Below are 110786 nucleotides of genomic sequence, written 5' to 3' on the forward strand. Positions count from 1 at the left end.
CGTCAGCAAGACTTGCACGAATATGATTCAGGAGAGGAGATATAACGCTCTAACTCATGACCAAGAGGAATTCAAGTTCTGACGTCATAAATCGATTCAGTTTCACCCATTTTGTTCCTTTTCATCTAAACTGCTAGTATTATAAAGGTCTTTATGTAAATTTATATTAATTTAAAAAAAAAAAAAATATGCAAGCATGATAAGATTCAAAGTTTTCTGCAATGAACACTGCAATGTGTGTTAAAACATTGTACTTGAATCGTACTCCAGACACTAGTCTTTTTACCCACTAACGGTGATCTACCTTAATGTGCTACAGTAGACAAAAATTCACATATATTCAGAGAATGTTTATTTCCACACTAATGAGGGATTCGTCGTGTTCATATGAATTATACCCGGTATATTGTGGTCGGGTAAATGTCATCGAGGTTTCATAGATTCATTACCAAGAACCTTATGATGGTATACAACTTCTTGTGATATGTAATTTTCCAACTCCAACGTCTCGTTTTATGTAACTTCATCGTTTATGTTATGTAACTTTTCTACTCCAATCTTGAATGTCTCGTGTTTCGTGTATGTAACTTCAACGTCTCGTGTTCTGTAATTTCAACGTCTCGTGTTCTGTAACGTCCACGTCTCGTGTTCTGTATAACTTCCACGTCTCGTGTTATGTAACTTCCACGTCTCGTGTTATGTAACGTCCACGTCTCGTGTTATGTAACTTCAACGTCTCGTGTTCTGTAACTTCAACATCTCATGTTATGTGACGTTCCTACTCCAATCTTTAACGTCTTGTCTTTTGTTAACTTTCCTATTCCAATCTTCAACGTTTCGTATTTTGTGACTTCTAACTTCAAATGTACAAGTTAGTTAGCATGAATTGTATTTTATACTTACATTATTGCCATTTTAAAAAAGAAAATAAATGTCAATGATTTACAAAATACAATGGTTCCGATGTGTCCTTTTAATAACCAAATTAGGATGATTTTAGAAAAGACATGTTATACTTTTTACTTCAAAGTTTTTACAAAATAAAAGAAAGTATAATGTATCAATCTAATTAAAATCAGATTTTCTCTAACCGTTACATTGGAGAAGGATCTGACAGCATTGCGTTTGATGCATGTTATTTCACACTTGACCAATCAAATGACTGCTTTCGCTAACATGAAAGTTTGCTGTAATATCGGAACATATTTATCATACGCATGTCAATAATTAACGAGAAGTATGGGGGAATATTCGACGAAGATGGCGGTAGCCATGAACGATTTTAGAACGCCACAGAAAATATATTTTAACGATAATAGATGTATGATATATAAGATCTTCCTTTGCTCGTCCTTTAACGCTAATATTTGAAATTTGTTTAAACTTTTCATGGACCAACGCCATTTTTTGTGAATCCGAATACACTTCAGTAAACCGATTCCTGATTGTTCCTTGATTCTTCGTAAAACTACTGTTTTTGGTCAAATATTTATTAAAATATTCATCAGACTGGAGGGGTCAATAACATTACCTCCAATGCATTGCTGTCAGATCCTTCTCTAGTGTAATGGTTATGGAAGATCTGATTTGAATTAGATTGTATAATGTATGTGTTACACACAATTATATAAAAGGTGAAGATAATGAACAGTGATCAATAACTCCTATAAGCAATACAAAATAGATAGTTGGGCAAACACGGACACATGGACACACCAGTGGTGGGATCAGGTGCCTAGGAGGAGTAAGCATCCCCTGTCGACCGGTCACACCCGCCGTGAGCCCTATATCCTGATCAGGTAAACGGAGTTGTCCATAGTCAAAATCAGTGTGCCAAGAACGGCCTAACAATCGGTATGAAACACGTCAGACAGCATTTGACCCAATGATAGGTTGTATTGACGACCTAGATCGTTATAACTACCATATAATTTGCGAAATGCTTACTTTAATCGAAACTGTTGAAACCTCTGTACCATCAACTTGTTTGTCAGTAGCTTGCCTCGATTTAAAAACTGACCATACGCAGAACAAGCTCTTGCGTATTGAATGAGTTGAGAGATATAAACACCATAATATTATGCAGGTGATAATGGAATATTACAACATAAATATGGGAAGTTGAATGATAGTCTACAAGTTCTGGAGTAATATAAATTTGAATGAGATTCGAATTATTATTGTCTAGTAATATCTACTGAATTAGATTTAGAGATAAGGATGAACCAATACTCGTACAACAATTTCAAACATTTACAAGCAAAACCACTTTAAACATTTACAAGCAATCAGAGAACTATCGATGCCATGTAGCATCATAGCGGGTGTGACCGATCAACAAGGGGTGCTTATTCCTCCTGGGCACCTGATTCCACCTCTGGTGTGTCCAGGGATCCGTGTTTGCCCAACTCTCTATTTTGATTGATAATAGGAGTTATGAGATTGATCACTATTCGTTATCCTCACCTTTCATCACAGTACCAAACTAACCAACAACATTCAAATATATACAAAATCATGGCTGTTCCTTGGCTATTACATTATTTTGACTGAGGAGAACGGAAAGTTCTTGAAAATTTGAAACTAAAAGGACACTTCAAAACGTGAATTTCTTACCACAATTCATAAACTAAAGTCCATAATATCTCCAAGTGACTGAATATTGTAAAACTGTCTGCACTTTTACTTCTCAGCCACTTTATGAATTGGGGTAAAAATTCAACTTAGAAATTATATCTATTGCTGCATATTTAATGTAATGGTTTGTTGCAATGCTCAACCATTCTGTACCAGGGTCCGGCTAAAATTCAACCAGAAAAAATTGGCATTTTTCCGAATTTATTTCTGCACATGTTGGGAAGTATCCGGAATATCGGGATGAATTTTGGTAGTAATGTAGATTGATTATGTATGAATAAATTAGAATATATATATATATTACAGAGTAGAATTTTATGCTATTTGGTGGGTACCCTATATTTAGAATTCTATACCTATACTTTTGAAAAGTAAATTCAAACCCAAGCGATATAGTTGCCCGTGGTACTTCTTAAAAGTTGTATGTACATAGACAGGCTTCATGTTTAAATAACATCTAACGTAGCAAACCGCGCGATTATAGTGCCACTACTTTAGGAAGAAGATGAAGTTGCTACAGTTGTTCTGCTTGACGACATTTTTGTCCTATCCATACTATGCAATTTTCTATGGAACATTTTGATCAAAACCGTACCAAAGTATATAAAGGGATTTACAGCATAGTTGATGACAAACAAGATGTCAGTAATAGCAAAAAGTTTGTCCCATGCTGATTCCAGCGATACGCTAATCCCTAGTGACATAGCCAGTTGAATTGTATCGGATATGACGTAAGACGTATGGCAGAGTACATAAAGTAGCAATATTATAATGATAACTACGTTCATGGCCCTGGTAATTCCAGCCTGTGTTCTCAGACGTACACTTTTGGATATAGCTCTCATTTTCATTACATGGAGAACAATAATGGTCACAACCGGAAAGAGAAACACTGTTATCCTGAACACAAACTCGGAAGCGCTGACGACTTTCCAATTTTCTTCTCCTGTCAAGAAAACCTTCAAGCAGATTGGCACAAGACATATAAGAAGCGACGTTAGAAATCCTAGAGAAGAAATTACAGCAATCCTTTTGTTCGTCATAAACGTCATAGCTTTCAGAGGATGCACAATAAGCAAGAAGCGCGTCACGCTGAGCAGAACAGTGTTTGCAGACGACCATGTGAATCCCAGGTACCAACCCAGCCAAACGCCCAGACTGTAAACGGTTTCATAGATTTGGTGATAATCGGGATCATGTTGATTAATAATAGTGTTCCTTATACTCAAACTATTGGTTAACAAGAAAAATCGAAATATATAATTTGTTACGATCGTCATAAGATCACTGCATGCTAAACAAAGAATGCAGATAAATGTCGGTTGGTGAAATCGTTTCATGGCTGCAATGATGGAGACTGTTGTTACATTTCCAATGATACCCAGGATGGAGAGAGATAAACACATCACAGACACCCAACATTTCCGTTTAATTATGTAGAATGGCAGCTCAGCGTCATCAGTACAGTGTGGAAATATATGAATCTCGAACTTGTCTGGGTAGAAATCATAAGAGCCATTCCTGGAAAATGTTGAAAAATTTGTCATACTTTGTATCTCTTGTCCTTCGATGGCGTTTCTTCGGTATTGCGCAGTCTGTATCTATATATATATATATATTATCCGAATGAAATGACGTAGTACAGTCCAGTGGGAAATTCAGAAGACACGTTAGTTTCATTGGCAGTGATATCAATAACCATATACATGTGCTATATACCCCGATCATACTCACGATTCTGGTACATAGTCTAGCATCCATTACTAGTATTGGAAGTTTGCCCAATGGGCTTGCAAAGGTTACTCAGAAAAATTTGATTCATTGATGGATATTGGTCATTGCTCTCAATTTTAACGGGACGATATGCCGCTCTGTTAAAACGCAAACACTGGCTGCTTGTTTGTAATACGGGTGGAATTTAGGTTTTGTTTCTTTTAATATATTAACTTGTACTTACTAGTAGATTGAAGATCAATCTATTGATGTAAATGATATTTTTTGTTTTAAACTTTGTATTTCATCACTTTTAAATTTTTTTTAGAGGGGAGTTGGGGTTGGTTTTTGTTGAAAATCCAAGTTTTCAGATATTTAGCAATTCGTGACCATGGCACAATAAGAAATAATTTTTGATCAGTATATGTGGACATATTTACAATCATTACCGAGTTGGCATGTTTAGGTTCACTAGATTAAGGTATGAATTATTTATGATACTACCAACAGTTCTATACATCTCTTACAATGTACAGTACTTCTGCGAACTTGGCTTTCATTAATATTGTATCAAAATTCGATTCAATGGTCTATATATCTATATGCAATAACTTGATGTCTGAAAATTGAATTGTAAATTGCAATTAATAAAACCAAAATTAGAGCAGGTTTATTGAAAGCATACGATGGTTCTAAACTGTTGGCAAAGTGTACAAGCATGTATATGATTTCAATTTCACATATGAAATGTAAGTACATATCGAGAACTGAAATAAAATAATACAGCATAGGTTTATCACTGACAAAACAGTGAGAGATCACATCAAAGCCCTCTTAAAATCCCCCATAATATCGCTCTTTATCAGTGATAAATATTTTGCATTCAACACAAATACGTCAGGGCACTATGTGCAGAACGTAAACTACAAATACGTCAGGGCACTATGTGCAGAACGTAAACTACAAATACGTCAGGGCACTATGTGCAGAACGTAAAATGTTGATGGATACTGTAAGGTTTGATACAGACGTAAACTTCTACAACGCCAAGACACTCACAAATCCAATATTAAAACAATATCTGATTTTGGAGAGTGTTAAGGGAGTTGTCTTAACTTTTTTCAAAATAAAAAGAGAACAGAATTTAAAATCGAATCCGATCTGAACAATCTCTATAATCTATGGCTTCCTACAGCCCTGTTGCTCTACTGCTGCTTGGGCACACAGGGAACAAGAGGACGTTGAAGTAAACCTTTATTGGTGATGAAATATTTTGATGACAATTATTTTTGCCGTAGCCAATAATTGTTTATTATGCGAAATCTAAACAAAAATTACTGAAGAAGAATTGCACAAAGCCAAGACATTCTCAAACTGCCCGACTGCGTCAGGAATTTTTGTTTCATCTTCTCTGAAAGTTTATACCTAATTTAACACTTCGCCTCTACATGTATATGAACAGATTTCCATCCATAAGTTTCGCTCTTAATCAATGATAAATGTTCTAAATTCAACACAAATACGTCAGTTCACGTGGGGATCTGGGTTAGAATAGGTCCTCACTACCCCTTGCTTGTCATTAGAGTCGACTAAATGGGGCGATCCTTCGGATGAGACCGCAAAAGCCGAGGCCCCGTGTCACAGCAAGTGTGGCACGATAAAGATCCTCCCAGCTCAAAGGCCATGAGCGTCGAGCATAGGCCTAAATTTTGCAGCCCTTCACCGGCAATGGTGACGTTTCCATATGAGTGAAAGATTCTCGAGAGGGACGTTAAACAATATTCAATACAGCAAATACTTCAGGTGTAAACTTCTACAACGCTGAACGGTAAGACACGCACAAACACAGTCTTTAGAAATATCTGATTTTGGAGAGTGTTAAAGGAGTATTTTAATTTTTTCAAGAAAAAGGAGAAATTAACATCGAATCCGATCTGAACAATCTCTTTTAGGCATGGTTTCCTACAACCCTGTTGCTCTACTGCTGCTTGGCCACACATGGAACATAGAGACATTGAATTAAATCTTTGTTGATGATGAAATAGTTTGATGACAGTCATTTTTTGCCGTAGGCACTAATTGTTTATCATGTGAAATATAAACTAAAATTGCTGAAGAAGAATTGCACTAAACCATTCTCAAAACGTCATTTCAAGCTATCCGACTGCGTCAGGAATTTTTGTTTCAAAATCTCTGAAAGTTTATACCAAATTTTAAACTTCACCTTTACATGTATCAAAGGTGAATGCAAGGTGAAGATAACGAACAGTGATCAATCTCATAACTCCTATAAGCAATACAAAATAGATAGCTGGGTAAACATGGACCCCTGGACACACCAGAGGTGGGATCAGGTGCCTAGGAGGAGTAATCATCCCCTGTCGACCGGTCACACCCGCCGTGAGCCCTATATCTTGATCAGGTAAACGGAGTTATCCGTAGTCAAAATCAGTGTGCCAAGAACGGTCTAACAATCGGTATGAAACACTTCATACAGCATTTGACCTATATAATGATACCTTGTACTGACAATCTAGATCGTTATAACGACTATAGAATTTGCGAAATGCAGACTTTAAACGAGACTGTTGAAAGCCCTGTACCATCAACTTGTTTGTCAGTAGCTTGCCTCGATTTAAAAACTGACCATACGCAGAACAAGCTCTTGCGTATCGAATCAGTTGAGAGATATAAACACCAAATGCAGGTGATAATGAAATATTGCTACATAAATATGGGAAGTTGACGATGGAGAAACTGAAAAATCCCGTTTATTCATAAAGTTGAGTTGTTAGTTTGCCGTCAATATATTGTATATTAATGACCGTGTATTTCCTATACCGTAAGTCCATATGTGGATATTTACTCAGTTTGTTAGATTTTCTCGAGTCATTGCTTATACCAACCGACCGTCTTTAATAATGATACCCCCACTTCTCTTCACACGTGACGTACATTCTTCCTCATCCTCTTCTTTTATTTTAACCAATCAATCGTTTGGAATATGATAGTTTGTGTCCTGTATATGTGTAATAAGGTTTCAGAATTTTCATTTTCACACTACAACCCAAATGATGGTAGAAAACAAAGTTTTTCTACAAAAACTCCTCTAACAATTATGCAGTAGCCAAAATCATCACTTGATTGCTGGTGATCTGTGTATGTACAATACGTTATTGGTCTTTTTTAAAAAAATATCATCCTGGTGCCAAGTGGAGATAAGAAAAAAGAAGACTTTTTGGACACCCCATCCCATGGTTCCCGAACTCCTCTTACAATTTACGCAGTGATCAAATAATCTTTTGGAAGGTAATTAATGGTGTCCTATAGATGTACAATAAGGTTTAAGAATTTTCATTTTCACCCAATTGGGAGTCTAAAACGACGTTTCTGTGAAAAACAAAACATTGGTTCCCAGAACTACTCTTACTTTTCATGCACTACAGCCAAATCATCTTTTGGGAGATGAACGATGGTGTCATTTTGAGGTGCAATAAGTTTTCGGAATTTTCGTTTTCCCCTTCAGGGGTGAATGGGGTGGATAAAATGATGAACCCTGGTGCTCAGCGCATTGCGTCATGTGCAACAAAAAAAATATTTGTGGTAGTAGTAGGGACTTTTTTAAAAACAAAAATCTTCCTTCCACAACTCCTTTTCAAACATAATTTATCATTTAATAAGTTATGAATTTATTATTTATTAAGTTACGGATTAATATGAAATACTTTGTAAGAGGCGAGGTTGCATGATACTAACACCTTATTTTCAAACTTACCGCCACATGCTCATTAGCACTTCTAAATAGCATACAATTTTCCTACTACTGTTAACCAGTGCCTCATGCATGTCTAAGTCAAATGTAATCTGAATTCGAGATGAAAAATGTAATTTCTGGATATGTGACGGTAATGTATACCTTTGACAGGCCATGCTCTCACCTGAACAGTTTATGTTAAATTTATCATGTCATATAAATTATATTAAAAAAAACCACTACTGTGGATTCTTTGCTAGTTACACAAGTACGATGGAGAGCATATTTAAAGGCAAACACTTGCGTGCGGGTATCATACTGTCTTAGGAAAGCTGACCATCTTTTATGATAGTCGTATAATTATGGTACTAATTCAACGTTGAACCGTCGGATGGATCGGACTCGCATGTACATGTACTGAGTATACCGAAGGATAAAATTCCCCTCCACGATTGTGGGCTTTGTGCAGAACTACTCTTCTTAATAACTAAGAATTTTTCAATCTAATTAAAATTAGATGTTAGATCCGCTCACATACTCGCTACACAAACGTTTGCAAATACAATGATTTCTAATTTTCTTAAATTCTGACCATTTACCAGGATCATCAGTTCTTTTTGCAATAGTATGTAATCGTTTTCGTCTACGAATGAGTGTTCTAATTGTGTTATTTAACCAGAGGGGGTCTGATTTTCTAATTGTCACCATTTTATTAGGAATATTGATTTTTGCATGTTTGATAATGGTTTCGTTAAATCTTTTTACATTAATGTCGATATTAGGATCGGCTAATAATTCTTCCCAATCAACTAAATTTAGGCTTTCTCTGTATACATTTTAATTTCCTTGGCTGATTTACCATATTTCACGTTTAAGAGAATGACAGACTTGATTATACTGGCTGATCAGTGCATAAACAGGACAATGATAACGAATATTCTGATCAAGAACACAATCACCAACATATACTTTTTCCAGAATACTATCATCACTAACTATGATGACATCGAGAATGCTATTCCAGAATACTATCATCACTAACTATGATGACATCGAGAATGCTATTCCAGAATACTATCATCACTAACTATGATGACATCGAGAATCCTATTCCAGAATACTACCATCACTAACTATGATGACATCGAGAATGCTATTCCAGAATACTATCATCACTAACTATGATTACATCGAGAAGTGTAGAAGGGTCTTCCGTGAAATGTGTTGGTTCGTCGATTAATTGGGTCATATTGTACATGTTTATTATACTGATAAGTTCATCTTCTATACGACTTTGTTAAAGAATTTTGTAACTTAGGAAAATTTATTTGTAAAGCTCTTGAACTAAGAACAGTCTATAATATGTAATTTGTATCGTCATTCTCCTTTTTTACTATCATTGTACTATTGTATTTACATCTGCTAGATGTCTTTGTAGAAATTGGCCGTTTATTTTCAGCTTTGTAATTATTATCCATGTTCAATTTTGTTATAATGCTATAAGATGTATGTCTTTCGCAATAAAGAATTACGAAGACTTAGAATTTCATCAAAGAAAGATGGTACTTATCAATTCGTAAATACTGGGGGAGGGGTTGGTGGAGAGATGTCACTACCGAACTTCTCAAATTTTACATTAAATATATTACACTGAAGGAATTATGAATTTACTCATTACAACTTTCAAATAACAACAATAGAATTTTTAAATCCGTTGGCTTTTCACGGCGATCATAATTGATCTATCAGTTTTGAACACATTTTTGGCAGGATAATGTAAACACTAACATTATTACAAAAGCGAAAAAAAAGAAACATTAAATATTTTTTATTCTATTTAATAACAAATATATATTGTACATAGCAAAATCTGTCAAAATAAATTTATCTAATTATAACAAATAAAATCCGTGAAAAAAGTACAATAGAATTAAACAGTACATTGAGCAAAGCAAAAAACTGACAACTTGCGCAAGAAATTATGCAGACCATACATTACAAAAATAATACTGGAGAATGCGGAGAGCGGATACTATTATAGGTAATACTGGTATGATTAAAATTAAATTTTTATATTTTGTAAAGTCTAGTTTAGAAAAACATACATTGTAACACATGAAAGATATTATAATGTTTTCCTTTTCACCTTCCCTAACGGGCATTGAATTTATTCTAACTAGCTGATGGGGTCTTGTAGAGGTTTTCGGCGGATCTTGGGATCTACATAGGCGGCACGGGAAGTGGTCTCCCAGCTGTTGTATATAGATTTTAGCTTAGCATTATCAATCTCTGGCTGGTGTCCCGGAAACGCATGAGAATGTCTTTCTGTAACAGTATCAAATATATGTCACATTAAATAAAGGAAAATGATATTTTACGACACTGTCAGAACTTCATACGAATTTAGAAATACTACTGCATTTCAAAATAGGAAATAAATATGTCTTTTCGAATAGGACGTGCAGATGAATTATCCACGAGTCTGACTGCATCTTCCAAAAGTAAGACTCCTTGCCAGTAAATGCAGGAGATGGTAGAATTTATATAATAAAGACACATACTGAGTATTGCATGAAATACTTAAATATGCACTAAACTATATAAAACAGAGTTGATCGGGTCCATAAAACATGCAAATCATGCAAGCTGATAAACTAGTAACAAAGTTTTGATTGTAGACAGTCCGGAAATCTAATTTGTTTCAGATGAGCATCTTAAAAAATATATATATTTCATTTTACGATTTTCAACCTGTATGATGTGTATGATTTATGAACCTGGTTGACTCTGTTTTATAAAGTTCAAGTGCATTATATATAAGTATTTACTTTATAAATGCGTTGGCTCAGCACATGAAATATCAAAACTGTTACAAGAAAGTTAGGAAACTGATAGATTTATCATGCCGCAATTATTGAAAAAAAAAAGTTAACTTTTCAAAAAATTATCAACAACAAGTTAAGTTTGTGAAAAACATTACCTTTCAAGTGAATTAATTCTTTAGGAACTCCATATGGTGGTGATTTGTTATAACTGACTCCGTAACTTGACTCGAAGTAATGATCATGCTGAAATAAATTAATAATAATAAAAAGTTCTGTCAGATGATCATATACTATTATTACACGTATTTCAAAATGCATCATACTATATGAACATTGTTTATATAGTATGGGGGGGGGGGGGGGGGGGGTTCGCCCCTCTTTTTATCATTATCATTATAAACATTACACATTGCCATTTGCCATATGTGTTATTAACATTAATTATGTATGCTGTATGCCCAAGAGGGTCCTAATTTGGAGTAAATAAAGCATATCATGTAGATAGTCCCTAACAAGGTAGTGTATAGGTCCCTGCCCTAACAGAATATTCTATTTTATAGTTGATCGTTACGGGTGTAGTACAGTACTGTGTATAGATCATTAAAACAACAGTCCAACATAATTTGCAATCCTGTGCATTTAATCTCAGGTCATCATACATGCAAACTCGGTAGAATTTTATTTTAAAAGAGAAAGAAAATGGCTAACGAATGCAAAAATGGTTACCACCCTAGAACATTCACAAACCTGTCCTGGGATCTGTTTTGCTTGCTTTGCAATATTGTTATCGAATCTCTCCTCGTTCCAGTTACCGATCAAAGAGTCATTGGAGTACGAATTTTCCTTATTCGTACACCTCCAGCCAAATTGGTCAAATTTACTGCTTTCCGTGCTGTGGGTCCATACTTCAGCCAGACCACTAGCCCTTACCATAGCGCGAAAAGGGGGATCCGTATCAGACACCGACATTATAGAAAAAACGTAAACAATAACCTGACGTAGCGTCTTCCGTTGCTATAACGAGGTCGTGACCTTTAATCATGTGACATTACTGTTTAACGCGGGATAACTCTAAAATAACTTCAGACTCCTTACGGTATATTATACAAGTTAGATAGAGGGAAAATGTCACTCAAAATATTTTAAACTGTTTAAAAAATATCTTAATCAGGACTGGTAATACCCAGATTTGGAACGATCAGCATGTTGATGTTAACTTTCAATCATTTATCATTTATCTAAAAAAGTTAAGCAGTCTTTGTACGACTCTTTTGTTGAAACTTGGAAAGATGAAATATATATAACTCATCCAAGTGTTCTAATTATAGGATGTACAAGACAACTTTTGATTTTGAAAATCACATAACTACACTACCACAGGATTTACTGAATGTATAATTTTTGTCGCTTTAGATGCAGTATCCATAAATTGCCAATTGAATCTGGTAGATTTTTTTTTAAAGTATTGATAGGCCTGAACAATTATGTACTCTTTGTAACAATCAAGAACTAGGCGATGAATTCCATTACATGTGTCTGTTCAGCTGTACTTATTTTCTTCATGAAAGGTGTAGATTCTTGACAAAACACATAACTGATTATCGAAATACTATTAGCTATTTAGTGAACTGTAAAGACAAATATACTATGCCGAATTTATCAAGTTAACTAGTAATGCCCACATTTTTATGATATTACCTTCCTGTTGTGTTTCATTCATTGTGTTCAACCTTGTTGTTCTTACCTTTTTTTGTACTTGCTCCATGTGGAGCCTATTAGTGAAATAAAAAGTTTCAAAGTTCCCCATCCTCTTTCAAAAGTAAATGTTCGTACATATTGTATGTATGGCCTCTATAATATATTATAGTCAAATGTAATTTATCTGATAAATCTGTTATCGCTTTTTAAAAAGAGCATGCAGACAAAATGCACTTTACTGAATACTGGGGGAAAAATGAATGCCTTCTTACCTCGCCCCTTTTATGTTAGATAGCAATGAATACGTGTACTTCAATCATTATGTAAGAAACGCGTAGCTCTGGTTAAGACGAAGCGGAACTGTATACTACTCACAAATCATCATTTCAACATGGAGGCGGGTGGGTTAAACTCAAGTTTGTTCAAATAAAGGACAATTCCTTTCAATGGGAAACCGATCAGAAAATGTAGTCCGGCACCACTGCTAAGTATGTAGTCCGGTACCACTGCTAAGTATGTAGTCCGGCACCACTGCTAAGTATAAAAAACACTTTAGCGTATTTTAATCATGTTACGTACAATCCTCTTAGTATGGAATTCATTATGAGGATCCAAACTTTCACCATGCAAGGGATAACCAACCTCTGCGTGACGACGTGCGTGGAATCAGTGCCATATTTGTGGCTTGGGGTAATTTATGGAGTGGAGTGGAGTGGAGTCATGGAGTGGAATCAATGAATAAAATATTCATGTTTATCATGTATGAAATATACATTTACAAACCACAACACAGGACTTTGATATAGAAATGCTTAACAAATAAAATAAAAGAACATGCATTACTGAATTACTCTCATTTGGACCTATATATATATATACACAAGTTGGGGACGGGGGAATGGTGCTGAATCAACACATTTCAAAGAATTATTTTTATAATGAACTTTAAAGTTAAAGTTTAAAATGTTGAAAGATTTATAATTCTAACCAACTATCCATATTTTTTTTATATCAGCAGTGTATGTTGACAGCATCCTGTCCTCATTTCCTTTCATTATTCCACACAATAAGGTAAACTAATGTGCATTCAATCATTTGCTTTTCCCTTCCTAACTTATGTACTAGTACACCAAAAAGTATACTAATGAAATGATTGATTTATTGATATATTTTGTATTCAATAGAATTCAATTTGATATCAATTTACATATTATGAAAGTGTTACAATTGTGTTGTCATTATAATGAGCAGCGCACATTCAGAACAGAGCATGTGGTCTTAATGTTTTCAATGTGCAGATACCACGCATTTAGTGTTACTTGTTTAATTTCCAATGCATAATAAATGGCATTTTTAAAAATCAAAATAAACATAGTGAAGTGTTTGCTAGCATAATGATAACAGCCAATGATCTAACGATTTTAGATTTGTATTTTAGTCTTCATTTATCTATACTTTACGTAGAATGAACAATGTTGATTAAAACGGATATGATGTATTATAAATATTTCTTTCTTGATTGCATAATTAAGTTTCAATATTCATTGCAAAAGTGACAAGTTCCCATGCTCTGAAGGCATGCCCTGTCAGGATAAAGGAAATATCTATCACCATATTAAAGGATGGTGATGAAAACTTTTGTTGAAGTTGGAAATTCCATTGTACAGAAACAATGGAGCAGTCCAACATCTGCAAATAGGGTGTGTTTGATACAACAGAAATATTTTAATTAGTAACTCATCTTATGATTGTGCCTAAACTAAATAAGGTATACAAAATTGTCTGTCTGAATTTTCAAAATTGTGATTTTTTTCTTCTGGTTTTGTGATAAAGCAACAGTAAAACAGAAAATTACAATCTGTCCACCGGCCCTTTTCTTATTTTATATCAAAGCCTGCATTAGTTAGCAAAAAAAAAAAAAAAAAAAAAAATAATAATAAATAAATAAAAAAAAAATTAAAAAATTCGTTTGTACCTCTATCTAATCACTGCAGCAGCCATATCTAAGCAAATATACATGTAATGCTCATACTATTGTCTTATAATGGAGAAAAAGTTTATGCATCTACAAATTCACAAAGTGCAGCTTTAGTTTTGTTCTTAATGTTTTTAGACTGTCATCAAAATCATCTTTTCATTCTGATAATTAATGAAAATAAACGTTCTGTGCAGAGCTGTGACATTTCAAACCGTATATCATAGATTAACCTCAACCTTGACTTCCTGTCAAGACCCGTGCAATAGAACTCAATTAATGTTGTAAATAATTTGATATCCCACTACAGTACTAGTGTTACATGTTTATTTCAAATAGTTTAAACAGATGTGAACATCCTTAATTCATCAAAAGTTGTAGTTTCAATCTGTATGATTTATAGTAGTATTTTTATTCCTAAATATCAAACTCATTGTTCTTATCAATGAGAGTGATTAAGGCGGTACACTACATTGCAGTGCAGTGGGTGAAGTGTGATGATTCATCATTAAACTAGTGTGAATTTGTTTTTTAAATTCATTATCAATACGTGAAGTGGATCATTAGTAAAACAAGAGGCCCATGGGCCACATCGCTCACCTGAGTCACCTTGGTCCATATCAGAAGATTTTCCATATCTATTTGCATGTAAAACCGTAGTCCCTATTATGGCCCCAAACCTACCCCTGGAGGCCATGGTTTTTGCAAACTTGAATCTACACTATGTCAGAAAGCTTTCATGTAAATATGAACTTCTTGAGAAGATTTTTAAAGATTTTCCCGATATATTTGTATGTAAAACTTTGATCCCCTATTGTGGCCCCATCCTACCCCAGGGGGGCATGATTTCAACAAACCTGAATCTGCACTATATCAGAAAGCTTTCATATAAATCTCAGCTTTTCTGGCTTAGTGGTTCTGGGAAGAAGATTTTAAAAGATTTTTCCTATATATTTGTATGTAAAACTTTGACCCCCTATTGTGGCCCCATCCGACCCCCGGGGGCCATGATCTTAGCAATTTATAATCTGCACTATATCAGGAAGCTTTCATATAAATCTAAGCTTTTCTGGCTCAGTGGTTCTTGAGAAGAAGATTTTAAAAGATTTTTCCTATAAATTTGTATGTAAAACTTTGATGCCCCCCTTGAGGCCCCATTCAATCCCCGGGTTCCATGATTTTAACGAACTTGAATCTGCACTATATCAAAAAAAAAAAAAAAACCCCGGAAAAAAACCCAACAAAAAAACCCCCAACAACTTCGACACCCTATTGTGGCCCCATCCGACCCCCGGGGGCCATGATTTTAACAATTTAGAATTTGCATTATATAAGGAAGTTTTCATATAAATCTCAGCTTTTCTGGCTCAGTGGTTCTTGAGAAGAAGATTTTAAAGATTTTCCCTATGTATTTGTATGTAAAACTTTGATCCCCTATTGTGGCCCCATCCGACCCCCCGGGGGCCATGATTTTAACAATTTAGAATCTGCATTATATAAGGAAGCTTTCATAGAAATCTCAGCTTTTCTGGCTCAGTGGTTCTTGAGAAAAAGATTTTTAAAGATTTTCCCTATATATTTGTATGTAAAACTTTGACCCCCTATTGTGGCCCCATCCGACCCCCGGGGGCCATGATTTTAACAATTTAGAATCTGCATTATATAAGGAAGCTTTCATATAAATCTCAGCTTTTCTGGCTCAGTGGTTCTTGAGAAGAAGATTTTTAAAGATTTTCCCTATATATTTGTATGTAAAACTTTGATCCCCTATTGTGGCCCCATCCGACCCCCGGGGGCCATGATTTTAACAATTTAGAATCTGCATTATATAAGGAAGCTTTCATAGAAATCTCAGCTTTTCTGGCTCAGTGGTTCTTGAGAAGAAGATTTTTAAAGATTTCCCCTATATATTTGTATATAAAACTTTGAACCCCTATTGTGGCCCCATCCGACCCCCGGGGGCCATGATTTTAACAATTTAGAGTTTGATATAAATCTCAGCTTTTCTGGCTCAGTGGTTCTTGAGAAGAAGATTTTTAAAGATTTCCCTATATATTTGTATGTAAAACTTTGACCCCCTATTGTGGCCCCATCCGACCTCCGGGGGCCGTGATTTTAACAATTTAAAATCTGCATTATATAAGGAAGCTTTCATATAAATCTCAGCTTTTCTGGCTCAGTGGTTCTTGAGAAGAAGATTTTTAAAGATTTTCCTTATATATTTGTATGTAAAACTTTGACCCCCTATTGTGGCCCCATCCGACCCCCGGGGGCCGTGATTTTAACAATTTAAAATTTGCATTATATAAGGAAGCTTTCATATAAATCTCAGCTTTTCTGGCTCAGTGGTTCTTGAGAAGAAGATTTTTAAAGATTTTCCCTATATATTTGTATGTAAAACTTTGACCCCCTATTGTGGCCCCATCCGACCCCCGGGGGCCGTGATTTTAACAATTTAGAATCTGCATTATATAAGGAAGCTTTCATATAAATCTCAGCTTTTCTGGCTCAGTGGTTCTTGAGAGGAAGATTTTTAAAGATTTTCCCTATATATTTGTATGTAAAACTTTGACCTCCTATTGTGGCCCCATCCGACCCCCGGGGGCCATGATTTTAACAATTTATATATAATATAATATAACCACCATTTTTATCACTCAGTACAAAGTGTATCACTCTTGTTACCAATGTAGATTATTGATACTTGTCGTTTTTTCGTGTTATTTGTTTATGTAATATATGTCGCTTGATAAGAGACGCGGGTTGCGTCGAAAATTTTAGTTTTGAATAATCAACAGTGTCGTGGCCTTTTCAGTACTTTTATAAATTTCTTTACTGGCCTTGCATCTTCTCAGTTCCGACACTTTAAGAAAGTACGGTTTGTTGTTGGGTTTCTGTGCTTTATATATATATATATATATATATATATATATATACACACACACACACACAAAGCACTAAAATGACCAACGACACGAACAACCAGATTGTCAAATTTTCGGGACGACCCGTCCCTTCTTCAGGACAAATGAAAAGAATTACATTAAATGTGGCCAATATCAACAGAGAATAATAACAAAAATTTACATATAAATACATCTAGCACTACAACTACACTAATCTACAAACGTATTTACAACGCAGACAACATGTGTTTTGGTCTTTTTGGTCAAAAAACATGTAGTCTGCGTTGTAAATACGTTTGTAGATTAGTGTAGTTGTAGTATATGTAATTTTTGTTATTATTCCCTGTTGATATTGACCACGTTATGTAATTCTTTTCATTTGTCCTGAAGAAGGGACGGGTCGTCCCGAAAATTTGACAATCTGGTTGTTCGTGTCATTGGTCATTTTAGTGCTTTGTATAATTTCTAAAGCGCGTAGCTGCTTTATTGGCAATAGTTGGCTTTTGCTTTCGTCATTGCGTTTCCGGTTTATCGCCTCCTATAGGCTTATCAATCGGAACTCCTCGAATGTCTCGCGCACTCGACATAGATCTCGGATGTAATTAGCCTTAGTACGTAAGTCCTCGAGCTCGCGCTTCATACTTCACCGCATATCGAGTGCAGTAGGCTGTGACGTCATAGCTAGGATGTAATACGATGGCATCCATGAGCGAATTTGATGCATTGCTGTGACGTCACAATTGACAATGCATCAAATTCGCTCATGGATGCCATCGTATTACATCCGAGATCTCAAACTCCCCGTCGAGGCCTCATTACGTCACCTACGAATAGACCTCTCCTATGTGACGCACCACAATATACAGATTTGTATATTGTGAGTCCGCGATTATCACGCAGACAAATTACACTAAAGAAGTAGTTCGCAGTTAAAAGTTTGAAGATATTAATATTAAGAGCATTAATATAAAAGTATGGATTTTATTTTAAACATAAAATGATCAGAAGATCATTAAAAAGTAGGGAGACTCTGTTCAAATTATTGTGTAAAGTAATGAACTTGATGTTTACGTTCTTGTTTTGAAAGTTGTTTACGTTTGACGTTATGTTTTTTCGTCATTCTACAGTGACGTCACAGTATACGTGGCCTAAGAAATTGCTATCCCATAATGCCTAAGTGGAAGAGTTTGGTTTGTGAGCAAACGAACTCTGGTGGAAGTTTGCCGAGATCTATGTCGAGTGCGCGAGACATTCGAGGAGTTCCGATTGATAGGCTTATGCATCGCTGTAATAAACAGATCGTGTTTAAATTAGTCGTAATTTTGCAACCGATCTAGTACAGGGTTTATATTCATATCCCACTGTCATGATCGTGTGCAGGATTGGACAAAACAAGATGGCAGACGGCAGTTCCAAACAAAGGTAGGCTCTTAAAACTCTTCATTTTACCGACTTATTAGACGACGAATTTATGAATTTAAAACACTGCCTGGCCAGGGAGGCATCATTAAGTTGATTGGTTGTTGGAATTCTTACTCATGTACACGTACAACTCTAAATTCATTGATCGAAGTTGACGATGTTGCCTCGATAGAATTCGAAACGGGCGAAGATGTTTCTAATCATGTTTTCATGCATTTTAAGAAAGATACTTTAGGTAAAATAGACTCTGCACATATCTTTTGATGAAAACTTGAACCAGTGTATGCGATTTGTCTCTTAAATTGCCTTGGTTAGATAGATATCTCGACTTGAACATTTGCTAATGTGCAGGATTGGACTCTGGTCGTTTCCACGATAAACGTGCCGGATTGGACCTCGATTTTGGTTCAGGATTGGACCCTTTCTTAAATACTGTACATGCATTTTTTTTCTCTTACAGATCCAGTCAGGAGCGGACTTCCTTAAGCTTAAAAGTTGCAAGTGAATGAAGTGTGTTCTATTTTATGTCTCCTACTAAAACCATGGTTTTGACAAACCTAGAAGAGCACGTGGAGCAAGGAACTATCAGTAAGCCGGAAGAGCCAGCTCGAAAATCTTTAAGTGTTTGAGAATTTCACCGCGCACATGTATCTAAAGTTCTGCCACACATTAGAATGAGCCTTGTTCTCGAAGATCAACATGTTGAAAAGTCTTCATTTTCCAGAAGCAAATACATTTATATTGTATATGCACGTGTAGACCATGTTCGATTCCCAACTACTTAAAATTTGTTATATCTGCATGGAATTATTAAAACTGAGCATGGTTTGACGTATAATAATCTCTTTAGGCACGATGGTTTACATTTCACAAAGCTGTTCAATGACAATAAAGACTAAGATGTTGAGGTGTTCATGTTTTCAATACTTAATCATCTGTTCACATACACTTGTTCCTTTCATATGTATGCTTCTGCTGGAATCAGGTTTGATTGTTAAAACGGGATTTATTATCTTTTGAAAAATTTCCACATCATTTTAATTCTAATAATCTTGAGTGCATATGTCGTGCAAGATATCGAGGCCAACTCACTTACAAGGATAATTACTTACGGTAAAAGTGTTTGTTGGAATGTAGTAAATATCAGCATTTTTATATTTAAAAACCTGTCGTTTCTTGTAATTACATTGAATTCAACCTTAGAGTGCATATACTGATGAAAGAAAATAAAAAGGATATTTTCTCAGAAATTCGCAATATCACTCCTGTAGCTGAAATATGAACCTAAATGAAAAGCAGTTTTGTCCATGATGTTTCTTCTTCAATATTTGCTGCTCAGATGAGAGGTTACTCTTCAATACAATTTTTTCACTAGTTGTTATCAGTTCAATACAAACGCAATAACATTGAAATATATTTAATAACACGTAAAAATTAAGAACACTTCTGGTTCAATGAAATAACAAATCAACATGTGTAAAATGCAATGTAAAAGATTAGTAGTATCTCTGTAAAACAAAGCATAATACCGTAAAAATAATCGTTTCATAATGTACATAAACGGATATATAAAACGGCTGCCATGGTATATGTATGCACTTCGTGTATTCAGAAAACAATGTAATTTTTTTTACTTCATGTTTCTTTTATAATGTGCAAAAGCGTGTGTTGCACTCGTCACAAACGAAGACAATTTCTCTGATTGATGTTTCCTTTTTACATGCCTACGCAATTCAGAATTGGTCTTGAATTCCTCACCACAAATTTCGCACATTCGAAGTGTACCCATCTCATGGAATGAAGTTCTTGGGCTTGATACCTGAAACAAAGGAGAAAATCTACATAACAGAATTTGGAATTAGGGAATATGTAAGCGGGTTAATTGAATTCAGGAAACGTCGAATTTATATTGTTACAGAGGATTATAAAATGATGATAATTTCTCACGTGTTTTATAGGTCAAAATGGCCTTATATATCCTGGATACGAACAGTCAACGTTACATCTTGTCGTAAGCAAAGATTGGCGATTCATGTATAGATCTGCTATATTGGTTCAATTTGAAAGAGATAGCGAATGGATATTTTTACAGTAGCAATTGTCGTCGTTGGGAACTTAAACGGCAATGTAATTTGATAACAGTAAAAAAAAAATTCAAAATACACCATGGTCATGTTGGAAATGTCTGAGAATCTAATAAGCTACATTAATCAAACTAAAATATGATAAAGTGAAGTCGAGATTCGAAAATATAAAGGATTTTGAAAATAAAGATAAAAAGAGGGTCCAATCCTGAACCAAAATTGAGGTCCAATCCGGCACGTTTATCGTGGAAACGACCAGAGTCCAATCCTGCACATTAGCAAATGTTCAAGTCAAGATATCTATCTAACCAAGGCAATTTGAGGGACAAATCGCATACACTGGTTCAAGTTTTCATCAAAAGATATGTTCAGAGTCTATTTTACCTAAATTATCTTTCTTAAAATGCATGAAAACATGATTAGAAACATCTTCGCCCGCTTCGAATTCTATCGAGGCAACATCGTCAACTTCGATCAATGAATTTAGAGTTGTACGTGTACATGAGTAAGAATTCCAACAACCAATCAACTTAATGATACCTCCCTGGCCAGGCAGTGTTTTAAATTCATAAATTCGTCGTCTAATAAGTCGGTAAAATGAAGAGTTTTAAGAGCCTACCTTTGTTTGGAACTGCCGTCTGCCATCTTGTTTTGTCCAATCCTGCACACGATCACGACAGTGTATCCGCAGGGGCAATTTGGAAATATAGTTCGTTGGACAATGGATAAAATATGTATAAAAATGTGACATTTTTGCCTTCATTCTGGGGAAAAGTGGGACACAAGAAGCAGGTAATTCTTCAGTTAAAATTCCCGTTTGAATCTGTGTCTGAAATAATAAAGTGATTATTAAGAAATTAATTCGTGCTAACCTTTTAAAACAAGAGGTCCATGGGCCACATCGCTCACCTGAGTCACCTTGGCCCATATCTGAAGACTTTCCATATATATTTGCATGTAAAACCTTAGTCCCTATTATGGTCCAAACTACCCTTTGCAAACTTGAATCTACACTATGTCAGAAAGCTTTCATGTAAATTTCTTTGGCCCAATGATTCTTGAGAAGAAGATTTTTAAAGCTTTTTCCTATATTTGTATGTAAAACTTTGACACCCCCCCCACGTGTGGCCCCATCCTACCCCCGGGGGCCATGATTTGAACAAACTTGAATCTGCACTATGTCAGAAAGTTTTCTTGTAAATATCAGATTTTCTGACTCAGTGGTTATTGAGAAAAAGATTTTAACTATATATTTGTATGTAAAACTTTGATCCCCCTTGTGGCCCCATCCTACCCCCGGGGGGCCATGATTTAAACAAACTTGAATCTGCGCTATGTCAGAAAGTTATCATGTAAAAATCAGCTTTTCTGGCTCAGTGGTTCTTGAGAAGAAGATTTTAACTATATATTTGTATGTAAAACTTTGATCCTCTATTGTGGCCCCATCCAACCCCCCCGGAGCCCATGATTTGAACAAACTTGAATCTGCATTATGTCAGGAAGCTTTCATGTAAATCTCAGCTTTTCTGGCTTAGTGGTTCTTGAGAAGAAGATTTTAAAAGTTTTTCCCTATATATTTGTATGTAAAACTTTGATCCCCCCTTATGGCCCCCATCCGACCCCCGGGGGCCATGATTTGAACAAACTTGAATCTGCACTATGTCAGAAAGTTTTCATGTAAAAATCAGCTTTTCTGGCTCCATGGTTCTTAAAAAGAAGATTTTTAAAGATTTTTCCTTTATATTTGTATGTAAAACTTTGATCCCCTATTGTGGCCCCATCTAACCCCCGAAGCCCATGATTTGAACAAACTTGAATCTGCATTATGTCAGGAAGCTTTCATGTAAATCTCAGCTTTTCTGGCTTAGTGGTTCTTGAGAAGAAGATTTTTAAAAAAATTCCCTATATATTTGTGTGTAAAACTTTGATCCCCCCTTGGGGCCCCATCTTATCCCCAGGGGCCATGATTTGAACAAACTTGAATCTGCACTATGTCAGAAAGTTTTCATGTAAAAATCAGCTTTTCTGGCTCAGTGGTTCTTGAGAAGAAGATTTTTAAAGATTATTCCTATATATTTGTATGTAAAACTTTGATCCCCTATTGTGGCCCCATCCAACCCCCGAAGCCCATGATTTGAACAAACTTGAATCTGCATTATGTCAGGAAGCTTTCATGTAAATCTCAGCTTTTCTGGCTTAGTGGTTCTTGAGAAGAAGATTTTTAAAAAAATTCCCTATGTATTTGTGTGTAAAACTTTGATCCCCCCTTGGGGCCCCATCTTATCCCCAGGGGCCATGATTTGAACAAACTTGAATTTGCACTATGTCAGAAAGTTTTCATGTAAAAATCAGCTTTTCTGGCTCAGTGGTTCTTGAGAAGAAGATTTTTAAAGATTATTCCTATATATTTGTATGTAAAACTTTGATCCCCCCTTGTGGCCCCATCCTACCACCGGGGGCCATGATTTGAACAAACTTGAATCTGCAATATGTCAGGAAGCTTTCAGGTAAATTTCAGATCTTCTGGCCCAGTGGTTCTTGAGAAGAAGATTTTTAAATGACCCCACCCTATTTTTGCATTTTTGTGATTATCTCCCCTTTGAAAGGGACATGGCCCTTCATTTGAACAAACTGGAAAGCCCTTCACCCAAGGATGCTTTTGGCCAAGTTAGGTTGAAATTGGCCCAGTGGTTCTGGAGAAGAAGTCGAAAATGTGAAAAGTTTACGGACAGACAGACGGACGCTGGACAAAATGTGATCAGAATAGCTCACTTGAACCTTCGGTTCAGGTGAGCTAAAAATCAATAAGAATCTGTACATGAAACTGTGTTGGGTTAGGGTGGCTTTGCATTGTAACCATCGCATAACGGTTAGAGGTCAAGAAAATATATACTTTGATCTTTTCATATAAAAAATGTATATAGTTTTTTGGTGAGATACCTCTTCATTATTTCTAACAGGTGCAATATTAGTAGTGAAGATTTTTATTAAAGTTCATGGAGACCGATACCATGTCTGGAATATGATGATAACAAATAGATTTATAGACGTCACACACAGTACTGGTGTTACTTTCATACGTGCATAAAAAAATGCTTCCGCATATATATAGTATATAGCCCGTATATGAGTTTACAGCATTTAAATATGTTGGTGATTTCATTATGGAAATTCCACTCCCTAAGCTAAAGTTGTCAATATTCGACTGGTTCTGCCTATACCGCAATCTCTCTCTTAAGGGACCAGTCAAGTTTTGTTGCGTATAACAGAGCGGTTTCAATAATACCGGTTGAAATTACTTTTGTAACTTTAAGTGCTTTGTTGTCCCGCTCTATCTTAGAATATCGCATAGTTGCCTCTGTTTTTGATGGCAATTTTGCTGAATGAATTGGAAATTTTCGAAGCGATTGATAATATGAGAACAATTAAGCTGAATAACATTGCTCAGCTGAATTTTTGTTTTTTATTTTTATTTTACGCATGAATTTTGAGGACACTTGAATTTTAATGAATATTCTAGTGACAACGACTACATTACGGGCATTTGTTTTGATAGTGTCCGTGTCTTGCTAATTAGATATCAGTCGTGCAGATTTAAAGACATTATCTAGTTTCCTTTTTGAAAGGAACAAATAATATTACAAATGTAAAAAAAAAAAATTACAAATAAAATTTGAAACCGACTGCGAATTTTCCGACCGATTAATCGGTTAACCCTTGCCATCTCCAATGTTTATGTATACATTAAAATGATTTCTGGTAAGGTGATGAAATGGATGTGTATTATTTTGTTGTGTTTTGAATATCTGTGGCACTTGTTACTTAGTATATGTAGTTACATGTATGTGTATTGTTCTTTTTGTCCAGTTGTTTGTTCCATTTTTCTCGTTTGACATACATCTACATGTACGTATCAAACTATTGATTTGTTTCATTTTAGTTGTATTCTAAAAATGTTTTCATACACTATTAAACTCGAACACAGTATTTATTAGATATTAGTTGTTGTGAATGATGATAGGCTTGAAAGTTTCCATTCATTTCTATTGTAATTGACCAGCATCCGTTGTATGATAACAATTGAACACTTCTAACCGAAAACTACCATTACAACTGCTTTCCAATTTTCAACCAAAACTTGACCAATTTCCAAAAGTATTCTTCTCTACAACATCACACCTGTAAGAAAAAAAACCCCACTGCATAGTCACGTAGAGCATTGTAAATTTCATGATCCAGGGTGGGGCCAAACTGGGTATATACATATGTAGTGTTTATGTGTAAAATATTTCTATAACATTGCCCTTAATACTATTGATTATCTTTATTGATTGTGTCTTGTTTAACGTCCCTCTCGAGATTTTTTCACTCATATGTAGACGTCAAATTTACGCCTGTGCTCGGTACTTACGGCCATTGAGCAGTGAGGGTTCTTTAGCGTGCCACACCTACTATGACACGGGACATCCATTTTTAAGGTCATCTCCGCAGACCCGTGACATGCACATCTGATGCCGAGCGTTTGGCAATGGAACTGTCACTATATGTTTTAACGACTTAGATATGTCGCGTCTGGGATTCGAACCCCGATCTTCCGCATGCAGGGCGAACGTTCTACCTGTAGACCACCGCGGCGGTGGTAATGCTATCGATACTAAATTTTAATTAAATAGATATTTAAAAGGAGCAGGTGTCCTTTACCCAAATTGTAAATTTCATGATCCGAGGACATGGTTTTCGTTCCGGGTGGGACCAAAATTATTATAGTGACCATTGTTTTTCACAACATCATACAAAGTTTATATTTCAAAATGGTGAAAAGTTTCAGGACATTGTTTCCCATCCATATTTGTTATTTCATTACAGAAAATGTATTACTTAGTTGTGCCAAAGTAAAGAATAATGCATGAACTTCTCCTGTTGTTCCTGCTCATTAACATTACAGACAAAATTCATGAAGTCAGCTTAGCGCTTTTCAGTATTTTCAATACTTTGATTTGTATTTGACCTTGTATCCATGTTGTGGATCCGACACTTTTAGGTATCGGGTGTTGTTGGAACTTAGTGCTTTTATATATATATATATACAAAGCACTAAAATGACCAACGACACGAACAACGAGATTGTCAAATTTTCGGGACGACCCGTCCCTTCTTCAGGACAAACGAAAAGAATTACATAATGTGGTCAATATCAACAGAGCATAATAAAAAAAACTACATATAAATACATCTAGCACTACAACTACACTAATCTTCAAACGTATTTACAACGCAGACTACATGTTTTTGGTCTTTAGGCTTGCCAATCAATGTTAAAAGTGGAGTGAATTAGGACATGCCTTATTCGTCCAAAGAGCTGATCCAAAATGTCCGAAAAGAAAAGCAATAAACTTAATTAATCTCAAGTGGAACGAGTTAACCCAATTACGTTGACAAATAGTAAAGCTAACTCGTACCTAGAGAGATTCTATTTTAACCATGCATAATTTATAAAAGATAATAATAAGTAACAAATACAAAAAAAATAAATAAATGATAAATAAATAAATAAATGAAAATAAGCTATGTAAACGAAGTAAGAAATGAACACAAAGTTTGAGAGAAAGATAATGAAAACAACAAGTTTGAATAAGTTAACAAAATGGACCAACTCCAAACAAAAACAAAGAATAGGCAGCCCAGGAAATTGAATCAACATCAGACATTCCCGTACTGATCATGTCTAGGGTAGATGTGTAAAAAACATAGAATCACGGAAACTGATAAATGGGTTTTACATGTAAGCAATCGGTTATGAAGTTAAATTTTTTTTTTAAAAAGATGGGCTGATTGTAAACAGAATTGAATATATATATATATATATATATATATAAGAATTTAATCCGTATAACGATTAACGACCTAACGACCTGATCAATGTTGAATAGATCACTGCATTATTGGCATTCATTTGAGAGTTTTTTTGGGTTTTTTTTTAGTAATGATTTTAAATGAATCATTGAAAGATTTTTCAAATATACTAATTAAACTTAATCAATTGATCTTTTGAGTCTATGTGGGGGAAAGCATGTTTTCATTCTATCAGAAACGAAGAGTTGCACGATTTCATTAAACACAAAGAGATGGTTTTTATTGTAATACAACAGAGGATCGGACGCAAGTTCTAAAAACTTTGACCGCCTAATTCTCCCAATCTACATGGTAATAACATAAATATGAAATGTTTTTCATAATATGCAATAAGCCTACAGTGTGTTACATAATATGCAGAATACACAAAGAAATGTGAAGATAAGAGAACACTATTTTTATTATCTCCTCTCATTATTTTGTTATTAAGGCAGATAGTACGTACATACCATAAAATATTTGCTATATATAGCGGACTGACAACCTTTGCTGCGTTATCCGCCAAGGAGCATTAATACGTGTTAGGATCTGCTATATAACTTTTCTATTTTTTAAAAAAGCTGTAGAAACTTAACAAATAATAATAGAACACCCCCCCCCCTTTCATCGTAGAGACTACTCTATAAATAGTAACAGACGCAATACATTGCGTGCTTGCGGCTGCAAGAAAATGTTGGGGCCCTGGTCTAGCATATTTGAAAATAGGTCACATAGTAACTGCATACAAATAGTAGTAACGTTTACGTTGCAACTCCTCAGCTTGCATTTCATTGGCTGAACGCTCAGTCGAAGCGAGAAAGGCGTGTCCTTTTATTCCTCCAGAGCCCGACAATGTGCTTCCACATTGAACAGCCATATAAATAAGTGTCTTTGTCTGCAATTGTAATTTTCAATCAAGGAACATACCTTATTTCATTATAATGCCTTATGCAATGGTCGCACTAAAGTGATCTGACAATCCTAACGACAATATATGCGATATTGTATGTAGGGAGATTTTTCCAGCGATTGAATAATAGATGAGAGACTCTAGTAAGCTAAATCAACCAATCATGTTAGACATAACTGTGAAATTAAAGCACGTGATCATGAATAATCCAATCAAAATTAGTTTTATGAAATGGTATTTGCTCATTCACCTTTTTTAGTTGCAAGATGGGCGACGAATGGTGAAATATAAAATGATTAAACTCGGATTTAAGGTAAGATGCATGAAACTTATTATGTTTTTCATAATGTTTCTGACATAGACATGCAGTATGCATTGAATATTCTTCAAAATTAAACCGGTTTACAGAGTATTTTTACGTCCATTTGTTAGTTTTTATGAGCCATTGTTGTAATTCGCGGCCCCGCATCAGCTGGCTTGTTGTAAGCTTAGCGTACAAATCGCCTCTGCCAGTTTACTACGCCGCTATACGCCGACATAAACCTTGGTATGCGACATATATATTCCGCCATTGGTCCCGGTTTTTCTATGAATTGACTTTATCGAAGATGAAAACGTTGAGAAGTACATTTTTCCTATCACGAAGGGATAAATGGATGTAAATATTTCTCGAAGTGGAGGCAAAGCTATGCGCGTAATGGAGGTCAAAATGGGAAAAGAATGACATATTTCTGTGGAGGAAGTTTCATCGATTTTAGAAGGTATAAGCGATTTATATGTTTCAAGAGATCATTCAAACTATATATATCCGCTAAATCAATTTCCACGTTATTTGTTAGTTTTTAGTTCTGGAATTTTTGAAACTTGAATACATACGTGGGGTCTGTGTTAAATCGATTGAATTCTTTTAAACGTACGGTACAGAAGTGAGAACCAGGTAACCCCAACACACAGTGTAGCTGGATCGAGGCATTTCAACATGGTTTGAATATACAAAGTAGAGTATATTTAAAGAAACGGAACTATTTATGGATTATTAAATAAAGTAACCGGATACATCAACAGTGTAATGACATATTTATATCTCTGTTGATTGTTGATATACCACCATCATTTTCATACATCACTTTGAGACGTATGTGCTCAGTCAACTTTTTATTTGTTAACTGGCTTGAAAATACATGTATGCCATTTGATTGTGAATTACTCCATGTATTGGTAAAGAGCTTTAGCAGTCTTGTTTACAGTGTTCGCGAAGATCTAAGAAAATTTACAAGATATTTGTTCTGGTAAATATATATATATATATATATTTTACCAGACCGGATGATGGTTTACCAGACTGAACAAAAAGCCAAATTTTACAATAACTTTCAATACTGTGTTAATACCAATTTATTAAAATACCTTAATCTATACTACATTTTCTTCTCTAGATTCATCACAGTAATTTTCATTTTCTTCATCATCTTTACAATCAAAGATATTTGTAATTCTTTTTATTGCGAAAGACATACATCTTAAAGCATTATAACAAAATTGAACAAAGCTGAGAATAGGCTTTGCCTGCTGAAATATCAAGCAAAATGTCCCGACTTTGTCCTGACACATGCACTTTGAAGCTCAACAGCTTTTTTATGAGCGACACTGCTCTCGTGATCACAACCACAACGGTCACTCTAAGTTTGAACATCCTGCTAGTAAAGTAATTCGTCCTTTTAGGTTAGAACTAGTGGAAAAACAATTGGAGCCATAAATTTAAAATTAACACAGACTAAATAAGTCAATATACTTTTCTTCTTGTATGTCATCCACTGTCTCCCCTCTTTCCATTTTGCATTAAACTTATGCTCGGGTCTGTTACTGTTGTAGTTTTTACTTCGAATCGTTATTCACTTTTAGTTTTTTTGCCGGGGATAGCCCGCTCTACATATTTCAGTAGTAAAATTTCAAAATCGGAACTGAATTTTAAAAAAAGAATGAATTCCGAAAGTAAAAGACACGTTGATCGCATGTCAGCAGCAAGGTAATTGACACATTTTCTCACACCATATTTGTAGTAGAAAAATGATTTTATGCTGAACTTTAGTTTTATATTATTTTGTGCATAATATTCTTTTTATTATCACATTTGGTCCGATGTGATTCTAAATTTTACCAGACCAAAGCTATTTTTACCAGACTTGTCTGACGGTCTGATGAACCTTAGAAACACTCACTGACATTGGTTTTATTGTAAAAATTTATGAATTTATAAAAACACTTTGTAAGCTGAAAGTGTAATGAACTCATGGGCTGTTTTAATTTTCAGTTAAGTGGGGAAAATGGTTAAATGATAAGAAAAAAACTTGTTATATAATGTTACTAATTGTTGTTTATGTGGTGCAGCAGACTGGCTTGGTTCTAGACTCGCACTGTAAGGAGTGTTCCCGAAGGTTGCAGGTTCAAAAACCATAAAAGGGGTGCCAAGGTTTAAGGTGTGAATCTAAGATCTAAACAGGAAACGCTGAACTTAAAAGTTTTAAAAAACTTGATGTAAAGTTTACAAATGCATGCACATGATTCAACTTTCCAAATTTTTAAATGTGGACAAAATATGTTGAAACCCACTGCATTGATTTCATTGAACAGGGCTCGAAATTAACATAAAATAAAAAGGGGTGTTAATTTATTTATTAACAGCTGTAGAGGTCCTCATCCGTGATGAATACAAAACGTCCTGAGAAAATTTCAGGAGACATTGGAAGATTTATGTGTATTATATACAATGTGTACAAAATGAATGTTCTAAACTCTATTCTGTTTGGCAGCATTATGTGTTTAATGAAAACATCAGTAAATTTGTAAATCTGATTTTCATGACATTTAAAAAAAATTTTTTTTAAAATACCGACCTACCTACCTGCCTTGAGAAATGTGACATAAAAAGTTAATTTCAAGCCATGATTAAATGTGAACTTTTGTGTTTATTAAAATTTACTGGCATGTTAACATTTATCGAGTCTTAACAAATATTTTCACCTTCCCAGTTTCAGAGCCAAAATAAACCACCAAACCCCCCACCCCCAAAAAGACCCCAGTAGGCTGAGTTAAGAGTTGGTGTTAATAGAATGTGTGTGCTGTGTATTGATGTGGTGAAAACAAAGAAATGTATGCTCAATAAATAGAATGAAAGGATTGGTTTATAAGTTGAAGCATTTCTAGCAAAAATCGACAGTCATCCATTTTGCTTTAATGTCATGAATGATGATTCACGAAGTTGTAGATATCTGATTTTTTGTTTATATAATGTCAATACGCCAGTTTCAAGATACAAATTCTTCTGTGTAGGAGATACATTTAGTTAAACTTTGAAAGACTAAGTGGGACAAGAAGCGGCTTCTCTTTTAATATGTAAATGTGGGAAATACCAAATACTATCAAAAGAAATGTTTTACTGAAGTGGAAACATAAAAACAATGTCATATTTGCAAGTAATATCTTAGATATGGTACTTATAACCAACAAAATAACGTGATAATATGATAAGAATTCCATGTATTTAATTACTCCCTAAATACTTATAACTTACTTAATTTGTGTATCAGTCTAATTCGAGTGATCAAACAGTGTAGGAGAAACTTACTGAGTACATTCACTTACACAGTGATGAATATTTGTCCCACTCCCAGGTGTAAACAAATTGTTTCGCGCCTAACTATGTACAAGAGTTCTCCAAAGGGAAATAACTCAGACGTATCTCGAAACTGGTGTATTGTCTATGGTTTCATCATTGATGAGTTGATTAATTTTGGGAGCAATCTGTTGCTTTGTAGAACATTTGTAGACAAAGAGCCATAACTCAAAATGTTTGGCCTTTTGTCAGGTTCATGGAAATTTTAAGAATTTATTGAAGAACAGCTTTCAATGTAAATCTTTATAACGACAGCAGAGGATGGACAAAATTTTGATGCATGTAGTTATGTGTACCATTATTGTAAATCATGTTGGGCATAAATTTTTCAGTGTACTATCGCAATTCAATTTAACTCTTTCATAAACATGATAAATTTATATTTTTATTTTGAGTTGAAAGGTCGCTAGTATGTTAGAAATTTTACAGAGAAATATTTACATTCACTAAATCTTTTCTCTTATATTTCTTACAAGAAATTAACTGTCTCAATTAATTGTCTCATAAATTTAAAAATCATGGATGCTTTTACTTTAAAACAAACCATTTTCTGTTTTCTTAAAATCAAAATCGTACCCGCCAGTCCGCTAAAAATCAAAGTTGAACATTGTTTTCACATGAAATTGACTGCACTATGTAAATTTCACTTGTACGTTTTTTCACAAGCATTATTTTTTAACTTATGCTAGATTAATGTGAGAAACCATGAGTAGGCGAGGGGATATTAGACAGAAAAGAGGTCAATCAAACAGCCCTGTTTCACAGAAAGAACAGAAAGCTCCAGGTAATCAAAACTTTCTTCTCTGATCATTCAGGCTTCCTTCCACTAAGATAGTGGGATAACAGACAGGAAGTAGTTCGTAAAAGTCTCCTAGCAGGAAATAATACAATGCCATCACCAGGTACATGTCAGATAGAACTAATGTATGAAGAAATAGTGAAATACTAGGAAAATTTATATTAAGATTATTAAAATGGAGGTAATGAAAAAATTGGGGCTCTATAATGTAAAGTCTGTATTGCATTTTGAGTAATGTAATATATAGGATGATTATAGTAAAAAATGAAGTATGATTTTAAATTGAAGGTACATCAGTGTTGCTATGAATAAACTTTCTATTTTAAAAACCATGATTAAATGAATATGATGTAGGTGTGAGACAGACCAAGAGAAGAGGGGGACTGACTGAAGTGAATGTTTCTCCCAAATCAGATAACAGTGACAAAATCTTGGATCCACCTACAGACTCACTAGGAGGAACTGGATCCAAGCAGACATCTGAGACTTCAAAAAGACCAAGAATTGCCAGAGGTAGGATCACTAGAACTTAATGGCAGTGGCAAGGTATTTTCTTAAACATGACGTTTGAAAACAAAATGCTTGTTATGCAATGATAGAATTGACTGAAGAATTTTTATCATGAAAGGTCACTTTGTTGTTATAGCAAATCAGTCTTCTCGTGATGATGTATACAGTTTGATACATGGACATTTAAATAAAGCATGTCTATAGTAATGATACAAAACTTATTTCTGTATTACCCGACTAAAAAAATAAGCGAGCCCTTCAGATCAGTGTTTCCCCGTTAATTGTCCATACAGGCGGTCACTTTTTAGCTCACGGAAGCTGAACGCTTTTTCTGATCACATTTTCAAATTTGTCTGGCGTCCGTTTGTAAACTTTAATATTTTAGACTTCTTCGAACCACAGGGCCAATTTCAACCAAACTTAACACAAAACATGCTTGGATAACGAGGATTCAAATTTGTTCAGATGAAGTGTCACACGCTTTTTAAAGGGGAGAAAATTAAAAATTAGTGAAAAAACTTTGTGGTATCTTTTAAATATCTTTTCAAGAACAACTGGTCTAATTTCAATGCAAGCTGGCACAATCATCTGACTGGTAAAGGAAATTTTAAGTTTTTGTAAATGAAAGTCGTGCACTCTTTAAAGGGGAGATATTCAAGAAAAGGCAAAAAATAGGGTTGGGTCACTTAAAAATATTTTTCTTAAGAACCACAGGGCCAGAAAAGTTGAAACTTAAATGAAAGCTTCCTTACATAAAGTAAATTCAATTTTGTTCAAATCATGGACCCTAGGTGGTAGAGATGGGGCCACAATAGGGGATCAGAGTTTTTCATGTAGATATATAGGAAACATCTTTAACAATCTTCTCAAGAACAACAAGGTCATGATTATTCATGGATATGCAAACATCCACAGGTAATACATATTCAAGTTTATTGAAATATGACCTCTGTGGGTAGGTTAGGTCCACAATAGGGGATCAAAGTTTTGCATAAGAATTGTTAGGGAAACATTTTTAGAAGTCTTCTTCTGAATGAAATTTTTCAACAGTAAATGAATAGCAATGTCCCTACCAAAGGGAGATTATTCAGAAATTAGTGTTCTCACTTCCACATGTGGTTTCCTGGCTATGACAAACATGTTTACAAACATGATTTGGGGAGCCAGATTTAGTATATATCATGTGTAACCACTCATTCATAAAAGATCTTTATTTCTATATTAACGTAAAACTGTCAATTTCAATCGATCAAAAATGATTTCCATGTCCCTATAATGTGCAGAATAATATTTGAATTAATAAACAATTCTGCAATCAATCTAAAACTTACAACATTGTTTTCATTTATATGTCAAACTTCAACAATTCTGTCATTTGGGAGTTTTTAAAAACCTGTCCTTTATTAATTTACTTCTGTGTCATAATTTTATTAATTTACTTCTGTGTTATATAAACTGTCAAAAGATTTAATCCTTGTCATTATCTACGATGTTGATTTCACCCCAGAACTGTCGTTATATGTAATGTAAAGGTAAATGCAATGATTTTTTGAACCATATTCTTTAGGTACCTGAGTGGTGAAAATGCTAAATTCCAACATAGTGATTTTAGATCTCTGTTGCATAAAAGAACATGCATCACTTGGACACCATATTTGTTGTTTTTAGTGTATATATAACATGTAAATTCTGAACCAAACTGAATCCAGAATTTTGTCATCGATGCATTACATCAAAAAGAAAATCGATATGCTGAAATTGTTGGTGCCCTGCACAGCTTTAATGTAAACATATTTTTCAAGTATATGTTTGTCTTATTATGACCATTACTTCAATGTGAAATTTCAGTTAGTCCAAAGTGTAGGAGATGAATTTTACTATGAAAGCAAAGTGACTTTAGTGAGTGTTATGACCTATGGACCTTTTTTTTTGTCAGGACGCACAGGCAGAGGGAAGAAATCACCATCAGAATCTCCTAAACCAGAGGAAGATCCCCCTCCAAAAGGAACGCCCAACAATTCAAAACAAAGTCCACCTACAACAGAAGCTAGCAAAATAGAAGCTCCAGGATTGCCCCCTCCTGCACCTCCACCAGGTACTAATCAAAACTCTGACAGTCATTCTGGTGGTGGATCCCGACCACAGTCCCGCTCCTCTGTGAGAAGATCAACAGATATACTGGAGATGGAGGCTCACGAGGAAGAGAAAAGGTCAATTGCTATTCCTCCCAAGAAACGGAAAGCAAATGAAATAGAAAGGGACGCGTCACCCCCATCAAAGAGACATTCCATAGATCTGAGTGAGTGGATAAATCAGAGAGTTCTGGCCAAGCGTGATGGACTCTACCAGCCTGGACAAATTAGTGACATCAGACAAAACAGACACATTGGTGTACTATTTGATAGTGACAAAAATACTGTGTATTTTAACGATGTCTTAGATCAAAGGGCTCCGTTCGACATTATCAGTGACCATAGTCCGATGGCTATGATGATAAATGTTGGTAGTAGAATATGTGTGAGGATCAACCCAGAAGAAAATTATTATTATGAGGGAGTTATTATTGACAAAAAGTCCCAATCTCCCTCGTATCATATTAAGATTCAAGGCCACCATGAAGACAAGTTCAGGGATCCCCAATGGGTGTCGCGTGCAGTTCTTCGTCTAATTCAGCCACCATGGTACGAGGACCTAGAAAATTTAGCAGAGCAACAAGAGCCAGCCACTCCTGTTCCAACAATGGGATATCCTCTGCAATTACAGATGCCACATCATCCTATAACTCATCATCATCATTATCCCCCACAGATGGAAATTAGTCCTCCGTTACAAAACAGAATGGAGAGATCCCCTTCTTTACCACAGAGCACCAGCATAGAAAGAGGGGATTCCTCGGAGGATGAAATGAAAAGTGAGGAATTTGATTTTGATTCAGGACTAAGCACCCCTAGATCAGGTAGTGCTACTCCAGGTTCTGGTTGTCGATCCCAGGGAGGAAGCGGAGGAAACCGTCCACCTCCGAAAAAGCGTGAATTCTCACGAAGTCGAAGTGTACAATCTTGTGAAAGCAGCCGATCCAGTACTCCAAGATCTCCAAGTTCTACGCAGAAGTACAAAAAGGGGGATGTGGTTTCAACTCCCAATGGGATTCGAAAGAAATTCAATGGGAAACAGTGGAGAAGATTGTGTTCAAAAGAAGGTTGCACAAAAGAATCTCAACGACGTGGCTATTGTTCTCGACATTTGTCTATGAAGGGACAAAAGAACATGAGAGGAGGAAACATACAACAATTTAGGAAAGGGGAATTTAAAGATGGACATATGGAGTGGTCTGAAAGCTCGACCAGAGAGAGCAGTGTTACTGATTTTGATCCTGAGCATCCTCAGAGATTTGATGAAACAGAAGCAGCCAACATGTTGGTGTCTCTGGGAAATTCAAGATCTACTACTCCAGCATTTTCACCAACTCCTAGTAATCATCCCATTTCTCCACACCCTGTGCAATCACCAAGTACCATGGGACCTCGAGGCAATCCCTTATCTTTTGCACCTATTTCACCACACCCACAAACACAAGGCTTTATGACTTCACCAACTCGTAGCTGGAGTTCAGGAACCTCTAAATCAGGAAGCTCCTCCTCAGAACATGTTTCCCCGATCACTCCCCGATTCCCTCCAACATCCCATGCACACATGTATAACACCCCAGAAATGGAGCAACTGTATCAGAAAATTGCAAGTGCCAGTAATTTTAAGATTGACGCAGTGAAAGCAGGCCAAGAAGCAAGCAAATCCCAAGTGAACTTTGACCCTGCTATTCTGCATGCACAACAAAGGCTTCCAACAGGAAGTGTATCTGTTTTACCCATAACTCCAGATTTGCAGTCCAGAAAAATGACACACAGTTTGTCTATGAGTGCTTTACCTTCTCCAAATCCTGATCGACACAAGGAGCTCAACAACCGAACTACAACACCATCTTCAAGAATTTCACAAACTTCAATGTCCACTTTGAAGAGTCTGATAAATTCTGCCCCAGCACCCATTAAACCACAGTCAGCAGTGGTGGCACCAGTTTCCAGTCCAGATCACATACCATCAGTCATTCAGCAGCAACTGCAACATCAGATCCCTGCCCAGTCCTTGTTACCCATAATGCCTGTGGCTAATGGAGGAAAGAATGAACAACCTACTGCAATCAACTCTGCTCCAGGTATGTAGGACAAATATCTAGAAATTTTTCCAAGCAAATCATTATCTATACAAGTTGAAATAGAAAATGTTGTGTGAAGAAACTGAAGTAAAAGTGTTATTGACAATGAAAATTTGTATCTCAGAATTATAGATTGATGTAGAAATGGAACAGGCTTTGCATTTCATTTCATTTTCACTCTTTTTGTATGTAGAACATTTAGGTCAAGCAGGTTGTTGTTCTTTAAACCTTGAATCAAGTTGCTCTATAGTAAGATTGATTGTATACTGTTTAACGTCCCACTCTCGAGTTTTTCACTCGTATGGAGACGTCTCTGAAGTAATAAAAAAAAACTATATATATTTTCTCTATCTGTGTCCTCATCTGAAAATAAATATTTTCTTGACTATTCAATAGTAGCAAATGAAATGGAATTCAAAACTGAAAATGGTGTGGGAAGGCAGGCAAAGGCACAGTAATACAAAAGTGACCTTTGTTACTCATAATGAACTTTGCACTGCCCGAAAACTGACCAATAGTAGTATATACACCGAACTCGAAAGCACTTTTGAATGATCTCAGAAATTGCGAAAAAAAATTACGGAAAGTAACGAATTGTAAAACATAAAGAAATAAATCTACAAACATTGTCAAATCACTTTCATGAAACTTTTTGACATATGAACTATGCAGTGAAAAATGTTTGAAAGAGAATAGCATTACATAGCTTCAAATTATCAAGAATCACTTAGCTGATTTATCCTTTGTTAAAAATAAAATGAATTCATTGATTCTCTATGGATTCATTGATTCTTTGTAAATAAGAGAAGATAATTAAGAAAAGGGAAATTGAGAGTAGGGTCATTTAGTTCAGAGTCATTCTGTTGAGAACCACCCCTTTCATCTACTGTAAATATAAGGTCGCTGTATTTTTTTTTTACTTATCAGTAGATATTAACCTGAACTAAAGATTCAAATATTAGAAATAAATCAGTCAAAGTCAAATCGTATTTCGGAGAAAATACTGTAAAAAATCACCGTACAAATTAGTTGCAATTCAAGTTTTTGGTTGGAATTTAGTGTCTAGAAAAATTAAAAAGTTCCTGTTGTAGCAACATCTGCTTTCGTGCCTACCTTTCAACATGTAATTCCTTTTCAAGCATAATTTACAGAATGCCCGGATGGCCTTTGTCAGTCGTGTGTTGTCGCTGAGAACAACATTTCTGGTGGCCTGATAAACACCCCCCCCCTCCCCCCTAAAATGGCAAGAAATGTTAGCTAACGTCCTCAAACTAATTTTGGTCTTCAGGGATTGACATTAACGGTTGTCCGATTGCCTGAGGCAAGTGAAAACCCAGTTCGGACAAGTGAAACTCAATAAACACTTGCCCGATGGGGCAAGTGATATTTTTAGTAGAAAATGTAATTATAATAATTGTGTTAAGCTTGATGAATATAAAATATTAGAAAGTAAAACCCAACTTCATATAGTGTTGTTTTCTTTAACGAATCGTCAAAGGCCCATTCTAGTAGATCATACTGTATCACCAATTGACAATTGACAGAGAGAGATAATTAAAAGATTATTAGAATTACTGGTTGACAGGCTTTTTAGAGTCTACAATATTTCGGACAACTAAGTTTTCATTCGGACAAGTAAAACTTCGAGTTTACTTTCCCGAAGGGCAAGTGAGATGAAAAGTTAATGTCTATCCCTGGTCTTATCAATAAAATTTATGATAATTTCAAATCCAGTTAAACTATTTACATAAATCAATTGATACATTTTCATTCTTATTTCTAAATGATGGACTCAGTTGGCAGATTTTCAATAATATTATAGTTTTTTGTATTTTCCATGTATTTCATAATCATAGTGTATAGCAATTAGCACCTAGGTAGATCCTTGCCACTCCAGGCAAATAACACACATCTTGATTTGGTCATGTCTACTTTTCCAGTAATCTTAAAATGGGTCTTGAATGCCGTGGAATGAGATGGAATTTATTTGAAATATAAGAATTCAAAGGGAAGGATTGTTATTTCCAGACTCTTTATTTATCCATTTACATGAATACATCATGAATGACACATAGCCTGGTTTTGTACAGTGCCTGTGTATGTCCTTCTATTGAATTTTAGGATTATTGATGTAAACTGTAGAATTGACACTTTTTGATTTAATTTTCGAACCTTTTCTTTGCTGTTTTCAGTAAATTCGAACAAGCCAGTTCCGGTGTTTCCGTGGCATGCTTTGGTGCCATTTCTCACCAATACAGGCCCTCCTACAGTAACTCAGACCCCTGCCTCAACTTTTGAACAACCAATAGAAAAACAGCATCAAAATATTAAAACAACAGCATCACCAAAGAAAGCCAGTCAATCAGAACATTGCGTCAGTGTTTCTGAAGCTCGTAAGTTCAAAAATTCTATTTTTAAAAGAATGGTTAATTCATCTGTGCAATACAAAATAAATCAAAGGTGTGCCACTATCAGACTGATCTCATTTTCCCTTTTCTGTTGCAACAAGAAATAGTGTTAAATTTAAAGCAAACTAGCATGGCGCCGCACCATGCCCTTTTTGGCAGGCGCCATGCCCTTTTTAATTGCACCATGCCCTTTTTTATGCCCCCCTTTGAAAAAGAGGGGGCATATTGTTTTGCACCTGTCGGTCGGTCTGTAGACCATGTGTTGTCCGCTCAATATCTTGAGAACCATTCACTTGATGATAATGATATTTCATATGTGGGTTAGTTATGAGTAGAAGAGGATCCCTATTGTTTTTCAGGTCAAAGGTCAAGGGTCAATCTACTCTGGACATAGGAATATAATGTCCGCTCAATATCTTGAGAACCCTTTGCTTGACAGACATCAAACTTGGCACACTGGTACATCTTCAAGAGAAGATGACCCCTATTGATTTTGAGGTCACATGGTCAAAGGTCAAGGGTCAAATTGGACATAGGAATATACTGTCCGTTCAATATCTTGAGAACCCTTTGCTTGACAGACATCAAACTTGGTACACTGGTACATCTTCAGGAGTTGATGACCCCTATTGATTTTGAGGTCACATGGTCAATCCACTCTTGACATAGGAAGATATTGTCTGCTCAATATTTTGAATTGATGATACTACTCTCAATTTAATGATGTGTGTGTGTGTAACCCTTTTTAATTTTGCACCATGGGGGGCATATGTGTTTTACAAACATCTCTTGTTCTCTATAAATTTTTTGAAAACATTTGTTCATATAAACAATTGTTCTTTATTTCACAAGGTTGATTGAAAAATTTTAAATCAAGGCAGCAGGTATTAACTTTGAAAGAGGCTAAATGATTTTTCTATTACAGGGCTCGAAATTAACATATGCCCGTCAGTCTGTGACTTGTTAAAAGTCTGGCGGACTAACTGACACTTGTTTTAGTCAGTCCGATGGGACTGGTTAATTTTCTAAAGCATTGTTTTAGGAAATATACTTATGAAATTTTATACACACATTTGGCATGCTTCGGTCTGTTGATATCAGACAAATATGATTCGTAAGTATAAATCCCACATTTAAGTGAACATTACAATATTGTTTGAGGCATATTGAGTTAAATTTCATTTTAATAACATTATCGAAATATGTTCAATTATTTGTGGAAAACTGTTGGACTGGTAAATTTTTCTGCAGACTGGTTGAAATTATACCCCATCAGTCCGGCTGTACTGGTGACATAAAAAGTTAGCTATGATACAATGAAAGTGCCCCGAAATTGTCTTGCCGTGACGAAAAGTGCCCTCTCTAGATCCTAGATTTAACACTAAAGAAAACAACTTGATGCAAATGTTAAAGATATCAAGCCACAGAAGATGAAAGACATCATTCTAATAATATTTTGTTTTTTAGATTGTATTACACTAACAATATGCATTGCGTACATCCCTTCAGGATGAAGATTTTAATTGTGAAGTCATAGTTTAATTAAGATATCTAGTCAGCAAAATTAGTTCGTAGAAACAACTTTGCACAGAAGGATAACAATTTTAAAAGGCATAGATATACAAGTATATATGTTTGGAGTTTTCGCTTGTCTGAACTCAACCCCCCTTATCACTTCTAGACCACTTGGATATATTACTAGTTATGTCACCCGACAATCAACTCCCCTTATCACTTCTAGACCACTTGGATATATTACTAGTTATGTCACCCGACAATCAACTCCCCTCATCACTTCTAGACCACTTGGATATATTTCTTGTGTGAATCTACAAAATAGTCCACAAAACACTGCACACCCATTTTGTGTTTCATAAAGGAATAAATAGATATAAAGTAATAAATGAAATAAATTGAGCCCAAAACAAACACACTGTACAAATTGACAACTATAGCTTATACAACTCGAAGGCTAATATCAACAATAATTTCAATCCCAAATGAAGTACGTATTATATTGATTTTAGAAATAGTTTTAGAAATAATTCACATTAATACTGCAGAAAAACTTATACAGTTTGAAAACCTGTATCAGAACAGACCACACTCGTGCGAGGCCTGTAAATATACAATGAAATCTGAAACTGAAATCAAAGTTAAACTAATCTCAGTTTTATGATCATCAGTCACTCCTGTGACCAAATACATAATTGCGTTATTTAAGACATTCCATAAATCAATAAGTTGGGGTTTTTTTTTTTTTATCAAAAGCTCCTTTAATTAACAGTTATATTTTTGTAGCTCCCATGGATGATGACATTGAAGATGATTATGATGATGATGTCTTCGACACCAAAGAAGAACCACAGCCTGAAGCAAAAAAGATCCCGGCTAAAAGGCGTAGCCAAAGCCTGAGTGCCTTAAAGGACAAAGAGGAAAAGAGTCCCAAAAAGGTAGGGTCTGTCTAATTTCAAAGTTGAAAGGAGCCAGTAGAAACCATCTTGCCTTAATTAGCTATAAAATTTTATCATCACAAAATATAATCAAGGTCTGTTGAGTAAAGCCCCATTCACATGCACTGATTTACTCACGGGGTGCAAATTTTGCATATATGCAAAAATTGCACCCGTGTGTAAAAGTATATTTGCTAAGCGTTCACATGGTACTTAACAAATTAGGGTCAAATGACAATGATTCTCAAAGTTTGATAAAGATGGCGGATTATTTTTTATTGAGAAGGAGGATTTTCCCTTACTGTGTAGGCTTCGGTGACAAATTTGATTGATCAAGATATGTCTATGACACTCTATGCAATATAATGATTGCAGAAATACGGTGTATTTTATGAGAAAAGCGATATTATATTCGGTGATACTGCGTTTGCTCCTCTTCGGAACTGAGCCCTCGTGATCCACAGTGACGACTCCTCGAGTGTGATGTTGTATACGGTGTGTGCGTTCACATGAAGAAAAATACACTAGGAGTAATTATATACATGCAAAAGTAAATTTGCATCTGGTCTGAGTAGGTGCAGATTTACACCCGGGTGTATATTTGCTCATATGTATATTTACTTTTGCATATATGCAATTGCGTTCACATGCTCAAATTTACACCCGGGTGCAGATTTTGCATATATGCAGAATTTGCATCCTGTGAGTAAATCAGAACATGTGAACGGGGCTTTAGTTTCTTTGTTGTAAATACTGAATGACAAGTGAAAAAGAGGTTTACCAGTATATGAAAATAGATTTCTTAATTTCATTTGATCAAACTCTATTACAGTCAAAAGATAAAGATCACATCAGAAGACCTATGAATGCCTTCATGATATTCAGTAAAAGACACCGGCACTTGGTTCACCAGCGACACCCAAACCAGGACAATAGGACAGTAAGCAAGATCCTGGGTGAATGGTGGTATGCACTGGGACCCACTGAAAAGCAGAAGTACAATGATCTGGCTAACCAGGTAAGACAGAAGAATGATATCAAGGAAATAATATGCTTTTATACTCAATCAAATTTCATTTTAGGCCCCCCCCCCCCCCCCCCCCCCCACTCTACATAAATACAGAATAGAGATTGCAATTAGATTTCCCATAATGCTGCAGGGTCTTCCATCTGCTGAGGTATGGACACTACGTTGGTCACACATAACTTTTATACATGTAGGTGAAAGAAGCACATTTCAAAGCACATCCAGACTGGAAATGGTGTTCACGAGACAGGAAGAAGTCGGGCACCATTGCTGACAAGTTGAAACAGAGGACCAGTAGTCAGCGTCTGAGCTCTACCGATGATATATTGGAGGACACAGGTTGGTGTTTTAAATATCATTTGAAGTTCTCACCCATCCTTTGCTATTGTGCTTCTCTAACGAGGAGATACTTAGGAATATTTTCCCTGGTTTATGTGTCCATCAGTTGAAAGGCAGATTTGGGATATTATACAGGCTACTCTATTATTATTGTTTGAAGTTTTGAAAACTTGTGTTCAGTCCCACTTAGTTACAATGAAATATTTTCAAACCATTGTTGCATACATGCCAGTGCTTCCTTGCACTACCAAAATTGTCAGTCGGCAACACGTTCTATTATCAGTAACCTTGGCGATGGTAGCGTATTGTCAGGATAATGGACATAATAGATAGTTTCCTTTAAATTGTTTAAAGGGGCATGGACACAATTTGAGTTAAAAAATTTCAAATTTTATTTTTCCATTTTTAATGATTAGATTACTTAAATAAAGCATTTTTAATGGTTAGCAAAAATTTGAATGTCCGTTGTTGATGTATATTGGAGATAGTAAAGCTAACAATTCTTTGTTATGTAAACAAGGCTCGTGTCATGTTTTTGTTTACATATATGTTAAATATACTAGTAAAAGTTTGTTTAAAGCAGAATTTTTCAATTTACAAGTTAATTCTTAAAATTTATGTTAAAATTTTGGTTGACCGTTAGAAATACTGTAGCTAAACATTGTAAACAATAAAAATGGTAGAACAAAAATTTCAGCTCAATCATGTCCATGCCCCTTTAAACAATATTTCATTCAAAAGGAGAAGGATTGGGCAACAAGCAGTGCCTATATATACCCTCTCCATACAAAGGTATTAACTTTTGATAGCTAAGACATCTTATGATATATGAATAATATAATCTTATATAGTATTTTGAAAACAAATTAAATTGAGCTCCTAGTTTCTTTTTTGACAGATAAAATTTGTCACTTGATATTCATTTCAATGTTTCACTATCATTGTAAATGTTATCAATGTTATGTTTTATAAAATACCAGCTCCACCTACTTTATTCTCTATTTTCTGTTACATAATAGATAAGATAGATAATATTACTCTCATTAGGCCAAAAAAAATTAATAAATTGTTTCTCGGGCTAAATTTTTAAAAGTTTGATGAGGCAGGCAGGATTTTTTTTTTCTTTTTTTTTTCTAAATAAAGACACCAAATTTAATAAAAACAGCCTATTGTGTTACTTTTTTATTGTGTATTTATTAGCATATTCATCAAACAAATACAGAAGCACAGTTTATTTCCTTCCCTTTTTGGTTTTAACTGTTTCCTTCAGATTAATGTTTTTCCTTTTCAAAGGAAGAGTTTTTGTAGAGGAACAATCAGGACATATCGGATATGCCCCTGCTTCACTTTGCAGCTCATTATCCCCTCCACAGTAAAAACACAAGTCCCTGAAACATCCTGAACTGAAATATGGGACTTCTAATGACATTTCACATGTTAAATTGGCCCTGATGAAACATTTGTCTAATAAAGCATTCACTTGCGGTGTTCTGTTATCGGCAGTCTTGAGTTCTTGCAGTGATGATCCACATGTATATTGAAATAGCTGCTTAATACGCTCTATAGTGGCCATTTCTTGTTCTGATAGTTTGGTAGCAGCATATACTACACGAGGTTTTTCACATTCTGTACAAATAAAGACACATTTTACTGTTTTCATTGTTTGCGCACTTGGGGAAAAGGGTATGCCATGACCTGGATTCGATGTAACTCTTTGCCGTAGAGATGGCCTGTGCTCCTCTGTAGTTTCACTACCATAAACTTCATCAAATGACTTGTAGTGCCCATCTTCACCTTAAACATTTTTTGAAAACTGAAATCTGAAAATTGTCTTATTTTTTCTGGTCATATTTCATATATCACTTTATAATACTTTTAAAGAATTCAATCTTTCATTTCTATAGAAATCATTTGATAATATCATATTATGCTATAACTAAATACCAGGTACAGGGTCTGGAAATCGATGTAACTGCTTAAAGACATCAGGTGGCAAGCGTGGCCTGAGGCAGATGGAACAGCTGGGATCAGCACATTTTTTAATGCAAAATGAATAAGACCTGGATGTAGTACAATGCTCCATAAAGGCTTTTAACTCTGGCCTATAAAGTTAGAGCAAAATGTTTAAATGCATATACTTTACATGTTCATCTCAAATTGTAAAATATGAATTTAATTTGAACCTATGTAACATACAATGAGAGTTTGTGAATTAAAGAGATTTTTGGCTGCATGTACAAGGTGACAAAAGCTGCAAGTGTTAAGACAAGATAGAGTAATATTTTAGTAAGGAGACCAGGATAATTCATCTAGCCCTATGCTCCAGTGCTACACAAAGAAAGGTATCATTTTGACAGTTAAGATAAAACAAGCACCCACACAGATATGTATATTTAGAAGCGTAATTTTAGTGAAGTCTTACCAACACTGCATTTCATCTGAAAGGTATACAGAAACAAAAGAAAAACTAACAAAACTTTATCACATTCTTAGAATTTGAAGATAAAAGTAAAAGGCAACATTTTAAATTAATACCTCTCTTTTAAACATTTGTTGAGTTCAGCTTGTTTTAAGTTGTCCTCCAGTGGTCCTCCAAACAACTCCAAATTCTTCCACATCTCTTTGATGTCATCTGCTGATGCAGCTGAGAAGGACTTAAATGCTTTTTCTTTAAGAAAAAGTCGTTCAAACATCTTGGTGAGGAGTTGCTATAAGGTAAAAAAAATATACACTGAAGACTCCGTCTTCAAAGACAATTTCTAATCAGGTATTCAAGAACATTATAAATTAGATTTTCATTGCACCTACTTTTACACGTATTTAAAAATACCTTGACTGGTTCTATGGAGTCCATATTTCAGATCTTCGTAAAGTTCTCCTGCCGAACAATTTTCACTATATCCCCCAATTATGCTCCAAGGTAATATAACAGAAGTACCATTCACAATTTGTGCAGATAACAGAGACATGATCCCGCGAAAAAAACACGTTTCTTTTATGACAGAGATGCCCTATTTATTCCGAATCACTTGAGCGTTTGTTATTTTTTTCAATAAAAGAGAAAACCTATAATGATAAGGTACGAAAAATCCGGAAAAATAATAATAAAAAAAAGCCAGTGCGGCGATGATTTTACCGATGCGGCGGTGCCTGAGAAACTATTTATCAATTTTTTTTTGGCCTTATTTATATCAGATACGGTCATGGATACCGAAGACACAGTATTCTTAAACCGAGAGTCGTTGTTTGAGAATAGAAGGGGAGGGAGATCTCAGAGTTTGTCAGCTGTTCCAAGAGATGGGGAGGGGTCAGCCTTTATGCCACCAGGAATGGCTGTCAACCCAAATGAGGACCAACGAGGATTTTCAGAGGTAGATGACCCGTTTCAGGATGGACTCATTTTCAGTGTACAGTGTAATGGACATGTTGTTATATGAGACATGATCGACGTTATCCAATCTCTTCTTTTCTTTCTTTTTTTTTCCAACCTAAAGTAAAGAGTATGGAATTTGTATATTTTATACAACTTAGGCCAATTTAACTTAATTAGTAGATTATCATCCAGGATCAACAAAAAGTATGGGGCGGGTGAGAGGATTTTATTTTTTAATTTTTATTTTCTGAGAAAAATTTTTTTTTTCAACAGATGCGCATCATTTAATGCCAGGTGGATATCATCAATATATGCTATTTTCACAGACATCATTCCAGGTTAAGCTTTAATTTCAAACAGAAATATACCTAACTTCTTCCAAGATTTACGCCTGTAAGAACGCGAGAAATTTAAAAGAAAACCATATAGATCTATTTCTTCATGTTGCTATACCGGAAATGTAAACAAGAAGTGTAAATACCGGAGTCGGACATGAAAATATTCCGGAAATTGCAAGTTCCACAAAATAAAAAAATTCAGGGCGGGCCAATTTTTGAGGGGCGGGCGGTGATGATAATCTATCAATTAAGTTGAATTGGCCTTATGTAAGCATAAAGTTTTTTTGGTGTATTTTGAAGCATAAAGATCAAATTTCAATCCACTGTGACAGTGTATATGCTTTTCTGATATTTCAGGCATTAAGAAGACAGTTGACGAATGGTTTGACCATTCAGAAATCTCCTCTGTCACTCCCTTCACAGCATGAAACCCCACGCTCCTCTCTCAGTCTCCATTCCTCCCCCCTAGCAAAATTGTCCCCTCTGGCTCAACCCCCTGTAGACATTCAACATCGTCACTCAGTGTCAGGTCCAGAGGAAGGTCAGTTGAGCTCAGCAGTTGGGTTCAGGGATGCTGCAGGGGACAGGGATGGCAGCGATGATGAGAAAATGGTCATTGATGAAGAAAAAGGTAATAAATCACCATGTTTGTCGGGTTTTTCAGAAAAAAGCTAATTACCAGTTAAGTACTAAAAATATGCAAGACAGCATACATAAATTTAGTTTATGTTATGTAATTGTCGAAAGATTCAATAGGAAGTAAACTCTGTTTTGATACTAACCTCTATGCAACTGGTTCTAGGGGCCTATTTATGTAGGTCTTATTATTTGAGGCCAGAAATACTTTTTGCACTTTATTTGATGCCACACTTTCTTTCAAATTTGAATTTACACTACTCCAAGGAAATATAGAATATGCGGACAAATGTACAAGCAACCATATCGTTATGATTTTTTTTCACAGAAATGGAAACATTTTTGACTAGCTGAAAATATAGGTCTTGGTCATAGAATCAGAATGGCAGTATTTCAGGATATGAAGTACTGTCAAAATAAGGAAGCATTTTCAAGGATAAATGAATACAAGAATAGAAGCGATACTAATATTTTATATATAGATTTCTTTTAACTTATTTTTTTCTGTTAGGTGCAGGTGATAAGAATGACCCGGATGGAAAGAGCTTAATTTGTCATGAACATGTATCAGATAGCGAAACTGATTCCCAGACAGAGGAGGAGGTTCCCGTAGAAAGCAAAATGAATAGAGTATTCCCACAACAACGATTCTCTCCATCCAACCAATCCACAGATAGAGCATTCAGGTTGGACAACTTTATTCTAAAAATTTCGTTTTATATTTTTAGGTCACCTGAGTCACTTGGGTGACCTATTGCAATTGGTCTGCGTCTGCCGTCGTGCGTTAACAGTTGAACATTTTTAACTTCTTCTTGATAGCTACCATTCCAATTCTTTTCAAGTTTTATATGAAGCATCTTTGGGACAAGGGTGGGGCAGAAACTGCCAAAACTCGACCAATTTTCAAAAATCTTCTCTGCAATTGCATATCTTTAAGAAAAACTAAATGCATAGTGATATGGAGCAGAAAATCCTCTACTAAAATTGTTAATTTCATGATCCCCGGGGTAGATATTCTGACTCCAAGGTGGGGCCAAACTTGGTATATAATGTGTACATATGTGCAAAACATGTACATGTAAATGGTATCCATTTTAATGCTATTGATACTATAAAATTGAAACTAAATAGATATTTAGAAGGAGTAGGTAGTCCTTTACAAAATTTGTAAATTTTATGATTCTAGGGGGTAAGGGTTTGGTTTCTGGGTGGAGCCAAAATTATTATAGTGATTATTGTCTTTATAATTTGAAGGACTTCTTTCAGTTTTACTAATACAGTATAAAACTAAATACATATTTAGGAAGAGCAGAAAGAATGTACAAAAAATGGTGGATTTTGCAACCCCAGAGTTTTGACTTTAGGGTGGGTCCAAGTTAGTGATATCGTTTAATGATAATACATATATTATCTAAAGCCTTTCATCAGTATGCACTTTTGAGGGCATTGAAGTTTTAAGAACACATCTTGTTTTGTACTGTTGCTGATTTTTAGGATTTAGTTTAGATATTTTCAGACCAGGAATTTTTTTTCTAGATTTTTAACCTTTGGGACTAGTGATACTTTTAATTAGTATTCAGGTGACCGATAAGGCCTTTGGGCCTCTTGTTACTCATAAAGTTTTTATACGCCCTTCAAAGACGGGATGTCCTGTATTGTGGTATGGCGTCCGTCTATCTGTCTAGACAATGTAGGCAAAATGAACCATAAGTTCCAGGATCTTGCAACAATGATGAGAGGAAGATGCCCATTGTTTTTCAAGGTCAAGTTCATAATATCAGTTAATAGGAAAACCTTGTAGGCAGAATATAGACCGAATTATTGGGGTAAGGACTGTCAAAATTTGTACAAATATTGGAGGACGCCATTTTTCTTTAAGTTCAAAGGTCAAGGTCATAGTATCACTTAGGGCTATTCCAGCAAAAAAAATATGGGGGGGGGGGGGGGGGGGGGGGGAGGGAAGGCACTTTATTTTTAAGACAGCCACCCATACAATTAAATTTTCCTCTGCTACCACCACCCATACAATTAGATTCTCCCCTGCCACCACCACCCATACAATTCAATACTTTCATTTAACGTAACAAATGGATCAACCATATGATATTTTAGAACTTAATTCTAGTTTATATTTTTAAAAATGCAAGAAATATAAACAATAAAATGTCTTTCTTTGTTGTTTCATCGGGAGATGAAGGTAGCAATCATTGCAGAAAAAATTACATATTTTGGTTTCCAATGCAATTTTGGTAGGGAGAAAAAAAGGATGATCTCAGCATATAAAATGAAAGAAAAAATGCAATTAATTTTGTATACTCTGGAAACATGCGAGTTGTAGAAACCTAAGCTCTGTTTGCTTATTATAAACGAACAGTTTCACTAATGATGTGGGATATTGTCATATCATTTCTGGACTAGATGTGCATGTCCTTTTTACTCATGTCATCATCTGGGTGCTTGTTAATTGCACAGTTGAAATTACAAGAAGTTGGTTTTTTTAAATGATATATAACTAAATAAAATATGTATATATTATACCACTTTTAATTTAAATTCACATATATTGTTACTCTCTTTATTGCTTTTAAAAGACAAGTGTCTTATTACATCATGCATCAGTTACAATATGTATACATAAAATGGCATTGTATAGTGGTGTACAAATTCAAGCAAGCAACGGAGAAGAACTTTTCAAGGAGTTAGGTTTTCTCGCAACTTAAGTGCTAGACATAGATATTTCCCTAAATTACAAAGTGTATGCATATAGATTGTGACTTTTTTCCTTTGACTTTCCCCCCTACAATCTCTCGTATGCCTACGGGAAACTCGCGAATATTCCATTTAAAATTTCAGTCCCAAGCATAATATTTACCCGATTTATATCGCAATCGGGCAAATTTTCCACTCTGTTAAATGTAATGGTATACCAGGTGGGAGATTTCATATCCGAATTACCCCGCACATCTCAAAGTCTGTCGAAATCCACACCTTCGGAAACAACGGTGATTCCCTGATCCTTGATTTTGTTCATTAAACAACAACTCGGGTTTTGGTAATTAACCTCACACAACGCTGCATGTTGATTACACGTTAACAAATTGATAGCTTGGGTATAATAATTGATTCAGAGTGCCGATTAAACAAGATCACCGCCGAACTGTTACCTGTGCATTTTAAAACGAAAGTGTTAGGGGCGATAATTCCCAGAATAGTCATGCTCAACTGAAATCGAAAGTAGGAATCGCGTTGTAATCGAAAAAATGTACAGTCGTTTCATAAAGGTGAAATTACACGAAAAGGTTGTAAAACTCATGATCGTTGGTTGCATTAGACAGGTGGTAGTTTAGGACAGGTACAATACGTTGGGTAACACCTTGGAGGGGAAAGTTTTACGGTGACATTGAGTTATCTGCCCATTTATCAATCTTTTTTCCGTACTTAAGTTAATGTAGAATGGCTCCGCTTTTCTTCTTCTTTTGTAATAATAGAAACGTAGCGTGATATGTTTTCATTTTTATCAAAATTCACAGGCACCCATGTTTTTTATTTAACCTGAAAGACAACCACCCATACAAATATATTTTCCCAAATCACCCCCACCCATCCAAAAAAATATCGACTGCCGTCCCTCCCCCCCATACGTTTTTTGCTGGAATAGCCCTTAGTAGGAAAACCTTGTAGGCAGGATGGACTGAACTGTTGGCTCTAGGATCACCAAACTTTGTACACATATGTCTTATGGTAAGTGGAGGATGCCTATTGTTTCTCAAGATCAAAGGTCAAGGTCATAGTATCACTTAGTAGAAAAATCTTGTTTTCATCACGGATACAGATATTGCCACGAAATTTAGCCACAAGTCTCTCGGAGGAATATAAGTTCGGTTTGCATTTCAGCTGGATTGGTTCACCATGACTTAATTTAGGTGTAAAAGTAAGTGAAACAGTTCTCCTGATTTTTTAAAATTATGAATACAGGTATTGCCCTCAAATTTTTTCTCAGAGAAATACATAATCAGTTTGCATTTCAAATTGATTGGTACACCGTGACCTACTTTAGGGCTAAAAGTCGGTCCTTTAGTTTACTGGACTTTTTCTCATCATTGATACAGATATTGCACTGACGGTCTAATGGTCGTATGTTGTATTGTTTGCGGTACTCTTGTGTGAAGGTATTCTGTTGACTTCCAGCGCTGAATCAAATATTTCTAGATAGAGTATTGGAAATGGTCTTTAGTGTAATGGAACTGCACGTGTATTTCATTCTTATGATAATTTCTTGTATTGTATGTACAATGTGAATGTGTTGATTGCAGACCAACCCCAATAAAGAAAATCCCTGAGGGTCAACCAAAGATGGTTCAGTCATCAATACCAGGAGCAGGACTCGACCTAGCTGAACACATTCCAAGACCATCCAGTGTAGGATCAGGATTCCAGCCTAAAGGTCAGTCTATGCAAAGGGACCCCAAAAAAAAAATTTGATGAGCAGTAATATGATAAAGTTGATGTTACTGAATGCGATTCCTTTTCTTAATTAAATGACTTCATAGAAAAGCCTCTAGTGCATGTTTGTAAAATTTAATGTAGGTGCTGTATTCAGAGCTAAGGCTTCCCATTTAAGAATGGCATCAACAGGAAGTGTTTTAGATGGACATCATGCTAAGCATGACAACACTCCAAGGCTCTGTCAACAACCTCCAGTAAAAGTGGGCAACATGAAAATACACAACATCACAATGACAACACAGGACCAACAGCTTATAGTGTCCACAACCACTGAAACAGTGATTGGTAAGCAGAATGGCAAAGGGCAGGTCATCGGTAAGGTGACTAAATCTAAGCAGAGGAACAATTCACAACAGGTGCCTATTCAGCCAGCTGTGACCCCACCTTCACAGTACCAGACAAAACCGGTTACTTCCAGTAATGTGCAGCTAATCGCCCCCAGTCAGACTATAGCCACTAATGTGGTTCAGAACAATATGGTAATGTCCACTTTCTCAACTATGGGCAAACCAATCACAACACCAGTGCCCATTCTTTCAAAGCCCATTGTTTCCATGCAGCAGGCACATATTGCCACTCCTACAACTTTAAAGACAGGAGTTCCAAATATTCAGCAGATTCAACCCGGTTCTAACAATGGTGTGAAAGGGATGAGCACTATTGTACTGCAAAACATTCCAGCTTCTCAGTATGCTATTCTGAATACCCAAAATATTGGAAGCCCTGTGGCTGTCACAAAAGCTATTACTACCACAGTTTCCACTATTCAAACAAACCAAGTCTCTGGAGGATTCATAACAACATTGAGAAACATCGCTCCACCCCAAAACCACCAGTCACAGCCTCAGCCCACACCTACAACAATCTACACAAATCTGGTTCAAATCAAGTCCACCAATCAAACAGCAGCAATGCCTTCTATGCTAAATGCTGTGAATTCCCAGGCGGGACTTCAACCAACACAGATTCAGTACATCCTTCCGTCAGTGAGATTGGAAACTCCTAACGGAGGCAAAGTCCAGAATCTTCTTCAAATGGCCCTTCCTGGTGGACAAGTTCAACAGGTAAAAATTAGATGTTTGATTACAACTTCTAGAGGTAAAATCTGAACATATTATCATTTTGCTTTTCTTTTTCTCGATAGCTTTTCTTTCTAATTCATGAGATTCATTTAGTATATAGATCACACGAAATATCTTTCTTCTTTATTCTACTAAAGCAAATTTTCAGATTCCTATTGCCTGTAGTGTTCATGTCATAATTTCATTCAGCTTAATCAGACTACTGAACATTTGCTTAGGGCTATTCCAGAAATAAATACATGGGGGGGTCGGGAGGCACCTTTTGTATATACCAAGCACCCATAAAAAAAAATAAAAAATTACCCCATGACCCATCAAATTAATAAACTCATTTTACAATGACCCATCTAATAAAAAAAAGAAAACTAACCAGACCCACCACAAAAATATTTTTAAAAATGAAAACGGTACAAATCTCGCGAGGTTTTCGGGACAAACATTCTAGTCAATGACGCGGTAATGCCTGTGCGACATTGTATCACAGTAGTTCTGAAGAAACGATGTCACATCAACAATCAAAGGCATCTATGGCGGGAATGTTGGAAAGATTGGGAGTCCAAACGATGCTATTATCATGAAATGGGTATGGATATGTTTTTCCACGAATCGTTCGTCTTTTAATGGAGCCCGCGCCCGGAGGCCTCTATATCACCATCACACCGACTGATAAATATAACGCATTGGTACCCTCATATAAATCAACTAAGGTTTACCTATTTTTATCAGAAAACGGAATACCTATTGGGTTTCAAAATATTTCCAAAATCGATGCACTGTAAACTGTAATAATCTACAGAACAGAGTTCGCCGCCATCACGTCCAAAGGGACCCTACTAAATGTGCCTCTAATTTGAAGAGTGCCGTAATGGAAAGCTATGCACTGCAAAGAGCGACAACTTGAATAGTTCTATGTTACTTCCGATTTCCGATTTCGAAAGCAGCATTTCGAAAGCACGTTTTCAATTTTCCCTCCGACGTTTTGTAACCAACACGACAAGAGCGACAATAAAAATATTCTGAAAACTCAACACCCACGTGGCACAAAATAAAACAATAGTAACTACCCACTACCCATAATAAATATTTTTTTAACATCCAACCACGGACCAATTAAAATAGGAAAAAATACAACCACCCAAAGAAAAAAATATCGTTTGCCGCCCGACCCCCCCCCCCCCCTCCCCCATTTGATCATTTCTGGAACAGCCCTTATTCCACCCCTCCCCCTTTTTTCATATAATGCATTTATTATTAACATACCAGGAATTATTTTTCAAATGATGCTAAATGAATTTTAAAACAGCGTTATAAACTTTTAGCAGCTCTCTAATGTGGATTGAAGTTTTGTATGTATGTAATAAGTAATTTTACAACAAATGTTCAGTAGTAATTCATCGAGCTTGTCTTTATTAGGTGGAAGTCATTGCCAGTACAGTTTGGTGATGCCTCATATTGCTCTCATTTTGTCATCTTACATCTTTTCATTTTGACCTGTAGTTGTCCTTTGGTGGTAACCAATCACAGGCTCCCTTACATTCTCCACTTCCACCTCAGATGCACCAGCAACATTATCCACCATTACAGCCCTCTCAGCCAGTTCAAACTGGACAAAAGATCCAGCTTGCTTCAGCTGGATCAGGGATCAAGATAAGCCCAGTCAAATTTGTTCAGGTACAAACTAGGGTTTATACCTGCCTCTGACTCTTTTGATGTTTTTTGGGGGGTGGATGGGGTGTGTGAGCAATATAGATAAAATGTTATTTTCAGATTATCAAATCGGGTAATGATTGTACAAATTATCTTAAGTCAGAAAATATGCAAGTCTTTACTTAGCCTGTAGTATACAAAGCTTTATACATGTATGTTCTTAAATCATCAGATTCCCTGGATCAAGACCTTAAAGTGAGGATAGGCCAAGTCTAAATTTCAAATCTAATTAATATTTTAAATAATTTTCTTAAACCAAAATTTTTAGTGTATGTTTGCATTTATTTTTTCATAAACCAATAGTTTTTTTTTTTAATAAAGAAAACCCATCTGTGCTAGATAAGTCTAAAGATGTCAGTAATCAAAATTTTGACTTGAGGCTGTTCTTAGTTAATGGTCTTGAGGCCAGAACTGCAAGAAAATTTCTATGTTCATTAGATTTTCAGAACAAAACGAATACCATACATGTGGTTGGGAAACCATTTTCCATGTTATTCTTGCTACATAGTATCAATCTTCTGTATTTAAATCTCTTGTCTCATTTCTAATCAAATCTTTATTCTGACACATACGTGTAATACTTGGAAGAACTGCAATTTAGCTTGAACTAGTCTGATCAATGAAAATTATAAATCATAAATTATTTCTTGTTTTTTTTCAATTGGGGAAACAGTTTTGATGAAAATCAAGACAATCTGTATCTCATTTATTTGTAGTGTCAACAGGGTTTGGCAAATCTGTAATCTCATTTATTTATAAGTTGTGAGCAGAATCTCATTTATTTATAAGTTGTGGGCAGAATTTGGTAAGTCTGTAATTATGTTATATACCCATCATATTTATCTCGCCAGACGAATGTCCTGAGAGAACTATTGTCATGATATTTATCTCGCCAGACGAATGTCCTGAGAGAACTATTGTCATGATATTTATCTCGCCAGACGAATGTCTGGAGAGCTATTGTCATGATATTTATCTCGCCAGACGAATGTCCGGAGAGCTATTGTCATGGTCCCAGCATCACAGTTTATAAATGTTAACATTTGCTATTTCATTTGAACCAAGGTGTATAGGGATTTAATATTTCTCATATTGATAACTCATGACAAGACCTTTCATATGTTACCAAGACACTTGACCTAGTGACCTTGAACATTGATCTACTTTTCAAAAACTTTAACCATGGCTATATCTTTTTGAAAATAAGGGGGATAGGGCTTTGATATTTCGTATATAAATCATGCCTCATGACCAACTGTTTTTTTTTTCATTCCAAGACCTTAGCTCTAGTGATGCTGGACTTTGACCTACTTTTCAAAATCTTTAACCTTTGCTATGTCTTTTGAACCAAGAGGGATAGGTCTTTGATATTTCACATATAGATGCCTCATGACAAGGCCTTTCATATGGTACCAAAACCTTTGGCCTAGTGACTTTGGACTTTGACCTTTTAACCTTCTCAACCAAATGGGATAGGTTAAGTAGTCATGCTTCCCAGCAAGATATGTTGTTTTGGGACAAATCTTGTTTTGTGTGTCAATACTGTTGATTTCACTGAGTGTGATCCGACTTTCCAGATCACCACATTGATTTTCTAAATCTGTATCACCATCCTCTGAAATTGATGACATCACAATGTATCAATGCATGTTTTTTATGGAAAGTGATTGGCTGCATCACAGACAAAGCTGTGTACGCAATTTAAAACATTTCACTATGTTTGCTTTCTTTTTTGACTTATTAAGAATATATTTGTCATCATATAAATGTGTATTTATGAAATTTATCATTACAATAGTAACTTGGTCTGAAGAGTTGATTGATGACAAGTGCAGATTATTATATTTAACTCGACTCTTTGTTTTCCGTTAGATTTGATGATCTGTGTCTGTCAACTTCATGTGATCTGACTTTAGATCAAGTTACTTTTTAAAAAATGATTATACTATATATCAGTTACCTTGTTTTGATCAGGCAAATATGTAATTATCTTGTGGACAGGGTCCAGCAAATATGTAATTATCTTGTGGACAGGGTCCAGCAAATATGCAAATATTTTGTTTCTGTTGTAGGCAGGGTGCAGTAAATCTGTAATTGAGTCTTTATTTTGTTGTGTGTAGGGTCAGGCAAATCTACTCCAACCCCAGCAGCAACAACAACAGATAGTGCTGAATGCCAACAAACAGCAAGGTCTGCCGGTCGCTGTGACCCAGTATCAGATCGTTAACCAACCCTCCCCCCTGCCTGCAGGTTAGAATCAAAATATCATGAAACCGGGGGGGAAATTCACAGAATTGACAAAATAACTTAGATCAGTTGCTAATTTGTGTTATGCCCGTGATTAATAAGTTGTCAAAATTGAAATGTTTAAACTTTGTGAACGTAATATTTCAAAAGAAACTAGTTCTAATTGTAACGGGGACCGTTACAGATGTTCCCCAAACCTCCCCCAATTAAAAAGTGATGTCCTTGTGAATCTATAGGAAAAAATCATTTTATTTTAGCCTTTAATTACATGTAGTACGTTCAATATGGTCATTTCAGTACCAAGAAATGAAAGAAAGCGTTGCACGTGCATACACGCGCACGCGTGTATGATTCCGAATTTTTGTTGATGTCGTTCAACAGGCATTTGTATCATATACCCACAGTATGAATTTCATAACGTTTCCACCAAATATAAGGAAGTTATAGCGATTTTAAAATCGTCCAATCAGAAATCATCACACGTGCATGCACGTGATGAGCAGTAATTCTAACCACAGCAATTTGTAAGGAGTACCAAGATACATCTAAACCCCTAATATGAATAGAATTTGATGAAAAACAAAAACGTTATCGTCCTTTAAAAATTGAACATTTAAAAAACGTTGCACGCGCATGCGCGTGTGCGTTGGCATTTTTTGTTACACCAACATATAGATACACATATTGTCTACATATGCTGTGAATATCATCTCATTCGCTTCATAAATAAGATAGTTACAAACGTTTTAGCATTATCCAATCAAAATGAAGCGCACGTGCATGCGCGTGCAAATTGGTAATTTTGACCATGTAAATCAGTTAAGGGTCTCAATATCTACCTATGATATGAATTTCAAGCCATTTCAATGAACAACAAAAAAGTTAGACTGATTCCAAAGTTAGCGTACAAATTTTGTAATGCGCGTGCACGCGCATGCGTGCGCGTGCTGGCAAAATAACTATTATTTTTCATATGTACAAATGATATACTATCATCCTATTTAGGTTTTATATCGCTTCCTTCAATATTCTGATTTTCCATTTTTTGTACCAAAATTGCAATGCACGTGCGCGCGCGTGCATGCACGTGCAAACAAAATGACTATCACTATGCACATCTACAAACGCTATACTATCATCCTGGAAAGTTTCATATCGATCCCTTTTGTAGTTTCTGAGAACACTACCGGACAAAAAAGTACCGGAGAAAAAGAATAATAATAATAATAATAACTAGACACGATCTCGTTGCGAGCAACGAGTAGGTCTTCCGTCCGATTTGTTGATGCACTCGGAGTTAAAAAAAAAAAAAAAAAGACAAATGAGTCCCAATTTAGTTTCCGACTTTAAGACACTTTAGCTATAATCAATTTTTCATATCATAAGCTTCTGAAGCAAAGTTGCGGTGAAATTCGTTTGAAATTCTACTCTCCAGGCGAGCCATAAGGCCCGCGGGCCTATTTCTTGATGTCATTTGTTAGCCCTCTATAGACTCAACAACTTTAGTTCTATATGTCTTTACAAAATATTTACCTGTAAAAAGTTATTGAGATCGACCGATATCGACAAAAAATCGACTCTACAGGCGAGTCATTAGGACCATAGGCCTATTTCTTGATATCAATCGATAGATCTCGATAAACTGAACAACTTTTGTTCAATATGTCCTTACAAAATATTTACCAGTTACAAGTTTTTGAAATCGACTGATATCGACAAAAATCGACAGGCGAGCCATGAGGCCCACAGACCCATTTTTTGATATTGATCGATAGGTTATGACACATTGAACAACTTTTGTTCAATAATGCTTTTCAAAAAATATGTCGTTTTAAAGATATGAGGCGTCAAATATTTACGATTTTGGCCCTTAAAATCTCTAATTACGTAACATATGACCTACTTTTTGATTTGATAAGATCAAGCTCGTTGAGATGAACATTTCCGCTTCTACAACTTATTATAAAATATTAATAGTTTCTGAGATATTCTCAAAAACATTTGGACCCTTCTGAACCCCTAATTTAAAGGGCCAGCCCCTTTTGCTTGATATCGTAAGAAAGGCCTTGTCATTTTAAACAGTTTTTGCTCAACAAGTATTTAGAAATTCTTTACCGTTCTCGAGTTATCTCTACAAGAAATATTTAGGGGCCAAACTGTAGCTCCCTAACGGGGCCACATAGGGAAAAAACGAAATGTACATATTGTTTAGATTATCATTCTGAACAACTTTTGTTCAATAATGCTTTTCAAAATATTTGTCGTTTTCAAGATATGAGGCGTCAATTATTTATGATTTTGGCCCTTAAAATCCCTTATTACGTAACATATGACCTACTTTTTGATTTGATAAGAACAAGCTCATTTAGATGAACATTTCTGCTTCAATGACTTATTACAAAATATTAATAGTTTCTGAGATATTCTCATTAACCTTTGGACCCTTCTGGGCCCCTAATTTAAAGGGTCAGCCCCTTTTGCTTGATATCGTAAGAAAGGTCATGACATTTCAAACATTTTTTGTTCAACAAGTATTTAGAAATTCTTTACCGTTCTCGAGTTATTTCTAGAAGTAATTTTTAGGGGCCAAACTGTAGCTCCCTAACGGGGCCACATAGGGTAAAAACGAAATATGCATATTGTTCAGATCATCATTCTGAACAACTTTTGTTCTTTATTGCTTTTCAAAATATTTGTCGTTTTCGAGATACAAGGGGTAAAAAATTTATGGTTTTGGCCCTTAAAATCCCTTATTACGTAACATATGACCTAAATTTTTATATGAATAGATTTGGATTGTTGAGATGAACATTATTTGTTCTTTGACTTATACCAAAATATTAACGATTTTTGAGATATTTGATCTAGACTTTGAGCCTTTCTAGATCCCTAATTTAAGGGGCTAGCCCCTAAATCTTGATATTTTCGAAAAGATCTCGTAAATGTGCACAACTTTTGTTCTACATGTCTTAACAAAATATTTGCAAGAAAAAAGATATTGGAGATCAAAGGTCAAAAATCGCCGAAATCGGCGAAAAATTTTGGCATCCATTTTTTCAGGTGCAGGCGAGCGTTTAGGCAAATCGCCTCCGGTAAAATCGAATCCCCCACAAATCTTCTAAAATGTTTACTCTATCTTGTGTAGAAATTTCAAGACTCTAGCTTCAAAACTAACGGAGGAGATGTGTGGACAACAAGGCCCTTCAAAAAGTCACTAAAAGAGAGATAACTCCTGACCGGAAGTGACGTCATGCACAAAATTTTGCAAGCAAAGTCTCGTCACCAAAAGACATCTTTCCTGAAAATTTCGTGAAAATCGATCGAGAAATGGCTGAGAAAAACGCGTGTACTACCAAGGAAAATAATAATAATAATGAAGAAGAAGAACGCGAACAATAATAGTAAGGTCTTCCGCAGGAGACGGAAGACCTTAATAATAATGAAGAAGAAGAACGCGAACAATAATAGTAAGGTCTTCCACAGGAGACGGAAGACCTTAATAATAATAAGAAGAAACAGAGTAAAAACAATATGTTCCCAAACTTTGTTTGGGGAACATAATAAGAAACAGAGTAAAAACAATATGTTCCCAAACTTTGTTTGGGGAACATAATTAAGCATTTTATATGACATATAAAATGCTTGATTCCTACACTTAGTTAAATCAGAAGGGGGGGGGGGGGGGGGCTGCATTTAAATTAGTTTAAGGTGGGTCGATCCTCATGTGACTTATCAATATCAATGGTTAGAAGTGGAAAAACTGTATTAATTTCCACTCAATATAGTTTAATCTAACCAATAACCAAAGAAAATATGTATGTTGCAACCCTTTTAAAGATGTCAGACATACAAAAACAGAAGCATATATCAACATTAAAAAATCGCACATTTTCGTTAAAGAGAATGATGTAAATTAATAAGAACTTGTTGAAATGACAAATTTTAAATGTCAACAGTTAAAGAAATCTGATAATTCATAGATATATAAAAATTAATTGTGGATATTAGTGAAATCATTGTGTCATAGACGTGCAGTAGAGGAAATTCCAGCATAGGAGTTATTGCCCTTGACAACATTTTTAAAATTATAAATAATTGATTATCTATGGAAAATAAAAACTTTTTCAGTATCAAAAGTTTACCAAATATTTTATTTTATTCAGTGAATAAAATTCCTCTGAAAGATATATTTCAATCATGTGCAAAATTTAATTAAATAAAGATTTTGCAAAAACCTATGATATCACATGAGGATCAATAAACCTTAAAGTATATTTGTGCAATTTTAAAGTAAACCTTAAAATTTCAGGAGCAGTGGCAACATCTCATCAGTTACCCACGGTAACCCTAGCCCAGCCAGTCGTATCACTGGGAGCCTATCAACAACAGCAACAGACAATTAACCAACTCCAGAGCCAGACCCAAGGCACCTCAATCACACAGCTTCAGGTTCATCCACAGACCCCCACCCACATACCCACTGCTGTACCCCACACTCCCACCCAGTTAGCCGGTCAGGGACAGGTCACAACACAGCTACAGCAGGTCACTCAAATGCAGCAAGCCAAACAGTTCCCTGTCAGTCAAGTATTGACCCCAGGGGGGCAGTACCAAACCATAGGCCAACAGCAGCCAAGGTTTCAGTTTCTGCCCACACAGCAAAAGTAAGGTTTATATTCTTCTTATCAGAAATTTCAAAACTATCTGTTTCCACATTTCAAATCCACTGTTATATACATTGTACATCAAGAAGCCGGGTTGTATACATTGTACATCAAGAAGCCGGGTTATATATACATTGTTCATCAAGAAGCCGGGTTGTATATACATTGTACATCAAGAAGCCGGGTTATATACATTGTACATCAAGAAGCCGGGTTATATACATTGTACATCAAGAAGCCGGGTTATATATACATTGTACATCAAGAAGCCGGGTTATATATACATTGTACATCAAGAAGCCGGGTTGTATATACATTGTACATCAAGAAGCCGGGTTATATACATTGTACATCAAGAAGCCGGGTTGAAAGATGTTTGAATGTTTTAGGGTGATGGTTCCACAATCAATGGCTTTAGCAACGGTGGCCTCGCCCTCGCCAGCTGTCTCGCCAGCTTACATACAAACCTATGTGGGATCTATCCAACAAAGTAAGGTTTTAGCCTTTAAAGCATTACCATATTGGATCGATGTCAAAAGTATCGCTGATTGTTACAGGAGTTTGGTCGTCACATTGCGGATGTTTGTCAGAATGCTTGATACTTTATTTTGTAGACAATCAGGGAGGAGTGCAGCAGGTTTTAATTCAGCCCCATGCCGTGCGGTCCCCTGCTGCCAGCCCAGGTCTGTCTCAGAGCATTCCACAGCAGCAGACGATCACAACGAATCAAGGAAAACTTGTCTACTACTCAGGTAGTGCTGTACATTAATACACTATTCAGGTAGTGCTGTACATTAATACACTATGCAGGTAGTGCTGTACATTAACACACTATTCAGGTAGTGCTTGTCAGAATTTTCAGTGAGACATACATGTAATTAAAATTCAATTTGTTTATCATTATGATTTTTATTCAATTCAATTAAATTATTACACAATTCTTTAAAGATCCCCTCTATATGCATTTGGTTTAACAAGGATATGGGCAATGCAAACATGTTCACTTTGAATGAGCCTGTTTATGAGATCTCTGTATAATATTTTCTATGTTGCCTATTTTTTGCAGTAAATGCATTTCGCAAATAGTATACAAAAATAGTTTGTACAATGGAGAAAATAACTACAGTTCATTTTTGAATTATTGGCACTCAATTCATTGCCATTTTCGTTATAACGCCGCATTTTTCTAAGAATGTTTTTCCTATTACTTAAAATTCTCGTTAAAACGTCAAATTCGCTATCGCCATTTGCCACAGTATTTCTATAACAAAAGTCTATATCAAAGTGTTAATTATCTCGATAAACCGCCATGGGTGCACATGATCAGTGATGCGTGAAATTGGTCATTATCGATCTCCGGCGTACACCTGAGCAGAAGGTACCCAGTATTAAATCAACAAGATAATTACTTAATATGAACCGTAGTCTTGTTGTTTTTAACTCGTCAAAAAATATTTCAATTTAGCTATGGCTTCGCCACAAAAGAGGTTTCTGTTGAATTTCTCAGAAAATAAGTAAATTATTACATACCATGGAAACCATCCGAAATGTACACAACAGGAAATCTCCAATTATTCTACTGTTTTATGGGAAAAGTCCATAAAAAGGAGGAAAATGGGTGATATTTTGGCTGCAAAGGGTGAAATACTTGTTAATCTTCGTCCAGTTAATTGACGGCTCACCTACCAGGAAACAGCCATGCGGTGCGCTAAATACCGACACTGGACAAGATTTTTAAATAACTTGAAACATACTGTGTATGTGTGTCTTGTATGTGTATTGTTTTGAAATGAAGCCCTATTATTAATAAAAATATTTTAATCATGTTAGAAAATTTGGAAAAATGATTGCAAGAAATTACATTAAGGAGGTATGCTACACCAGAGAAATTTGATGTAGATGAAAAGTGTAGGATATGTACAAAAATATTTTGAATTTGAAAATTTTCAAATTTACTTTATTTTGTCAAAAAATACAGTTTTAGTAGAAGGTAATCTGAAAAAAATTTAAAACCCCTGCTGGACTCGAACCTGCGACCTACAGTTCAGCAGTCGGTATTCTAACCTACTGAGCCACTCGGCTAGGTATTTAAATAGAAAAGGAAAAGTCAAATATTGCTGATATCGATTTTGTCATCCATGTTTTTAAAGGAAGTCAGCCATTATGACGATGTAGAGTACTACCTTAAGTTTGTACGTGAAGGAAAGATAACTCCTACATATACAAGAAAAGTAACTCTTTCACCTAACGATGGCAGAAATTCAATTCATCGCCAAATTCGTTATAACACCATAGATTCAACAGAACAAAAGGTGGTGGTTTATCGAGAGTTGACTGTACATGTATTTAGAATTAATTATTAAGAATATCAAGTATGGTTTTAATAGTTGTAAAATACAATTGATAATAGTTAAAAATCTAAAATACAATGTGTTATTTTATAATTTATTATTCATCAAAAATTACATTGAATCTGTTTAAGAATGATAAAAATATTTTGTTGTGAAGAGCATTTATATACACTTTCAACTAAACAATGCAATGCTTGTTTGGTTGAAAAGAAAGCAAGTGATAAAGTGGTAGGTCTCCTATAATTTGTACAATAATGCTGAAAATTGAAAGACATTAAATAAATCACAATATTTATTGTGCAAAGCAATTCTTTTAAAGTTTTGAACTAATGCAGGCACTATCTTAAACTTGGGTATGCCAAATACTCGGGATATGTGAAAGTGAGCCTCTAGTCTTGAAAATGATTCCAGAAATGTTGAGTATCTCGTACAGGAAAATTGTGAATACTCCAGTTAAAATTTCAGCCTCAAGCACAATATTTACCTGATTTATATCGCAATCACGCTAATTTTCCACTCTGTTAAACATAATGGTAGACCATGTGGTATATTTTCATATCCGGTCTACCCCACACATCTCACAGTCTGTCGAAATTCACACCATTGAAAATATCCGATCTACCCCACACTTCTCAGTCTGTCGAAATTCACACCATAGAAAACTATGGCCTTAATTCCTTGATCCTTGATTTTGTTGAATAAACAACAACTCTGGTTTTGTTAATTAACCGCACATGACACTGCATGTTGATTACATGTTATTCAAATGATAGTTTGGGTATAATCATCGATTTTGACCTAAATATATACTGTTTTAATCTAGCACCAAGTCCAACACCCAAGGTTCCAGGAGCTATCACCACAGAGAAGAATGACATAGGTTATGTATCAGGAAATAATCAGAATGCAAGACCTCTGAAAGTGAAAGCTACAATAGCTAACATTCCTGTGGCTACTGAGAGTTTTCCAACCTCTTCAACCTCCCAAGGTGAGTTACAAATTGTTTGTTGATAGAAAGGTTTATAGAGAAGAAAATTTTAATCCATGAAAATGTGCAAGTGTCTTCATTCTGAAATTTTTATTTGAAAATTTTCTTCATATTCATAAATGTACTGTATTTTTAAAGGCTTACGGAATTCTTCAAGTTTGGCCCCTAACACTCCCAGTGTTCCAAAAGCCCCCAGTCCTCAGCCATCATACAGAAGCCCACAGACAATGACCGGTCAACACAAGCCTCAGAAGCCCTCTCCTCTGGTCCTTGACAATTCTGCCATGAATGAAGCAACAGATTTAAAAGCAGACGAGGAGAGGAAGAACGATGGGGATGTACGTCAGGAGAGGGCATGCAAGGGACGAAAATACAAAGAGCTCGTGGAAACTGGAGCTGTTGCCCCACGCAGAGAGAGGAAGGTCGGGTTTATATACATTTCTTGAAACTTTCAGACATTTTCAGTTTATACTAGGATGTATAAGGATATGTTGTAATATATCAATGTCATGTTTGATTACAAGGTAACCCAGTCAAGTTTCCCCAAAATATAAAGATTCTCATCATAAAATTTACACTTAAGAAGAAACAAATCTGAATGGGTCGTGATGCTTCATCAAGAAGATAAGATTTGAATTTTTGGGTCTTTGATTATAATGATGTAATTTGAATTTCAAACCAGAATGTGTTGGGTTTTGTTTGGTTTTTTTGTAATCAAAAATGGCAGAAAATTTGGAATTCTGTACAATTTTTAAAGTTGCAATGTGTGGTAATTACAGTCTTCTAAAGGAAGTTCTGGGCCAGATTCTAGTGAGGAGAAATCACCTGGCTCCCATTTCACACAGAAGTCTCCAATTCATGCTACGTTGCAGGAGCAGAGCATGCCTGCACCCTCGTCTGCCACACCAGTCGGAACTCCTCTCAGTCCACGACCAGTAAGTTCCGGGGGCCTCACAACATAACCAGCAAGTTTGGGAAGGGGTTCAGAAACCAATTTTTGTCCACCATATTGGGAAAATATTTCATCTCCCTTTACATAGGCCTAGGTCGATCATCAACTAAAGTAAGTAGAGTTGAACCGCAGTACGATCGAACTGCCTTTGGTCGAAACTGGAAGGGATGTCGCTGCGCATGTCTGGTCTACCACACAGCGACCTATGCTTGCAGAGAGGTTGAACTTTAGTAACCAGACATGCGCACTGAAGGTCCGGAAGCTAGGCATACACAATTAAGTTTTGGAAGTCAACTAGACATCTACGATGGTTGATGATGGAACTAGGCCCTAGATTAGAATTAAAATGAATTATCAAACAATGGTCTCGATGAATAAACTTTTGTGACATAATTAAAAACGGGTACACATGGGGGAAATGCATAAGTGACTGGTTTAACATAGACTGTACACTCTGTGGTAATGATGAGATGAATAACTCCATTAAAGTACAATTTACTTTATAGTAGATATAGCTGGGAACATGAATTATCATTTCAAAATGTTTTTACATCAGAAACACAAGCCTCCACCTCTTCCTGTTTCATTGGCTCAGAGTTCTGCCATTCCCTCTCAAAGTCCGGCTCAAAGCCCCAAGAAAGTCACATTCAAGAAGAAATGTGAGGATGGCATGGAGAAGTAAGTGTGTTATTCTTATTGTAGGGTCGGGTGTGGTGCTTAAAAATCTGCTCAAAAACCACAACAGCAGAAAAACCAAGACTTGCAAGAAATTTTCTTTAACCATGAGCGTTTTGAAAATTTTCAGAGAAGTACTTGTATGTATAGAAAGATTTGTTAAGAATCACAAAGGTTAAGTGTCAGATCAATATGGAAACAACCCCCTGTGTTGTAGGTTTAATTCACAACATGACCTTGGGGCCATAATAAAGGTTCAACGTTTTACTTGGTGATACATAGGAAGACTCTTTAAAATCATATTAAGATCAGAAAAGGTACAATTTGTCAGGTTGAGTTAATATAAAAGCATCCGCAGTGTAGACTATTATTGGTTTCCCATGACGTCTGGGGCCACAATAAAGGTTCAAAGTCTACATTGAAATGTATAGGGAAGTTAACATATTGTAATATTGTCTTCTTAAGAACAAGGATACAAAATATTGAATAAAATATGCAGGCATCCTCATGTAAGTATGTAAATTCAAATTTGTTCATACCATGCTGTCTTTGGGCCACAAACAGGGGTTAGAGTTTTCATAATAGTGTGTGTGTGTGATTATTCAAGAAAAAATTGCTACAATTTATCAATTTAATATGCCAGCTTCTTCATGTTGTATAGATTCAGGTTGGTTCTAATCATGTCTCTTGGGCTATGGGGAGGGTCATGATGGGAGGCTGATGTTTTATGTACTATTTTTTTTTAACAAACATCTTTAATTTAAGAACCCAAAGGATATAGTCATTGAACTGTCCTCATTCTAATTGTCTTCATTCCATGACCTTGGAGCTGGTTCACAGTGGGGTTTAAAGTAAATGTATATTTTGACAATTTATTACTTGAACTGAATGATAACAGATCTGAAAATAGCTATGGGATCTTTCCAACCACAACATAATTGCAATTTGTTAAAATGATATGTAGGCATCTCAATACAATATGTAGTGTATTGTTGAGTCACTGTCAGCTCTGTTTGAGCAAGGCGGCTCAGGTGAGCATTGTGGTCCTTGGGCCTCATGTTAATATTGATGTTTTTACTGTTTATCCACTGAGTATTTTAAAGGAATTTTGAGATGATTTTTTTCAGAAAGCATAACTATTTCAGAGTGCTACAGAAGGTAGATTTTGAACAAAAATTTGATCAGTTGCCACAGTTTATCCCAGAAGAAACAGACATGCATTCTCCCCTCCCCCAGAGTCCCCGGGGGATCATCAGCAACTACAAGCAACGCAAGAGGAAAATGTCCTCACTTGGTAAGTTTCCAAGACTACTTGTCCTCGCTCGGTAAGTTTCCAGGATTACTTGTCCTCGCTCGGTAAGTTTCCAGGATTACTTGTCGAAAGTAAAATTCATTTTTTGAAAAAGTATGGGCAATAAGGTAGCAATTGTTCCCAAAATATGTATATATATTTCAAGATGTCAGGTCATGAAAAAAATTTAATTGGCATTAGATAATTATGTAAGCTATAAAATTCAAAGTACAGTTTTGAGTATAAGCTTATAACATCATAAACACGACCAGAAATTATACTGCAGCTAATTACTCCACTTATTTTGAAGTGAAACAAAACCCCAAGCCCCAGTCTCTCATTTTCTTTGCATTAAAATATTGGTTAAATTAAAATCGCTTCTATTGAAATATCTCTTATTTTGAAATCAATTTATCAGTCCACTGAAGTCATAATGTGTAGATTTATAGTGCAGACTGCCCAGTTGGGGTCCTGCTAGTGGTAATGTGCTGTTCTTTTAACAGTTATATGGCAGTCCCCCTAAACAGGAGTCATCACAGTTGGTGACTTCATGAATACACAGATAGATACTAAGGCACCAATAACATGGAAACCGTTGAGATGGGTGATTTTTCATCAAAATTGAAATGTATAAGACCTGGAAACTATACACAAATAGACAACTGTCTCTTCAAGTAGTTTACAAATTCTAGGTCATCAAATATAGCGATTGGTGCATATCGTGAAGTCCTACTAGATAAGTCTGAAGAATTTGTACAAAAGTTGATTCCTTGATAACAAACAATGCAATTATTATTAGGCTAATATTTGAACCTTATTACCCGTAACTTTTTTTAAATTTTGGAGATCTTTACAGTTAGATCATATACAATGCAAATCACTTGCTAAGGTGGATAAAATGCAAGCCATTAAGTTATCACCAATTTGAATGCAGGATGAAGAACTTTTTTGACCTATAAAGTGTAGTATCTATTTATTACAGCGACAGGGGAACTGACACCAAGGGAGGCCGACATGGAGGGAATTTCCCCCAGCCCTAGTTATAAGAAGTTGTCCAGTGAATCGGAGGCCAACACACCCCGCACACCCCACAGTGCTCGCTTTGAGGACAATATGTTCTTTGGAAAAAACTTTGATATTGAACAAATGTCAGCACTATCAAAGCAAGGTGCAGGTAAGGATATTTTGAATCGGTTTTGTGTTAGAAAAAATATGCAATATACATGTAATTTGTGAAGGGAAAATATGGTGAATCTGATGTCCTTGAGGCTGAAGGCCAAGGGTAATAGCACACCAGGTTGGTCACACCTCAAGGGAAAAGTATTTGGACTATGGCCTGATAATGGATGTACAATGTAACAATTGGTTTATCATATAACCTACTATCTAATTCCTCGTATTGAAAATATAATGTACATGTCCTGAAATTGAAACATAATGTTATCATGATAATCCATGTGTCTATGTGATGCCACTGTTGTGCATATCTTTAATAATGTGCACATTGAAGTTGCAGTCAATAGTCTCAAATCAATAGTCATGAAATCTTGGTAAATAGATGATGGTAAAATTCCCCCCGTATGAATACCAAGTTTCTCCAGGACACAGATTTATTTACTTATACTCCCAGTAACAAAATTCGCAGAGGTTTTTAGTTTTATTAAGACAATTCTAGTTATAATTTATATACTGGCTATATAATGATTTGGTTATGTTATTTCCGTAGTATTGTAGTGAGATATTTAAGAAATATGTTCATTTTTATTCCCAAAATTCATATCTCTAGTAATAAATGGTTCTTTGAATCTTCATTATTTACATGAACAACTTTGCATGTATTTTCTGTATTATTTAGAGGACTTTGGAGAAGGGAGCATTGCGTGCTCCCCTCGGACGCCCAATTCCCCAGCAGGACAGTTTTCTTCCCTTCGACGAATCCTGGATCAGAGACGGCAGCTTGTTATGCAGCTCTTTGAACAATTTGGGTTATTTCCCTCAGGTAACTTATTTATTTCCCTACATATTCCATGAATAGACAATACATCATTTCAATCTGAAAGAAAATCATACAGTAAATGTTGAATAAAGATACTGATGTTTGTGTTTTCCTTGTAGCCCAAGACACAGCAAATTTTCAGGCAGAGCATGCTTCTGTTTTCCCCAGCAAAGTTTGTCTGCAATTAAAGATCAGGGAAGTTCGTCAGAAAATGATGGCCCAGTCAGCAGCTGCTGAAAAGGCTTCCCAGAATTCACCTGGAGCTTGTGGAGATGCAGGACAGAGAACCTTGGATATGGCTTCCAGTTCAGATCCATCTGGTGGTGGAGACAGCAGAGATTCGGGAGGATATAATCAAATGTCATTACCTTCTCGCTCGGAGGGTAACATGGAATGATAGTGCTACTGCAATTTATGAAATTACTTGCAACTTAGCGGTTTTCTTGGATCAAATATATGTCACATTGTCTCTATAATCAAAGTGCAAATTATTTCTCTGTGTTAATTTGTTTGCTTTTTGTTCTGTACAAAAAAACAAAACACCTGTATTTCAAATGGCAATTTTTGGTGATAGCTAACTATATGGCACATATATAAAAAGAATACTAGACTCTTCTAATGAAGCATGTTTTATGTACAAATGTCATGTGCTGTAACTTTAAAAGTAGTCAAAGGTGCTGGAAATGAAATGGTTGGTTGATAAACAGCCGGGGAAGTGCCAAAGGGGGAAAAGTATGGAGAGGTGTATCCAATACAGATTAAATCTGTTGAGTTAGGAAGATGGAGGGCAGGCCCTCAGTCTGTTTTTACAGATGATGGAGTTTTATCTCGGACAATATCTTTTTATTTTTAGTTCTTTCTGTGATTTGAACACAGTATACAGATATAGACGAGATTATATATATATATTGTTATAGATAACATTTATTATTAGAGTTGTTTGTTATTTAATGAGTTCTTGTTTGTGTCTCTTAGTTGTTTTAGCTTCAAGTTGTTTCCTTCATGTGACAACCCTGTTGTCTCCGTTTTTATAGTTAGATTCTTCCTATGTTGTGTTTCTACATGTTCAGTGATAAATTTATTTTGATCAAAACTTTGACAGAACATGAATATTTTGTTTCCAACTTTTTCGTATATATTTGTGCTGCATACATGTGATTTCTCTCATTGATATCTGAATCCCCTATAAGATTTTATGCACTTCATATTTAAGATCATTTTCGTATTATACTCAAGATTTTTTCCCCTTATAGATAGATAGACAGTAACAACGTACTTGTATGTTAAAGAATTAAAAAAAAAAAATCTGTGAGAGTGGAGGGTTGAAAACATAGCATGTTAGCTTCATTAGTATTGCAACTTTTGGTCATCATAAAAGCTGTTTAAGTTAAAAACAATCAGATCCAGGTTCATTTCAAGCAGACAAGTGTATTGTGGCTGTTCTGACATAGGGATGTGTGGTTGGGATTTGTTTATCCGGACTCTTAACAATCCAGGTGCTTCAGCTTCCAAATGAGGTTTCTGGACAATTTCTTTTGGGAACCAATTTATTGCATCTCATTAATATCTCGGTTATCTAGATGTTTCATGCATTTGGATACTTGTGCCTAAAATGAAAGTGTCTGTATGAACGAGACTTGACTATCCTTGGCATTAGTAAGAAAGATTCTCATTATAAGGTTGTATCAAAGAGATACAATGTATTATTTTACATAAATTAAATGTAAAAATATTGTGAAATTTTAAAACCTACAACATTTAAGTATAGATGATTTTGTATGTTGTTTAAAGATATTATGTTATGAGAAAATGGCAGTTGTAATATAGATAATGTAAGAAAGATATTCTGAAATTCCAGAAAAATGTGATAAATGACAGGTACGTGTATCTTCTTGCTGCATGCAGTTTTGATACACACTGTTTCGTGTTTAGTTGTTAGAAGCAGTTGAATGGGAGAGGGTTAAAACAATGATATTTGTGAATAAATCTCTTAAGCTCATTGGACAGGCAGACTGGGAGGGCTACTCATTGTGTCAGTATTTAGTTAACTGCAATATGTAGCCCTATCCGATTTTTTTTTTATTCTGACGTTTTTGCTCTCCCTAAGAAAAAAATCTGAGAGGGCTACATTATTACAGCTAGTATTCAGTGAGATCTATAAATCTCAGAGAGTTAACTATTGCTCCAAGTTACAATGAGTGTATTTTCTTTTTCTTCTTCAGCAATGGCAATTGTAAAATCACAACAGAGAATGTGCATATCAGCACTATAAGTTTTATAACCATTGATGTACCTGGTATTTTGAGAAGATTTTATTACAGAACAGACAAAATCAGTGCAATCTATGTTTATTCTTTCTCTTCATTAATTTCATTATTGAAGCTTCATAATAGTTTCCTCATTTTTTTTAAAAACCAATTTCCATTTGGTTTCTTTCCTGAAGCCTTTTTTAGTACTGTAGAAGTGTTTGTCCTTGTTCAGTTGTGTTAGGCCCAGCGTCATGACTTGTTTTTACTTGACAATTACTCATCAATATAATGCCTTATTAGTAGTTAGTCACCAAGTGTAGGTAACTAAGTATTGCACAGGGTCAAGATGTTTTCCCTCATTGCATTTAATATATATTTTGAATCTCTCATCTTTCTCTATTTGTGATTTATTTTACCATGTTTTTTTTTTTTTGTTGAAAATTTTTATTCGGATCAAAGTGGATGAAAGCAAAATGTAATTGTTGAGAAGAATATAAAGAGGGGTGAATAATTTTTAAGAATTGTGATTTATTTCTGAAATGTGAATTAGACATGAAATGAAAATAGTGAAAGATGCTGTTTGATTGTTCATGTAATCTCAATCAAATACTTTCATATACTTTGAAATAGATCAGAAAACTTCTTCCTTCTGAATGAACAACTTTTTTGTCAAAATCTTTCTAGTTTTTATGAGGTTGTTAAACTCATCGAGTCTGTATATTCTTAAAAACGTTAAGAAGTCCAGTAAGTCATTCTGATAGTTCTGGAAATGTACATATTGAATGTGATCCGTTGTTGAACATAGAATCTATGTTGCTGTTACAAGAAATTGTGATTTGTTTTATGATTACAATAATAAACGTCATACTGAATTGTTGTAAATTTCTCCCTAAAGATTATTTGCTTGTTGTCTATATAAAGTCGAGGAATTGAATGCAGGATCTCATCTAATATACATGGGTATCTTTTGAAACTCAACTATAGATATTAACAATTCAATTGTTGCATCAATTAATCGAATATTAATGATATTATTCAATTGAATTTATGATATTGAAATACAATATAATTCTATTAATACAATTAAATTGAATTGTTGGTATTAACTCATTTGAATGTGCACAACAATTAAATTGCTTGCTATGAAGGATGGGCAGGACGGTGTGAAATCGTAATGTAGAGGACCTCATACAAATATGTCCAAATCTTTTCATTAAAGGGAGTTATGGGCATGAATGAGTTACCTTCCCTGAAAAGCAGTAAAAACTTTCTCCGAAATTCACACACTCTATAGGGAATTTTTCAGCATCTTTTCAGATTTCATAGTTAAGTCAAAAATATGATTAATGATATATTTTCACTAATGTTTCAGGCATACTTGTTTGATTTTATGAGAAAGCATTATTTTCTTTCAGAACCTATTTGCTCAAACTATTTCAATTATGTTCAGTTGAAGGTCATGCCTCTTGTAAAGGGGAGATAATCAAGAAAAGTTTAATAGGGTGGGGTCATTTAAAAATCCTCTCGAGAACCACTGGCCAAAAAAGTTTAAATTTACATGCAAGTTTTCTGACTAATGTAAATTCAAATCTTTTAATCATAGCCCATGTGGGTAGAGTAGCGTGGGGTCACAATAGGGGATCAAAGTTTTCCGTGGGTGTATTCTCAAGAACGAGAGGACCATGAATAGTGATATTGACATGCAAGGGGGGGGGGGTGTTTATGTTGTATCTGTGTATCTAAAACTTTTACCTTACTCATAATTTTGAGTAGTGAATGATAGGCTCTTGCATTTCATATGTCCATTCCTTGTACAAGACCTATTTTATGGTACCAAAGTTTTTAGCTCACCTGAGCTGAAAGCTCAAGTGAGCTTTTCTGATCGTCTGTCCGTCTGCAAACTTTTTACATTTTCGACTTCTTCTCTAGAACCACTAGCAGTGGCGGATTTAAAGGGGGCGCAGCCGGCTCGTACCCCCCCCCCCCTAAAATGTTCAAATTTAAGGTAAATCTTGGCATCTTGTTTAGAAAAATGTACTAAATGATAAAAGAAGCAATGATTCCTTCCACTCCCGGAGAAATGAATAACAAAATCTTTTGATTTCTTGAATTACTTTATTGAGAGAACTTGATTTTTTTCCAAAAACCCTTAAAATTTTTCGTCATTTTTATTAATTTCACCTTATAAAAAATGATAGAAAATAGTACCAATGACTAAATAGGAGAAATATTTCAAGCTCTATAAAACCTGCAAAATCTAGGAGCTTCTGGGGGCTTCGCCCCACTGGGTCCCTACCAGGGCTTCGCCCTGGACCCACTGGGGGCCTCAAGGCGGTCCCCAGACCCCCTGTCTCATAAAGTGCCCCCCCCCCCGTAACCACAATTCCTGGATCCGCCCCTGACTAGGCCAATTTCAACCAAACTTGACAAAAGCAACCTTGGGTGAAGGACTTTCAAATTTGTTCTAATGAAGGGCCATATCCCCTTCAAATGGGAGATAATTACAAAAATAGGATCGGGGCATTTAAAAATCTTTTCCTCAAGAACTCGAGCGATGAAATTTACATGAAAACTTCTTGATATAGTGCAAATTCAAGTTTGTTAAAACCATGACCCCCGGGGTAAGGTTGCACCACAATAGGGGATCAAAGTTTTACGTTTTATATAGGTAACATTTTTGAAAATCTTCTCAAGAACCACTGTGCCAGGAAAGTACAAATTTACATGAAAGCTTCCTGACATAGTGCAGATTGAAGTTTATTTTATTGAAAAAAATCATTGCCCCCGGAGGTAGGATGGAGCCACAATAGGGGAACAAAATTTTACATACAAATATATAGGGAAAATCTTCTCAAGAACCATTGGACCAAAGAAGTTTACATTGAAACTTCCTGACATGGTGCACATTCAAGTTTGTAAAAAGCATGTGCCCCGGGGGTAGAATGGGACCACAATAGCTAGGGATCAAAGTTTTACGCGCGAATATACAAGGAAAATCTTTAAATATGGGCCAAGGTGACTCAGGTGAGCGATGTGGCCCATGGGTCTCTTGTTAATCTTGTGGCCTTGAAGTTTGATCTACATTAAGGAAACCTAACCTATTCAATGTCTTCTGAACTATTTAAGGTAGAGCTTTCATATTTTTAAATAAATCTATGCCAAGACCTTTCATTTCGAATTATATTTGATCTTGTGGCTTTGGTCTTTTCCAGAACAGCAATAATATGCTCGTCATATTGGTATTTAGGCATCCTCGTGTGTGAATTCAAGTTTGGTTATGTCGTAACCCTTTGGGGCCACAATATGGGTCAACAATTTTCATGGAATAAAAATTGAAATAAAATCAAAACAGCAGGGTTATGATGATTCAGGTGAGCAATGTGGCCCATGGGTGTTCTGTTTTCTGTTCTTGATAAATTTTCCCAGAGCCATACAACTTATTGGATTCAAACTTATGCGTGAAAAATGGGGAGTGCATAAATGTTTTTAATATTGCATAATTATGTCATTATCTAACAATATAAACAGGTGTGTGTGTGTGTTTTCATGCACTCGTGGCGGTCAGACGGTTTCGATCGCCGGTGGACAGTTAGCTCAGTTGATAGAGCACCTGACTAGAGATTCAGGGGGCCGGGTCAGAATCCCAATCTGGTCCTTTACATTTTCTCTCCTGTTACATTTGGTACCGTGACCAGTCCCTGGAACTGACAGGTTAAAATGCCTGCCAAGGGATAGCAATCCTGGGTTGATGTCTTAAAGTATGAAGACATTAATTTCAAGGAGGGATTGTTAGCGGTCAGATGGGTTCAATCGCCGGTGGCCAGATTGTTCAATTGGTAAAGCACCTGACTACAAATTCAGGGAGCCCGGGTTCCAATCCTAGTCTGATCCGTTGAACTTCCTTCCTTCCTGTTATATGTACATGTACACACTATCATACACTGTATATGCTGTGAAATCTGCAGTATTGATAAATATCATTATCCTTATGTGTAGGTTCATGGCGCATTTTAGATACTGGTGTCTTTAACGTTATTTATACCCAATAGCTTTATCACGTTATATTCAATTGGGTAGTATGATAGAATTTTCATATAAGTAATATATTTTGTTTTAATTTTCATTCTTTCTTATGCTTTATTTTGTACCAGTTGTTCTAGTGTATAAGGAAGATTGACTGGGCGTTTCCAAAAAGAAAGTTTTTTTTGGGGGGGGGTATTAATACGTGATATTAACTATCATACAACCTGATGCCCGGTTCAGACACTGTACTGGTAATATTGTGCTGAATCACAGAGACGTTTTATTTTGTAATATTGTGCTGAATCACAGTAACTCCATACTCGCAGTTTTATCTGATAGAAGTTTAAAAAGTGTCGAACGCTTTTTGGAGATCAAGAAATAACATTATTGATTCTTTATCATTTTCTTCACAAGATTAAAAAATATCAATAATTAACCTTGCATTCAGAGCTATATTTCTCCCTTTTATATAAGCTGATTGATTAACATGTATTGCTTTATCCAACACTTTTTGTAGTCTATTAGCTAAGAGGAAAGCTATTATTTTATAATCAGTATTTGTAAGACTAATAGGCCTATAATTGTTAAGACTCTGAGGGTCTCCTTTTTTAAATAAGAGAGTAATTAAAGATAGTCTTTGTGAATATGTCATTGTATTCTTTTGGAAGACCTCTTGAAGGGTGCAATAATAATGTTGTTTTATGTTTTCCCAGAAAGTTTGATAGAATTCACACGGTAATCCATCAGATCCGGGTGATTTATTTTTTTTCATAATGAATACTGTTTCCGTACATTCTGATAGTGAGGGAAGGGTGTCTAATTCATTTTTTCTTCATCATTTAGACTATATTCTAATTGTATATTACTTAAATATTCATTCACTTTATTATCATTTTCATTATTTGATGTATACAATTTTTCATAAAAATTGCATGTAGAATCTAATATTTCATCTTCATCAAAAACTGTACCTTTTTTCATTTTTTAATGATTTTATCACATTTGATATTTGTCGTCTCTTTTCTAAATTTAAAAAATAAGAGGTATTTCTTTCTCCCTCTTCAATCCATTTTGCCCCTGATCTTACCTGTGCACCTTTTGCCTTTTTGTTTATTAATTCTGTCAATTCATTTTCTAATTTTCTTTTTCTATTCATATCTATTTTTTCATATGGCAAGTCTTCTATCTTACTTATTTCTCCTTGAATAGAATTTATTTTGTTTTTGTAAGATTTAGATATATTTTTCGATAAATTTATACATTTTATTTTTATATTCCTTTTCAAATTTTCCCATGAATATAGTGTATTTTCTTTATCGAAATTATAGTTTTTCAGGAATGTATTCATTTCGTTCATGAAGGTTTCATTTTCAATTAAAGATATGTTAAATTTCCAGTATCCTGGACCTCTAAGGTTTTCATTTACAATCAAAGAAAAAATTAAACACTTATGATCAGACATCCTAGTACCGTTTGAGTGTGAACCAGGAATGTTTTGAAACCTTATATTTTTACATTGAAAACAAAAGGTAGCGTATAGTAAAATATAATCTATTCTACTTGTTGGGATATTTACTCCGTTACACCATGTATATCCTTTTTTGTCGCTTTTCATAGTTTTCCACATGTCGTGTAAATCGAGCTTGTTCAGTAATTGTTTTAAAATTATAACACTTTTATATGATTCATTTTCTGTTGAGCAATTAAGGTCACCACGTATCAATATATTATCAAAATTTGCTGTATATTTACTAATCCATTCTTTAGCTCATTTAAAATAATCACATCTATAATTGATATCGTTTGGAGCATATAAATTAACTAATGTAATAATTTTTTCATCATATGCTATGTTAACCATGAGTTTCCTGCCTTCATTAGATTTATATATATTTAGTATTTTGAAATTCAAATCTTTATTAAATAATATTGAAACTCCTCTACTGAAAATTGAATCGGAAAAGCAATGTATTGATATACCTTTCCACCTTGCATCATAATTTAGTACATTTTTTCAATATAGTGGGTTTCTTGCATAAATATTACATCAAAACAGCTATCATTAATCCAGGTATAAAATTTTATACGTTTTTCTGCAGTATTTAAACCCCTGCAATTCACTGAAATAATATTTAACTTGTTCATGCGTATGACTGACTTGCGGGGTTTTTTTTGGGGGGGGGGTTGTTTGGTAGACTTAACTCTGTTTTTTGCCCTGCTTGTTTCTTGTTGATCTAGATGAATTGTTGGTAGCTGAATTTTCGTCCGTACGCTGCAATTTGGCTGCCATGCCGTCGAGGATACGTCCAAGCTTATTTTCACCTGGCCAATGTTGCATTAGAGTATGAGATGTTCCGGTCACGTTCAGCCCGCTACCCCAATAAGTATCCCACGTCGATTCCACCAGAATATCTGATTTTCTGATTCTTTTTAAAGCACTTCTGAATTGTGAACAATGCTGTAGTTTGGATTCCAGTATTTCCCGCATAACGGAGTCTTTAGATGTAATCCAAGCATCAGATTCCAGGACCTGACCTCCTACACGTTTGGCATCTAAGGCGGTTTCAGCTTTACTTACGGCTTCTGCACGGTTAAGATCACCAGAACGTAAGGATTTGATGTGTTGGAAAGCATGTTCGGCTGAAGGATATGTTTGCCCGAAAACCTTTAACTCAGTAGCGAAGAAATTTGAAAGAGGGTTATCTTTTCCAGAGAAGCATACTATGTCCTCCTGGTTAGTGACATATGATCTGCATTTATCCGATCCCGGAAAATGACTTGGTTGCTTGCATATTCTACAACTCTGCTCGAATTCGCAAGCATTTTTGTAATGGTCATCTGCCCAGCAGTTTGTGCACTGCTTCTTTCGTTCCCGTAGGGGTTGGCCTTTGTGAGATATTTGGTACAGCGTAAACCTGCACAAGACGCAGAACGTGGAAGGAATTTTCCATTCTCTAGAGGCGACATATACACAAAACGATTTCCATTTAATATTTCAGTCATTCTGTGGGTTTTAGGATGTCTGATTTTTTCATATTTGATATCACTTGTTAATTCTACACCTAGGCCTAAGCCTTTGAGCATCTTTTTAATACATGAATCTTCAACCGATAGAAGTATACCTTTAATCAGGACTCGAACAGCTTTCTCATCAGGAGAGTCTGTACCCGCAGAGAATGGGTTCGTGTCATATACCTGGATTGATCTGCTTCCAAGTGAGAATCCTTCAGTAACTAATTTCGATCTACTCTTCGCAGACTTTATGTAGATCCTCCACAGATCTCTATCTCTTTGTACACATATCACATCCGAGACTGTTGCGCTCGCGGCTTCTGCAATGTCAAAGTCGGTGAAATATTTACGTTTTGTTGTTTGAATGTCTCTGTTCCACATATAAACTGGCTTAAGAGTTTGTGTCCACTCCATAATTTCGTTATCTTAGACACTATGAGACTCTGAAACGCCGTTCGAAAAACACAGGTACCGTGAGTAGATTGTGAACACCTATTCACGCTCAGCACAGGTGTAAATTCACAAAAACAGTCCAAAAAACAAGATCACCTTGAGAAATTGTGTATCAAGAGTCAGAAATATATACACTATCTATCCAAACTCCAAACTCTGAGAAATTCGCATTAATTTCTCGAATTAAAGAGTGAAAATGACGGTCAAATTGACGGAGCAAAAAAAGTACGTCCGTACCTTAGCTCATCACGTGACTTCCTTGATTTCCAAAAAGCGTTCGACTCTGTTGAATGGAACTTTATGACGAAAGTTCTTAAAAAATATAACTTTGGCAAAAACTTTCTCAAATGGTTCAACATACTATACAATAAACCTATATTTAAAATAAAAAATAATGGATGGATGTCCAAAACATGCAATATGCAGAGAGGTATAAGACAAGGATGTCCCATCTCTGCAATATTATTTCTTTTTGTTATAGAAATATTAGCGGTAAATATTAGATCGAATTCAAATATTAATGGATTTCAAAAACCAGGAATGACTAAAAATATTAAGATTATACAACATGCAGATGATTGTACTCTTCCTCTTAAAGATGAAACCTCTCTAGAACATTCTTTAAAAGTTATAGCAAAATTCAGCAATGTTTCAGGTATGTATTTAAATATGTCAAAAACAGAATGTATATTAACGGATCCTCACAAATATCATTATAAACAAATTAGAAATGTTAACGTAAACAATGATAGCATAAAAACTCTTGGAATTTATATAGGACACAACAAAGAAATATGTTATTAAAAACAATTGGACAAAAATTGTAGACGACTTAGAAAAACTGGAAAAAAAGAAAACTAACCATTTTTGGTAAAGTTTGTGTCATCAATAGCCTAGCAATATCAAAGATTATATATGTTGGATCAGTTCTGAGCTTTCCAAATGAAGAAGTAATTAAGAAATTTCAAAGTCTGTTATATAACTATATATGGAACAAAAGAGATAGAATTAAAAGAAATACACAGATTGGAAGTGTCCTAAAGGGAGGCATTGGAATTGTCGATGTATCTTTGAAATTAAAATCCATAAAAGTATCTTGGATAAACAGGATTTCAAGCGAGAGAAACTCTCTATTCTTTTTTGTAGATAGTTTGTGCAAAGAAAGAGACTTTGATTTTGAATATCTATGTAAAACAAATATTACGAAATCAAATGATTATCAAATAATGGAACATTTTCCTCTATTCTACAAGGAAATGCTTGTATTTTTCAACGAATGTAAAAAAAAAAAAAAAATAAATAATAAAAAACAATTTTATCTGAATGCATTATTGAAGGAACCGTTGTGGTGTAATAAAAATTTTATGTACAAAAACAAGCCAATATTTTTTCATAATTGGCTGAGGAGCAGTTTTAAATATTTGAATGATATTGTAAATGAAAATGGCATAAAACCTTTGGAATGGTTTGATGACAAACTTATATGTAAAAAAAAAACAAAAAAAAAAACTGAATGTGTGAATATATGATTATAAAAACAGTCATAACAAAAACCTTCAAAAGTTATGAATTTTCAAATATACGATACGAAAACATTTTTCATGGGAATACATCATACGATTTATTATGTAAAGGACATGTTAAAGTGTGTGATATCAATTCAAAGTTGATTTACGAAATTCTTTGCCATGAAAAATTTATACCTCCATTACACCAAGCATATTACGGAAAGGTTTTTGAAATACCAAAAACGGCTTGGAAATCTATGAACAAAAAATCTTATCCATAAGAGACAGAAGTATATCAGAATTTAATTATAAATTGTTAAATAACCTATTGTGTAACAGAGAATTGCTGAAGAAATAGTAGAAAATGATTTTTGTGTCTTTTGCAGAGATGTTAAAGAAAACAATGAACATCTTATCTTAAAATGTAAAAAATGTTTCTCATATATGGGGCATTGTTAAACAAATTTTAAAATTTGATATATCGTGGAAAACAATTGTGATAGGATTTTACTATGAAAACAACGAAAAGACACTCTTTTTGAATAGCATAATATCTCTTATTGCCTGTAAAATATACAAGTATAAAATGTACTGTAGATTAGATAACAAAGACGAAAAACCTCAAGAAATATGTAATCACATAAAAAGTAAATTGAATTTTTATACAGAAGTGTACACAAAAATTCAGGATAAAAAATATGCTAAAGTTATGAAAGCAATCAAAGACAAATTGTAATTTATACACCTTTGCAGGTATGACTTTTTCTAATATGAAACCTCTGACAAATATCTGTATATGCACATTTTTAACTATGCTTCAATGTGAGTTTATTTTGAACAATTTGAATTGATTACAAACAACTATATTTCTATATCAAATAAAATTTTGTAATAAACCTTTTATATACCGGTATTTTGCAAGTTCCCACTATGAGGAGGGGTCCTGTCCTCCTATAGTGCTGCCATGGGGGGTTGTGATATGAACTTTTGAATTGTTAACCCCGCATATGGCAGTTTCAGGTTCTTCATGTACATTATTATATTGTTGTGTTGTTGGTTTGTTTTTCCGTAAAAATAACAATCTTTTTTGCCATAACATGTTAATAAATGTTGTTATATAACAGTATACTATATGTGTGTATGTTTGTATGTATGCATATATGTTTGTGTTTTCTATATGTAGATATTTATATGTATAAATTTATATATATGTATATGTATGCCTATGCCTATATTCATCTAATCCAGGGGGCCCCTGGCACCCTAGGTAAAGATTATAAGGGGGTCTCTGCGGAGACTTTACCCCGAAATAGTAATGTATTTTGGAATTAAAGACTGATATGGGGGGGGGGGTTAAAAAGTGTATTTATTTCCATTTATTAGAGTTCAAACTAACAAATATCAAATAAAATATATAGGTCATCACACCTTTTAAGATGCGAGACATACATAAACAGAATCGAATATCACCATCAGAAAATTGCAATTTTCCTTAAACAATGTTATCAAATTTGACCTTAAAAACGGATGAACCGTGTCACAGAAGGTGTGACACGCTAAAGAACCCTCACTGCTCAATGGCCATAAGCGCCGAATTTGAAGCCCTTCACCGGTCTTGGTGACGTCTCCATATGAGTGAAAAATTCTTGAGCGAGACGTTAAAGTGGTACTCTACATCGTCATAATTGCTGACTTCCTTTAAAAACATGGATGAAAAAATCGATATCAGCAATATTTGACTTTTCCTTTTAAATACTTAGCCAAGTAGCTCAGTATGTTAGAATACCGAGTGCTGACCTGTAGGTTGCAGGTTCGAGTCCAGCAGGGGTTTTAAATTTTTTCAGATTACCTTTTACCAAAACTGTATTTTTTGACAAAATAAAGTAAATTTGAAAATTTTTAACTTCAAAATATTGTTGTATATATCCTCCACTTTTCATCCACATAAAATTTCTCTGGTGTAGCATACCTCCGTAAGCAAGATACAATCAATCAATCATAAAAACTGGTTATGATGATATAATAGCATTCATAACAATTTTGTTTCTTCACAAAAATATACAAAATGTCTGTAAAAATAAAGGAAATCTATTGCATAATTGACTTCATAGAGAAATCAGTAAAAACAGGGTTATTGCCCTTGGATTCCATATTTTGAAACTTATTGATTATTCATCTATAACTTGACTTTTGAAATATTTCATTTTTAACAAGATTTTTTTACAATAACTATCGAAAAAGACTCCAACAAAATTTATGTTCCTATCATGCATAAATCTAAATAAATCATTGATTTTGCAAAATCTGATGACATCATAGGAGGGTGGAATTACTTTAAAGTATGTATTTAAAAAAATAAATTCTCATAAATCAACCACAGTCTAAAAAAAAAAAAGATATGAAAAAATAATGATTTGAAATTCACTGTTTCAATACTGTACGAACTATTCTGCTTACGAACTATACGGAAGCCTATAAGGGTCAAGTTAATAAAAAATAATATGTCGAATAAACGACATAACTATGTCGAATAAACGACATAATATGTCGAATAAACGACATAACTATGTCGAATAAACGACATAATTATGTCGAATAAACGACATAACTATGTCGAATAAACGACATAATTATGTCGAATAAACGACATACATGTGTTGAACTAGTGACATAAGGAAACGTCACACAATCTCATGCATGATGGGTTAAGACTTGCACACGTTTCTACGGGAGAGAGGAGTTGGTCCAGATGCGATTCAAAAGATAGAAGACGATAAAATATTGGATGGGACACTTGTCTCTAACCCGTTGGTTTGTTACAAGTTGGTGACATGTTTTGATTCAAGCTAGTCCCATCAATTTTGCCAATTTTTTAGTCATGTGTATTTTATTGTGTATATACAGTTTTGTATTCATGATTGCTCTATATTAATTAGGGCAAATATAAGATATGCTCTTATTGTATTGTATGTACCTTTTTGGGTTGTTCTCATTTTCCTAGTGACAGGTGTAACATATATTTTATATAGGACAATTCTGCTACATGTATATTGTTTTTACTTACATTGGCGTTTGTAATAAATGCTCTTTTTCAATTCAAAGTATGTTGATATTATCTATTGGCAAAAAAAAAACAACAACAACAAAAACCAAACAAACAAACAAAAAACAAACAAAAAAAAACATCCCCTCCCAAAAAAAAAAAAAAAACAGAGCAGAGTAGACTCTGGTAGAAAGATTTGAAGGAAAAACAGTCTATGGTATAAAACATAGACGATGGTATAAGTTGTTATTGTATCTATTTTTAATGCTATAAGTTAGCCCTGCATGTGACACATCCGTAGGAAGTACTACGATATCTCACAAGGTCGCAGTACCGTTTCATAGCATGTATATGACCGATATGCGATTTATAGCTCAGAATTTTATTTCATTTTCGAGGCACAAGGTGTTGTATTTTGATGCAAGTTTTAGTTTTGTTAAAGATTGTGAAAAACATCTTTTCGCCCTGCTTAAATTCTGTATTTGTTTGCATTATTGCAAACTGCAAAATACCGAGTTTTTTCTATTATTACAGTTAAGCATGTTCAACTTTTGAGATGTAGACCGAATGTTTCGTGTAAACAATAACCGATCATAGACTTCTCATAGAGCTTATTTCTGTTAAAGTTACGAGGAAGTATAATAAACCATTAACTACATTGCATATTTTAGTATTGTTTTATTTTAGTATATCATATGCACTCGAATCATAGTCATCAAAATAAGGATCCATATTGAGATCAATCATAAGCGATCTCCGCAAGTTTCTGTACAATGTTATGCCTTCTCCTACATCCACGGGATATTGCCACCCATTTTCTTCCATGTAAATGCAACATAGTTCACTTATCTGCTCGTCACATGTAACATCTTTGCGAAACGAACATTCTTCAGCACATACATTAATCTTTTGCTCAGATGTTAATTGAAGATAGTTGCTTGTGTTGAAGAGAGATGGAATGTTGTACATCACCATTGGTCGACCATGAGGGCAGTTTTGATTTCTGGTGGGTCTAATGTGATGTGAATTCCATGACTTGGGAAATTCATCAAGGTCAGCCTGAAAAATCAATGATGTTCATACATTCAGTTCAGAGCCGTTATTTGAAGATGAAATTAAAACATAGTCCCAGTGTGCACACTTCGGTGTGAAAAGTATATGAAACGCCGTTGTAACATAAATTCAATTATTTGAAGACATCTTGAATTCAATTATGATGAATTCAATTATGAATTATTATATCTTTAAATACGTTTCAGCATTTAAAGATATCTTTAATTAATTAAATGCATCTTCCAATATTTCATATCTTCAAATAATTGAATTTATGTTAAAACGGCGTTCTATAAAAGTGTTTGGATATAACAACGGGGAATCATAGAACTATGTGCATCTATCAATGTAAAGAACACTAACAGAACAAGGGATTAAAAAAAATTGAAAGTAGAGATAATAAATGAAGGGTGATAGTGTGAACAGATCACGAAAAGACATCATGACGTTTTTATTCCTTCAACAATTGTCAATTGAAACATTTCCAATCGATACGATTGCTACTATCCTCAAAATGCATCAGAATCCACCAAATGCGTTAAAAAATCAGACATTTTTTTGTTTAGGAACACCCACTCAGACCCCCGCTTATTACAAAATGTTTCATCCTCACGCACAATTCATGGTCTTTTAAGGCATATCCATGCAAATTGTCGATGACTTTCTTACCCCCCCCCCCCAACTCCTCCACTACCCGTTTTCAAAGTTTCCCGTATCCGCCCCTGATGCACACACATGCATACATACATGTACGTATATACAAACATAAACTATTTTGGGTGTCATAGTGACATGAGTAAGTATGCAACACGTACTGTACTGGTTAACCGAGTCATGGTATTTAGCATTTTTATGGAAATATATAATGTAATCACTGATGAAACATTTAAACACAGTTTGCAAATGATTATACTCCCCTTTGTTATTTAGCCATCACCTCTGTGTGTCAATGTCATTAATTCGTAAATCAGTAAAAAGACTATGATATGCTACCGCAAAACGAGATTTATAAAATATTGTTTGTCATGCAGTGCATTTTGCAATACCTACACTTTTAATATAACATGAATATATATATATATATATATATATATATATATATATATATATATATATATATAATAATCATAATAATAATAATAATAATTGTGTTTTGATGCTTGGATGCAATACCTGATATCTCTCCGATACATGGAGCTAGGAATGTCCCTGATGTAACTCTCCGAAACAATGCGTGTATTCAACTGTAGAGCTATTAAAATATCGTTTATTCGACAAAGTTATGTCGTTTATTCGACATATTAAGTCGTTTATTCGACAAAGTTATGTCGTTTATTCGACATAGTTATGTCGTTTATTCGACATATTAAGTCGTTTATTCGACAAAGTTATGTCGTTTATTCGACACATTAAGTCGTTTATTCGACATAGTTATGTCGTTTATTCGACATATAATTTTTATTAACTTGACCCTTAAAGGCTTCCGTAGCTCGGCAAGTCGTCTTAGTCGATAAACCTTGACCTTGTAAGCCCGACAGTGTATTAATTTCTTTCAAAGGCTGGCATAGCTATAAATTCCTGCGTCTGTATTTTCCTTGAAATGTACAAAACAACAGTGTTTTCATACAATGGAAGTGACTTTATAAGGATGACGTCACCAGTCGGTGGTTCCTTTCTTTTATGTTTATGGATAGCCATTTTATTTGCATAGAAACTCACAGGAAAACCACAGGGGCTCGGTTGTCAGATATTGAAGTTTTGTATTATTTGTTCCCGAATAATAAATTGAAGTTTTGCATGATTTGTGTCCGAATAATAGATTATATAAATAAAATCCACCACCAAAATCCGCTGTTTTCGAGGTTTTAAAAAAGGTGTATCATGTGTACATTAAAAAAAGTACTTTTTTTAATGTACACATGATACACCTTTTTTAAAACCTCGAAAACAGCGGATTTTGGTGGTGGATTTTATTTATATAATCTATTATTCGGACACAAATCATGCAAAACTTCAATTTATTATTCGGGAACAAATAATACAAAACTTCAATATCTGACAACCGAGCCCCTGTGAGGAAAACACGTGATCGGTGTACATATAGTGTAGTTCGGAAGTTCGTTTTTGTGTACTCTGACGGCCTTGGTGTTTTGAGTGTAACAGATGATGCATTGTCAATAACACAGCACTGACTCAAACGGGGCGGACTTGTGACTTTTAAAGTCCTAAATCAAAAACAAAAGAAAAAGGATTACACATAGTATTTATAAACAAAAACAATTCACCTTTCCCGAGCACATGATATCTACATAAGGGTCATATGTCCGTCCAGCTGGTCACGGATCATGACTCACCATGTTTTCCTAATCTTGACTTCTGAAACATTCTATCACATTTCGGCATGATACTGTGATGCACATGTATTTCACGAATTAAAATGTAAAGGTAATTTGATGCCCCCAGTGGCCAATGATCGAAGATACATGTGGCCTTTGGTCATAATTCGTACGAATAGAATGTATTATAACCTTAGAAGAAGTTACATGTATGATGTATCATCCTGGTGTCAGATACAGCAGGGATGGGTCCAGAAAATTTGAAAGGGAGGGGTGTGATCTAAGATGGTATCTATTACGTCTCCAAAGGACCATTTTTGTGAAAATGTTCAACCAAAGGCGGGGTTGCAATTCCCGTACCCCCCCCCCCCCCCTCCTGATAAGACCATTGTAAAGGGGCTTGCTCTCTGCTTGTAAAATTAAATTTGGATAAAAAAAGTCAACAATCTATAAACTGTGAGCATGCCCCTGTGATCATTATCTACAGTCGAAATATACTAATATTCTGCAAATATTGAAGTAGTATAGATTCAATTCGTCAGAACCAGGATAGGGTTCTAATATGGGTTCAAATCATTAACGTACATTACTCCTCCTAGGTACCTGATCCCACCTCTGGTGTGTCCAGGGGTCCGTGTTTGCCCAACTATCTATTTTGTATTGCTTTTAGGACTTATGAGATTGATCACTGTTCGTTATCTTCACCTTGCATGTATTGCATATGAATACAATGTACAATGATAAGGTTTTAAGGGGACATTGTCTGTAATTTTTTCACCAAAAACTGTATTCAATGATTGATAGGCACTGTTTAACGTCCCTCTCGAGATTTTTTCACTCATATGGAGACGTCGCCATATTGCCGGTGAAGGGCTGCAAAATTTAGGCCTATGCTCGGCGCTTACGGCCTTTGATCAGGGAGGGATCTTTATCGTGCCACACCTACTGTGACATGGGACCTCAGTTTTTGCGGTGTCATAAAGAGGACCGCCCCATTTAATCGCCTCTAACGACAAGCAAGCCTAGAGGTACTGAGGACCTATTCTAATCCGGATCCCCAAGGGACGTATTCAATGAAAATTGCTCTATATCATACATGTATAATTCAGTAATAACACCAGTATTTACTCGTAATTATTTTAAACACTTTTAAACCCCAAAACATGTGATTTTGGTGATTGAATAATTATTGTCTTGCAAGACAATAATTCTTCTTTATATATTTCTTTACACTAAAGCGGTTATTTAACGTAAAATTTATTAGGTTTCTCTTGTTTTTGTACAAAATAAATGTTTTAATAGTCATTAATATATTAGCCATTGAAAGATTGTGAGAGATAAAATGGTTACACAGCTTATAATGCTCCTTTAAGAAGTCAACATTAAATCCTTCACCTGAGTGATTCTATTTCCCGATGTAAGCCGAGCCTCCTGAAATAGTCCTAGTCTCGAGTTCTCGATGTAAGCCGAGCCTCCTGAAATAGTCCTAGTCTCGAGTTCTGATGTTAGCCGAGCCTCCTGAAATAGTCCTAGTCTCGATTTCTCGATGTAAGCCGAGCCTCCTGAAATAGTCCTCGTCTCGAGTTCTCGATGCAAGCCGAGTCTCCTGAAATAGTCCTAGTCTCGAGTTCTGGTCTTAGCAGAGCCTCCTGAAATAGTCCTAGTCTCGAGTTCTGATCTTAGCCGAGCCTTCTGAAATAGTACTCGTCTCGAGTTCTGATCTTAGCCGAGCCTTCTGAAATAGTCCTAGTCTCGAGTTCTGATGTTTGCCGAGCCTACTGAAATAGTACTCGTCTCGAGTTCCCGATGTAAGCCGAGCCTCCTGAAATAGTACTCGTCTTAGAGGAACAGGAATCGTGCTTTAAGATGAAGAAATTTGTACAATAATGGACAGGATTTTTCAGTCAATTCATTCATCATGCACTGTTCGCATGGTTACACTCAGTGTTCATTCATCACGCACTGTTCGCATGGTTACACTCAGTGTTCATTCATCACGCACTGTTCGCATGGTTACACTCAGTGTTCATTCATCACGCACTGTTCGCATGGTTACACTCAGTGTTCATTCATCACGCACTGTGCGCATGGTTACACTCAGTGTGCATAGGACTTTGGTGTGGGCCTTTTTACATCCTCTTTTGTTTGAAATATCTCATGTCCCAGAAAACGCTCTTCAAACAATATAATACTAAACTGTATTTACACCTACTGAGTAAATTCACAAAGTACAATATGACGCTATATATTCAAAAGCTAAAATTTAAAACAAAGAGTTACAAGCATTATATAAGCAGAAATGATAGGAAAAAATACATTCACGCGAGATTTTTTTCTCGAGCATCGCGCGCTTGGCACTACATGGACGAGTTCACTGCTCATTAGCGTAACAAGGCTGAATCTCTGCATTTAGTTGTTAATGTAAATCTTGTCTGAAATTAGTATTTCACATGTAATTATAGATGTGTGCAGTGCAGAAAGTGTGAACTCGGGACAGTATTAGTACTTCTGAATGATTGTTATTTATTTTCATTGTTATAATGAATTGCTTGTTAACCTGTGTATGCCCCCGAGGGCCCTTGATTGGTGAATAAACATATTATTATTGTTATAGTAAATAAATTAACAATTTTTCTTTGCATGCCTTAAAAAGTTCAAGTCCCATTAGTACATTCTGTACTTTGATTACAGCTATGGTTTGTGCAATGAACCAACGCCAAATGAAGCCATGATTTTGTGAATAAGGGGTCAGGATATAATATACCTCGATCATATGATACTGCACAAATGATGTCCCCTTCCCTTTCAACCATTAGATGCACCTGAGCACAGTTTTCCTCGATTTAATGGTAACAGGTACGGGGGTTATGTCATAATATAAGACCCATTAACTAATGGTACCCTACAAGTGAAAGTCATCCTAAAAGGCGACCCCGTGTCCCGGTAGGCGTTGGCACGATGAGTGCCATCCATAGGTCAAAAGTGCCACTTCACCTACAGCTGGTAACGAATCTACATGAGTGAAAAATTCTCAAATGCGACATTAGACAGCAAATAGACAAAGCCGGATATTGTATTAATCTATGAACGACATAGCTTTCTTCAAGCACGTAGGTTTAGATTTTTAAGTACTAGTCAAAAAGTAAGACAACATGCATTTAAAACGCTGTGTCAGTACGTTCTATCACGCGAATACAATGGAGAATGACAACATTTCAAGGAGAGCAAGGAAAAAAGTCTGCACTAAAATGAGTTCCGCATTATTCGTGTCAAACGTTCTTTTTTGGGCGACAAACTCACTGACGAACAATGTGATTCAAGTGGTACGTAAAGACTCGTGATGATAGCGTAAAGACTCGGTGAACTGATCTATCTAATCGTGTCAACATCTTCTTTAATCGTTTTGAACTTCTTGATCATGATGAGGTTAGTTTAGACATTCTCTTTGTTTACAATGTCCTCCTTAATACAATGTACCATGTACTAGTTTACATGAACAACGTGGTTTCAAATGCTCAGACTTCGATTCTTTCTAACCGTCGATATCTTAGTGAAATGACAGTCTCGCTATATAGGGCAATGTATTACTACGGGTAGTAGGGGGGGGGGGGGGGGGGGGGGTGCAGTCAGCGAGAGGTATGAAGCACTTGTTCCCGTGTATTCCTATTGTGTGGTGTACAGCATGTACATGTTGTACTGTGTTTTATTGTATGAGATGTTGTTTCAATTCATGTATCAAATATCAGGAGTTTTTATTCCTTATATTAAATGTCAATTATCGACCACTGCAGAAATAGAGGTTTTCCTGCATATGAACAAAACTATTCTCTGAGATAAAAACTTACTTTCTTATATCAAAGAAAATGTTCGATATCTTAATATATATTTTTTAAAAAAAGGAAAGAAGACGAATATTAAAAATCAATATATTCAAGTATTTTTTTCTCAAACTATAAACCTGAATAAAAACACTGTTAAGTGGGGGCAGCTTCACAATTACCCCACACGTGTTCGGTATGAAGTCCACCAAAGTAATTCTGGGAGACACACGAAGGATAGTTTAGGAATAGCACTACGTAATTGAAAATTGGCTTTTTGATGTGCTGCATTTATCACGCCCCTCCTTTTCAGTATGGGATACAGCTGTGCATGCATTGCATAGGCAGTAATTGTGATGTGAGAGCCCTAACCATTAGTTTTGTCGAGAGAGAAAAAAGTCATAGTCCACATCTCAAGATCATTGATTGCAAGGAGGGAGGCAATTTGCATTTAAACAAAACTTATGACATACATGTACATATGATTCGGTACGCAAGAACTTTTTCGGCGTATGGTCAGTATTTAAATCGAGTCGGGTTACTGACAAACAAGTTGATGGTGCAGGGGTTTCAAGTCAGCATTTCGTAAATTCTATGGTCGTTATAACATTTGCCAATACAACCTACCATCCTTGACACCTGATCCCACCTCTGGTATATCCAGGGGTCCGTGTTTGCCTAACTCTCTGTTTTGTATTGCTTATAGGAGTTATGAGATTGACCACTGTTCATTATCTTCGCCTTTCATATATTGAGTAAGAATGCAGAGATGTTTCACGAATTTTTAAAACCATTCTCGTTAGTTATCGCAGTAGAACATTTTTATCAACGGAGGAAGACTTTATAACACAGGACATTTCTTTGATTGATATATATATATATATATATATATATATATATATATATATATATATATATTTATTTATTTAGAAAATTTAAAAAAAATGCATATATACAAATAATAAATTAAAGCCATACATTTCAGGTGAGACAGATAAAGCTGATGAAATGATCACTTTGTGATCAATGTCACATAATACACTCTTTCTATTCTGCAGTCCTTGCATACTATACACATTTCATATTTACATACTAAACACAGTCAAAGATGTAATGAATAATGGAGGAAATCGGTCCCGGATGTTTCCGGGTTGTGGTTTCATGTCCTATTCCCCTTTTGTACAATGTACAAACACAAAGCGACAAGGAACTTTTGTAATTTCAAGATAACATGTAGTATCTCAGACGGTGAATACCGAGATGCACAAATTGATGAGGAGTTACCCCTTGAGCAATGCCGGTAACTCAAAATGATCCAAATTCCTTATCGTACGAACTGTGAGTGAAACAAGGTGTTCTTAAGATGATCATTGCATTCTCTACCAATTCCTTTTAGAATGTTACATCTTTGATTGTCTATAAATATATACATGTAGAAATAAAACTTAATATGTGAAAAAAAATATTTAGAGTGTGCATTAAAGTTTCACACTAGCTAGTATAATCAAACACACACATGCACATACACGCACGCGCGCTTTCACAAGCAGAACCTTTGCAGCATCAAATCTACATATTAAGATATGCGCCGAGGTACATTCTCAGTTAAACCTCAAAAATCTGTTTATTGTTTCATTAGTCGCGGTTCAGATGTTCTCCGGTTTTAAAGTAGGTACTCTTCCCGTTTGGCTGGTATTGGCGGGAAAATGGTTTGCAGCACCACTACATCGACTTTGACACCCCGCTGACTGAACACTTTTTGTTGGAATCCACTGTACTGTTTACGTCGTATGAGTCGGAGGGCACGCGGCTATGACGACGAATTCTGAAAAAGATGCACGAGATACCGTAATTATTGTTAATATTCCATCTATTTAATCTATATAAGGTATGTATATCAGTTTTGATTTATTCAGTATATATTATTATTATTATTGAAGCGTTTCCTCTTTTAATGTGATACTAATAATACATTCAAGTACTTTCAAGTATCTAGCTGTGAGAAATTAAACAAATACTATGCAATATTTAAGAGGAATGATAAAGATTTAGATGACTTCTTCACAGTGCTGACACCAACATTCACCGTGTTACCACCAAAGGCCCTATGTGCAATTACCTGACCTTTGTAACTTAAAGGCAATGTATGCCCTGTTACGACGCTCGCACATTTATTAAACAATTGTAAGCAATTACGTAATTGATACATACTTGTTTTTCATCTCGTCCTTTAGGTTCTGTACGGTTCTTCTAAATCTTTTATTGGTGACCGTGTAACAGTAGAAATTGACTACAAAATGTGAAAACTCAAATAGATAGAGCACCGTGAACGACATGTCCAACTTTGCTTGCGTCAAAGCATCTGACCCAGGTCGAACGTAGGAGTCAACGATGAAATGCACAGATATTGGAACGGTGGCGATGACAAAATAAGAGCTTGTTACGAAAAGCATACGGGTAACTCTTGAGACAGACTCCGACGTCACTTTATCCGTGGAAGATGTGGACGTTCGTCTGTGCTTCAATTGTTTTAGAACATAATAAATTAAAACGTTGCAGACGATAATAATGAGTGCTGGAATCACCGAGAGAACGAAAAAGTCAATGTAGACGAAAACAAATTCGTCAAAATCTCTGTATTCAGGGGTAAGAGAGGTGCACGAAGCGTCTCCATCATCCATCAGCACACCGTTTGTAATGAATAAATGAAAGTTGATGATGCAAAGTACAATGACCACTATCACAAAAGAGGTCAGCGTGTTCTTTCGTGTCACTCGTATCTTATGTTTGGGAAAATGTAGAGGCAAGACGGTTTTAATCATGCGAATGATGGACACCATCACAAGAATCCACGACGAAAGCTGCATGGAAGTGTAAATAAGAAACAAACTGAACTTGCAGCTAAACTGTGAAACTGTCCGAAGATCAAAGTCTAAGGCATCCCTAGCCCAGTATCTGGGCAGTCCGACCAAAAGAACGGTCATATCTGTAAAACTGAGAAGAACCAGCAAAATTAACGTGGGATTTTTTTCAAAATGCATTCTCCGCAAAACAAACAAGTTCAAAATGTTTCCAAAAATTCCTACGAAAAGAAAGATTGGTGAGATGATAATCCACAAATAAGCTGATGCTCGATTCAGTGTCTCTTCATAAAGCTGATCTGTTGTAGTACCAGTGTAGGTACTGTTGTCTACCACCCTTCCCATAGTCGTGTAGCTCTCAGAATTCAATTCCATGATCGTAACATTAAAATTGCCCGCGCCGCTGCTGAGCGCAGTCATGGTTACGGTCTGTTCAAATGCAAAGTGTTTTAGAAAGTGGTTAGCCGCTCGACTTTATTATTATAGCTCACTTGGTTTAGCCCGCCCTTTCTTTCCTAACCACGTGACATATGAAGAGAGGACGGAAGTCGCTGTTGTCGCTGGCACATTAAGACGGGAAATTGAGGCAAGCAGCTTATTATACATGACAGGGGTCTGTTTTATGTAATATCAAAATACTTATCAAAATGACATTTTTCCATTTTCTTAAAAGTAAGTAAAAAAGGAGATTTTCCATTTCTTTAAAAGGAAGTAGAATTTCTCTCGAATGCATAGTCAAGACAGTTGGTTCAGTGAGAAGTTACATTGACTCTAACGGATTGTTCCAGATACTTTTTTATTTGGTGTTATGTCCTGCCTGCTTTCTATTTGTGTGTTTTTCATTCAAATTCATTCTTTCATGTGACATGTAAATTATCACAATAATAAGAATTTCAATCACATTGAAACGGATGTTGCAGTTTGATACATTAACCCAATATGTGAGTGTAAAATTGTAGTATAACAAACTCAACAATGTTTCTGGCATTCTATAGTAATGGATAAATATTTTCACTATAGGTAGAGCCCCAAAACAAAGTCTGCACTAGTGACAGCCAGCCTCACCGAGCATATTAAACTACAGTACTCATGGCCACGTGAATTAAAGTATATTGGCAAAATGATCATATGTACGTTTTAGATTCAAATTTGTTTCTAGATGAGTCACTATTTTATGTCGCAATATTCTTGGTACGAAGTCTTGAGATAATGATAAACCTTATGATGCCCACGTGTAAACTCCGTACACCCAGATCATCAGTAAACATTTCACACCCCGCAACGTGTGAAACCCCGATTGACCTGAAATGTTTCTCAACCGAATAATAAGTAGTCGTTGTTGTTTATTAGTTAAAAGCAAATACAGCTAATAGACATAGTATACAATGTAATAAATCTAAAACCATATAAAGGTCAAGAAAGAATAGAAATTGTACAGTGGTATTTCTAATTTCAAAGGAATTCTTAATAAAACCCAAGTTACATAATTCCTTTACATTCTGTGTCGATAAAAGTTGAATTGATTTAAAAACAGAGGGTCTGATATAATAATACTTTTTCAAAAATTTGATTCTTAAATGACTGTAATAGGTACTCATCTTCTCCTGACTGTAATAGGTACTCATCTTCTCCTGACTGTAATAGGTACTCATCTTCTCCTGACTGTAATAGGTACTCATCTTCTCCTGACTGTAATAGGTACTCATCTTCTCCATCTAAGGTACATAAAGCACATACATGTAAACGTCTTTCTAAAGGAGCATTTTTGTATTTACCGGTTTCAATAACTAACCAGTGATGCTTTTTATACTGCAAAGGAATTCTTTTAGTTAAGTAGAATTGCAAAGTAAAATGGTCAATCAAATGTTTATAAATTCTACATTGGGGGGGGGGGGGTGTTGACTTTAGAAAGTATTGTTTGTTTACAATTATCAAAATACGTTGCTTAGCAACTGCAAACATGTATTGTGGCTTCAAAGTACATTGATTTAACCATAGGTTCATCAATCCAACATTTGACAAAATACCTTTAACATTTACTACCCAATTTTTACAGTTTTGTTTACTATTCCTTTCATCACACATATAGTGTGTATAGTATATAAGTAAGGGGGGCGTGTCATTTGCCTTCAAGTAGATATAATGTGAAAGTAGGTACAATATTCTACTTCATAATCTTTCGGACCTATTTACCTGCAGTATGTAGAAAACCGTTTCTGGGGGAAATAGCTTGACCTCATGCTGTGTAATGAACCTGCACTTTAATGCAGCTTTGTTTGAAGATACCCCCTCATACCTTATACACACGTGTCTTATTTTATATAAATTGTGTAGACTGTTACGAAAGCGACAGAAAAAAACGTACATGATCCCTTCTTGTACTCACACGGTTAAAGTTTATCGGTCACCTCAGGAAGAAATGGGGAAAAAAGCACCGACATGACTCCCTGATACGGAAGGATAAAATACCAGATGTGGAATTAGATTGGCGGTATTTGTGTTAATGGCCTCTCCCTATACGGTTGTCCTTGTATTCTAACAAGGCATTGTATTTACACCTCTGGTGTGTCCAGGGGTCCGTGTTTGCCCAACTATCTATTTTGTATTGCTTATAGGAGTTATGAGATTGATCACTGTTCGTTATCTTCACCTTGCATTTATTAACTTCTCTTGAGATTGACTGCTACACGTAGATATAAATGCAAGTACATGTATATGTATGGACATACAAAAGTGAGGTGCACTGAGGATACATGTTCATCAAAGACAGCGGGCGTGCCTCTCTAGCTCTGAATATGCATAGAGTGGTTTTGTGACGTTGATAGAAATTACCTCTTCCCTTTTCGCTCTTTGTCTCCCTTACCTCTCTCACAAAACTGAAACCTCGTCGCGGCAGCCTTAAAAATTGGGACGATAAAGATCTGTCATTGCTACGTCCCTGGTCTTCCTGTGTAGATTTTCACCAACAGTTAGTGACATATCGATATGAGTAAACATTGATTGTTCCAAACCGACGTTTTCCTGAGCTTGCTTTTCAGAAGCACAGCTTTAGATCACTCAGTCATGATTCTGATGTGAAGAGGATCAGTTCTTTTCGGTAAAACATACCGTATACAAATGTAATATTTACTGGTGAAATTAAGATCTGGTAAAATGTTACCAATACAAACACCGCAGACGACAGGCATTGTCATGAGCTTTCTTCTGTCAAATGTTGACAAGCATTTCGTGTGCATTTATTAATAGGAAGGTCCTGCTTGTGGTTACGGGAGTTCACCACAAAGAATACCTAGTATTGCAAGAATCAAGATTTAAGTGTACTTTTACAAGTACATATACTTTGTTCATTTGACGCAAGAAGGACATGGCACAAATCAGAATACTATATCCGGGAAAGTGGAAGTTGATACGATACGTCACAGTGACGTCTTATTTAAGCACTGATCATCATATTAAAGAAAAAATCTTTTCTTTGTTTACTCTCTCCAAGTTAAAAAAAAACTACACCCTTATAATCATCCATCTACCATGAAAAACGGTTATACGTAGTGAAACGCTGTGCCTCCCAACATCTCAAATCAGCTCGCCCATTCCCATTGCATGCTAGAAAAAAAAAAATGACCGAGGTAGTCCGATTGTGCCTCCCACCTCCGGCTATAGCAGAGTTCTTTACTCTTGGCCTTGATAAATAATCGGCGCAAGAATTGCATCAAATCGATGCATTTCTTCGCTGGAAGCGCGCCCGTGGATGAGTGTTAAAAGGTCAGAACCGAATCCCTGAATAATATTTATAGGTTATAGACTTTGTATGGGAAAATATGACGACCGAGTTTTTGGCGCGTAGACGGACCGAGCTTGCGAGGTCCGTTCGCGACAAAAAACGAGGTCGTCATATTTCCCATACAAAGTCTATAACCTTTTTATTATATACTTTCAATTTCATTTAGAAACTAACAATAATTTTATTTTTAACAATAACTATCGGTTTAACTGAGTAGAAGATGAAAAACACGAAAAATTTGAAAATTAACGGCGTAGAAATTTGATTGTGACGTAATGTTTGCGGGCCGGAATGTTTCCGGGCATATATCGTGTGATATATGCCCGCAAACTTTTAAAGAAAAAAGGAGAGATGAAATTGAAAGTATATAATAAGTTATTTATATTTTCACCACAGATTCAGTTTGGGTATCATTAACGTCCTATTCACTCTAATACATAACATGTAAGTGGAAATTGATAGTGGTACAATACCTTAGATGTGTAAAATATCTTAGATGCATTTGAAAGTTCACGTTTCATAGTCAAACTTCCACAGAGTTCATTTGCTCACAAACCAATTCGTAGGTGACGTAATGAGGCCTCGACGGGGAGTTTGGTTTCATAGTGTAACGTACGACTGTGACGTCAAAGTTACGTTTATGTATACGTAACAACCAACTCTGATGGCGTCGATCCACATACGAGGTTCATTTGCGGTTACGGAAATAGCCGAGTAGTTACGATTGGGATGCCATCGTATTACATCCGAGATCATAGTCTCGTGAAACCAGACGCTCTGCTTTTTCCTTAAATATCCGAAGAGCAGAGAGTCTGGTAAAGATACGCAATAACGTTTGTAACGTCAGAACGAGGCTTACCAAAATTTCGGTATTTAATTTGATTGGTTGATTCAACACACCTTCAAAATAACGACTACCGAAGAAATTTGTAATAGATTGAATTTGCCATTTAAGCATAAGGATTTACAACTAGAGTGTTTATAAAAGCTTTTGTTAAAAGAAATATTCATTTGCTGTTCTACCGACGGGAAATGGTAAAACCGTTTTATCAAATTCACTTTAGGAGGCAAAAGTGAAAGTACAATTTCCAGCTGACAAAGAGCGTAATTTTTTTTTATTGTACATGTAGTAATGATTTTCCCATTAGTATCACTAATGAAGGAACAACTAATTAGCATCAAATTTCGGAATTGACTGTTTATGTTAGAGAGAATCCAACGGAAACTAAATTAGCGCTACCTAGCGGTAACAGTTATTATCGCGTGTCTTTTACCAGACTCTCTGCTCGTCGGAGATTTACGGAGACAGTCGAGTGTCTGGTTGAACGAGACTACCGAGATCACTGTCGAGTGTGCGAGACATTCGAGGAATTCCGATTGGTCCGAGTCTTCTTACCAGTTACGGAGAAGGACGAACACGTGATCCGATTGCTTTCAGAGAATATCGGATTTCTTAAACGTCACCGAATTATAATATCACAATGTACAGCACGTCATAATGTGTACGGCGTAACACATTCACCCTTGCAACTAAACATAAACATACTGTGCGCTTGCTTGGAGACGATGCAAATGGAAAATCAAAAGATGATTTCTGGAAATGTTTTTTCGTTCTATGACAGACGACAATGATTTGAAAAATGACTTTGTACCTTATGAACAGGTTAAAGTTGTATGGTCCGAATTACAATATTTTTTCCATCTCGTAAAAACGCTATTAAATCATCACACGTATGTAGTTATGAGACTGTACGACCTATCATAAATTATTTCACCTGTTTTAATCCAAATAATTTGATTTTAAATCGATGTTTACAAATAACCGCGTCACTCTGCTATTTCAAGTGACAGTCACGTGACCAGTTCAAACTTTCAGATCATCGGTGGTCTAATCTGTGTAAAGCTGTGTATTTTGTTATAACAGTACCGTACCATAAGTTTAATAGTAATAAAAATATCAAATACCTCTTAGTAATTCGTTGTTTTACGCTCTTTCAGCCTTAAAACTATAGACAGTTGCGTATGAGTTAATACATCATGTTGGGATTCCCCTGACGCGCGTGGGTCTATTTATAGACGTCTATTATGGGATGATTTATATATGTAGCCACTATATTTACTTTCTAAATATTATTCGCACTGTTTTCTTTTACATGCAGATGTTTTCAAGCATGTAATTAAGGGAAAGAGAATAACTTTATAAAATAATTAATCTGCTTTAAAGTACTTATGTACAAAAATAATACATGAACATCAGGTCATACAGCTTTAAGGACGCCATCTCGAAAATTGAAGTTTTAAAAACTGCTAATGCAAATATTTCTTCATTCCTGCCATCATGAGCTAATGATGAATATTTCATGCAGGTACACAAACCGAAGAAAATAAAGAAGAGAAATGTGTTTGAGACAAGCATGGAAACTGGAGAGGCAGTGTCGGAGAAAGAGTCAGAAGACAAGGCAACCATTGAGAGCGCACGGGCAATACCGAATGCAGAGAACGGACAAATCACATATGTTCCTGGGATCAGTGGCGAAGAACTTGACATAAAAACAGAGGATGTTGCAGCATGTATCCTGAGCATTGTCGAAAAGGCATGTGCAATAGTTCTCCATGGTAGAACAGTCCAGAAACTAGATCAGGATGACGACAGTGTTATGGTAGAAACAAAAAATTGTGAACACTTCAGATGCGAGCCAGGAAATGGAAAATGAGTGTCTACAGAAACCTGAGTTACAAGAGTTGAAACAGAAAACTAAGTTAGTCAAAAGTGGACTGGACAAACCTAGGGAGCTTACTGCATTAGAAACAGAGAAAATACAAAAGTTTATTCCCCGAAAGCTGTTTCTATCGAATATAGAAACCTTTAAGCTTGCACCCGATACCCAGAATTCCACCAAGAACAAAGAAGAGAAGACCAAGCCCGTGAAACCAAGGCCTGTACAGTATAGTTTCCTCTGCACCACGGGACTTTCTCCTGCAGAAGAGCCCCGCGTGGTGAGACCGCGGAGAACATGGAGGGATCGCATTCTCAGATTTTTGGATTTAAAAGATGGACATTTTCAAAATTATGAAAATAGAAACGTGATTTTAAAGAATGTTTGGTACTTTGCAAACGTATTACGTATGTTCATGGTGTTCTGATATGGATTAATTGGTACTCTACAAGTGTATTATGTATCTTCATGGTGTTCTAATGTGTATTATGTATGTTCATGGTGTTCTTAAATGGATTAAATTTGTTTTCAAACTGTTATACCTCTTGATTGTCCTTATTCTCACTCTAAATACTGAGAAGCATTATGACGTCAGCACATCATCTTAATTTAGTTAACAAATGGTGTACCCGAGGCTTAAACAAAATAAAATCTTCCAAGTATTTAATAAATATGAAACGAGCAAAAATCACTATTTTTGTGTATGACTTATGATAAGATGCTTGCATATGTGTGTGTGTAACGCTTTTAGATAGAGACATGGAACTTTCAAAGCTTATAGTAAAAAAGGAGACGCTGGGTTAGTGCAATATATCACCGTCCCGTGGGGATCCAGGTTAGAATAGGTCCTCAGTACCCCTTGCTTGTCGTAAGAAGCGACTAAATGGGGCGGTCTTTCGGATGAGATCGCAAAAACCGAGGTCCCGTGTCACAGCAGGTGTGGCACGATAAAGATCCATCTCTACTCAAAGTCCGTAAGCGCCGAGCATAGGCCTAAATTTTGTAACCCTTCACTTACAGTGATGACGTCTCCAAATGGGTGAAAGATTCTCGAAAGGGGCATTAAACAACATACAATTAATCAATCAATCAATCGACCAACAATACATCATCGGAAGTGCTCATCCACACCAGAAGTTGTCATAGATATTAGCTTTGAAAAATGATCGCTTTCCCCGTCTTTTGCCAAGGCACTTCCTTAGAGATATTTTGAATGGTTCTCCTTTGTGTACCTGAAGCAGTGTAACAGAATACCTATTCATTACTAATTTCTAGTTTATTATGGACCGGCCCATTCTAAGATATAAGTTTGAAGTCGCGTGTGTTTCTGCGGAACAGGTGTCTGTTACCGCGGACGTGTTCTAATAACGAATGACGTCTTTATTTTTTCTTTTAAGACAAGGGTTTATACAGTATATCTTTTTATGACCACGAAAAAAATAGTTCATATTATGATATATAAAACTTTCGACTATAACTTTTAAATGTCATGACCTTTACACTATACATTTCGCAAAGCGAGGCATTTAATAATTAGAAGACTGAAAATCAATCGCGATGTGTGCTATAGACGCCACGCCATTAAGCTGTACTTACATGTACACGGATTGCAAGAAAATTGGACACCGTCATAAAATGTCAAACTGGAGCATTGCATTGAGTATCACAAAATTTGCTTAAAAAAGGGAAGGAGGGGGTTACAACCGTATTTAATGTTCATTTTTGTCCAAGTTGTACAACTCAAACTGACAACTCAACTGTATGACAAACGGGATGATTTCAGCTTCTCCATCGTCAACTTCCCATATTTGTGTAGCAATATTCCATTATCACCTGCATATGGTGTTTATATATCTCAACTGATTCGATATGCAAGAGCTTGTTTTGGGTATAGTCAGTTTTTAAATCGAGGTAAGCTACTGACAAACAAGTTGATGGTACAGGGATTTCAACAGTCTCGATTGAAGTCAACATTTCGCAAATTCTATGGTCGTTATAACGATCTAGTTCGTCAATACAACCTCGCATTGGGTCAAATACTGTCTGACGTGTTTCATACCGATTGTTAAGCCGTTCTTGGCACACTGATTTTGACTGCGGATAACTCCGTTTACCTGATCAGGATATAGGGCTCACGGCGGGTGTGACCGGTCAACAGGGGATGCTTACTCCTCCTAGGCACCTGATCCCACCTCTGGTGTGTCCAGGGGTCCGTGTTTGCTCAACTATCTATTTTGTATTGCTTGTAGGAGTTATGAAATTGATCACTGTTCGTTATCTTCACCTTGCATGTAATACAATATGAATCCCGAGAATTTTAAAAGTAATTTGTAATAAACAACAGACACCCGAGAGGGGGGGGGGGGTGGGGGGGGGGGGGGGGGGGCAGCCGGAGTAGAAGTTGGTTTCACAATTGTCTAAAAATTCTTATCTCGCAAAATTCAAAAATGAAAACAAAGCTTTAAATCCAAAAATTTTGGGGTTAAGAGGACGGCGGTTCGTCTTTTGTTTCAGTTCTTCGGATAATTTGATTATATTTCTACTACAAATCACTACTACTTTTTTGTTTTTAAATCTCGAGCCAGCCTATAGATCGAATTTTTACCACGTGACATTACAGAAACTGCCAAGATCAGAAATGTTCACGTGCTATGTTACGGAAAAGAAATTATATTTAGTAGAGGCGAAGTATATCGATTGATCGGACAAACGTATTTTGTATCGATCGATCGGATGAGCGAAAATTCAGTGCTTTATATATATATATATATATATATATATATATATATATCAAGTGGCGGCCGCCAGTTAATAAATATTAATTCTATACCCTGGCACCTATCGGCTTCCGTACGACACAGACAACATCTCATAGAAATCTGGTCCGGCTCTTTGTTAAAGGCATGCTGATGTATTCTGCTGATCTGAAAACATGCAATACTATAGGGTTATTGAACTTATATTGGTGAATATTGGCTCGAGTTGGCTGTGAAAATGCACGAGCTTGCGAGTGCATTTTGACAGCCATCGAGTGCCAATATTCACTTATATAAGTTCAATAACCCTTTTATTATACAATGTATTACTTACTTACTTACTTATCCTCTTCGTGCCTATCAGCACATAAGGCCTCAACCAGCTGACACCACAACTGCCTGTCTTTTGCTTTCTTTTCTATTCCCCCCCAGGTCTTCCCTATATCTTTCATCTCCTGTTCTACCATCTTTCGCCATGTCTCTTTTGGGCGTCCTCTTTTTCTCTTTCCATCAGGTGTCCATCTCCGAGCAATCTTAGTGATATCTTCTCCTCCTTTTCGTAGAACATGCCCAATCCAACGCCACATTCTTCGTTTAATCTCCATCTCCATGCTGCAACACTGTTTGGTCTTAAGATATAGATCTTTATTCGATATCTTTTTGGGCCAGTAGATTTTACAGATTTTTCGGAGGCAGGTGTTATAATACAATGTATAGCTAGTGACGGGCAATCGGAAAAATAAAATTAATCGATGATCGGATTAATCGGATGTACCTTTTCGATTGATTAATCGAAAAATAATCGAATTTTAATGATTTCAAATTTATGGCATAAATATATTAAATTTACTTTATGTTTTACCCTAGATATTAAGTTATTTAGAATAAAATCATTAGATTGATTGTATCTTGTTTAACGTCTCTCTCTCGATATGGAGACGTCCAAAATCATAATTAGATATTTGAAGTTAATAATCCCATACTTTCGATTTTATTTCCCCGGGATAGGGATAGATCTCTCGACTTTTGTTGTTCTTATGGGATCCGGGTTAGGATGGAGCCTCATTACCCCTTGTTTGTTGTAAGAGGCAAAATCCGAGGCCCCGTGTCACAACAGGTGTGGCACGATAAAGATCCCTCTCTGTTCAAGACTATAATGATGACGTCTCAGGGGACATGTTGAAAATGGATTAAAAGCAAGTAAGTTTTTGATTTCCTTGGACAGTTTTGTGCATTATTGTTAAATGTTTGAAAACAAGTTGTCTATTGCGTTGTTTGTTTTTTTTTTTTTTTTTTTTTTTTTTTTTTTTTTTTTATAACCATGGACAAAAAATAAAAAAAAAAAAATAAAAAAAGTTGTCTATTGCGTAAATCCAGGCACATCTGAGTCGAAACGTCGGTCGAAGGACTCCGGCATTTACACGTTTTCCAGAATCAAAACATGAGTGCTTGCGAAGAGAAGTCGATGAAGGCTATGCCTCTCGACTTCTCTTAAGAGAATAACAAGTTATGCAATGCAAAGTTAGCGTTCAATAAATTCTCAGGATATTGAACGCTAACATTCTCTAGATTTTACGCAAATTTTATAATAGACTAATTATTAGCTATATAATAAATAGATTTTATTCGGATGCACATGTATGTACATTTCTGCTTTTGAATATAATAATGAGAAACTGGATATAAATGACGAGAAACAGACCTTCAACAAAGAAGCTCATGAGCTACAAAAATCAAACGAAACTTGTTATCAGTTTATATGGCACGTTTCTCAATGACATTGCAAGTACAATTCACTTGTACCGGAACCGTTTCTTGTTTTCTACTAAAAAAAAAAAAAAAAAAAAAAAAACTCGTGGTGTATTACAACGTCTGTATTTTAATAGTTCCTGGTTGTAAAAATGTCAAGTCAGCTCTTACATGTATTACGGAAAGTTGTCTATAACCATGGACATATGTAGCAAAGAAGATGACTCGGGGAAAAAAATTCAAATGAATTAGTCGGAGATCGAACCCGAGACCCTTGCATCATTTACTAGTTAGGTGACGTAATCACTGAACTAAGCAGGCCGAGATACGAAGCATCACATACAAGAACTCTTCATATCGAGAGGGGAAAAAATGTGTAGGAAAAAAATAACAGAATCGTTGCGTAAGACCTTACTTTCTTTATCGTATAAATAGTTTGGATTCATTTTATGCCATCCCTAAATCTGCTCGATAGCCTTACATGGTCGAATAAGTATGTCTTCCGCGGGGGATACGTACACAAGCAATAGTGGATTAAAATGGTTATAAAAAGTATATGCTGTCTAAAAATATACAAAAAATGTTAAAATGTCTTCTCTTTTAAAAGTAAAAGTACAACATACGCAATAATAATCTAGAAATTACGATTTCTATGAAAAGGAAAATGTGTAGTATATGTTTCGAAGGAGGTGGCCAGGACACTTGAAAGTTATCATGACATCCACATGTTGCGTCATCAAGGAAATGAAACACTTTATACTTACTCTAAGATAGTACATAAAAATACGGAAGTTGATTCATAGGGTCAGTATTTGTAGAACACATTGCTAGTCACTCTGATCAATTATAATTTTCTTTTAATATCTTAGAAGTGTCATGTAAGGTCGTTGATATAGCATCTGAAACTATGACAACCTTTACAAATTCCAAACATATCGGGCTGCCTGTTGCGTGATCCTATATAGAGAATAATTTGTCCTAAATAGCAGGTCAATATAGAAACATGCATTGACAACACAAAATATGATACTGTATGGAAATATACCATATATGTAATAAGGTATTGAGATATATATACGATATAAATAATAAGGTATTGAAGTATATACCATAGATATGATAGAATATGAAAAGCTTTACAATATCATATAGATAAGGAAATATATACGATTTATATAACAAAGATATCATTTCTACACAAAATATGAAAATCCCTCCATAATTAGGATATTTTGACTGCCACATTTCTACTGCCACAAACGTCTGTTCGTTGATTGATTGATTGTTTTACGTCCCGTCGAGAATTTTTCACTCATTTTGAGACGTCACCACAAATGTAGATATATGCTTAACGCTCAGGACCGTGGCGGGGGTGGGGTGGGGTGGGGTAAGGGGGGGGGGGGGGGTTCTTTAGCGTGTCAACAGGACCTCCATTTTAAAAGTCACTTCTAAATGACGAGCATTTGGCGAAGGAGCAACCACAACCTATGTTAACGTCTTAGGTTTCTCGCGGCAATGGCACGAGCGGGGCTCGAACTCTTGACCCCCCCCCCCCCCCCCCCCGGGTTACGAAGCGAACGCTTAACGTGCAGAGATGCAGACGACATGCTCGACAGTGTTCATACGCCTGACAGACTTTGAATAATGATTAAAAAGTAAATATAATTATACCCTGATAAGACGGGAATGGCTTACCTTCTCCCAGCGCAATATAAGGTGTGTATGTCGAATTAGGAAATGTAAAATACAAGAGAGAGAGAGAGAGAGAGAGAGAGAGAGAGAGAGAGAGAGAGAGAGAGAGAGAGAGAGAGAGAATGAGAATGGGTTAAAATATCGACTTCATTCCCACCCCCCGTAACTAACATTCTTGAAGTTTGGGAATTAATCGATAACACAAAACCCTTAAGCTTACGACAGGTTGTTGTCCATAGACAAATTAATAATTTAAACTTACAACAGGTTGTCCATAGACAAATTAATAATTTAAACTTACAACAGGTTGTCCATAGACAAATTAATAATTTAAACTTACGACAGGTTGTCCATACACAAATTAATAATTTAAACTTACGACAGGTTGTCCATACACAAATTAATAATTTAAGCTTACAACAGGTTGTCCATAGACAAATTAATAATTTAAGCTTACAGCAGGTTGTCCATAGACAAATTAATAATTTAAACTTACGACAGGTTGTCCATACACAAATTAATAATTTAAGCTTACAACAGGTTGTCCATAGACAAATTAATAATTTAAACTTACAACAGGTTGTCCATAGACAAATTAATAATTTAAACTTACGACAGGTTGTCCATAGACAAATTAATAATTTAAGCTTACAACAGGTTGTCCATAGACAAATTAATAATTTAAGCTTACAACAGGTTGTCCATAGACAAATTAATAATTTAAACTTACGACAGGTTGTCCATAGACAAATTAATAATTTTAAAACATGGTACGAGATAATTAAGAATTCACATAGCCCAACGAGACTATCAATTAATTAGATAGCCCTACTCAATCATAAATTTTCTTAAGAAAGCCCCCCCCCCCCCCCCGAATAATCCATTAATCATATAATTCTACACGATGACAAATTAATTCTATAACTCTACTAGATAATCAAATAATTAAACAGACCCTCAAAATAACTAATTGACCATATACTTCCACCAGATAATTTCTATTTAAACTGATGGTTATTTTGGTGAGAAATGTTCTGAATGACCAGAAAGTGAGGAATATGTACCGATTAATCATATTTTTACTTTTCCAGAGACACTCCCAACAAGTAACAGAAACCAAAAAAGACGCTTACTAATAGGAACAAAGTCATGAACACACAGACCATGCTCTTCAGTCAGCTTTGATGATGTTAGTTGTGAAAAACTTCCTCGATAACATGAAATCCGTACTATAAGCGATTTAGTTGACACGACACCGGCCCGAGTTTGAAGTACCCATCAAGAGCACCATGTATGCCTTTTTAGTACAAGTTACTTATAAAAGTTACTTATAAAAGATCAGCACGATTGATCATGCAAAGATTTCTTTTAATGTGTATTCGAAATGAATGGTAGTTAAAAAAGAAATAAACCGTTCCCTTCATTTTAATTAATTGTTCTGAAGACGTAAACACTTAAAGCAACGTAGGCACTTTTACAAATGTGAAATGCAATGGATGTATATGTATGTTTCATACCGAACTAAATATCTTTAAAAAAAAACCAACAACAAAACCGTTTTTAATGCGATAGAAAATTCTTCTGTGAGCATGGTCACGTTTCTCATTGGCTAATTACAACATTTTTGAAAAAGGATGTAAACTCTTTTTCTTCGAAATATATTGATTGCTATATTATAACCAGTGCTTTCTCAGATAGATGAGAATCACCGTATCAACACAATGTATTTAGACTTTCCAGTATACGGTGAAAATGAGAGGAATGTCACATTATATAACATCATCATCATTATCATCTAATATTCAGTCATTTTCTTTTAATATGTTATAAGCATCTGCGAAATATACCCAAAGAAAATCCCGATGTATGATATATAGTTCATCTCGTTCTATAGTTTAGTTTTGAATGCAAGGCAGAAATTGAGGTCACTTTTCATATTGTACATGTACCCATACACAGCTGACTATATCATTTATTAGGATTTACATGCGAAGACTAACTCTTATGATAAATGCTTATTCATAGGAACAAATGTTTGAAATTTTTTGGACTAAAATTGTGGATGCCATCTTATTTTTCTAATTGTATTTTTTGATAATTTGTGATAAATTAGGGAGTACCTGTACCGGTATGTCATGTTCACGTCTTTTAAATACCCAAGAATCCTGCTTTTTCTGTTGACTTTTAGTTGACTTTAACTTTTATAATGGTTGTTGGTCGGAGCAAATTGTGGTCACAAGTACATGTAGTGAACATAATAATATTTATGTCAAATAAACTACAGCTAAATGCGGAAGGAAATCAGACTCCTCATGTTAGTGATATCAATACATCTATGACACTGAGGTCGATGGCCCAGTTTCAAGAGATTCCCTAATTGCTGAAGAATCTACTAATTTTTTATTTCCTATTATATTAAATAACCTTGCATCTCATGAGAAAATGGCATGTGCTGGCGTAATTAAATATTCTGATGTATAATTCTTTAATTCAAGTTCATTTCACATAAGGTATAGACTCCAGAATTGTTAAGGAGAGGAGTCTTCAGAGCATTAGATGGGAAGGTCACACCCACATAGCTCGACTGAGTTGTCCTTTAATCACATTACATATACTTTAATTTTAGTTCGTATTTCATAAGATCCCGAATGATCGAAATAAACTGTACGAAATGAACCTTATATATCAATTATGCGTCATACTTTAAAAATAAAAGTTATTTAAGACTACTTGCGTAATGAAGAGGATTCAGATAGCGTACAGTTGTACTTAAACAAACAACAACCAAATAAAGAAACCAACCAAAAAACAGAATACGTTTAATAGTATTTTTAAAGATTTGTATATATATATATATATATATATATATATATATATATATATATATATAAACATGGCTCGGTGCACTTGACCTTTATTATTCTAAAGTACAATGGGGTAATTCTTTGGTGAAACTTTATAGATGTTAAATTTTATAGATGTTAAAAGTTTTGAAAATAGTCCACTGTATTTGAGATACCGTCTGAGAACAATTTCTTACCATGTATGACTGATTGACCTTGACCTCAAACCAGTATATTGATTGATTGTATATTGTTTAATGTTCCACTCTAGAATTTTCCACTCATAAAGAGACGTCAAACGGATAGAGGGACTCTTCAGAGGAAGTTTTACTGTTAAAGCTCAAATATCATAATGCGAGATATCATCTGGACACCATTTCTTACAATATGTGACCTTCTGTCCTTGACCAGTGACCATCAATCTAAAAGATATAGGGGTCATCCTGTAGTCATAGAAACCTCTCATGTTTCATTACTTGAGCTCTAATCATATATCTAAATATTAGTCTTATGTGACAGATGCGATTTTGATCTTTGAATTTCAAACGCAATAAGGATATATGTTGGTAAACTTTTGTCGAGTATCAAGAGATTTGGTGCCGAGCGAAGCGAGGGACCAAATGGAGTGGCGAGGGAAAAGTTTAATAACATACTTAGAGCATGTTTCACTCGAATACTTAAACTCTTTGTGGTTTCTGTTTACCGGTAACTTATCGTAAACATTCTGTATAATTTATCCTTTCATTATATCTTGATTGGTGCAATTTTGTGCTGGCCGGTTTGATAATTTGTACCCCAGAGGAAGTTTGCCTGTTTTCAACAGACAGGTGATGGCCAGTTGCGTATGT

At 35.4% G+C, this 110786-nt stretch overlaps 6 protein-coding genes and 2 long non-coding RNA genes across 18 annotated transcripts in view; 3 read left to right on the forward strand and 5 right to left on the reverse strand.

Annotated features, from left to right (window-relative positions):
• LOC125667439 (uncharacterized) overlaps positions 1–950 on the forward strand; it is a 15945-nt gene extending 14995 nt beyond the window's left edge. Inside the window, exon 4 of the mRNA XM_048900967.2 lies at positions 1–950. This exon is cut by the window's left edge and continues 133 nt beyond it. Within this exon, the coding sequence (XP_048756924.1) occupies positions 1–45 (45 nt within the window). The 3' untranslated portion in view covers positions 46–950.
• An 8967-nt stretch (positions 951–9917) lies between these two features.
• Positions 9918–11971, reverse strand: LOC125680754 (cilia- and flagella-associated protein 68-like). The gene is made up of 3 exons (XM_048920514.2): positions 11677–11971; positions 11085–11172; positions 9918–10429 (listed from the first exon to the last, which is right to left on the reverse strand). Exons 1-3 carry the CDS (start codon positions 11896–11898, stop codon positions 10281–10283), a joined length of 459 nt encoding a protein of 152 aa, XP_048776471.2. The 5' UTR covers positions 11899–11971; the 3' UTR covers positions 9918–10280.
• Positions 11972–20331: 8360 nt separating this feature from the next.
• On the reverse strand, positions 20332–21840 carry LOC130052383 (uncharacterized). Its single transcript, XR_008800722.1, has 2 exons — positions 21634–21840; positions 20332–20749 (listed from the first exon to the last, which is right to left on the reverse strand). It is a non-coding gene; the product is annotated as an uncharacterized LOC130052383 (long non-coding RNA).
• Positions 21841–28044: 6204 nt separating this feature from the next.
• Positions 28045–73165, forward strand: LOC125667418 (protein capicua homolog). Of its 7 annotated transcripts, none has more exons than XM_056157204.1 (26): positions 28045–28129; positions 32179–32273; positions 32643–32801; positions 34735–37011; positions 39204–39404; positions 41721–41872; positions 42705–42890; positions 43094–43238; positions 46434–46609; positions 47307–47580; positions 48097–48271; positions 51899–52029; positions 52173–53155; positions 54671–54844; positions 57001–57130; positions 61437–61791; positions 62181–62281; positions 62406–62543; positions 64966–65130; positions 65269–65552; positions 65910–66065; positions 66639–66760; positions 67903–68051; positions 69031–69222; positions 69904–70047; positions 70164–73165. In XM_056157204.1, exons 2-26 carry the CDS (start codon positions 32195–32197, stop codon positions 70439–70441), a joined length of 7326 nt encoding a protein of 2441 aa, XP_056013179.1. In that variant the 5' UTR covers positions 28045–28129; positions 32179–32194; the 3' UTR covers positions 70442–73165. The 7 variants fall into 7 exon arrangements, with proteins under 7 accessions (XP_056013179.1, XP_048756880.1, XP_056013180.1 ...); XM_048900923.2 differs by having other exon boundaries at positions 28046–28129; positions 67885–68051; XM_048900922.2 differs by lacking the exon at positions 28045–28129 and adding an exon at positions 28151–28577 and having other exon boundaries at positions 67885–68051.
• Positions 44516–46424, reverse strand: LOC125667420 (uncharacterized). 2 transcript variants are annotated; one of them, XR_008800723.1, is made up of 3 exons: positions 45774–46424; positions 45661–45676; positions 44516–45340 (listed from the first exon to the last, which is right to left on the reverse strand). XR_008800723.1 is itself a non-coding variant. In XM_056157207.1 (3 exons), exons 1-3 carry the CDS (start codon positions 46090–46092, stop codon positions 45175–45177), a joined length of 363 nt encoding a protein of 120 aa, XP_056013182.1. In that variant the 5' UTR covers positions 46093–46424; the 3' UTR covers positions 44516–45174. The 2 variants fall into 2 exon arrangements, 1 of the variants encoding a protein (XP_056013182.1); XM_056157207.1 differs by lacking the exon at positions 45661–45676 and having other exon boundaries at positions 45774–45946; positions 46069–46424.
• An 11828-nt stretch (positions 73166–84993) lies between the features above and the next one.
• On the reverse strand, positions 84994–87218 carry LOC130052384 (uncharacterized). The gene is made up of 2 exons (XR_008800727.1): positions 86559–87218; positions 84994–85391 (listed from the first exon to the last, which is right to left on the reverse strand). It is a non-coding gene; the product is annotated as an uncharacterized LOC130052384 (long non-coding RNA).
• A 5201-nt stretch (positions 87219–92419) lies between these two features.
• Positions 92420–94896, reverse strand: LOC125667417 (neuromedin-U receptor 2-like). Its single transcript, XM_048900921.2, has 2 exons — positions 93751–94896; positions 92420–93364 (listed from the first exon to the last, which is right to left on the reverse strand). Exons 1-2 carry the CDS (start codon positions 94818–94820, stop codon positions 93262–93264), a joined length of 1173 nt encoding a protein of 390 aa, XP_048756878.1. The 5' UTR covers positions 94821–94896; the 3' UTR covers positions 92420–93261.
• Positions 93252–101437, forward strand: LOC125679628 (uncharacterized). 4 transcript variants are annotated; one of them, XM_048919000.2, is made up of 2 exons: positions 93252–93387; positions 100548–101437. In XM_048919000.2, exons 1-2 carry the CDS (start codon positions 93352–93354, stop codon positions 100893–100895), a joined length of 384 nt encoding a protein of 127 aa, XP_048774957.2. In that variant the 5' UTR covers positions 93252–93351; the 3' UTR covers positions 100896–101437. The 4 variants fall into 4 exon arrangements, 1 of the variants encoding a protein (XP_048774957.2); XR_008800726.1 differs by having other exon boundaries at positions 93322–93427; XR_008800725.1 differs by lacking the exon at positions 93252–93387 and adding an exon at positions 94928–95072.
• The last annotated feature ends 9349 nt before the right edge of the window (positions 101438–110786 follow it).

This window comes from Ostrea edulis, chromosome 2, assembly GCF_947568905.1.
Source record: "Ostrea edulis chromosome 2, xbOstEdul1.1, whole genome shotgun sequence".
In the NCBI taxonomy this organism is placed as follows: domain Eukaryota; kingdom Metazoa; phylum Mollusca; class Bivalvia; order Ostreida; family Ostreidae; genus Ostrea; species Ostrea edulis.

What these genes read in the sequence shown, in the direction of transcription:
- LOC125667418 (XM_048900923.2), top strand. Translation starts at nt 32,195, where the DNA reads ATGAGTAGGCGAGGGGATATTAGACAGAAAAGAGGTCAATCAAACAGC. An exon ending in CTGGTGGACAAGTTCAACAG is followed by an intron (nt 53,156 to 54,670) that starts GTAAAAATTAGA and finishes TTTGACCTGTAG; the next exon opens with TTGTCCTTTGGTGGTAACCA. An exon ending in ATTTGGGTTATTTCCCTCAG is followed by an intron (nt 70,048 to 70,163) that starts GTAACTTATTTA and finishes TTTTCCTTGTAG; the next exon opens with CCCAAGACACAGCAAATTTT.
- LOC125667420 (XM_056157207.1), bottom strand. Translation starts at nt 46,092, where the DNA reads ATGGACTCCATAGAACCAGTCAAG. An exon ending in ACTCCATAGAACCAGTCAAG is followed by an intron (nt 45,947 to 46,068) that starts GTATTTTTAAAT and finishes TTTACCTTATAG; the next exon opens with CAACTCCTCACCAAGATGTT. An exon ending in AACAAATGTTTAAAAGAGAG is followed by an intron (nt 45,341 to 45,773) that starts GTATTAATTTAA and finishes CTAACTTTATAG; the next exon opens with GCCAGAGTTAAAAGCCTTTA.
- LOC125679628 (XM_048919000.2), top strand. Translation starts at nt 93,352, where the DNA reads ATGACGACGAATTCTGAAAAAGATGCACGAGATACC. An exon ending in AAAAAGATGCACGAGATACC is followed by an intron (nt 93,388 to 100,547) that starts GTAATTATTGTT and finishes TATTTCATGCAG; the next exon opens with GTACACAAACCGAAGAAAAT.
- LOC125667417 (XM_048900921.2), bottom strand. Translation starts at nt 94,820, where the DNA reads ATGACTGCGCTCAGCAGCGGCGCGGGCAATTTTAATGTTACGATCATG. An exon ending in AAGGACGAGATGAAAAACAA is followed by an intron (nt 93,365 to 93,750) that starts GTATGTATCAAT and finishes CATCTTTTTCAG; the next exon opens with AATTCGTCGTCATAGCCGCG.
- LOC125680754 (XM_048920514.2), bottom strand. Translation starts at nt 11,898, where the DNA reads ATGTCGGTGTCTGATACGGATCCCCCTTTTCGCGCTATGGTAAGGGCT. An exon ending in CAAAACAGATCCCAGGACAG is followed by an intron (nt 11,173 to 11,676) that starts GTTTGTGAATGT and finishes AATTTATTTCAG; the next exon opens with CATGATCATTACTTCGAGTC. An exon ending in AGAATTAATTCACTTGAAAG is followed by an intron (nt 10,430 to 11,084) that starts GTAATGTTTTTC and finishes ATACTGTTACAG; the next exon opens with AAAGACATTCTCATGCGTTT.